We start from the raw sequence: 144,179 nt of genomic DNA, 5'->3' as shown, positions 1-144,179 counted from the left end.
CACACACACACACACACACACACACACACACACACACACACACACACACGTTATGCATGTCATTCCCTTGAGAATATTCTGGAAATTAAATTCTCAATGTTTTGTTGTCAGTATGTGCAATAAACAAAGACTCAGAAAGAGAAAAGAGACTGAAATCACTGCACAGTCAATCACTGTGTGTGTGTGTACGTGTGTTTGTGTGTGTGATTGTGCATTTGTTTGAGTTTGTGAGTGTGTGTTTGTGTGTGCGCATGTGCATACGTGTTTGTGTGCGTGTATGTGCTTTTGCATGTTTGTGTGTGCATATGTGTGTATGCGTGCATGTATGTGCATGCATGCTTGCGTGTATTTGTGTGTTTGTGTGTGCTTTTGCATGTGTGTGTGCGTGTTTATGTGTGGGTGTTTGTGAGTGTTTGTGCGTGTGTGTGTGTTTGTGTGTGTGTGCGTATGTATGCATGCGTGTGCGTGTATGTGTGTACTTGTGCATGTGTTTGTGTGTGTGCGTGTGTGTGCACGTTTGTGTGTGCGTGTGTGTTTGTGTGCATTTGTGCATTCATGTGTGTGTGGGTGCTTGTGTGTATATGTGTGTTTGTGCATGTGTGTGTGCTTTTGTGTGTTTGCGCATGTGTTTGTGCATGCATGTGTGTGTGTGTGTGTGTGTGTGTGTGTGTGTGTGTGTGTGTGTGTGTGTGTGTGTGTGTGAGTTCTGGGATCTTATTGGTGATAGTGATTTTGTAAAGATTTTCTCTGTGTCTTTGGGGACCTGGATGTCTTCTGTTTTTTGTCTCTATAAATAAAAGTCATGTGGGCTGCAGTGAAAACAGGCCTGCTGAAGGAAATAATGCATTCAAACCCTCAATCAATGACTATTTACATGAACATATATTGAACTGCATCTCTCTCCCTAAGTGTAGGTCAAGAACAAAGATACACAGTGATAAACTAGCAGTTTCAGTCCCCAGTGAGCTCCCTAACTAGACAACATTTTAGAGCATCATTGGCATGAAAGCTGTTCCAAATTATAGTGGGTGTGAATGGTAGAAAATCATGCTGCCTTCTAAGATGCAATGTTTTTGGATGTATCTTTAACAGCAATCCCAGAATGCAACAAGCTACGTGAAAATATTCATCCAAGATACCCAAGAGGTGAGAGAAATGTAAATTTTACTTAAGAATATAGATAAAAGTAGATTAAAGTAATGACTTATATTCTTTCGAGTAACAACATGTGATTTCAACATGGCGGCCATCTTGAAGCGGTATGACTGGAGTTTCATGTGAGTGCACGTCTGTTTAAACACTCTCATTGGAGCGAAAGAAGTGTGTTTTGTGTCAAATGAGGTGTGGGACAGTTAATCTCTTTCCCATGATACATTCATCCTGCTTTATATTGATTTGTTTTGGACAGTCAGAAAGACACACACTCAGACCAACACACTGATTGAGCAACGGCTGAGATCGATATGAGTTCATTCATTCAGTCTGGAAGGAAACGGATCAATACCGCACAGAACGTATTACACCTGTGGAGTGAGACACACACACACACACGCCCTCATATCCCTAACCATTTCCCTTCAACATGAGCTAAGAGTTTAATTCTTTTATGAACATCTATAGCTTCTAGAGTTACTACTGCTGTGAAATCAAATTAATATGGGATATTTTACAAGTTTCTTACACAATTACCACAGATATGAGTTTCTAATACCATTTAAAGGAGATCCATATTCATTTATAGAGAATATTTTAATTTAAATAATATGATCATGCATTATTAATATTTTAATATAACATGCATTATGAATATTGTATTTTTTATTATTATTATTATTCAAAGGAAATCCCATTTTCATTTAGAATGTTTTAATTTACATGAACATGCATTATGAATATTGTATTATTATTATTATTATTCAAAGGAAATCCCATTTTCATTTAGAGAGAATATTATTATTATTATTATCTTATTATCTCTAAATAATATTATTATTATTTAAAGGAGATTCTATATTCCTTATGAATATTGTTTTTTCATTATTATTATTCAAAGGAAAAATAAATGTATGTAAATACAGTAAAATTTTAATTGAAATAATATGAACATACATTATGAATATTTTAATATAACATACATTATGAATGTTGTATTTTATTATTATTCAAAGGAAATCTCATTTTCATTTAGAGAGAATATTTTAATTTAGAGAATATGAACATGCATTATGAATATTTTAATGTAACATGCATTATGAATATTGTATTATTATATTTTTTTAAAGGAGATTCTATATTCATTATGACTATTTTATTATTATTATTCACAGGTGATCTAATATTCATTATGAATATTATATTATTATTATTCAAAGGAAAAATAAATATATGTAAATATTAGGGATGTCCAGATCCGATCACGTGATCGGAAATCGGGCCCGATCACGTGGTTTCAGACTCGATCGGAATCGGACCTTACCTCCCAATCAGGACTCGGATACATATGTATTAGGGGTGCAACGGTTCTCCACTTATGGTTCGGTATGCACTTGCACCATGGTCCATCTCGAATGATGACGCATCTATTGGTTAATATGGTTTGTTTAAAATAGCATTGTGGAAAACAGACAGACAGAGTTCAGATAATGTATGTTTCAGTCGATGGATGCACAAAACGTTACAACAACAATAATCAGAAAGCGTGAACAAAACAGTCACTCTTTGTAAACTGTTCACTTCGAGTGCCGTATGCTCTAATGTCCAGTCATTTACGCCGTCATCACCCTGGTGTTGATACAGGTGAGATCTGAACAGCACACGTTTCTATCTGTGTTTAAACTAACTCATTTAAGCCTTGCTGATTTAAACCTTCAAGAACAAGGTGCGAAAGAGAACTTGCGCGCGCTGTGAGAAGATTTGTGTGCGCTCATCCGAAGCGCGCACACGCTTATTTTAGACAGCGCGCAAATACTGAGTTCTCTTTCAAGTCTTGCGCTTCAGAGGACAAATTCATACAAAAAATATGTCAGCATGCCCGTCTTAGTGAGTATCCTAGCAAACATAGTTGGTTATGTCTTAAGTGAACGTATATTAAAGACAGCGCATGTGTAACAGAATATGTACTGGATCGTGCATGTCTTAAAGGGGGGAAAAAAACTATTCCTGCTGCCTGTTTTTAATGTTAAATCAAACAACAAATAACAAAGAAATCACTCACTGCTCTTGACTGAATAGTTTTTGTAACTTCAATAATGATTAATCTTTATTTTTTATACAGTAAAGATGCAGTGATATTTTATATTTGATTACTTTATCCATTTTCTGTACTTGAAAACTACTGTTAGATACCTGAAAAACCTGAAAAGCACGGTTCCTGGATCCTGGATCTGTTTTTTCGCTCTTCTTTATTCTTTTTTATGTATTATAGAAGTATCGGATCGGGACTCGGTATCGGTATATACTCAAAATCAAATGACTCGGACTCGAGGGCAAAAAAACGTGATCGGGACATCCTTAGTAAATATAGGAACATTTTAATTTAAGTAATATGAACGTGCATTATGAATATTTTAATATAACATACATTATGCATATTGTATTTTATTATTATTATTCAAAGGAAAACCCATTTTCATTAAGAGAGAATATTTTAATTTAGATAATATTAAAATGCATTATGAATATTTTAATTTAACATGCATTATGAATATTGTATTATTATTATTATTATTAAAGGAGATTCTATATTCATTATGAATATTGTTTTATTATTATTCACAGTTAATATTCATTATGAATATTATTATTGTTATTATTATTCAAAGGAAATATAAATATATGTAAATATAGGAACATTTTAATTTAAAGAATATAAACATGCATTATGAATATTTTAATATAACATTCATTATGAACATAGTATTTTATTATTATTATTATTATTATTAGTCAAAGGAAATCCCATTTTCATTTATAGAGAATACTTTAATTTAAAGAATATGAACATGCATTATGAATATTATTGTCATTTAAAAGAGATTCTATCTTCATTATGAATATTGTTTTATGATCATTATTAAAAGGAGATATCATATTCATTATGAATATTATATCATTATTATTATTATTATTCAAAGAAAATATAAATATGTAAATATAGGAGAATTTTAATTTAGAGAATATGAACATGCATTATGAATATTGTATTATTATTATTATTATACATGTTATGGTTTTATTGTTGTAGTCTAATCATCTTTTAGATAATATTGTGTCATAAAGCAGAAATAAAATCATTAAAACTGATATGGTATTGGTCACAAAAACAATATCAGTGTTGGGTGATCCTCACTTTACTTGAGTAACTGTAGTAAATATGCATTTGAAGTTACTCTGATGTGTGGAGGGTTTATACACATTTGGAATGTAACGCTGCTACAGATTCCTATGACTCAGTTGCTGCTGGATGTGAGGGTGTGAATTGGAAAATGTATTCAGTCTGTTTCCTCTGGATTCTTTGGGATTTACCTCTGTTAACACCTCAGCATGACACTATCACACACACACACACACACACAGCTGCCCTTAAGAGCTCATATGAACCTGTACCGTGTGAAATTATTCTGTTTTTGACCAAACATGAGCAGCGTCAAACAAACACCCTAATGAGGCCTGCATAAGAACAGCTGGTGAGCACACACACTCACACAGACCCTCTAATGAGTCCCGTCGCAGAACTGTCACCCTGAACTCTGAAACGCCAGCTGAAGAATCGCAGCAGATGGGAATGAACCATTTTTAACTCTAGATTATTCCGCCATTCATTCCCCCTTTTTAAATAAGATATGGTATTTTTCGTGATTTGCAGTGTGGAATTTAGTTACATTTATGCTTTATGTGAATTAGAGGTGAACTGAGCTTCATATTGATATTGTACATTTGCAAATGAACATATCACACTGAAGTAGGTTGCTTATAAATTAACATTTATTTTAAATAAAAGTTCTTCTTTGGCTAAATTACATTCCCTAATTAGCCTTACATTTCCTTAATAGCCTAAACACAGGCTTTAGTCCCATCAACCTTAAACTGTCATTGTTTCATTCTTATCAGAATCATTTCTGTTTGTTAAGCTTGTGCATATTTTTAGTTAAAGCTGTTCAGTTGTAAAGCAATATCTCATGAAGGGGTTTTCCTTTGTGTTTTATATGACCACTAGGAGGTGCTCACATGTTTTCCTTGGTTGGTTTTCCCTAAAGAGAAAGGTAAAAGAGTGATGCACTTTCGTTGCGTCTTACCGTGAAATGAGAGTTCCGTGTCTTTATTAAAATCAACACATTAATGATTTATCTCTCATCCACCCGCAGTTAGTTTTATTTTTTATTACTTGCACCGCCTGACCAGCAGAAAATCCGGAGTATCCGCGTGGATATAACCGTGATCCGCGGATCACTATTGAGCATTTTGAGAATGTAGTTCTCTATGCAGAAAAAACCCTGTATAAATATAAAAACTATATTTAGGTTTTTTGCAAAATATGCATATATTCAAATATTTCAGTATTTTGAGAGTGTAGAGAGACCAACTCGAATACATAATTTGCAGTGCTTCATGGGAGTGGGCAGAGCTAATGAGATTTTTTCACGCATTTTGCTTGTCAACTCTCACACTGTGTCCGAAATTGAATAATTCCCTGCTATAGCATGCAAAAAACGGTACTCCAGCAATGTAGTTTGTCCAAATACATATTCGAAAAACAGTAGTCCCCGGATGACCTACTACTTTTGGCGAGATTCTGAAATGTGCATACAATGGACACTTTACTGTCCTATGAATCCATGGGAGGGGATGTATGAATGACAGTGAAGCGACGCAACTAATAGCTAGGTCACTGGTAGGTCACGTGACAGTAACAATATGGTGGATGTTGTACGTCTGAATTACATTCATACTACAAACTTTCATACTATATAGAACATACTTTTTTACCAGTCGGGAAGTGTTCAAATTCAAATGTAGTACCTACTCAGACAGTACACGATTATGGATGCACCGTCTGATTTTTTTGTACAGCGTAATGTAGTTTTTCACCACAAATTAGGCTGTTAAACAGGATTATTTTAAATGTACAGTGAGTACGGAAAGTATTCAGACCCCATTAAATTTTTCACTTTTTGTTATATTGCAGCCATTTGCTCAAATCCTTTAAGTTCATTTTTTGTCCTCATTAATGTATACACAGCACCCCATATTGACAGAAAAAAAAACAGAATTGTTGACATTTTTGCAGATTTATTAAAAAAAGAAAAACTGAAATATCACATGGTCCAAAGTATTCAGACCCTTTGCTGTGACACTCATATATTTAACTCAGGTGCTGTCCATTTCTTCTGATCATCCTTGAGATGGTTCATTTGAGTCCAGCTGTGTTTGATTATACTGATTGGACTTGATTAGGAAAGCCACACACCTGTCTATATAAGACCTTACAGCTCACAGTGCATGTCAGAGCAAATGAGAATCATGAGGTCAAATGAACTGCCTGAAGAGCTCAGAGACAGAATTAAGGTCTTATATAGACGGGTGTGTAAAACCTCAAGACAAATAAAACTAATACTTTGTATGAAAAATATTTTTGTATCCCTGTGCATGCATGTGTGTGAATCAATCAGTTACTACAACAATAAAATGATTGATACTAGTGACAGTTACCCAGCATCAATTCAACTTGTTAAGGAGGTTTAGGTTAGAGTTAGTGTTATGTTGGGTTAGACTCAAAGCAAGTTTGTAATGTCTGGATGTTCAGACATGCTCAGGTATCTGCATATTACAAAAAATCTTTATTACACAATACGGTTGAGAGTCTAGATTAAGGATTGTATGGTTAGGGTTAGTGTCGGTTAAGCTGGTACCATATAATACACGTTCAAATAAATGTAAATGCAAAGTTAAGTTGAAGGTGGAGGTTTAGGGTCAGGGTTAAAATAACACAACTGACATCTTCTCATCTTCAGTCGGATCTTCTGCATCAAAATACAAACCAGAAATACTTATATATGATATGATGTTTGTACCACACATAGCTTTCTAAAAAGCAGCAAATAAAGCTCAAGACTGGGAAGTGCCATGGGCGAGAGGGTTTTCTGTAGTTCTTAGCTCCTCCAGATGAGACTATTTTCAAAAGCATCTTTTTTTATCAGTTCACAGGCTCATATGACTGATAAAACGAAGTGACAATGAAAGAGAAGCAGAAAGAAAACTTGAGAAATGATTAAGAGAATGACACTCTGAAGGTAAGAAAAACATCTGACGGATAGAGAAGCCTGAGATCGTGTTGATAAGGTGATGGAGGGATTGTTTTTGGAGGAGTGCGGGTGGATTGGTGTGATTGGAAGGGAAACGTTGAGGAGTGTTGATTGTGACTGTCAGGTGTGTGTGTGAGAGAGAGAGAGAGAGAGACCTCATTAGTATAGAGGTTTAAGTTTAAACCTGTCAGTACAGGGTGACTGTAAACTCACCCACCCGCCCACAATCACACTGTCAGTTTAATGAAGAGAATGAAAGTATTCCTGTGGAGAAGAAGATAAAAATAGTCAGAGAAAGAGAGAGAAATGGAGAGATACCAGATAAAACAGTAAGAGCTTACCGTCTGTTTAAGAGGAGGAATTCATTTTTTACTACAAACAGGCACCAAACACAATCTTATATATTAAATATTTTTTGTGTATATACAGTTATGGAAAAAATTAAGAGACCACTTCTAGTTCAGAAATCAATGTTAAGTGGTCTCTTATTTTTTTCCATAGCTATATATATATATATATATATATATATATATATATATTCATTATACATGTAATATGAAATATATATATATAGAATTATTCATTTAAACATATGATAGAATTATGAATTATAAATTGTTTAGTATTATATATTCCATATTTTATGCATAATGAAATATATAACTATTTTATGTAATATATTATTTTTTTAATATATATTCATTATACATTAGGGCTATTCTATTCTTTTCATTATTCAGTCTCCTTTGTTTTACTTCCCGCCAGTCTAGTTGTCATAGTAACTGATTTGATTTTGTTATTCTGTCCAGCTGTGTATTGTTAGTTATGCTTGTTGGTCTTAGTATTTATCTGCCTGTGACCAGCGTATAAAGTAATTTGATTAAAAATTTGATATCAATTAACAGTACAGTTCAGATCTCTTGAAATGGTTTTGGACTCTTTTGTTCTGTGTTGTGGTTGTTTTGTGCTGTTCTCAGTAAGCTTGTTCCTTGATTCATGTGTGGCTTCTCTTTTGATATGCCATGATTTTTTGAAGTCTCTTCATGTGTAAGGTTTTGAGGTGTGATGTGAAAGTGAAATCTAAATGCAGTTTGTTTAACAAAAGATCATACTGTACAAGACAGGAGACTAAACAAAACTCGGCAGATGACATGACTAAACCTGACTTAACGTGACAGAACTCTTCAAACTTATAAAATGGTGATAAAACATTCATTTAGCAACAAAATTCATTTGGCATCAAAATTTTGTTAATCAACAACATTAAGTCCTGAGCATACAGTACAAAACATTCAACGTTCGGCACATGCGCAGTTTTGAGCAATCTCTCGCCATGAGTTACAACCCATATAAACATCTTTGTACAAATGAGGGTACTTTCTAACCTCTTCACACAATCTCTCGTCTATGTAGGCCTCCATTGTCCCTGTAGCTTGCATGTCAAGTCAAGTCAAGTCACCTTTATTTATATAGCGCTTTTTACAATGCAGATTGTGTCAAAGCAGCTTTACATTGACACTATTCTTTAAAAGGAAAAATGATATACCAATTATCAGTGCAGGCAGATCAAAAGCTCTGTTGAATAAATGTCAAGGATACTGTTGAATATCAAATGTCCAGTCAAATTAAATTAAATTAGGGCTGCACGATTAATCGTATTTTATCACGATAACGATATCTGCTTCTCTCGATTGATTTTAAATAATCGTCACGATATTGGCCCACTCTATGAAAATTAACATAATTTGGAAATATTGGAAGTAATATTAGGAATTTCGCTGTTTTATCTTTTGAAGTTCCTAAAAGTTTTACCAGTTTTCATAATGTTGATCAGCTAGAAATGATTTATCTTTGCTTTACGAATTTGCCGGGCAATTTGAATCTGGTTTGTCTTATTGCAAACGAATTGTGTTGCTTTAAAATCTAATGTGAATACATATTACAAAGCGCTCACCACAACCATGTTTTGTATTGATTTACCATCTAACGAAGTTATCGTAGTTGGTTAAATTTAAGTTTTTGTGCCACCTACAGGCCTTTTGGGTGAAGTGTTGGTTGGTAAAGAACTTTCAAAATAGCCATAGTTTCATTACTCTTTTGATAGAATAAACATGATTAATAATCGTGATTATAATTTTGAGGAAACTGTGGCACTGGCTGTCGTGTTGATGATGTCTTCACAATGGATGATCTAGTCGACTCGATCTCTGCTGATACAGGGCTGCGTTGTGGTCGTGTCAAGGCACCGGTCCTCGGTCTCATCTGGAAACGGCCCCGAATCCGGTTGACTTCAGTAAACCTCGGGATAAACAGAAAGACTAATATTAGCGTAGATGCCATTCTTTTTCTGATGTAACAAGTACATCTGGTGTTATAGGAAGTGTTCCCAGTTCTGGCTGAACTAATTTATGCAGCCTAATAGTCCTTTAACGGATTTGAAAATATAAATATATGATGTGTTACGTGTATGCCAGGTTAAAGAGATGCATTTTTAGTCTAGATTTAAACTGACAGAGTGTGTCTGCATCCCGAACAATGCTAGGAAGGTTGTTCCACAGTTTAGGTGCCAAATAGGAGAAGGATCTACCACCTGCGGTTGATTTCGATATTCTAGGTATTATCAGCTGGCCTGAATTCTGAGATCGCAATAAACGTGAAGGACTATAATGCATTAAGAGCTCGCTTAGGTACTGGGGAGCTAAACCATTCAGTGCTTTGTAATAATTGACAAGATTTTAAAATCTATACGATGTTTAACAGGAAGCCAATGCAGTGACGACAGAACTGGGCTAATATGGTCATACTTCCTAGTTCTAGTAAGAACTCTAGCTGCTGCATTTTGTATGAGCTGTAGTTTATTTATCAAGCGGGAGGAACAACCACCCAGTAGAGCGTTACAGTGATCTAACCTTGAGGTCATGAACGCATGAACTAACTGTTCTGCATTCTTCATTGAGAGCATATGTCATAGTTTAGATATATTTTTAAGATGGAAGAAAGCGGTTTACAGATGCTAGTAACATGGCCTTCAAATGAAAGATTGGTATCAAAGAGCACACCCAGGTTCCTAGCTGACGACGAAGACTTAACAGAGCAGCCATCAAGTGTTAGACAATATTCTAGGTTATTACGTGAAAAAGTTTTTGGTCCAAAAATTAGAATCTCTGTTTTTTCTGAATTTAGTAGTAGGAAATTACTGGTCATCCAGTTTTTTATATCAGCTATGTATTCTGTTAATTTTGTGAATTGGTAAGTTTCGTCAGGGCGTGAAGAAATATAGAGCTGAGTATCATCAGCGTAACAATGAAAACTAACACCATGCTTCCTAATGATATCTCCCAAGGGTAGCATGTACAGAGTGAAAAGCTACTAGGGCACATGTGTTCCGGTCTGTTTTTTTTATGCAGTTTTTCTTTGACTACTACCCTGTGAATTGACGCCCCCAGGGCACGGTTGCCACCCTGTGGATAAACGAATTACTCCAAAAACAATTAAATGCGCATTTGTGCCACCTGCGAGTACAAAGTATGTGCGGTTATACAAATCCGGTGGTGCGCGTACTCTTCTGATGACGAAATTTGCGTCACGCGCACTGTACACTGACCCTTGCATATGTATAAAAAGTGAACTATACTTTGGCCTTTACACCGTAAAAACAAATTTGTTCAGTTTACTTAATTCAATTGTGCAAACGTTGCCTCGTTGCCTTAATTAAATTAAGTTACCTTTACTTAATTGTATTAAATTGATCTTACTTAAACCATTTAAGTTTTTGTTAAACTTAATTAAAAGTAATTGCTTTGCTTTACTGTTTGTGGCTTTATTTTTATTTTTTATTTGCTGCCTTGTGTCAGTATTACCATAAAAATGACAGCAAATAAAACTGTAATGGTCTTATTAATGAAAAAAAACAAAAAACAAACTGTTATCATTGTTGTGTTTTGCATGCTGAACGTTGATGTGTGTGACTCGAGCAAGCTTGATTGCAAGACACTGGCTCAACTAGAGGAATATATATATATATATATATATATATATATATATATATATATATATATATATATATATATATATATATATATATATATATATATATATATACACTGCGTTCCAAATTATTATGCAAGAGACAAATCAGTAAAATTTCTGTACAATAAACATTCAGATTTTAGTTTTTCTAAGAAAATGTTTGTTCGTTTATTTATCCATGTCTTTTTAGATAACTGGTATCAATCTCAGACAAAATAATTTGCCAGATCTATGGAAACCCTACTTAGAGGTTGTTCCACATTATTAAGCAAGTCACAGTTCTCATGCAATATGGGGAGGAAGAAAGATCTTTCAGAAGATGAAAAGCATGAAATTGTGCAATGTTGTGCAAAAGGCATGAAAACAACTAATATTGTGTGAAAACTGAATGGAGATTATCGAATTATCATAAGATTTGTGTGTGATTTAGAGCACAGCAGAACTCGGTCATATAAAGGCTTAATAATGAAAGTTCCTATCAAAAAAAATGAATTGTATTAAAAGGGTAGCTATAAAAAAGCCAGTGTTGAGCAGCAAACAGGTATTAGAAGCTGCTGGTGTGTCTGAAGTCTCAAGAAGCTCTCCATGCAGGCTGGCAGTTGTGCGTAAAGATGCATTTCAGCCACTCCAAACCAAACCTCACAAAGAGAAACATTTACAGTGGGTTTAGAAATACATGAAGACTCATTTTTAAATAGTTTTATTCACTGACTAATGCTGTACTACAATGGATGGTCTAAATGGATGGATTCCTGGATGGTTGGTGAATGGCCACCACTTTCCAACAAGACTGCGATGTCAGCAAGGAGCTGGCGGGTGATGATTTGGGAAGTGAGATGGAGGGTATTAAAATGACTTTTGCAAGATATGTGGAGTTCATAACTGGCCATTGTCAGCTTTGGTATAAAAAGGAGGATAGTGCATAGTACAATGTACTATTGTACAATGCACTATGCACTATCCCATGCTGCAAAAAAAACACCACAGCAATAAAACTGTTTGAAAATGTATTTCTACACCAATTGTAAAGGTTTCTCTTTGTGAGGTTTGGTTAGTGGTGTCTAAAATTCATCTTTACGCACAACTGCCAGCCTGCATGGAGAGCTTTTTGAGACTCCAGAGACACCAGCAGCTTCAAATAACTGTTTGCTGCTCAACACTGGCTTTTTTTATAGCTACCCTTTTAATACAATACATTTTTTTGATAGGAACTTTCATTAATATGCCTTTATCTGACCGAGTTCTGCTGTGCTCTAAATCACTCACAAATCTTAAGATAATTCGATAATCTCCATTCAGTTTCACACAATATTAATTGTTTTCGTGCCTTTTGCACAACATTGCACCATTTCATGCTTTTCATCTTCAGAAAGATCTTTCTTCCTCCCCATATTGCATGAGAACTGTGACTTGCTTAATAATGTGGAACAACCTCTAAGTAGGGTTTCCATAGATCTGGCAAATTATTTTGTCTGAGATTGATACCAGTTAACTAAAAAGACATGGATAAATAAACGAACAAACATTTTCTTAGAAAAACTGAAATCTGAATGTTTATTGTAAAGTTTATTTCAAAATGGTACTCAAACCAGTCAAGTAATTTTAACTTGGGGTTTCTGAGTAACAAAGCATAGCATGCAAACAGTACAGATTACTAAATAGTTTTAAGTAAGTTCAACAAATTCTTGGACATTAAGTAAAGTTAACAAAAAAAGGTTAGTTAGTACAACTGTTAGGTTTTGGTGAGAGAGAGAGAGCTTAAGTTAAGGTTTGTTGAACTCATGATACATGCATATCTCTCTGTCTTTCTTTCTAGTGTCTTATTTCAGGAGCTCAGCTGCTATAAAGATCCATTTAATCCATCTATCTGCAGCCACGGCCTCTTTCTCTTTCTCGTGCTGAAGTGGAAAACATGGTCAGCATCACCATCTGTGTGTGCTGAGGATCAGGTGGGCTGTTTGCTGCGATTAAACGTCTTCTAATCCTCCGGCTGCTCTTCTCAGAGCAAACAAACTGATAGAGGAAGAGAGGAAGAGTGTGAGTGATGTTCGGTTTGTAAAAGAATGGTTCTTTATGATTAATTGGTTTTACGCATGAGAGAAAATTCAAGTACTTTTTTTATATAAATGTTGTTTTTAATTAGGACATGTATCATATAGGCTATTTTATAATATTATTAATATTTCTAATAGGCCTATGTTAAAAAGAAACCTTTAGAATATCATCAGTTTGGGCCGCTTCTGTGAATTTAAATTTAATGCGACACCATGATTGTGTAATTTTGCTTTTATGCAACAGTTCAGTAAACAAGAGATTAATGTCGAGTAACTAACATGGTCATGCTCCTTCAAACGAAGCTAAAGCTGAACACTGCCTGAACTTTCTCTGAGCAACACATAGACAGTAGTGGTGTTTCATTCCTAAATGATTTAGTGGTTTTGAATGAAGTAATGATTCAGTGCCCCCTTTCACACATACAGTCCTTACTGGTAAATTACCACCAAATTACTGTTAAGAGATTATGTGTGATCAGGACCTTTTCAAAAATATCGCTAAATTGGTTCTGGCAATTTACCAGTATAAGAAGTTGTTGCATTATCAGTGAATTACTGGTGTAATGCTGTGTGTGAACAAAGTATAAAAATTATTTGTTCACTCCATGTTGAAATTACCGCAATTTCAAAGTCTCAACTTGTAAAAAGCATTCACATCCTTGTAGAGCTTGTAATTACAGCTTGTAAGATGGAACTTTTCTGAGAGCTCCTACTTGTACCACATGACCGCCGTACTAACTGACTGCTGCAGATTCATTTTACTCATTGATAGTGTCGCCATAGAAACACATTAAAGGATTAGTTCACTTTTAAATAAAATTTTCCTGATAATTTACTCACCCCCATGTCATCCAAGATGTTCATGTCTTTCTTTGTTCAGTCGAAAAGAAATTGCGATTTTTGAGGAAAACATTCCAGGATTATTCTCCTTATAGTGGACTTCAATGGACTCCAGACGGTTGAAGGTAAAAATTTGTTTCAGTGCAGCTTCAAAGGGCTTTAAATGATACCAGACGAGAAATAAGGGTCTTATCTAGAGAAACCATCACTCATTTTACCCTCAGGAGTCTGAGGCTGTTTTGGGGCTTGGAGAAGTTTTGACATGCCCTGACATTTGTGCTTTTTTCATTTGTTCATAAACATATAAATGCCAAAAGTGTCATTACACTGTATTCAGCACAAACTAGGCTACAATAATATGTGAGGAACATGTACGTACATGTTTGTGTTTTTGAAGGAATAACATTTATGCGTGGTTATTGAAAAAACAAAAAACTTAAGTCACTGAAATAAGGCCAAAAAAAGTATAGTAAATCTGGGTTCACAAAACTTTTGGGTATTGGAGGTTGTAAACTAGAGTTTTTGCTTCGAAATTATGTAAAAATTATGCTGCCTACTCCTTCATGTAAAACAATATATTGATTTAGTTTTTGTAAGACACTTTTTGCCAAGAAACACAGTATGCGAGGAGGCGTGAATCACCACTGAAAATGGGCCATTCTCACCTGAGAACACAAAAGAATTGGATAGTAATGAGCTGAATGGGAATGTTAGACAATAAATACATAATATAAAAACAGCTTGACAGTAAACTGTTTTTGCAGTAGGCTATTGTATTATTAATGTCTGTTAAAACAAGATTATGTAAACAAAAAAACAGCCACTGTGTCCAAAAGTGGGAATTATGGGATAACAGACACAGCAATGCATCATGTTCTATAAGATCATTATTTTTGTAGCGTAGCGTGATCCAGGAGGGACTCGATTTCTTATGACAGCGTCAAAAGCTCTGAATAGAACATCACTTATCTCGATCCTACGGTAATTGCATCTCATTCATAAAGACTCTTGTTTTGAAGGAATCAGTTGAATGAATGATTCAGTGACTTATAATGACACTTTTTCACTTTTCGAATGATTAATGACTCACTCATAAAGACATTCCTTTGCTGCCACCTGCTAGTGTATCAATGTTTAATCGCAGAAAGAGTCAATGACAATGTGATACAAACAAGCGCTTTAGGTCTGTTATGTCACTAATGCTGCATTTATTAGATCACAAATACATAAAAATGTAATTGCCTTCACATAATGGCTCTTACCAGAAACAATATGCCAAGATTCTTTAACTTTAAATTTTTATTGTCAAACCTCCTCGTCAGGTTTTCTGCAGTTTTTTTTTTTCTTTCAGTGCTGTGATCAAGACAAACTTCCCCTCATCTCTCATCTTCTGATGCAATTTCTCCATGACACAGGGAGCCTTCGTCATCAAGAGATCAGTTTTCATCAAGAGCTCTTTCACTCCATGAGGAGCAATTGTTGTATGACATGACAGGAACAGGAGAAGGCAGAGGATATGACACCTCATCTGCAGATGAATAATTAAAAAACAGATTGATCAAAGTGGGGCCAAACACACTCTTTCATTCTCCTGTCATTAACACCACGTTTGGCTTCTGTAGTAATTCATCTTTTTGTTCTCTGGCTGCGTAACATGGACGCTGATATTCTTGCTCCAGGGCTCATCAGGATGTCATATTAGGATCCTTAAAAGCAGCTTGATCCTCCTGACAGTGGCTGCATCTCTCCCAGTGCGAACGCATCCCTCCCCTTCATCTCACGCTGTTTCAAAGCTTGACAGACTTTGACTTTGAAAGTTCAGAAATGCAGCATCAGGATTATCAGATCATCAACCTAATATGTGTGTGTGTGTGTGTGTGTGTGTGTGTGTGTGTGTGTGTGTGTGTGTCCGGAGCATCACATGAACTTTCTGTACTTAGCCCATTACCCTGCAGTAATAAAATAACAAAGTAAAGAGCCATATGTTCAATCATCTTTATGTTGTTATAATCATTGCAGATAATTCAATTAAACACTCTATTTCATATCACTCACACAGTCACAGTCTGAACGAGGTGTGTGTTAGTAGTTAACACATTCTCTTCATCCAATCTGAGTTTTGGTTTGCTGTCATGTACAAGTGTGCAACAGCTGATCATGTCACAACTTCACTGCTGTGTGTCAGTGTGACGCTTTGATTAGACAAGTCCCACAACACCCTACAGATAGATAGATAGATAGATAGATAGATAGATAGATAGATAGATAGATAGATAGATAGATAGATAGATAGATAGATAGATAGATAGATAGATAGATAGATAGATAGATGTTCCCTGAAGGTCCACCAAATAATGTTACCAAACCTTAAAAGAACTCCACATCGTGACCGTCTCTGAACGTTCTGGGAACGTTACTAGGTGATAGGTAACCCCGCTAGAAATTTTACATTCCCAGAACATTCTCAGAACGTCCGCACTGGTGTTAAGGACGTTGTCTAGTAACGTTCCCAGAACGTTCTGAGACGTCACGATGTGGAGTTCTTTTAAAGTTTGGAGAAAGTTATTTGGTGGACCTTCAGGGAACATTCAGGATGTTCTAAGAATATTTAGGGGACTATTACTATAGGATGTTCTGATACACAGTAAAATCCACAGAGTTAAATCAACTGAAAAAAATAACACTGAACTTAAAATAACACTGAAGCACAGTTAAAGTTAATGAGATAATTAAGCTATTAATTCAGGGATGATTTAACATTAATGATGAACACCTACTGTTAACAAGCAGAATAACTGAAGAAAAGAGAAACACAAGAACTACAAGTGACTTCAGCCAAAACCGTTTAATTGAAATCAACTGAAGGTAAAAGACATTAAATCTCTCAAGATATGATTTACTTATTACTAACCATACTGACTTTATTTCTGTCATGTCTAAATAATTTCTTATTGAGAATTAACATAGGTTTAGATGTTGGTGTTTTATTGGTCAATAAATTATGCCACCATTGTGGTGCTCATGGTTTGTTTTAGTTGGCCTCTTGACCTTTTTATGTTTTTAAAATAATTTGTGTTTGAGCAATTGCAATAGTGTTTCACCACAAACACTTCCCAAATGTCCTCTTTGTAACGTTCTCGCATGACCATAAAATAACCAAAATAGAATGTCACCCTAAACTCATATCGGGAACGTTAGTAAATGAACATCATGTGGGAACATTCAGTTAATGTCCCAAATATCCTCTTTGTAACGTTCTTATGTGACCATAAAATAACCAAAATAGAACGTCCCCCTAAAGTCATATAAGGAACCTTGAACTGCAGCACTTTCATTACCAAAAGACGACGTTTAAAGAATGTCCCTAATGTTCTGTAAAGTTTCAGAATTTTCGTCACCTTTAGAGAACTTTTAGGCAAAGTTGCGCAAGGAAGGAGACGAGAACGTCGTGTTTTATAGAAAATAATAAAGTTTGACAGTTAGTCACCGTTATTGAGAAGAGCGTTTGCTTTAGATGGACTCTTGATTCTTGATATTTTAACATTAGATTTTCTCTGGCTGCTTTAACTGTGTTTTCAAAACAAACTTATTACAGCAAACAAATGCAACAGAAAGTCTGATCAGATGAATTTGGTTATTTAGTGATTGAAGGACATCTCAATTCTCTAATTGCACCGCCAGGAGGTGAGGAACGAGGAGAGAGGAAGCTTCCCAAGGAGTCACGAGCAAGGATACACAGGCGCATCCTTTGCGGAAGACTTTCTCCTCGAGAAACCTGACGCACACATAAATTCTCCTCCCCCTTCATATCTCTCACAATAATTTAAATGTATGCTTTAATGTATTAAATAAACTTTACATGTCACATATTTCAATAGGGCATCTTGCTTTATTAACATTTATTATATTTTTTTAATAACCAAACTTTAACAACATATGGGTAGATCCCTCATGCGCAGCTGATGACGCTTTGAAGTGACGCTAAAGGGAGTGAGGATATATCATTTTACTTGATTCAATTCCTCCGTCCTCACGTTTTTCCTTGTTTCCTTCCCTCGAGTCCTGAAGGGGTGGCGCTAAGACGCGAGGAAAGGAAACGAGAGTGCACAAATAAGAATTGAGAAGCACCCCATGAATCAGCGTATGATCCTCAACAATGGTAACAATAAAAAAAAAATCTTTTTTGTGACTTTAGTAGTTTTTGTGATGCTCAGAGTTGATCTGTTTATTTCAAAACATTGTTAAGGTTCATACGCAGAATCTTGACGTTTGTGTGAATATACATGATCTTGTCTGAATAATTTCTGCACAATGATGAAAACTTTCCAATTAACAAAGCAAGACAGGATTTTATGCATTATAGACCTACAACATGAAAGAAATACAACACTCAAAGATCAGTGAATCAGGCCACTGTATGGTGATAAAATCATCAGCAATCAAATCCATTTGATCAGACTTTTTTTCTCAAAATATTTTCTTTTTGTAATAAATGTGTTTTGCAAACACACAGTTATAACACTTGGAGGAAAAAGTTAAAATGTCAAGGGTCAGGAGCCCAATTAATGCAAGCGCTTACTCCGTAACGGTGACATTTATACATTTTGATAAAACATCAACACTTCATTAAGAAGATTTGTATGAAATAAAGTCAAAGTGGTTTGTAATAAGTGAAGATGCAGAGATCTAGAGAGATCTGTTAGTGTTTAATGTCAGTTTTGTAGGGTTACTATTGTACTGGAGAGTGCTTCAGTCAGTGATGATCCACAAACACTGATGATCTGCTGCATGTTGCTTTATTTAAAGACAGTAACTGTGTAGCTGATGCAGTGATACAGCAGTTACATTAGCTCATGCATGTGCTGTTTTCAGCTAATGACTTACTGTAAGTGTTTTGCGTTTTGAAGAAAAGGTTTCATAATATTAAACCAGGAATTACCTGTGAAGAGCTTTTAAGAAAATTTAAGAAAAACTAGTTTTTGTTTGAACGGCCACTTTTGTTAGTCATGTTTCGCTCTAATTTTCAATTCAATTATTTGACAAGGTCAGCAGGGACGTTCTGAGAACATTTCCAAATAAAGTATGGTTCCCTAAACGTTCAGAGAACGTCTTGAATGTTCTATGAAGGTCCGCCAAATAACGTCCCCCAAACCTTAAAAGAACTCCACATCGTGACCATCTGTGAACGTTTTGGGAACCTTACTAGACAACGTCCTTAACACCAGTGGGGACGTTCTGAGAATGTTCTGGGAACGTAAAATTTCTAGCAGGGTAGATAGATAGATAGATTAATGTGGTTTGATTGTAAATGAGTCTCTAAGTCTCCAGAGACAAACATCACAGACTCTGATGAATTTACACATCAGACGTGTCTCTCCTCCTGTATCTCTCTCTCTCTCTTTCTGAGTTCATCCTTCCAAGTTCCACAAGCTGTGATAGAGAAATGGTCTCTGGCTTCTCTTAATGTGAAGCACATTCCTTCAATTCACTTTCAAAGATACTCCTGCATGTAATATCGTCAAAGGTGCATTTTCCATTTCAAAGCTTTCCTCTGTCTCTGTGAGAGTGATCGCACCCCAGTATCCTCGCTGTGTGCATTCATTTCAAACACTCCTAAAGGCCATGTTTGCTGTTACAGCTTTATTCTTTCATTCATGCTGTACATAAATTATAGCAATCTTTATTTCTGGAGCTGTCCTTTATGACGTCCTCTCTGCTTAGATCACTGGATATCTAAAATGGCATTAAAGGGATAGTTCACCCAGAAATTAAAATTACCCCATGATTTACTCACCCTCAAGCCATCCTAGGTGTATATGACATTCTTCTCTCAGATGAATATAATCAGAGTTATATTAAATGATGTCCTGGCTAATCCATGCTTTATAATGGGAGTGGATGGTGCCCCAAATACTAAAGACAGAAAAAATGCACTCATCCATTATAAAAGAAGTCCACACAGCCTTCTGAAGCGAAGCGATGTGTTTGTGTAAGAAAAGTATCCATATTTCAAACTTTATAAACTGTAATCTCTAACTTCCGCAAGCTGTCATGCGCACATTCACGAGAGTGAGCGTTCCAGTAAGACGCATGCGCATTACACCCACGAAGACAACTCAATAGGAATATGTGCAAGATTAAATTTAAAATAAGAGATTTCTTTAGTTGTAGCACTGCCGTGGGGTGCTTCATGACGGAAAAAGCATTATAGATAAGGGAGAAATACGCAAAATGTAAGTGATCTTAAAGGGATAGTTCACCGAAAAACGAACAGTTTCTCATTAATTACTCACCCTCTTGTCGTTACAAACCTGTAAGACTTTTGTTCATCTTTGGAACCCAAAATAAAGGGTTAGTTCACCCAAAAATGAAAATTCTGTCATTTATTACTCACCCTCATGCTGTTCCACACCCTTAAGATCTTTGTTCATCTTCAGAACACAAATAATATTTTTGATGAAATTCGATGGCTCCGTGAGGCCTACATAGGGAGCAATGACATTTCCTCCCTCAAGATCCATAAAGGTACTAAAAACATTTAAATCAGTTCATGTGAGTACAGTGGTTCAATATTAATATTATAAAGCGACGAGAATATTTTTGGTGCGTCAAAAAAAAAACAAAATAACGACTTATTTAGTGATGGCCAATTTCAAAACACTGCTTCATGAAGCTTCGGGGCATTATGAATCAGTGTATCGAATCAGCGGTTCGCAGCGCCAAAGTCACGTGATTTCAGCAGTTTGGCGAGTTTGACCCGCGATCCAAATCATGATTCGACATGCTGATTCATTACGCTCCGAAGCTTCCTGAACAAGTGTTTTGAAATCGGCCATTACTAAAGTCGTTATTCTGTTGTTTTTGCCACACCAAAAATATTCTTGTCGCTCTATAATATTAATATTGAACCATTGTACTCACATGAACCGATTTAAATATGTTTTTAGTACATTAATGGATCTAGAGAGAGGAAATGTCAGAGGCCTCACTGAGCCATCAGATTTCAACAAAAATATCTTAATTTGTGTTCCAAAGATTAACGAAGGTCTTACAGGTGTGGAACGGCATGAGGGTGAGTAATTAATGACAGAATTTTCATTTTTGGGTGAAGTAACCCTTTAAGATGAAATTCGACAGCATTCTGTCCCTCCATAGACAGCCTTCTCAACTGGAATTTTTACGCTTTAAAAATTTCATAAAGAGATTGAAAAACTAATCCACATTATTTGAGTTGTTTAGTCCAAATTTTCTGAAGAGACTCGATCGCGTTATATGATGAACAGATTGAATTTAGGCTTTTACTCACATATAAACATTGATCAGCAAACATAAACAGAAGCTGAACGACGCACAAGATCCACAAAACCCTGTTAACCTTGCATTGCGTAGCCAAACTTGTACAGTGTGAAACAATGCGGTGTTATAATGTTACAGCTAGATGCTTATCAACAGACAACCAATTCCATACTCATGTTTGCCTGCGTTGGACAGTCACAGAAACAGCAAATTCAACATTTTGAGAGGAAATAGTATATTTATTTTTGGAAATAGGTTGCATAAATGAGGAATTAAGCTGGCTTTGTAGTTCTGTTCTGGTTTTGTTGTTGATGTAATTTGAATGATCAGTGTAGCTAGTTTATTTCTCAGTGGTTCACTTTGGATGTCAGTTGTTTGACATTTCAGAAGAATATCTGCATTTGAATAAATATTGCAAGAATATGAATTTTAGGCCCAACAAAAACATTGTTCTTTTTCACCACAGGTAACACTGGATAAACAAGATTTTTCAAGCATTAGAGGAATAAGATTAATTTCATTCTTAACTGTTAAACTGTTGGGATCAGTAACAGCGAGCTGTGTGATTCTGGTCTTTCACAGCTGAGACCTGCTGACGTGCTGGATATGTTAATGTTCTCTGCTCCAGCGCTCCGGCCTGCAGTCGGGGCTGTTTGAGATGGATCTAGGCCAGTGACACGGGGCTCTTGAGAAAAAGACTCCAGTCACTGAGCTCTGGGTTATTACAGCTGTCTCTGTGCACTTTACTATAGTTTAAAAATGTCTGGCTTAAAATGAACCCAAAATATGTTGGAACACATAATTCCTAGAGGCAATCAAAGGGTCAACATTTATAAATAAGCAATTTAATAAATGTTTATTGTTTAATTATTATTCATTAAACTTATTAATAAATATTAATTTATTAAACACATTAATACGTTAATTTCCAACATGTTTTGGATTCATTTTAAGGTAGCAATACAGTAATTTTTCAACAATAGTTGAGATAAATTGGCAAACATTTAACCCAACCGCTGGGTTTGTCCATTTTACACCCAACTTGGGTTGTTTTTAACCCAGCATTTTTTAGAGTGTACCTTCTTATATAGAGAATTGATCCATTATTGATTTGATTTATGATTAATACTGGGCAAATAAGAAAGACTATGGAAGCTTGTTTCCGCCATTAAATAAAAAGTTAATTGCGACTTTTATTTCACAATTCTGACGTTTTTTTCACAGAATTGTGAGTTTATACCTCGCTATTTTGATTTTATAACATTCAATTGAGAGTTATAAAGTGAGAATTGTTAATTCACAATTGCACATAACACGCAATTCTTTATAACTGACTTTATAACTCTCAATTCTCACTTATAACTCACAATTCTTACTTTATATCTCACAATTCAGCTTTTATAACTCGCAATTCTGACTTTATATCATGCAATTCTGAGAAAAAAGTTAAAATTATAAGATATAAACTCACAATTGCGAATTGTGAGATAAAAAGTCGCAATTACCTTTTTATTTTTTAAACAAACTTCCATAAAGACTGTAATTATATTTCAGGCCAAAAAAAAAAAAAAAAAAGTTTAAGGGGCTATAAATTTAATTCAGAAGCCATTGTTATTCTGCTCTCACTTGTGCACATGCACTCAAAAAAATATTTTTTTGATGCTGTGCACTTTTTTTAAACAACTTATTTTGAGTCAACACCATTGTATTAGATTTCTGGTTCAAATTGAATCGCTTCATGTTAAATTGACTTGAAACAATTACTTTTTGACTTAACTTGATGTTTTCATATTGGAATAACATGTTTCAATCAAGTAAATTCAACCAGAACTCAATCAAACAGGACTTTCACTTCCCATCATGCTTTGCAAAGGGGCTGAACTGGGAGAGTAAATGTTGAAATAAAGTGTTGTTTTAAGCAGTTTTAAGCAAGATGAGAAAATGGAGAGACTTTTTAATGTTTGCTGTTCTGTTATGTTAATATTTTTAGGATTACCATTGTGGTGAAGTGTTGCACTTGTGCTTGGGTTGAGGACCTGCTAACAAACTTTCAAATTATTTTAATAATAAAGTGCTTATTATGAGTTATTATTAGTTCTGGACTCCGTTTCCCAAAAGCATTGTAAACTTAAAGGTTTTGTTTTATACATTTTTGCAATATTACTTAAAACTGTCTTTACTAACTGATAAAAGACTATTTATTAGGTGCACTAAAAGTCATAATATTAATATACATCATCTGTGCACGAGGTAGGGCCTTAAAAACATCAGCCAATCGTTTACGCGATCATCGTGCAATTGATTGGCCCTCTGGCTTGTCAATCACTGCTGTGACGTTCCTTGTGAGAGAAGAGCGCGGCTGCGCGCTCCAGTAACTTTCCACACTCCACAGGCGCCGCATGCAATGTTTTTGTCAGGAGACAGGAGTAACAACTGCAGATTATGAGTTACCTGCGGTGAGTCCGACATAATGAATCCACTAACACGACACGAATGCCGGTGGTAAACACTCGTTATCCAATACTCGTGCACGAGTTTTGGGAGGCGTTCTTTTGAAATGAGCTGTGAAGGAGGGGGGCTGTTCTTACGCATGCGCTCATTTCAAAAACTCACTAACAGTCTTTGGATTCTCAGTCGACGAAAAAATCCTCTCTGTCACCTTTAAGTTGATCGTAGAATTGTTGCCATCAATGGAACTACAATCAACTTAGGCTTACAATGATTTTGGGAAACGCTACCTTGAATGAAACCAGCATCACTTCTAGACTGCCATCACAAAAGTTATGTAAATTATAAGACTAAACAAGAAGCATTCATTGTAGGATTATTTGTAAAAATTTATTTTTTATGAAATTATTTATTTTATTTAAACAAAACCATTCATTCAAGTTAAATGAACACAATTGATTCTAGTTAGTTCAACATGGTTGATTCTTTTGGATTTTACTTGTTTCAATCATGTGGAACCACTGTCTATGATTGAATTGAGTTGGTTGGACATAACTATTTTACATAGATTCTTCCTTAGTCAGTTGTGTTGTCACAACTCAAGGATTTTGCATAGAATTAAAATAAACCTTTAAAGCTGATAAAAACTAAGTTGGTTGTGTGGAACCACTGTCCATAATTGACGAGTTAAAGTATAATTTTTTTGAGTGTGTATAATCACTAGACTGTATTTCTGACTATGTGAGACTATAGTTTGAATGAATCGCTATTCTTTGCATAGCGCTCTTTCGCACTACACTGAACATTATAAGCATTAGTTTCATGCGTCATAGAACAGAAGAGACTATCAGGAGTGTGTGTAAACATCACATCCCACCAAAAACGTCCTATCATTCTACAGGCTTACATAGGCAATCGATTAAAACATTCATTTTTAACTTATTTCCAGAAATATTTCTGAAAAGTATTATATTTAGATATAGGCTACAAAAATGTCTATGGCATGTTCAATGATCTGGTTGTTAAAACTTACATTCTCCATTTTTACATCCTTGGATTGTTACTGTAAACCCCGGTTTCCAAAACTGTAAGATCACGTTGCAAACTTTAAAAGTTGTTTTATAATGTAAGAAATATAGGTTTTAGGTGTCTAATCACACTTTTAGCCGGTCAAATTTTCTGGTTTTGTTCATGTCAAAATACTTACCAGGATGATTTCATGCAATGATCATTCCAGCTGAATGTAAGCCACTTTTTGTTGAAATGTGTTACCTCATTTTTTAAGAAAAGCTTTTTCAAGTGTGTATGAGCACTGATCATCTCTAAATTTCATTTCACATGCATCTCTACATAATGTATCACACTGATAACAGTTCAGATATAAGGATGTATATCTGATATCAGATATATATTTATCAGATATCAAGAACACTACTGGTATCAATTAACATTTATTATTTTTAAATAATACAATAAATATACTACAAAAGGAACATGGGCTTTGGTAGAGAGTTACAACAAACATCGCTCTCTCTCCATTTCACAATGAAGGACAGGCCTGTTTTCATCTGAGCACTGTGAGGATGTATCAAACCACTGATAAAAGAAATTGTGGCTGTGGGAAGAAACATCAAGAGAAAGCTTAACAATTTCATGCATACAAGAAAGTTTTAATGCTTCAAAAGACATACAAGGGTGGGTGTGGACACAGTAAACTTGAATTTATTGACAAAAAAACCAATATCTCTTCTATCTGCTCGTACACAGGTTTGACACGACTGCAAAAACAAACAAACAAACAAACAAATAAACAAACATCACAAAGACAAAAAAAAAAAACAGAATAAACTTTATTGGCAGCATTACTGCTGGTTTTGAAATATACAGAAGAATCGGTTGAAATTCATTTTGTTTCGTACTGATAAAATTGTGTCAAAACTGCATATTCCATGTTGAATCCTCTTAAAAGAAAAACAGTTCAAGTCATATTCAATTAAAAATTGGAGAGCAAGATTTTGCAGTAGCAAGTCTAGTGGTCAAAAGCAGAACAAAAGGGTGCAGGAAAATGTGGCAACAGATGATAGATGAATATCAAGACGGCTCTAGTCAATGACAACAAATCCTCACAATTCTAACAGGTGAAGAAGGAATATGCTAGCGAATGTACAACATACTTGAATAACCACACAAGACAATCTGATTCTTGGTCTTCAAGTCTCTTAAATTAAGAGAAATCTCTTTGGAAGGAAAGCTGAAATCGGCAGTGACGTTAACTATTCATTCCTCTAAGCGTTTTGGTTAAAATATATTCACAGAACCCTCCAAAAATATCTAATCAAAAGGTCCCAAGCTAATTCTCCAGAGCGGTTTCAAATGCTAAAACTTTTAGTACGTGAAAAGCTTTTGATTTTCATAACACTTTACATTACAGGGTCCATGTTACACAACAGCATTAACAGTAATTGTGCTCCATTTAACCATTTCAAATGACAAAGTACTTAATGTAAATAGTCTGCGATATATGAACATTGTAATGCAAAGTGTGAGCTAAAGCCTTTGGAAGACCATAAATTATCTTCATATGTAACAATCTGGACATTGTCAAATGTGCTGAGGAATGATAACAGAAGAAAATGTGTTCTCATCTATAAATGAATATGATTTTATGGCATGCATAAAAGTACTTCGCCACCTCGGGAAGCAAAGCTAGGACTTTGAAAAGAGGACGTGGAACCACTTGGGCATTACCGCAGAGCCGTTTTCAGTTACAACAAACAATTACAGGAAAAAAGGTATATATTGGTAGCACCACAGACAGAAGGAAATAGCACCTAGTTTACCGATATTGTGTTTCCTCAGTGTGATGGTGTGCTCTTCTGATACAGGGAAGCACAGATTCATGAACGTCAGATCAAAGATTCCCCTCATGCACATGGGTCATGATCTCACAGACCCACAGAAACCGGTTCAACATGACAGGTAGCAAATTAATGCTCACATTACGGCTGTTTCTTACTTTTATTGTCATTTTGTTGTTTAAATTACAAAAAGACGTTGTTTACATCTGCAAGAAGACATTTTGTTGCTGTTGCAGTTGCTTTTTTTGTCATACTTTATTAATTTCCTTATTTCAGATTCACTGGAAATTTCCTTAGGCTCTTTATTTGGGAGGGTTCAGATATTTTGTATGTGATTTAAAAAAAAATAAAAAAAATAAAAAAATCCAATAACCAGCAGCTCTGTCCTTATCGCTCAATGGGTTCACATGCATGTTTTGAAGCCAGAACCTAAAAAACACTTCACCAGAAAAAAAAAAATATACAGAAAGTACTTACAAACATAGAAAAAAAAAATATTTATATATATTTATATATATAATCACCATTCCAGGGAATGGAAGACAAGTATGCACAAAAAACACAAAGCTTAGAAGTGGAAAGAGGAACAGCATAAAACCCAAGCAAACAAACCAACTGAAAAGATTTCTCGTACGAAAATGCCAAACCGGACGTGCGCAGCGATACGAGTCCAAGAACAGGCGGGAAATAAAAAGATGGATCTATTCTGTCTATACAGCCTGTGGGAGGGACAAAGAGTCAGACAAGCGTAAAGTGGGCGTGGCTGGGAGAGACATGATCGATGACCTCATCCAGTTTCAAAACTTGCATGTGATGCAGAGGGTACACTGAGGTTAAAAAGGTTGCTCTGTTATAAGAACCCATTGTTTACACATCCATTCTTTCTTCAAATTTCTTTTATCCTTACTTGGTATCGGTTGGGTTTGTTTGGAAACACAAAACTTTACAAATAAGTCATCCTATTTCTTTCTTGTGTTTTGTTTTTGTTTTTTTTGGAGAAAATGAATATGTTTGGTTCGCGTGTGCTCGCTGAGCAGTCTTAGCCGATGAAGCAGGCCGGTCCGACCTCAAAGCCGAACTTCTGCGTTGCTCCGCCGAAATCGTTAAACATAATGTCAACAAATGGTACCTGCTCCACTTTAGGTGTGTTGATCTCAAGAATAGTCTTTTCATAGCCCTTTTTCAACTGCGGGAGGAAAGAAAGGGAGCATTACGAACATCCTTTATAAGAGATTTCCCTTTAAACTTGCTAAAAAGACTCTTACCGCGCAGCCGTCGACGGCGGCTCTGATGTACGGGTTGTTATCGTAAGACATCTCCTCATCGTTGGAGCCCAGGAAGCGGATGGCTTTATCGTAATTGTCAAGATCCTGGTCATGCCAAGCTACCGACTGGTAACAGTTGTAGGTCAGGTTCTGTCGAGCCGTGGCACTGAGTAAACGCAGGAATGTCATCTGCACCACTCCGATTGGATTGCCCTCCGCGTCCACGTACGAGAGCTGCACAGAGAAAAAGACAGCAATGTGGTCTGGATGACGGCTGGAAAAATGCCCCCTAGAGGTTCTGTTGAAAACTACACATCACACCCCTCCGGTTCAATGGTACTTTATGGTCACTGACTTCCAGTGTTGGGGAGAGTTACTTCACTCCTGATTTCCCTCAACATGGAGACAGAAGTATCATTCAATAAATGGGAAAACAAAGTAACTTGAGTTACTTATTTGAAAAAGTAACTCAGATATTTTATTGTAAATTTAAAAGTAATGCATTACTTTACATGTTACTAGATTACGTACCAACACTGCTGACTGCTGTTTAAGATTTGGGGTTAAAATTCTACAATGGCTAAAAAGGAATATTTCAGGTTAAGAAAAAAAAAATAATAATAATTACCAAAAAGGTTAAAAAAAAATAATAAGACATATTCTCTAAAAAACAAGAATTAATATCTTTATATATTACAGTTTTGCTTAAACTAAATGTATCTTGTTTAAAATATTTTGTAAATACATTTTTAAGACAAAAAAAAAAATTACATTTGTTCAAGTTATCATTTGAATAAATATTAGCTGTAACAATTATGTATGTATGTATGTATGTATATGCATATACAAAACCGGTCAAAAGATTCCGGGTTATCAATGTTGCATTTATTTGATCAAAAATACAGTAAAAATAGTATTATTTTGAAATATTATTACAATTTATAATAACTGTTTTCTATTTTAATATATGTTTAAATGTAATTTATTCCTGTGATCAAAGCTGAATTTTCAGCATCATTATTCCAGTCTTCAGTGTCACATGATCCTTCAGAAATCATTCTAATATGCTGATTTTACTGCTCAAGAAACATTTCTCATTATCATCAATTTTGAAAGCAGTTGTGCTGCGCAATACTTTTGTGGAAACTGAGATACATTCCTTTGATGAACAGAAAGTTCAAAAGAACAGCATTCGGGCAGTTGTGGCCACATGTCACTTTCACTTCATTTTCACTTATTTGAAACAAATCTTTTGCAACATATACATTTCTTTACTTGTATTTTTGATCAATTTAATGCAGACTTGCTAAATAACTTCCTCATCAAATCATTACCTCATTAAAAGTTTGTTTCATCAGTCAGGTAAGAGCACAAAACTTCTCAGTACAGATTTGTGCTGCATGTATTAAACCCAAATTCATTTACACATTTAAACATGGATGACAAACTCATTTTGTTACAGACTCCACTGAAAAATATCGCTAATATATTCAAATGAGTTGTACTGGTTTGTATGCAATTTCTCCCCTTGTGGTGTGATGCAACATTTGCATTACGGAAAATATGCAAATGTTTTGTTTTCATTCTTGAATATACCAACCCATGTTTAGAAGAAAACTCCATCTCCTCTGATCCACAAACACACACATATGTGACTGACTGAGAGAGCGAGCACATGCTCCATGCACACACACACACACATCATGATATACTTACGATTAGGAGCTCCGCCCACACACTCATATGCATTGACCTTCCATGCATGCATGCAACTCACCAAGAACACCTGCCCATGACCACATTACCTCATGATCACAGCTGCATGTCAAGAGAGGCTGAACCCAGAAGCTCAGTGAAGTGACTGAGATCCACCACAGACACAAAGGCTCTGTTCCAAATGCTAGTGAACAGCCTACTATCTAGTATCTACCTTCTAAGGCAGCAGCTGTTATGTGAAATAGATCCTCATAGTTATGGGTTTGAAACGCTCTTCCTCGGCAGCAATTAAAATATAATCAAAATAATCACATGAAGCATAACACAAGGACTTAGGGGATCTTCTTTGTACTGTCTTTTTCACCATAAATAGGTGAGTGTCTAGCATTTGGAGCAGATCTACAATGGACTCGGTTACTTCAAGCTGATTTTGTCAATCTTACAGTAACAGAAGACAGGTTGGATTCCATCAGTCAGACCTTTCACACACAAATCTATAAATCTAGGGTAAATTAGAGTTTAACCTTTTTTTGGGTCAACAGACTGACTGACGTCTCCACCCACAGCCCTCAGATTACCCATAAGTCTGAGCAAAACACTTTTTGCTGCTGTTCTGATGATGACCATGCTCGGCCACGAAGGGATCCGAGAAGCATGCAGAAGCACGGGCCTTCAAGAGACCGATCGCCCAGGATCCGTGGACCCTCGGCACCGGGTCCCTTCTCTCATGCATTCCTACTTACCATGGACCCTCTCTTGTAGCGACTATACCATGTGCCTGGACTGTCTTTGGGCCAGCGAGCCATTTTGCTCTGTAAAATAGGAGACTATTTCAGGAGGACAAAAAAGAGGAGTCACTCTTACCAGTTTACCACGTTTGAATTCACTGAACCACGACCCCGGATTCTCCTTCACCCAAGAGGTGAGCCTGGCCTGAGAGAGAGAGAGAGTTAACTGGAGTCAATACTGAAGAGAGATGAGAGACAGACGAGAGTAGAAAAGACAGCCTATGGGAATCTGTTTTTCAGTGTAGTTGTTAATATGTCCGTGACAGGGGCATTCACATGTTCCTGCATCCAGTTTGCACGTTTTAACTGTTGTGGACATGTACTGTAGATGAATGTCTTTGGCCATTGTGTTGTAAATTAACACATTAATCCAAAAGCCATACAACTAATACAATGCAATCTATGCCTCTATGAAAGCAATCTTTGTATACACAACTATAATCTAATCTAATATATAATCATAATATATTTTGCTGAGCAAACCAAAATAAAGACCAAAAAATAAACCTAAGATAAAAATATAAAAATAATAAAAATATTTACATTAGTTAATAATATTATTTTAATATAATAATATTATATATATATATATATATATATTTATATATATTTCTTGCTGAGCGAAGAAAAAAATGTATCTTAAAAACCTAAAAAAAATGTATATATACAATAATAACAATATAATTTTAATTTTATAAACAAAAATTTGTTTTATGGAGTACACAGTAAACAAATAAATGCCTTTTAAAAAAAAACTAAAAAATATATAATTATATAATTTAATTTGATAAAATATGTTTGCTGAACAAACAAAAATATGACTAAAAAACCTAAAAAAAACAAATTAAACATTTTCTTTCAGGATAAAAGTTCACATCTTGTGGTAAGAGGGTCAAAACATTCATATACCAATAATAACAATATTATTTAAATTTTATGAAATAATTTGTTTTAGGAGTACACAGTAAACAAAAATGCCTTGAAAAATAAAAAAATGTAACAAAAACCTAAAAATTAAGAAAAAAAAATTAATTTTATAAAAAAAAATTTGCTAAACAAAAAAAATGTGACTAAAAACCTAAAAACTGTTTAAAAAATAATTTAATTATATAAATATTTTTGCTAAACAAACAAAAATATGACTAAAAACCTAAAAAAATTTTTTTTTTTTTCAGGATGAATTTACATATCCATTGTTAACGGGGTCATAATGTTCATATGCTTTCATGCAAAACAATCACTTGTGTGAGGCAGATTTCACTTGCTCTCTTGCTGAGTGAAAAAAAAATCCCACCCCAAAATTTTGGCACAAAAAAATTAAGCATCCAGTATGAAGAGGTCCATCAGAATGCAAAGGTTGGTTTGAATTAAAAGCTTGCCATATCAAATATTTGTTCTTGGTGAGAATAGGCCTGAGGAGGTTATTGTTTGTTGTTGGTTGCATCTGCTGGAGTGAAGGGTGAACCTGCGGAAGCACTGAAGTTCTGTTGTTTGTTAGTTAGAGTCACCTTCACACCCCACTGAGTGATTCTCCATCAGTGACGCTTCTGAGACTCATTAAGGCAAACAACTCGTCACACTTCTGTGCAGAATCTAATAAAGAATAAATCTTTGAGTTGAGTTTCTGGTACAGACCTCATTCAGTTTGATGAGAACAAAAACTACCGTCCATGAAAGAAAGTACAAGACGTTCAATATGTCATTCTGATGTGCAGAGTACATCTTTCCATAGATTTTCAGTGGACAAAAAACCCTCCAGCAAATCTGCTGGAAATCAGATGTGACCTTAAGACAATGTGACATATTGAACAGACTGTATGTCTCTTCCTCACTGCATGCTAAGCTGAACAATTTCTCTCTGGAGGTTTTTCAGGAATCTATGGACTATACTTGAAATGTGAGTTGTGAAATGTTAGTGTGTTCATCTTAATTTTGAGTGTTGTTGTGCATTGCGATTCTGACATCAAAACTGTTTTACTCCAGATCTGGACTTCTATGAAGTCGTTCCAAGGTGTTTTGCTTTGTGGCTGTCAGGAGAACATTTCTTACCCCTTCGCTCTTTTTATCAGGGAAGATGCAGCTCTCGCCACCTGCTGTGAAGTTACAGTAAACTTTGAAAGAGTCTCTGGAGCAGCCCTGGTTCGGATCAATCCAGTATTCACCTGAAATGAGGGAGAGAAGGGCGATCCATCATAAGCTACAGTATATGTACTAAATTGAATATTTCAAAGGAGATTCATTTCATACAGGGCTGTGAATTAAATTAATTACATGATATGCCAATTAACTCATAGTAATTAACTGCAAAGGTCAATATGCAATTAAAGCCTCCAAATGAAGATGACTTTAATTAAATTATTATATAATAAATTATAATTGTATGTTGCTATATCTACAGTATATTGTTAGATTTATGTGTTGTATAATATTTTATTTAATTTTTTTATTAGCATCATGGTACCTTCTGTCTATTTCTGTTATTGTTGTTTTTACTGATGCTTTGTGTAAAACAGTCATTAACGCGCTTTGAAATTAAAAATTGTGTGTGTGTGTGAGAGAGAGATAAATACCATCTGGGAAATCTGGGTGGCACAGCTGTAGGTCTTTGCAGGTGCGGGCGGGGTTACTCTGTGTGCCCAGCGGGTGTTTCATCTGTTCAATCTCCAGTTTGAGAGAGTTCAGAGAGCCGAATATCTCCTCCATGCCGTCCTCATAGTCTTTGTAGTTGGCATCTGCAGCGTCGTCCATCACCTGGCTGGCATCAATGTTCCTCTTTGCCCGTTTTGGGCTGGACTGGATGGGCAGAGGGTGAATGACATCACCAGGTGGACCCTAGACAAGAAGACAACCGTTAATATTCACATGACATTCCTTAAAGCATTAGAAAAATATTAAGAGTACAGGTTTAAAATTCACAATGTTTGGAGGGTTGCTAGGGAGCTACTAAAATGTTGGTATGTGAGTGGTTCTTACCCATACAAATTCACAGCCACAATGTTTGGATGGTTACTAGGGTGTTGTTAGGATTTCCTATGTAGCTGCTAGGGTTTTCTAAATGGTTGCTAGGTTGTTGCTGGGATATTGCTTGGGTTTTGGAAGATCTAGGGATTTACTTGGTTGTGTAAAATATGTTACGACAATGTTTAGGTGGTTAATAGGGTGTTGCTAAGGTGTTCTGAGTAAATGCTAGGGACTTCTGGATGGTTGATAGAGTGTTTTTAGGTGGTTGCTAGTGTGTTTCTAGGACATTTTGGGTAGTTTTTGGGGTTTTGCAATGTGGTTTGCTAGGGAGCTACTAAAATGTTGGAAAACATGAGTGGTTCTTACCCATACAAAAATTCACAGCCACAATGTTTGGGTGGTTAGTAGGGTGTTATTATGCATTTGCTAAGTTGCTCTATGTAGCTGCTAGGATATTCTGGGTGGTTGCTAGGGTGTTCTAGGTTGTTGCTAGGACATTGCTTGGGTTTTGGGAGATCTAGGGATATGCTTGGCTGTGTTTTGGTGGTTACTAGGGTGTTGCTAAGGTGTTCTGAGTGACTGCTAGGAACTTCTGGATGGTTGCTAGTGTGTTTTTTGCAATGTGTTTACTAGGCCGCTAATAAATTGTTGGAAAATATGAGTGTTCACAACATTTGGGTGGTGAGTAGGATGTTGTTAGGCTGTTGCTAAGGTGATTTAAATAGCTGCTAGGTTGCTAGGGTGTTCTAGGTGGTTGCTAGGCAATTACTAAATTGTTGGAAAACGTGCCTGACTGTGCAAAACTCACTACTACAATGTTTGGATGGTTATTAGGGTGTTGTTAGGCAACTGCTGACCATGCAAATGTTTTAGTGGTTGCTAAGATGCAACTCTGTGCTTGCTAAGGTGTTCTGGGTATTTAAAAAGCCATATATAAGCAGGTGTTTCTAGTGTGTTTCGGGTGGTTTCTATGGCTTTTCTGGACAGTCACTAGGGTTTTGCAAGTTGGTTGTTGGGGTGTTGTGGGTGATTGCTAGGGCATTCTTCATACTTCTAATTGTTTCCTGTTCTATTTCTTACTCTATCTCACTCTATAAATAAATGTGGCAAAAAGCCCAATAATAAAAAGCACTGTAATAAACCTGAAAAATAACCATATTTATGATTATACATCTAAACAATTAGAACGTTACACTGACATTAACTTGCATTTCTCTCTGTGACCTCAAGTTGTTGCTCTCATTGTGTGGAAACAGGAACCAAAACAATTCGTAGATATGATATATCAGGTTTTCTCAAGAAAGCAATATCCACATAATCTCTCAGAGGAATCTTAACAGATTCAGTTTACACTACATAACCTCAGACCTCAATTATACTTACATAACATCTACAGCAAAATCATCAGGTAAAATATGCAGTTATCTCTCAGTGGAGTAACACGTTTATGTGTTTAGTTTGGCTTGTTTTATAGTTCAATTTTGTGTTAAACTTAGTTACGTACAGGAGGTCCAGGAGGTCCCGGTATTCCAGTTTCACCCTTCGGGCCAGTCTGACCCTATAGGGACACAACCAGAAGAAGGTTTAGGTAATTAAAGATGATATATTGAACTGCTAATTAAATTCCAAATTAAACAGCAGTATTTGAATAAGAACATGAATAACTTACAGATGATCCTTTAGCACCTTTAGGACCAGGAGGACCCTGAACAAAAGTGAAATTCAAACATAAATTATTATGGAGAATTTATTATTTTACATATGAAATAATAACATCTAATCAAATAACATCAAACCATAGGAGAACAGTTTAAAAGGATTTTACTCTCCAGTTCTTTAGAAAACACCTGCTGGTACTTTAAAGAACACAGAACTCTAAACAATAATATAATGAAGATTTTTAATCTCCCAAGAACCATATTGCACCTCAGAAACCTTAAACAGTCAAAAATGGTTCTTGATAAGATGAAAGTTATATATGCTGAACCTAAGAATCAGGAAGAACCTTGACTATTTCCATTAATGTACATCATAAAGGATTTCAAAGAAATGTCAGAAAACGGTACCGGGAGACCAGGTGGTCCAATGGGTCCAATAGGTCCAGAGGGACCTGCAATACCCTGTAGAAAAAGACACAGATTGTGATGACTGCTTTGTAAAGATTTAGAATTTTTTTTTTGCTATATGTGTGTAAACTTGCTCCATACAGTGTCTCCTTTAGGTCCTGAAGATCCTTGTGGACCCGGCAGCCCTCTGTCTCCCTTCTCTCCCTGTTCTCCTGGAGGTCCAATGAGTCCAATGAGACCAGGATGACCCTGAAACAACCCAAGTGATTACTAAACTCAGCTGTAATGAACATACTCATTCATAATCAATAACGCCAGCCAGAGTTCAATTAACATATAAAGTCAATGCTACAGCTCTATTCCAAAAGCTAGTAAGCTACCTACCTAGACAGCATGACAGTCTGGTTAATTAGGAGTATCAAAGATGAATTTGCTTCTCTCACCTTTTCACCTTTAATACCAGTATCTCCCTTCAATCCAGGCAGGCCAGGAGGACCCTGAGAGAGAGAAAGACAAGAAGAGTGAGGACTGTGGATTGTCATTTTAGACTGTAATGAACTCATTCTCAGAGGAATAACATGTTGGTACCATCGGTCCAGGGGGTCCGTCAGGTCCAGGAGCACCAGGCAGTCCTTGTTCTCCCTACATCAGAACCAAAAAGATCCATTTATTAACACCAAACCAGAATCACTGCCATAGACAGAACTGTGTGTTATATCTTGGAAGCTGAAAGGATGATTTTTACTCAAATTGTCAGTATTATTTCAGCCGAAAATCCAAAGAGAAAAAAATATGGCATTGGCATGATGAAAACATAAAAGCTGCAGTTGTTCAAAAATATTTTGGAGAATTAATATCAATTTCATGTTACAGTAATGAGGAAAATTAAGGAAAAAATGCTTCATACTACAAAATTTAAATAAAAAAAATATATATATAATATAAGAATGCATACATTTAAAGAGAAAATTGAGAAGAAAGAGCTTCATTGATCTTACAATAAAAATCTTAATGATTCATTTATTAATACTATGGATTTTAAATATGCCATTTTTGTTGCAATATAGAAATGCAAACTTTTTTTCATCTTAAATCTTTTATAATCTTTAAACTAAAAATCTTAAATCTATGACTCCAATTTCTTTATGCACAATATATATTTGTTTTGATTTTGTAGTGAAATCAGTAACAGTTTTTGTGTGCGATTCACCAAATACATTTAACATAAAATCTGACATTAGGATCTAATGAGCTGTGTATGGCTGTCAGGCTGGTCCATTATCACTCACCACTGGTCCAGGCACACCTCTCAGACCCTCAGGACCAGGTTTTCCAGGGCTTCCCTGAGGGCCAACTGGACCCGTCTTACCAGCTGGACCCTCCAGACCAGATTCACCCTGATTCAGAGACACACAAAACCATCAAAACCAATGCAGTAAGGTTTTTGTGACTGTACTGTAATATAAGTGCATGCAAGTGTGTATAAATGTGTGCATGTTACCTTGGCACCCTTCTCTCCCTGTCTTCCTTCAGGTCCAGCAGGTCCAGGAGGTCCCTAAAGAGAAAGCCATATATCCGTATATTATTTAAAAGTATATTAATATTAATATATATGGCTTAGTCAGGAGTATTTTTGGCTCCAGGTGTGGTTAAAAGTTAATTTAGCACTCTAGTTCAATGCATTTAAATGATGTTTTAAAGCATTACTCACTCTCTTTCCTGGAGGACCAGTAGGGCCAGTTTCACCAGTAGGTCCAGGGGATCCCTGAAAGAAACAAATAAACAGTATTATAAAAGTAGCAATCATTAGGAAACACACATAGGTATGCAGCATTTAAAGCACTCACTGGCTGACCAGGCTCTCCATCGTCACCCTTATCACCTGGAGCACCATCCAAACCCTGTAGGAGGAAGAAAAAGTGATGTCACTTCCTGAAAAACAACCAGAAAATGTCTTTGGAACAACTACATTCAAATATATTAATAGTACTTACAGATGGACCTGGCTCTCCAGGAGGACCAGGATCACCAGGGAATCCACTTGGACCCTGAAAATCAAACCAATATTTAATCAGAAACATGGTAATTGCATGGTCTTATAAGTGTGTTAGATGTGAGCACAGTGGGAACTTACAGGACTTCCTTTAGGACCATCATCTCCTGGTGGTCCTTTTGGTCCTGGGGGACCAGCAGAACCAGCGGGTCCGGCCTCTCCCTTTTCTCCTCGCTCTCCTCTTGGACCCTAAAACACACACAAGGTATGAAATAAGAATGTGTTATTCTGAGACTTTCAGCAGTGATGTTTTAGGGTGTTGAATGTGTGATTTTGTTTGTTTGTGAGTGTTTTTGCCGTACTGGAGGGCCGACGTCTCCCTGTGGGCCAGGTTCTCCTGCTTCACCAGAGTCTCCCTACAGAAAAAGATAGAGATGTAAGTAAACATGGTATCACACACTCTTTTTCTCCCAAACACTGCAGAGGTTTTCTCCATTGGACAGAAGAGCACGTCAGCATCATTATTCACTGTCTCATCAGCAAATCTGCTTTCCTCCGCAGAACGGCACATTCTTGCATGAAAATCTGTGCAACATCAATATTCAGACAAACAAATGACCTTGACGATGTCCACTTCCATTAGCCATCAGATGAGAATGAAAATTATAATATATCCAGACAGTTTGGAATTGGATCAATGACACTTTGACAAACAAAAAATATGAAAACTAGACTTGCACATTTTCTGACTGTTGTTACTGGTGCAAAAGTAACTGCCATGAAGCTAAGCAGTTGTGGGTAGTTGCTAAGTTTTTCTGAGTGTTTTTTTAGCACACTGTCAAAAAAGCCCATCCACAAGTTTCTATAATATTCTGGTATACATATACATATGACTCAGGTCCCTTCTTCAGTCTATGATATATTTAAATTATTTTATTTCATTGTTCTATTCTGATTGATATTGATGAGCTGATAATTATTTTTATGTTATGACTGATAACTGATAAATGAATTCTATAACTGAAAAGAAAAATTCTATATATTTTTTTCTAAAAAAATAAATACACAAAGAACAAAAATAAACAATGAAAATTAAAATTCTATACAATTTTGTCTAAATAAAAAATTAATAAAAAATAAATAACCAAAATTAAATATCTATACTATTGTGTCTAAATAAAAATAAATAAACTGAAATTAAAATTCTATACTATTTTGTCTACATAAAAAATAAATAATAATAAATAACCAAAATTAAAAATCTATACTATTTTGTGTACATAAAAAAATATATATTACAAATATATAAATAAATGGCTCAAATTAACATTCCGTATTATTTTGTATAAATAGAAATAAACAAAAAATGAAAATAAATAAACAAACAAAATTAAAATGTGTCTAAAATTTGTCTAAATAGAAATAAATAAATGTATAAAATTAGAATTCTATACTATTTTGCCTAAATAAAAATAAATAAACTGAAATTATAATTATATACTATTATGTCTAAATAAAAATAAATAAATAAATAACTAAAAATAATAAATAAATGGATAAAAAAATTGTATACTATTTTGTCTAAATAAAAAAATAATTAATAAAAACGAAAAAAGAAATAACCAAAATTAAAAATCACTATTAAATTACTAATTAAAAAATACTATTTTGTCTAAATAAAAATAAATATTTGAAAATAAATGAAAAAAAAACTACACTATTTTGGCTAAATAAAAATAACTGAAAAATAAATAAATAAAAAATTAAATTCTACACTATTTTGTCTGAATAAAAATAAATAAAAAACAAACATTTTAAATTCTATACTATTTTGTTAAAATTCAACAAGTGACATTATAGTGTACTGTACAGTATGAAATTAACTTTGAGATTTGTTAAAGATCACATTTAACAATGTATTAAATTATTAGTGCTTTTAAAGATGATGGCAAAAGTACTATACAGGTAAAAGTAAGGGAAATGAGCATGCACAATTAAATATCCAATATCACCTGATACCGATAAATTTAAAGAGCAATAATAGTGATGCTTGTTAGCAAATCACTAATCAAAACAGTCTGTTTGTGACATTAAACATTCAAAAAACATCCGACCCTCTCTTCCTACGCCGCTATAAAGGAACTGCATCTGTTTACTGTAACTGCAAACATTCTTTCTCTTGTGCCTGTAAACCTGTTTAAGAGTTATTCTCTGTGCTTTAGAGAGGCTGCGTGTGTGTGTGTGTGTGTGTGAAGTGTGTGTGCATGGATACTTCAGTGCGTCTGCCATATTGAGAGATTAAGAGTCTCTCAGACTGCTGAACTGCATCATTCATGTTTGTGCGTCAGACTGAGGTATCTCTCTCTCTGTAGTGGGATAAGAGGTCTGTCAGAGTGAAGTGCCGAGGTAAATCTTCCCAGACTAACACCAAACAGCCTTGTCTCCAGCCCTCATTCTATCATCTTTATCTGTTTTCTTTAAGTCCTCCCCTCGGCTGTGTTTTTCTGGGTCATTTCTCAGGGCAAAACTCCTCTCTAAGCAGAACTGAAATGGGTCCGTTGTTCTGTGGCAGAACAATAGTGCTGAAGTGCCATATTAAACAATATTGACAGTGGACAGTGCTGAGGTGATCGAGCGCAGTCAAGCGAATACGCTGTCTGTTTGCTCTGCTGAGACGTACAGAAAGACACAACACTCATGTCTCAGTGTCACACTCAATAAACACTCTCACTGCGCAAACACAAGCTGAACTCCAGAAATAAAGTATATGGCATACAGTAATTAGAACACTCTTTTGTAAAGTTCAGCATTGTGAATTTATGTCATAATATCTTACTTTTTCCAGGTGAGTAAAGCATATTTAGTTAATTGATGAAGAATACAATCTCTTCCTTTCTCTAATCACACATGACAGGGCTCAAACTTTAGTTTTTGCAACATCTGCAAATGGCGACTAAATTGTGAAACTTCATGAATCAGCAATAAATACTTTTTTTTTTTTTTTTTTTTTTACAGTATTTTGCATTATTTTGTTAAAAATGTCTAATTATCATGACAACGAGATTACTTACTGTATCTGTTGTCACAAAAACACCATCATTTTGTATTTTAGTAATGTATTTTTTTTAGCAATAATAAGTTCTAAATAAACTAATATTAAATAAACAAAAAAAGGGATAGTTCACCCAAAAATGAAATTTCTGTCATCATTTACTCCCACTCAAGTTGTTCCAAACCTGAATAAATTTATTTGTTCTGCTGTACACAAATGAAGATATTTGGGAGAATTTTTTGTAACCAAGCAGATCTCAACCCCCACTGACTACCATAGTAGGAAAAAAAATACTATGGTAATCAATGGGGGCGAAATCTGCTTGGTTACAAAAATTCTCCCAAATATCTTCCTTTGTAAGATGCAAATCCTGAACTGACAGAGCACAACAGCAACTTAAAAAAAAACACACACACACACAGTGGGATTATTGTTGACACATTATCCCTGAGATCATTAAGGGCATCAGTTTCTAATTAAAATTAAATTAAAGGGTGTTTTGCGCATTTTGCTTCTTCACCTTCTCTCCTACTGCTCCTGGGTTTCCAATACCTCCCGGAGGTCCCTGCGGCCCGTCAGCTCCTGGGGGTCCAGAGGGGCCTCTGGGGCCTGGTGGACCGGGTGGACCCTGAAAGAAACATCAAGAAAATGCAATGAGAAAACTTAGTTTCTATTAAAGTAAATGCACATTTTACCAAAATGATTTTATAGATGTGGAACTGTACCATTTGACCGACATCACCAGTCTCTCCTTTCTCACCAGGGGGTCCAGGCAAGCCCTGCACACAATCACAAACCAGTTACAACTTATTTTAACCAGTTAAATCCTGTGACTACATTAACAAAAACATAAACACATATTACATAAACAACATTTACAGTCAACCTGAAATGGCATTTGAAGCCTATATTACTTCCACCAAATGATGTTTTTATCCATCTTGAACAAAGCTTATCTTATGAAAGCTAAATGAGTGACAGCCAATCAAATTGCTGTGCTGAGAAGCTTTGTTGCTAACCGCCATTTTGTCCATCAAGCACTGTCGGACACATTCAAACCTTCCGTTTTAACTATGGACAAAAAGTGTTGTTTTGGCACATGTAATTCAGATACTAGGTATCTTAAGTGGCTATTAAATTGAGTTTTGTTCATTATGTCCCCAAAATCAGCCAGTAATCGTGGAAAATCCAAGCTCTGTATCAGACCTTGACCATCATTCATTTAAACTTCTGTTATTTTTTTCCCATTTCATAAAAAGACTGTATGAACAAAGCTGGCTGGTTTGAGCAGTTTTCATCAACACTAGATGCAATTTAGGCAATTACAGGGAGTTTTATATGGCTGTGTGCTTCAAAATTGGGTATTGTTATCTACTGTTAGAGTGAACATCTCTATACTAAATGCAAATGAGCTTCATCTTATGTGTAGTTTATTCGGTTTTATTTTAAAAACATCAGCATGCTGAAAGACCTCTAGTATGAATCTCTGTTTTCAACAGCTCTGATAAGCAAAAACTAATGTGAAATGTGGCCAAAATTAACTTAATTTTAAGAAAAACAGTTTTTATTCACCGTTTGCATCTGCAAAATGTCTGTTACACATTTCTCTGTGTCAATTTTAATGACATTGTCCGATTTCTTATCACTTGGGTAGATTTCCCCTTGTATTTCAATATTTTCTCATCTTCCTCCATCATATTTAGCGTTTCAAAAAATAAATAAATAAATAAATAAAAACAGCTTTTGCTATTTGCGCCGATAGGCTAGTGGGCAGCGTGCTGATAGATAGCGAAGTTCCGACTTTCTCAATCCCGCCCCCCTATCTCTCTTCTACTTCGCTTCCTGTCAACTTACTGTTCTGTCATAATAAAGGCAAGATGCCCCCAAAAAAGTTGTGCTATCTGATTTTTAGTGATTTATTACAAAATAATCAGGTTGCAAAACCGAATCGCACCAACATTTTCTTTTACGTACTTAGAGTAACCGCTGTTGTAAGTTCAATTGTGTGCTATAAGACCGTAAAGTGTATTAGAAAAATATGTTTTATTTCATGTGGATTTAACACAAGCAGAAACCAAACTTAGCATGCTAACCTGAAGGCCGACAGGTCCGGGTGGTCCTGGGAAGCCTCGTGAGCCCTCATCTCCCTTTTGTCCAAAAAGACCCTGCTGACCTCTGGGACCTTGCTCTCCATCAGCACCCTGCAGGGAGGAAGTGACATCACTAACACTGCTTATACTGCAGCAAGACATACAGTTCAACATATGAGACATATATGATTTCAGAGTACTTACAGGAGGACCTGGCTGACCGCTAGGACCTTGGGGACCAGTAGGCCCTGGAGGACCCTGAAGAAAAACAGAAAGAATGAGAGAAAAATGAAAGCAAGAAAGCACAACTCATTGATTTTCATAACATCTATATTCATCACCGCACAGTGGTAATAACAGAACGAATGATCATCATGGGAGAGTGACACAAACAAACAGACAAATCCAAATGGGGACTTGTTGAATAAATGATGCTTTCAGTCTCAATTGTAATGTAAATGTAAACAGTAAATTTAGAGTGACTCACCTGCTCGCCCTTGTCACCTTTGCTTCCCTTCTGTCCTGGCTCTCCAATCTCGCCCTGTCACAATAACACAGTATTTACATATGCAAATTTATGCAAATAGGTCACATGATACAATATACAAATACAATTCTGTTTTTCTTGGTGTTGTCTGTCTAAGTTTAGGAGTAAACCATATATTGTGGACGAGAGTGCAACAATGGTATCAGATAGTGATATTACGGTATTTTATGATTATCATATTCATATATGGTATATTGGTAAGATTTTTTAATGTTTTTGAAAGTAGTTTCTTCTGCTCGCCAAAAAATCAGCATCTATTTGAATAGAAATCTTTTGTAACATTATAAATGTCTTTACTGTCACTTTTAATCAATTTAATACATTCAAGCTGTATATATATTCATTTCTTTAAAAAATATATTGTAATGCACTCATGGAAATCCAAGGAAAATCAAATAATTCAATGATGCTTTCATTGTATATGTTGAAAAAAAAAAGTATTAACATGGTACATGCCAAAAAAATATGGTATTGCCAGAGGACATGTTAAAAAAAGAAAAGAAACCCCACAGTAATACTTTTTGGTCCATTTTTGTTAGTGAAGACAGACATTAGGAAACTAGCACTACTATTTATTCCTCTGACTATATTTCCCAGAAGGCTTTGCACCTGTCACACATGGCAGAGCTGACACACACACATCCTTCAAATATCGCTCACACCTTAAAACTGCCAATGCTAACACATGCTAGTGTCACACACACCTACACAAACCCCAAATATGTGTGTGTAGGTGTGTGTGAGTGTCATGGTGATCTCATTTCCTTTACACATTCACCTAAGTGTTAAATCAGATCATTTACAATAAAGCTAACTGCATATTTTATTCCCTACCAGACCATCCATTCCTCAAAAGAAAGTATTGATCTGACCACTGACTAGTTTGATCTATGTGTGTGTATGAGATGTGACCTTCACTTTTCCTCATCTAATCATCTAGCAAAACCTCCAGATTCAACCATGACCATCAATTACATGTCCACATCTCTCTATCTTTAATTACTTAATTTCTCTTCTCAAACTTTCTTCCCTCACTTTCTACCACTTCATTTTCTTCTGTACCTTATCACCATCCTCTCCTGGGGGCCCGATGGGTCCAGCCGGGCCTGGAAGCCCCACAGGTCCCTGAATACCATCTCTACCAGCTGGGCCTTGAGGTCCTTTCTCACCCTAATATGAGAGAGAAAGAGGTTATAGTGAATATTTTAACCATATGACAGTGCAAAAGGACAAAACGGATCATAAATAATGTGTACTCACAGGTCCACCTTTCTCTCCAGCGGGGCCTGGGGGTCCTTGAGGTCCAGGTCGGCCCGGGAGGCCGGTAGGACCAGCTGGGCCAGCAGGACCACGTTCACCAGGAGAACCCTATGAATGTGAATATGAAATTTCATAACCGATGTTTTGGCAGTGAATACCATTAGCTATTGATGGCTGGATGATGTTTGATTAATTATGCATTTGTTCGTGAAGAAATTTATATGGAGGCATAGACACGTATAAAAAACAGCTTTGATTTTTAATAAGCACTGCATTTGCAAGTTATTGATTATATAACTAATATGCGGCATTATATAAGATGTCTGTCAAATATTAGTATTAAAAAATGTTGGCGTCAAGACTGTATGAAAAGAGAGAGGAGAGGTGAAAGGTGACAAAACGTTTGATAATCTATAATCATCTAGGATTCATAAATATACACTAGTGAAACATTTGGACACAACTTCTTAATATTTGACTTTTTTCTTTATTTTATTACTATTTTCAACATTTAATTTTAATAATTATAAATACATAATACAATTATAATAATTATTATTGCATATGCAAAATTTATATAAATATTTGAGCTTATTCTTTCAAAGTTTGGGGTCTGTAAGATTTTTTTGAAAGTCTCTAATGTTCACCAAAACTGCATTTATTTGATCAAAAATACAGTAAAAACAGTAATATTGTGAAATATTATTACAATTCAAAACTGTTTTTTCAGGATTCTTTGATCAATATAAAGTTTAAAGGAACAGCATTAATTTGAAATAAAAAAAACTTTTGTAACATTACAGTATATATGTCTTTACTGTCACTTTTAATTAAATTAATGCATCCTTGCTGAATAAAAGTATTAATATATTTTAAGAAAATCGTTCTGATCCTGAACTTTTGAACGGTACTGTATGTTGGACACTTGTTGATGCTTTTTCTACACTATTCACTCTAAAACATTAAATAAATAGTATAAAAAACTCATTTATATATAAATAAACAAATTCAGTAAACAGTCCAAATGTTTGCCTGGTACTAGATATTAATCAATATCATATGCACTGAATCACTATACTCACTGAAAAGCCAGAGTGTGGAGCAAAAGGATAAAAGAGAAAGACATAACAAGGTAAACAAGCAATTAACAAAGCGGTTGGAGAAGAGATAGACAAAAAGACAGACAATGTCTACTTACAGCGGGTCCGGGTGGCCCTGGAGGTCCTTCACTCCCTTTCAAACCTGCTGATCCCTGCAAACAGACACATAAAAGTGCTGAATGTACACAAACACATCCATGTGCTCCTGCACGACTCGTTTGAAGGTTAGAGACGACACGGGGGATGTTCTATTTATACTGAACAACAAACTAAAAAGCTCACAGTTAAAAACAAAACATGAAAAAAAGAGATACTGGCCTGTGCGAAACTTAAGGCAGAGTTACACAAAGTTTAATACTTAGGAATAGGAGTTTGTTCAAATCGCATGTTTCATTCTCGATGCTCACCACAGGGCCTGGTAAACCTCTCTCGCCTGGGAACCCTCTGAGTCCTGGAGGTCCGTCTTTACCCGCTGACCCTGCTGGACCTGGATCTCCCTGTGAACACAAAGAACCAGATATGAGGTAAACCACTTCTGACCAATAGATAACTGGATAGATTTCTGTGTATTTTGGGTGTAAATGTTGAAGTGTGAATTTGTTTGCACCTTTGCTCCCTCTTTGCCTGCAGGTCCAGGAAGACCCTGTTCACCGGGTGGTCCTGGGGGTCCAGGATGACCTCGCTCTCCCATTGGTCCAGTCTCACCTGTTGGTCCCTAAAGAGAAAGAGAGATGGATTATAGGCAAGGAATTGGGATAGATGAATCTTTGGGTTGATACTGAATCAATTCCAATGACGATTCATTAGTGAATCAATTAAATTCAAAAGCAATTTGAAAATTCAGAATGATTTAAATTACCTCAACAAAGCAAGTTTGCACAGAATTTATTTAATATGCATGTCGCTACTTTAACAAAATATGATTAATTCAAATTATAATATTTTTAATCTTGAACAAAAATTATTCTACGGAGCCCCGCACATGAAATCCATGATTTACTAAGTCATTCCCTCGATTTGCTTAATCGTGTGCACGATTTACTATTTCGTTCCATCGTTTTTCTTAATCGTGCACATGATTTACTATTTCGTTCCATTGATTTACTAAATCTTGTGCACAATTTACTATTTCGTTCTGTCGATTTACTAAATCGTGCGCACAATTAACTATTTCATTCCCTCGATTTGCTTAATCGTGCACACGATTTACTATTTTGTTCCCTCGATTTGCTGAATCGTCCACTCGATTTACTATTTCGTTCCCTCAATTAACTTAATCATGAACATGATTTACTATTTCGTTCCCTTGATTTGCTTAATTGTGAACATGATTTACTATTTCGTTCCCTTGATTTGCTAAATTGTGCGCTTGATTTAGAAAATCGAGGGAATAACTGAGTAAAGTGTGCGCACGATTTAGCCTACTATTTTTTCCTGCGTATCATGTGTGGGGCTCTGTACAGTTCATTATTTCAAAGCTACCTTTTATTATTCTTAATTATTATTTTCTTAATTAATTTCCAAATTCTTAATTTTGAGAAAACAATGAACTGTTGTACTTGTTGTTGTACTAGTTATTTCATATTTCAAAAAGTGTTTTTACAGTATAATCAGGGAAAGCAATCAGAAAGTCTGGAAAGCATAATAAAGATGCTACAGGTGTTTCTAAAAGATAAGTGGATATGCAAATTATGCAACATGAAAAAAGAAGGAAATAAAAGAAATCAGATTATATGCTTCCATTTGCATGGCAGAGCATGTGCACTTGAATATCCATATGTGTGTGTGGCACTGTTTAAACCTGTGCCCACCTCAACATTTGCATAAAAAGTAGAATATCATGATTGCTTATGAATAATTCATCACCTAGCTAGCGCCAACATCTAACCGCATAAACAAAAGCATGTCAGGAGACAAAGCACAGACAGGCCAACAAACGGCCCATATGTAACCTAATGGAGCCATTATGATTCCCTGGTGACAAACTTAGGACACCTTTAAGATAATCTAATGACCGAGTGATGGCTGGTGACAGCCTCATGAATATGTATCTCATGTCTCTGGCCTCTGCCTGTGGTACTAATGCTGGAGAAACAGATGGGTGTGCGGAGTGCACTGTTTTCTAAGCCAAATGCTTTATAATGTTTTATTCTTCTGTGGATAGTGCGTCTAATGCCTCAAGAGCATTAAAGATACAATAGAGTGAAGAAGCATCTTAAAAAGCTTAAAAACAGCTAAAATTAGCATAGCCCTGGAAAGCAGATTTTTACATTTCCTGAGGGATTCTGGCTTGTTCAAAACTCACAGTCACTTTGCTACGGTGTTGTGTGTTACTAGGGCATTGCTATGTGGTTGCTAGGTATTTGCTTACTAGCCAAAGTCAAAAGATCACAAGTCTTTTAACTTTGTTAATTTTTTTTAGTCATTTTAGGACTTATTACTTAATTTAGTTAAACATTTTGCCAAGGCAACATTTCTAATTTTCATCTTTTCATTTTATTTTAGCTATATTTTAATTACCAAAAAAAATTATTAATAGTTTTAGTTTCAGTAAAAAATATCAACCCTGTTATTGTAATATTTCACCCTAACATTAAAAGTAAAAAATAAGAAATATTAATTTGCATTAAGAAAATGAGACTTTTGAAAAATTCTTTTGCATTGTATATTATTTTCATGACAATTAAACTTCTTTTACCTGAGGTCCAACTACACCTGGGGGTCCGGGAGGTCCGGTTTTACCTTGGAAACCCTGTGAGAAGAAAACATAAGTGAGTTTATTTCTATATGCGTGTGAACGAAAATATTTGTTGTAATATCAGATGCAACTCACAGTCTCTCCTCTCTGGCCAGGGTGTCCGGGCAGTCCATCCTTTCCAGGAGGTCCCTGAAAACAGAGAGAGAGAGATAAATCAGAACAAATGATTGGATAATGAATATGTATGAGGAATTTCTAGTGTTAACATCACATACAGGTGGACCCTTAGGGCCGGGGAATCCAGCAGGTCCCTGTGGTCCCAATGAACCCTATAAATCCAACACAGAAATAGATGTTAAATCTCTCTCTGAAGCAATAACCAATAATCAATACTTTGGAAGGATTCAATTATTATTTATTCCGTACCCGTTCACCGGGTGGTCCTGGGGGGCCATCGCTTCCTGAGTTACCCTGTGGAGGTGGGGCGGAGAAGAAAATGAGAAAAGGAAGGAGACGGAGGGAAATTAAACAGTACATTTGAATATTTCAGAATGTTTGTAAATGCAGTATAAAATGACCATGCAACTGTGATCAATTATTAATAAAGTAGAACTTATGCTTATTGCCTAAGGTAATGAGTGCCATTAAAGATTTGTTTGACTGATAGAGAATATGTAGATCTCTAAAACTCCTGTTGCATTTGAATTCACTCCAGCTGAGCCGATGAGATAAATATTGCGCTTTAAAATGCAATACAAGCTCCATTAGCTCCTGTCAATGTGTCTGCTTTTAGCTTTCACGGCACCACAAATGATGAAAGAGGATTAAAATATCCTGAAGCCAGAGATGTTTTCAGTCAGCGTGTAGTGTGCTTTTCCTAATTGAATTTTTATGTGCCAAACAATTGTTTTATGTACGCGTGAATGCATGTATGATATGTTTTACATTTATATATTTTTCATTATTTATTTATTTATTAAGGCAGAAATCAATTGAAAAGGGGACTTGCCTCAATATCCCATCCTCTCATTTAATGTTACATTCTATAATATTAAAATAGTGGGGGAAAAATAGTGCAAAATAGTGGGGGAAAAGGACAGCCTCACCTTTGGTCCAGCTTTCCCTGTTGGTCCCCTAGGCCCTCTTTCACCACGGGGTCCCTATAGAGAGAATCACAAGAAGGGAGCAATTTGAGAAAGCAGTCCTAAACTGATCATCAAAACGGTACGTATAATTTTTTTTATTCCTAACTTTGTTGCCTTACCGTGGGTCCTCTCTGTCCTCGGGGGCCCGGCTTCCCTGGTGTACCCTGTGTGTACACAGAGTGAATAAAGTGAAAATCAAACAAAAGATTTTATTATTATTATTATTATTATTATAAGATATTTGTTATAATTAATACATTCCAGTAAAATAAATACATATACATATTTTAAATAAACAATAATACAATTATTAAACTGTGCATCGTGTGAATAATTATTCATTTAATATTATTTATTTTTCAAGGATATTTATAATATAATAAATTGCAGTAAATTAAATATATACAATTTTTAATTAACAATAATATATAATAATGATATATTATTATTATATACTGCATTGTGTGCATTATTATTCATTTAATATTTATTTTTAAAAACATTTATGTTCAAATGAATAAATTCAAGTTATATATATATATATACATTTGTTTTAATAATAATATTTTTTTATTCAAATTTAGGAGAAGTAGAGATAACTAAATAAATATAAGCTGTCATGATGCAGTTCCTGTACAAATTCTCTTTTCCAGTACATTCAGTCACAAAAAGATGGTCATTATTTGCATAATTTCAGCAAAACAACAAGCAATATTTTCTTCAGCCTAGTAGAACATATTGTAATTAATTTGATTATCTGTATATTATTTTAGCATTTCATCTCATGAATACTTAATGCAGAGAGTTATGGCGGAACAAAGAAAGTTTTGCATCAACACATGAATCCAGTCTGAGTGTGTGTGTGTGTGTGTGTGTGTGTGTGTGTGTGTGTGTGTGTGTGTGTGTGTGTGTGTGTGTGTGTGTGTGTGTGTGTGTGTGTGTGTGTGCTTAATGGCTTGAGAGAATAAGAGGTTTTTAGATTATAATGTGTTTATGGGAGACTGCATTGTCTTCCTAATGGCAGCCGACTGCTGCTCTCAGCTTAAATGTGATGATATACAGCCAATAAAGCATCCATGCGGAAAGCTGTGAGTTTACTCAGGGCCCGCTTTTCTTGGCCATAAGGGCTCTGATACACACTTCAGTTCAGAGACCTGTTAGCTTCTATACACTGAGACAAACCACTAAATTTGACTTCTAATATCAAATATCTAATATCAAGTCAAAATGACTATTATTATATACTTTCATGATGTTGTTTTCATTTTGTCGTTTCCTAGTACTCAACTATTTTCATTGTGCATAATATATTCTTATATTATTCATAATATATATCTTAATTTCTTATTTCTAATTTACATTTAGTTTAGGTTTATCCATCTAATTTTTATTTATTTTATTTAAATTACAAAAATGTTTTTAATAGTTAGTTTTAGTCATGATAATAACTCTTCATACCTCTGAATTGCATTGTAATGTATATCTTGATATCACATGACAGAGAATAAAAGTCTAACTGGAATAGAAGAGTTGATTTTCTTGCTCACTTTATAGGATTAATCAAATTGCATTTATTAAAATGGCTTGTATTACATCTGACATTACATGTTATGTGATCGCCATGCATTTCTTTCTCAAAATTCATAAACTCGATAGAAAACCAGTGGGAGCATATCTCAGCACTCATAAAAATAAGGAATGAGAGAAGGAAAGAGAGTGGTGCGTGAGAGAAATGGGATTTCTTTTTAACACACCCTTGTGCCTTTCTCTCCACTGGCTCCTTGGAATCCCTGGAATCCTTGAGAACCCTAAAGAGGAAGAGAGAGAGAGAGATTAATTCACAGGTCCATCAAAGCGAGGAGGGAGAGAAGAATAAAAAGGAGGAGAAGAGAAGAAAAGTGCTGCTGCAGCAGTGCATGCTGGGTCACGGTCAAACGGAAAGCTGACACCAGATGGCATTATGGGTAAATCCACTTAGCTTTGATCAAGAAGTTCAAACATGTCTGCCTTCCAAACCTGCTCTAATGCATGCGCACACACACAACCTTGTCCTTATATCAATACATGCACACACTTCAGCACGGACGCTGTGGATGCTGGGTAATCACAGGCAGATTGGGTATATTTACCTTGGGGCCTTGTCTTCCTGGATAGCCTGGCAAACCGGGTACACCAAGCTTACCCTAAAACCAACGTACACAGTGGAAACATAACTATTCAGTTGTGACAAAACACTGACAAAATTTTTTTAATGGTATTACATCATTACCATATATATATATATATATATATAAACACTGAAGACTGAAGTAATGATGCCAAAAATTCAGCTTTGAATCATAGGAATAAATTACACTTGAAAATATATTCAAATAGAAAACAGTTATTTTAAATTGTAATAGTATTTCACAATATTTACTTCTTTTACAATATTAAAATCAAATAATTGCAGCCTTGGTGAGCAGAAGAGACTTCTTTCAAAAATATTACAAATATTTAACCGACCTCAAACTTTTAAACAGTTTAAACTGCCACAGAATCTGGCCAAAAAGAAGGTATCTTATAACATATAGCTACTGGAACAGGCTTTGCATTGGGAGTGTACCTTAAAATACTAGGCAGCTTCAGTCACACTCACCTTCTCTCCTGATGGTCCGAGTGGTCCAGGATCTCCAGGCAAACCAGATCTTCCTTTGGGTCCCTCAGGCCCATCTTCACCTCTGGGTCCAGCAGCACCAAGTTCTCCCTAAAGACACCCACACTCATCAAGATTCATATGAGACATTATAGATTCCTAGAGATCAAGTTTCCTCAGAAATAAGAGGTCTTTCAATCAATTTAGAGGCCCATTCTGATGAATAACACAGTAAAAAAACACACCTATATGTCAGCCAATCACATCAGAGCTCATTAAGTTGAGCTGATTAACATTATGATTGGATGTATAATTAATATTATAAGTGACCTACATGGGGAAAATGCATTAAAAAGTATAGAATATTGTCCCTAAGTGAAGGTGTATATCACATGTGTCTGTGCAGCTGTTTATTAATTTGATTTAAGATGGACAACTCTGAATAAAAGATGTTGGAATTTGATTATAAAACAAATTCATGTGGACAGTGTGTGTGTTTGATATGTTTTACCACTTTAAAGACATAATAGGCAAATCTGAACACAACAGCATGAAAAAAGTGAAGTGCGTGCATCACATCCACCAGCTGGAGTGCACTTGATCTCCACCAGAGGGCACTCCTCTCTAGTCCATTGCAATCTCATCATGAACTGCATTTCCCATAACCCTTTGCCTGGACTCATTACGCTTCATTACTTTCAGCTGTGTCTCATTACCTTGTTAACTCTACCTTTATAAGCCTCAAGAGTCGTTTTGGCATCATACCTCAAATTTGTTGCTATGGTATATGAAAACAATTTTGTATATCGACATGAAATCCATAACTTTTTGTTGCCATGGTTTGAAGGTGATCTGACTCGAATTTGGTGATAATTGGACAAACGGTCTAAGAGAAGTTCGAAAAAGTAGGTTTTTAAAGAAAGTAAAAATGGCGGACAGGAAGTTTGGCCAAATATGGCAACACTATCGGTGCGTTCCAAACGGGATATATCGCCCTCCGAAGGGCACTTCGGAGTGAAAATAATCATGGCCGCCATATTGAAGGGTCGTTCCAAACCAAAGTGCTCAAAACTGGCCACTTCAAAGGGCCCTTCGGAATGAAGGATTTCGAAGGGAACAACTGATGGACACTTCGGGCCCCCATGATCCTTTGCACAGGGAAGTTGTTTGACGTCACAGAATGGGTACAGGAGGTTAGGAGTTCGATTTTAACTATAAAGGTATGTATAATATTTTTCTGTACTACTGTAATATTTATACGAGTTAGATTTGGTACATTATTATGGTCAAAATGACATTGTACTTCAAAAAAAGAAAAATACTTTACAGCTCATTTATCAGTCCATTTAAATGTTTCAAATACATAGATACAATATAGCCTACATGCGGTAAACCTAAAATAAATAAATAACAAACAAAAGGCGCAGCTTGCACAATTTATCATCCTTGATTGTCTCGTTAAGATGACGCTGAAGTGCGTTCTAAAAGAACAGGTTTTTTTTACCCCTACACCCTTCATCCCTTCGAAGCTCTCACTCCGGAGGGTAAACCCTCTGAAGGGATTAGGGCATAGGGATGAGCCCTTCCGAATGGAACGCAGGGTATGTATGTATGTTCTTGGCATGACCAAAGAAATCTCATGACAATAGGTTAAATTAATCAAAAGCTATCATTATAACAATATATCATTATAAACATGGCTAATGACACAGAGTTTTGCTAATGGTGCTAATGACACAGAGTTTTGTAATGGAATTTCCTAATGCTCTTGTAAACTATAGCATTTTATAATACTGTATTGCAGTTAATGGCGATTTCATGGTTTGTTCTATCATAGCGCCACCAAGAGGCACAATCCCACCACTTTTTTATATGTGTCCTCAGCGTGAGCCCATACATGTGTGTCAAATTTGGTGAAAATATCTCATTTAGTTTTGGAGTCATTGATTGCAAAGTCTTGTTTGTTGTCACACTAACTACTCAGTTGTCACTGAGTACTATCCTGGTGTCCTGTGTCTATGGTTTTGGCTCTTGCCCCGTGAGTCTGACCCTTTGCCTGTATTTTGGATTTACGATTCTGGATTACCCTAATAAACAATTGCATTTGGATCCTCAACCCGTATGTGTCAGAGCAGTTACTTGAGTAAAGGGTAATTTGGGAAAATATCCTTCTACTTTTAAGCATTTGCATATTGGCTTCTAATAACCCAGAGCGAGACATGCTTGCTCATTACAGACATTTACCCAATGATGCAGCTGAGTCAGCGTACTTTCTAACACCCAAAAAATCAGATCAATTAGGCAGTGTGAACATGATGTCTACTTCGGTTGAGGGGGAAACTGACTTCTAGGCACTCAATGACAAAATCTCTAGCCATTTTTGTCTGTGGAATGGACTCAGTAGTGTGTCATCTGAGGATATGTGATTGCTAAGGTGCTCTGAGTGGTTTTTAGCACATTTCTATGTGGACAATCCCCAGGTTCTGGTCCTTAGGTACGGCTTGGGTTATTTTCCTCAGTGAACATCTATATTTGTTCAAATCTTAAAGTGTATGAGCAAAAGAAATAGTGATGCACTACTAAATATAGACCCACTGAGATTTATCTGCTTCTTCAGTGATGCTCTGAGAATTAAACATCGACCCAAGTGAAAAGAGACAGAGAGGAAAGATTAAATCCCATAATTCCCCAGAGACAAATCCAAACACAAATAACCTCTTCAACCTGAGAATAAGTCTCTTACCCTGTCCCCTTTGATGCCCATATCTCCCTTAAATCCAGGAAATCCGTCTTCTCCCTGAGAAAGAAAGAGATGAAGATTTGACACTGAGAGCGTTGCAAACTTCCTTTCGCACATAATACCCCTTTTTTTGACAAATGCGAAGGGACCGATCTCCATGGCAACTGCTATTTCTGCTATTTGCCGGGGCCTGATCTAATTTTCCTGCTGCACTCTCGCAGGATAAAACTTTTTAATGACCAAAGCGAGAAGGTCAAAAATGCATCTTTGAGTATGTTATGGTTTCCGTATTCAGAAGCAGAAATGAAACATTAATGACACAGGAGCAGTGCATTAGCCACCGACACGCACACACAGACAACAGCTCGTAACCATACGGACAAAATCACACGAACACACTCTAAAATTACCTTTTCACCCTTGTTTCCTTTCAGCCCGCGGACTCCATCAGCACCCTGCAGATAGAAAGAGAGAAAGAAAAAATGGACTGAGATCAACAAAGTCTGTCTAAACTTTGAACACCTGAGAAACCAAACCCCTACGATGGACTCACAGTTTCTCGAACGCTGTTCATAAACCATGAAGGTGATAAAAGCTCTGTTCCGAACCCTAGTTCTACTACCTATATAGGAACCTCATAAGTGACCAATTTAGAATGCAAAGTACATGGGAGATTCCACTCACAACTGATTCCAATAGACTTTTACGTTAGAATGCTGCAAAGCTAGACAGGCAAAAAAGCATCCTAACTGAAATGGAACCTCACAAGTGGTAGTTATTGGAACTCAGTTATAGGAATTAGCCACCAGGGCGGTCCCCTGAGAACTACATTTTCCCCTAGGGAAATTTTTTGGATGTATTTGGAACCCCCAGTAGGAACTCTGAAGTGACGTAACTGGAGGATGGAGGACACCATGATCGTAGCTGTGTTTTTGTTGTGTGTCGTGGGTTTCGTGACAACAGAGATGGAATGTAGAAGTATAAGTTATGCCATTGAAAGTGCATAAATGAGGGCTAAAAGGCTGAGAAAAGAACACAACGCCACAGACAAAGGTAACAAGTAAATGCTGTTAGCATTAGCTTTCTGTATTTTAGTTCAAGGAATAAGTATATGTAAATTGTGTGTTTACATGGCTTTTTAAAAATGGCAGGTGCCGGTGTTTCATATGGCATGCGTTCGGCCAATCAATGTACACTTACGTTACTGGTGAAGACTCTGAAGTTGGGGGCCACACGACTACCCACAATTAAACCGAAAATGCGCTTAAAATGTTCGGCTTAGTGCGATTATGAAATCTCAAAGGCTGCATTTTTTTATTTTTTTTTTTTTAAATGAGCAGCTTGTCTGGGAAGCATGGCTTCAGTAGTAAATGCTAGTCCATCTGAAAGCACTTCGAGTTTGAGTCGCTTACAACGTGCATTTGAAAAAGCAACACGCGTCAAAAAACTTTCCAAACATGAGAAGCATTTATGAGTCTCTTGTCCAACAAAAGACAACATTTAATAACATGTTTTTACTCCAAACTCACATTTGAGTGTTTGAAATAACATCCTTCTGTGAGATGATGTGGCTTCTTACACAGAATAAGGCACACATCATATTATTTCCTAGTATTCTATACAGTGATAAAGGCTATGTCGATTAGCATTGAAGTATAAATATACTGTATTATCGTGAAAATACCCGAGATGGATTGAAGAACTCAAATAAACCATATGTTGTCAAAGTCGTGTGTTTATTAGCCATGTTTAATCAATCATAGTGTTTAAATTTTCTGTTCATTCAGCTAAACTTGTCCTGAAGGACCCCCAGCCCTGCACATTTTGTATGCCTCCCCATTTCTGACACACCCATTTCAGGTCTTGCTGTCTTTACTAATGAGCACATGAGTTGAATCAGGTGTGATAAATCGGGGAGACATACAAAATATGCAGGGCTGGGGATCCTTTCAGGACAGGTTTGGGAACAACTGAGCTACAGCGATAGTATGGTGTCTATAGGGAATTCCTTTCTTCTGCGGGGTATATTTGGAGTTTCTGCGTGAGAGCGCCACCTGGCTTTCAGATGGAGCAGCATTTAACTGTACTTCACTGACAAGCTGTGCATAAAAAACATAATAATAATAAAAATTTGCCAAATCCTGTGTGGTTTATTTTTGATTAATCGTGCACCCCTACTCTGTAGTAGGAACTAATTTAGTCCCCCCAAAAGGCGTTCCTATAACTAAAATCCTTCCCAGTTCCTGCGGCATGAACACACCTCTGCCAATTTAAAATCAGGAAAAAGCTATGGGCAAAACTACAGAACTACACTTATATCCACTGACCAATGAGAGATTGTTTTGAGTGCTACTATGACCAATGAGACACAAGAAACACCTACCTTGACACCTCGAGGCCCAGGATATCCGATTGGCCCTTGAGAACCAGGAGGTCCCTGTAAAATACAATCAGTTATCGATTGAGTTATTAATAATAAGCTACATTTATGCAAGAGAATTGGTGTTTATAAAAATGAAGTATAAACATACCATGTTTCCTTTCTCTCCTGACGGCCCTTCTTTTCCTGGGTGGCCCTGTGTTTGTGTCACAAACATATGACAATAATTGGCACAATGAAACCACAGAATGTTTGTGTTGTGGATAGAAAAAGCTTTGAGAACGGATGTGAACAATGTGTGTCTGTGAAGATGGAAATGTGAAAGAACTGCCTGGCAGATCACTATACTGTAATTATTAATACAATGAAATCTCTCGGATCCACAAACAATAGTTCTTGAGATTAGCAGACATAAAGCCTGTGTGTATGCGTGCGTATTTCCCAGACTCACTGGAGGTCCATCGGCTCCGGGCATTCCCGGTAAGCCTGGTTTTCCAGTGGGACCCTGAGGAGAGGAAAACCAGCATAAGCACTCACAAGCCATTAAGCACACACTTCCTGTTTCAACACGCATTCATAAAAAAATTACCTTGTAGATCGATCAATAAGTCAAGGCGCCCAGTGTGTGAAAGAGTTAATAACAAATGAGAATGTCCAGAATCAGGAAAATATTTTAAATATCTGCTTTAAAATATAAGTGCCTAATTCTTAAAAATGTAATCTCTGTACTCATGCAGTGTTGAATTTTTTTTTAAAATATTTTTTGAGAAGGTCTACAATCCTTAAGCCTAACAAAAACAAACTATTTTAATTAAGAAATTAAAAACATCAGTAAAGAGGTGTATTTAAGTCATAGTACACTACCGTTCATGAATTTGTGGTCAGTACAATTTTTTTAAAGAAAATTCTTATGAATTTTTGAAAGAAAGACTTTTTATATGTTTGATCAAACATACAGTGTTGTTGTGAAATATTATTACTATTTAAAATAACTTTTTTCTATTGTATTATATTTTAAAATGTAATTTATTCCTGTGATGCAAAGCTGAATTTTCAGCATCATTACTCCAGTCTTCAGTGTCACATGATCCTTCAGAAATCATTCTAATATGCTGATTTGCTGCTCAAGAAACATTTCTTATTATTATCAGTGTTGAAAACAGTAGTGCTGCTTAATATTTTTGTGGAAACTGTGATACCTTTTGTAACATTATAAGTGTCTTTACTGTCACTTTTGATCTATTTAATGAATCCTTGCTTAATAAAAGTATTAAAAAATCTTACTGAGCCCAAAATTTTGAACAGTACTGTATGTATAAAATGCATTTTTAATAATCTTAAAAGGTCCACACACGCACACAAAATGTTCATTAACCCATAATTATCTTCAGAGAATTAGTGTCTGTCATAAAACATGAACATTATCAATAGACACATGCAAACTCTACAGTATATAAAGGCACTAATCCATTAACCAGATAACCATTGTTCCAATCTCACCTTCTCTCCTGGAGGTCCGATTGCTCCCTGTGGACCTGGAAGTCCCTGTGGAAGGAGGACAGAATTAAAGGATGTTAACTGGTTAATGAAGTCAAAGAAGGGCAGGTTATACAGTGTCTAAGTGGGCGTGGCTTGATGAATACCTGAGCTCCGGGGTTGCCTTGTTGTCCAGGAGGACCTGGCTCACCTTGAGGACCCTGATGGGTGAAAAACAGAGGGATAATAAAGTAAATGTGTATATGTGTGCGTGTTTGTTTGTGCATGAGTGTGTGCGTCTCAGACGTACGATGTTTCCTTTAGGTCCAGGATGTCCGTCCATACCAGTCACACCCTAAAAAAAGAAAAGAAGGATCAAAATAAATTAAAACATATTTCATTCTTAGATTAAACCATTGCATTAGGAAAAATAATAGAAATAAATAATAAAGCTTTTTTATCAGAGAGTAGGTGAATAAATAACATGAAGGTTGATGGAAACTAAGTAACTGAATCAGATAAAGATGAAGTATGTACTCACAGGAGGTCCTGGAGGCCCCTGGGGACCTTTGGGGCCCAACAAACCACGAGGACCCTGAACAAGAGAAAGCAGAGAAACAGAGAGTTGTGTTCAGCAGGAACTGTCTGATAATAGAGGCGTTATTCAGATAAAGTGGGCAGCATTCACCCGGTCATGTGATCTCTCTTTTCTATGCCACATATATCACTTTTCATCTCATGTGCTTCATTTTAAACATATTTGCCTAAAGTAACATTTATTTCTAAGGTATAAAATTATATTTAATGCTGACTTTAAATGTATTTTAAATATCCAATCAGACATAACTGAGTGTGTTTATGCATATAGGCATATTTATGTATATAGGTTGTTCTCAATCTAAATGGTGAATACAGAGCGCACCCTGCTGGAAAGAGTATTAAACTAATGGTTAATTGATTCAACCTTTTTCATCTCCACAACAGTTTCTATCACTTCCATAACGAGCAAAATGCCTCAAAAAATTTTTTTTTAAATAAATAAATGAGTGAAAAAAGTGTGGTTTCACTACACTGGAGAAAAAATTATATTAACACAATCTAGTGACGGATTAGAGAGGATGCTGGGATACTGGAGGAAATATTAACTTACTGGTTCTCCAGGCAGACCCCTGGGTCCGACCTCACCATCGTCGCCCTGGGATACAGGAAATTATGTCATTATTATGATCCAATTAGATAAAGGAAAAATGTACAGAAGATGAAGGCTTTAAGAAGGAATTAAAATAAGTAAAGGAGCTCATACTCTCTCTCCATCCTCTCCTGGAGGCCCAGGCGGCCCCTGAGGCCCCGTCTCACCCTACAACCCCAAAGACACACTCATTATTATTCATATAATGAATTAACCTACTGTTTACATGATAACTGTAATTTTTTTTTTGCATCATTAAAATGCCAAATAAATCATCAAATTGACATAAAATGTTGATACTGAAGTGAGCCATTTAATAAAAAAAAAATAAAATAAAATAAAATAAACCCTCTAAAGTGTTCTACCTATTTAAAAATATTCAATATATGTAAAATAAAATAAAATATATAATAAAACAGCTCCAAAATGTTCCACCTATTCTAAAAGTAATAAATGTGTTTACCCTGTGAAAACTGCAAATTAAATAAACTGGACATTAAATATTGAAAATCATAATCACGCATTCCGGTGAGCCATTTAATAAAAAATAAAGTAAAATCAAATCAAATAAAAAAATAAAATAAAATAAAATAAAATAAAATAAAATAAAATAAACCCTCTAAAGTGTTCTACCTATTTAAAAATATTCAATATATGTTCAAAAAAAAACAAAAATTGAAAATAAAATATATCATAAAATAACTATCCTGTGACCCTTTTACTGCCAAATAAATAAAAAAATAAAATAAAATAAAATAAAATAAAATAAAATTAAATTAAATTAAATAATCCACCTATTTTAAAATGTTAAAAAATGTGTTTACCCTGTGACCCTTTTCACCAGGCAAACCAGCAAGACCATCGAATCCTCTGTCACCCTGTGAATCACACAGACAGGAAACAGTTCAGAATTGCAGAATATTAACATTTTTGTTAAACAGGAAACAATTATTTCCTACTGTAATCTGTCTACATGAAATAAAAATTGACCCTATTTTTATTCATCTTACTGTGCACAGTTTATCATTGTATGTTATGATAAAAGATGTCTGTCCAATGTTAATCTTCTTCAGTTTTACCTTAGGTCCCGTCTGTCCAGGCATCCCTCTGGCTCCATCTGAGCCGGGTCGACCCTATGCCACAGAAAACATCATTCTTGTTCATAAATCCAATGATACAGAATTATCTAGTCAATAATAATCACTCAGGCTTCAGCACAGACCCGGCAGTTTTGGACAAAACACAAACTTACCCGTCTACCAGGCTTTCCAGGAGGGCCTGCGGATCCCAGTGGACCACGAGGACCCTACAACACACACAGGTCTCAGAACAGTTCTATCCTGAACTGAAGTGCCTTTAAATATTATCTAAATAGTGTTGGCACAAATAGCTGAGGACTGTGGGTAATTTGTGATTCCTACCTGAGGTCCTGATTCTCCAGACTCTCCTTTCAGTCCAGGCACACCAGGAGGACCCTGGGAAAATCAAATCAAGCATGAAACAAAATCATATATCTTCTCCTTTTGACAGATGATAATACAGTATACAGACATACCAGAGGACCAGGACGGCCTGTCAAACCCATCGGTCCGGTTGGACCCCTCATTGCCAGCTTTGTAATAATAAAACAGAGTGATTAGTTTGCATACAGATGCATGTGTGTGTGTGATATAATGTGTATTAGTGTGTCTTTTACCCTGGCCTGCTGCATGATGGCTTGCATCTGAGCCTCTTGGGCAGAAACAGCAGGACCTTTTTGTCCACCGTCCCCTCCTGTACTCATGCGGAACTACAGAGAGAGAGTGGCACAAAACTATTAACATTCAGACTAAAAACAATAAGTTAGACATGCCAGAAAGAGTGAAGATAGATGTTTTTCATCTTAACATTGACTGGATGATTTGTTTGGATGGTCAAGTAAGACACCACATCAATCTGTGAGGCTAAGCATGCATGCGGAAGATGGAAGTCTTCAGAATGGAACACTAGCATAGTGCATTTTGCATACTGCACAATACAAAAATAGAACAATGATAAATGCCATAAAATCTCTAAATTTTTATGCTAAATTCAATGAGAGGCATTCAGTTATATAGAAATATATATATATATATATATATATATATATATATATATATATATATATATATATATATATATATATATATATATATATATATATATATATCAGAAATACAGTTAATTTGAATAAAATATATAAAATACAATAAATAATGTTTATTAAAATAAAATAGCCTTAAAGTGTTCCACCTATTTTAAAAAGTTCTATATATGTAAAACAAACAAAATAATAATAATAATAATAATAATAATAATAATAATAAAAATATAATAAAACAAAATAAAATGTATTTTAAAATGAAATAGCTTTAAAGTGTTCCACCTATTTTAAATAATAAAATAAAATAAAATAAAATAAAATAAAATAAAATAAAATAAAATAAAATAAAATAAAATAAAATAAAATAAAATAAAATAAAATAACCCTGTGTCCCTCTTCACCCGGCAAACAGAAAAATGACAAAAGCTACAAACAGTAGTATATGTTACATTATAGTTAAGTTGCATACTAAATGCAATGAGTGGCATCCATTTATAGCAATAAATACAGTTAATATGTCAAAAATCATGGTTGATTAAACTTCTTGGTCATTCATCACACTGGAAATGAAAGATTACAGTAGGTTAAAGAGCATTGCATTATGTGACGCAGTGTTCCCACATGACATGTTCTGTTGTATAGTGCACATTTTGGAAAATGTAGATCATCAATAAATACCGTTGAAAAGTTTGGGGTCTTCTTTTAGAGGCGGAGTGGGGTCTTTTGGGTGGGTCTTTTCTCTACTGACTTTTCTATGATGTTCAAAGCATTTCTAAGGATGCTGATTTTATGGTTTGTGTAACTTTAGCAACACATTATTAGCATATTGATAGCATAGTCATGTCATATGCAAATCATATCAATGACCGTTATGTGTCGACACATTTTAGAGAGCGATACATAAAATGCATTACCATTCTGATACATTGACTTTACAGTAGACGACTGTGATTGAGTGGAGGCGGGGCTAATTTACATATTCTTGACTCTGCACATACTAAATGAGGTAGGGTGTAGAGTTACATTCAAGATATTTTGAAGAAATTATTTTCAATGGAAAAAACATTTAAATATGTAATTTTACTTATCAAAGATGCGTTTTAAGCGATAAAATCATTGACTGCAGGGAGACTTTAAATGTTTTTGAAGTCTCTTCTGCTCATGAAGGCTGCATTTATTTGATCAAAAATACAGTAATACTGTGAAATATTTTTTCCATTTTTTAAATTGTAATATAATTTAAATGTAATTTATTACTGTGATCAAAGCTGAATTTTCAGCATCATTTCAAGAAACATTTTTTACGATTAATATTTTTGTTAATATTTTTGTGCAAACCATGATATATTTTTTTCAGGATTCTTTGATACCAGCAAAAGAACAGCATTTATTTGAAATAAAAATCTTTTGTAACATAATAAATGTCTTTACTGTCACTTTTGATCAATTTAATGCATCCTTGTTGAATAAAAGTATTCATTTCTGACCCCAAACCTTTGAACGCTGCTGTAGTGTACAGTACATACTGCACAAAAAGTATAAGTAGTATGGAATTCACACTAGCATACTACTCTTAGTATTTCTTCCACATAAAATAAGGCAGAAATAGTATGACTAGTATAGTAGTATGCTGTTATGTGCGCGTCTGTGCTCTCATCTGTGTGCACGAGTCAAATTGATCAGCAGTGCCATCTGGTGGTTGAACTTAAACACTACACTTCCAAGAGTAAGACCGCTAGTTTTAAAGTGAACCATGCAGTTGGTTGTTTCATGAATCTGCATTGGTTGTCAAGAGTATTTTTTCAGGGTGAGGAGGGGTAGTGTATAGGGTGGGGTTTAATTACAATCACATGTTGACGGTAAACAAATATACACCACGGACAACATCATTTTTAATGTGGTATTCTGAAACATCTGGATTTGCCATGGAAGCATTCCAGAACTCTCAACTGAAAGATATTGTGAAGTCGCTACACGTTCCGGAATAAAAAAAAAACTATAGTGGAGTAACAGCTGGGAAAGAGGAAATTTGGAAAAGCTGAGAGTATGTGGAATTTGTGAAATGTCTCAGTGAATTCACCAGCGCATGATTGATAGGGGATCACAGCAGCTAAGGGACGATTATGTTTCTGATATCTCTCTGACATAATTATCACTGTTAAACCACTCTGAAAATAAATCAAGTCAGCGCAAGAACGTCTCTTAACATTCATTATGACAGGCTACAGGCTGATCTTAGTACAGTTAAATGGGGCTTGAATCCAAGCTAAAAGCCGTTTAAACGTGTATGAATCCGTTATTTATGTGCAATTTTAACGTGTAGTTTTTGTAAATGTGTATGCGGTAATTGTATTCAGAATTACATACAGGCAACATCAGGACAGTCCCTGGAGGTCCTGGAAGACCATCGGCTCCAGGCAGACCAGGGCGACCAGGAAGACCCTGTCAAGAGCAAAGGATTCGGGGTAATGCATAAAACAGCAAGCATCTTTAATGTATTTCAATCAGTGAAATTGGCTCTAAAAAGTTCAGATTACGTTTAATTTTGTATATGAATCACATGAAGAAATGTCCAGATCATATTTCATACTTCTAGATGTACTTTACAACTGGGACATTTTTCATAACATCCACCCTGTTCACTATTTAACAGACTTGGATGTTTTGCAGAACACAATTTTAAGTGTTGTTGAAAATATGCATTAGCCTGTTGTCATGGTTACTTACCCTCTCACCGGGCTCTCCAGCACTACCTGGGGGTCCCGTTGAACCTGGAGGGCCGGGGAGACCCTAGAACAACACAAAGGGACTGTCAGAAACACATATAAAGCCACTGCAAACACACAAACACACATGGGTGTTGGTCCAGTGAGTCTAGATCACTGCTGGACTCTTTTCATTGCTCGATTTCTCATACTCATGTTGTTATAGTCCCAATACAGCCATCAATTCCATCAATTCTCCAGCTGAGAGAAGAGTTGCTTTATAAAAAAGTAGGTCAAGAATGAAACTGAAGAAACAAAACAGACATTCCGCTGTTTAGCATTGTCAGCGAAAAAAAAAAAACAGTTCAGTTTTCCCAGTAACTAGCTAAGTTTTACAATAAATAGTGATGTATTGTGACAAATGCTACATTAGTATTTTTTGTGTTACAATGTATAGTCTCTCTATGGAGTAACTTTGGGCAGTACAAATCATTTTAGCAAAATGGTTGGTTCTGAAGGTTTCTTTTTAGTGAATTATTTCGCTCAAAGGATTCAATCCAATGAACTAGCTCAAGAAAAAATGGTTGATTCATTACTCAGTGATGTTCATTTGTATTTGTTAAATACTGTTGTTTATCAGCTATATTTTTTTATATAGCTGATTGTTTATCATAAATTTTGTTTTATTTTCAGTATTATTTCGGTATTATTTTAATACTATTACAATATTTATTAATATTTTTAATTTGCTTTTATTTTTATATTTTCATTTTCATTTTAGTTTAGGTTTTAGGTTTTGTTTTTATATAGATCTATATAGCTTTAATTAATATTTATCTAACATTTTAATTTTATTTCAGGTCTCAGCAATTTTGCCATTTTTATTAATATTATTAGTACTTCAACTTAATTTTAGTTGGTTGCCGAGGCAACATTTCTAATTTTTGTAAGGTTTTTTTTTTTTGTTTAATTTATTTTTCCTCTCATATTTTTATTTATTTCAGGTTTTAGCAATTTTGTTGTTTTGCCATTTTTATTCATATTATTTTTTAAATATTTCTATATAGCTTTAATTTATTTTTTTATTTATTTTTATTTTATTATTTTTTAGTTAGTTGCCAAGGCAACATTTTTAATGTTTGTAAGTATTTTAGTTAATTTTTTTCATCTAATATTTATATTTTTATTTTATTTCAACTACCGAAACACTTTTTAATAGTTTTACTTTTAGTTAACAATAACAACACTGTTTTTTTTTTGTTTTTTTTTTAAGTATTATAATTTAAACATAAAATTAATATAATTAATATTGTTTTGTGCAAGAAAGATATAGTAATCTGGTTTTTAGTAAGAGAGATTGTCACCTTAAAAAGCTTCGGCATAGTTAGCCACTTTTTTTTTTTTTTGGCACACTACTTAAAGGTATAGCTTGACTGTAGTTTAACTGGTTTAAATTATAAGTTGCTTGTAAATTGGCAAGTACTTAAGTACTCAAAGTACTTAACACATATGGAGAAACACACACACACACATATAAATAGACTTACCGTAGGACCCTCTGGACCAGGTGGGCCTTCGACCAGCATTCCCTACAAGACCAGAATAACACAAACACATTAAAATAACAGCATAAACACAACCTTCGACACAAATATAAGATCTCAAGTGTGAGACAACCACAGCTTTGGTCAAAGTCAATTCTTTTAAATTACATTTCTCTTATACATTTTTTATCTCAAGTCTGTAGGCTGAAACTGTGAGATGTGCACTTGGCCACAGGTCACTGTAATGATCATAGCAAACAGCATCAGGAAGTCTGTTAAAACACTGATGCCTGTTTCTCATGGCCTTGACTGTTTATGAAGCATTTGAGATGATCTTCAGATTGCAGCCCAGCTGACTGAACATTCCAGAACATTCATCAGAAAAACATCTAGAATAAATCTAATAGTTCCAGTAATCCATTGTAAAACAGGCAATGATTGGTTGTTTGACAATCATAAACAGCATACATTTATACTAATGAATCAAGCTCCAAAAATGACTCATTTGCATATTGTGTAGTTTGTGATGTCACATGAGCAAATACTTTTGCATATGACTGCCTCCAGAGCAAGACATCGATGAACAGTTATACATCATCACACTGGCGTTCAGTTGCTTGACGGCTGACATTTGCCTACACTGGATGTGAGCGTCACGTCGCGTCAAACACAAATAGAACTCATTATAATCACTGATGCTGTCTACACGGGATACAGTATACGGATGAGAGTTCAGTTTCTGACATATTTGAACTCTTGAGTCTGTCGACAATGGGACAAATGGAAGAGTGATGAATGTTCCCATTTAAACAACTCATTTGCGACTCTGTATAGATTTCAGAAGGATCCCAAATGGTTTATTTCAATGGCATTCTAGATCACGTCAGAGGATTATATGTTTGCTCGGAGCATTTTATTGTGTAAATGAGGCACAGTGTAATGGAGAGTAGGCAAAGAAACTTTGGTTGACAGATGAAGCAGTCAGCTGTATTGGATCTGACAGCAGCTGCAGCATAAACTATAAATAAATTATTTTATAATGCTCTGTTTGTAAATAATGGTTTTATACAGACAATGTTTTCAGAACACTTATATGCAATAGCAAGTGGGTGTTGACACTGTTTCCTTTGCAATGACATTAGCCAATCATAACTGTTTACTGACAAGCCTTAAAGGGGACCTATAATGGCTCTTTCATGAGATGTAATATAAGTCTCTGGAGTCTCCGGAATGTGTCTGTGAAGTTTCAGCTCAAAATACCCTACAGATCATTTATTATAGCTTGTCAAATTTGGGTATGAGCAAAAAACGCACAGTTTTTCTGTGTGTCACTTTAAATGCAAATGAGCTGCTGCTCCAGGCCCACTTTCCAGAAGAGGGTGGAGCTTAAACAGCTCATGCTTCGGTTGCTCAACAACAACAAATATGGAGAATCTCACACAGCCAAAATGAGGATTGTCAGTAACGGTGTTCAGCCTTACATTGTTCAAACCGGAGTCGGACACTGATGGAGAGACTCAGAAAGAAGTTACAACTTCTAGAATGAAACTGAACGTTTCTGAATAAATTTATGCAGTTGCTGTGAAGTTGATTCAACTCATCGACATTGAATTGACCCTTGTTTGTGAAGCAGTCTGGCGTAAAATGACGGCATGGTAACAAAACTCTACTACAACTCTTCCTCTTCTCTAAAGCAGCCCAACATGGCCTCACCCCCTAATTTTAGGGTTAGTGATGTCACTAACCCAGAAAGAAGCTTATTGTAGTCCCTACCAGCAATTTGTTGTAGTCCTTAAAAAGCGATTTCTATTAAAAAAAAAGAAAATATCTCCCTTTTCATTGAACTTTGAGCATCGTAACTTTGCCGTTGTTTATGCTCAAACAGCAACACTACACACTAACTAAAGTTAAAAATAATCAACCACCACATTATTTCAGACAGAGAGTGAGAACGAAGGTGACGGACGTGAACCCCAAGGAACATATTAAAATAAAAATTTTGGTGTGCTGTATCATATTGCCATAATGCTGTTAAAAAATGTGAAGTTAAAGTAATAATGCACATTTGATGGTGTTTTACATCATGGCACATATAATAGGGAAAATCTTATTAAAATGGATCAGCTGTAACCAAATTGTGATCTGTATCAGGACATACAAACTATTTTGCCTGGAAGTCATCAGTCATGATCAATTACTGATCAAAATGTGCTTGCATGAGTTGCGTCATAACCACAATACTGCAATTACCTCAAGCAAGCTTATGAAGATTGAATTATAGTCACTTAGAGGTCCAGAGCCCAAAGCAGAGAAGCATTAGATACAGTATGTTAGAGATCAGGCTCATTAAGGTCTAGAGCACAGGGACTTTACTATTAGATAAAATGGACAGTTGTTTGTTGGAACATCTTGGTCTAATCTGGTGCTTTTTAAAAATGCTATGGGTCTTAGCGATGTCCCGAAGACATCATCCGAGTGTGCTGTCGTGGCAGTGGGCATGTTTGCTTTGTTTTGGGGCGTTCCTTACATGCCAAAAAATACAGAATGGACACAGTTTGTGTGTATAGAGAAACGAAGGAGAATGTGGGTGCTTGCAGAAAGAAGCATGTGATTTGAGCATTTTTCTTTCTCCAAACCACATGGTCATCCTTCATTAAAACCAGCTGTCCTGATCTGTATGTTTGTGCTTTTCCTAAACTCTGAAATGACACTGATCTTCTCATTGATCGGTTCTTGTATCTCTGCAACAGCACACTGTAAAAAAAAAATGTTTTTTGAAGTTGTAAATAAAAACAATGTTTGCTGGAGTACGCTTTATAAGAAAATACTATTTCAATTTTTCAACTTCAAAAATTCAATGCATTACTTGTTGTTTCTTTTAATTGTCTGTGAAACTTACTAAAAATGTCTCAGTGAAAATTGAGAAAATTGAGAAAATCAGTTCACGTGTGCTTTGCGCTGCTGCTTCTCTACAGCGATCTGTCATGCCACATTAAACAGCGCTGAATTTTGCTAAATTGAGAATTGTTTTTCAGTGTACTGACTTCTGAATAGTATGGAAGCTTGTTTCCGCCATGAAATAAAAATAAAAAAGATAATTGCGACTTTTTATTACATGCAATTGCGAGTTATAATTCTGAGAAAAAAACGTCAGTCTTTTTTCCCAGACAATTGGACATTATAACACGCAATTGCGAGTTATAATTATAATTGCAATTCTGACTTTATAACTTGCAACTGTGAGTTTATATCTTTTGAAAAAAATGTCAGAATTGCGAGATATAAACTCGGAATTCTGACTTTATAAGATGCAATTGCGAGTTTATTCCATGAAATTCTGATTTAATAACTCACAATTGTGAGTTTATATCTTGCAATTCTGACATTTTTGAGATTTAAACTCAAAATTGTGAGAAAAAAAGTCAGAATTGTGAGAAAAAAAAATTCCCAATTACCTTTTTTATTTTTTTTTATTTAGTGGTGGAAACAAGCTTCCAAACTTTGCATGGTCTTTCCCTGATATGGCTGTAAAGGTAAGATCACAGCTAAAAAAAAAAAATGTTCTGAGAACGTTCAAAATGTTCCACATTCCATTTGATCAATTTGCAAACATTATGGGAATGTTACTTTTGAATGTTCTCTGTTAAGTTATAACATTTAAAAAACATTAGGCGAACATTCCATCCAACCGAACGTCTCAGGTAAAAACATTCCTTGAACAATATATAAATAAAGTTTTTGTGCTAACATTTGACAATAAAGACCAGATAACTTTATACATATGTTTTATTAACATCACTGGGTTACTGGGTTTGTTCATAACTTAGAGAGAAGCTTGCCACACGTTAGCTGAAGTTCTGAGACCGTTCCCTGTTAGCTGGGATCTAGCCTCTTTATACATCCTGATGTTCATTCACAATAAACCCAGATGTCTTCTAGTACTGAGTCCATGCTCTCACGCTGAGAGCGCAGTGACATCTGTTTGAAATCTCACAGCTGTTAGTCATCAAGAGCCACGTGAGCAGTGAAGACTGTATGCAAAGACAGACAATAATGATTCCCATCATGCAAATATTATAGTCAAATCTGAGACTCTGCGGAGTCTGACACAGGACTGTTTGTGGAATATAAATGCAAATCAGGAGTGAATCCAGATTACTCTGAGACAGACAACTGATTCAGGAGATAAAGGACATTTGTTGATTGTTTGGTTTCTATCTCATTGGTCTAAAATCTCACTCCATAAACTGGTATATTAAATATCAAACATGTTCAGAATGGCTGTGATAGTGAAATTTTGCTCAGCAGTTTTTCTTCCACCATGGACTAGGCTTGTCAAAAGTACTGAATTCAGTACCAAGTCATTACTGAAATTGAAAACATGTGATGATACCAGCATTTCCCCCTAGCATTTTGAGCAGATTCTTAAACACCTATGACTGGCCATTGTGTTGACGCGCTCAACAGATATGTTTGTGATTGGCTACAATGATCAACGCTTCAAAAACATGTTGTAAATAGACATTTGATTCTCTTCACTGAGTGCTTACACTGATACACATGAAAGTGTTTGAAAGCAGGCATTTATCTGCTGATATATTGGGGATCCACTGATAGACGCCTGATTTCAAATGCTCCCGCTCAACAGCACTCAAAATGCTAGGGGGAAATGCTGGTATCGTCACATTTTTTTTAAATTTCAGTACTGACTTGGTAATGAAGCCGGTACTTTTGACAGCCCTAGTGTGGATATAACATATCATATATATAACTTTTGAAGAGTAGTGTACGTGCGCCATAACCTGAGTGCCACTTACGGGTTCAATGATCGCAGGCTCTCCTTTCTGGCCCTTCTCTCCTCTCAGTCCATCCACCTTTGGAAACAAATGAAATTTAATTTTAAAATTTTCCTACAAGTTTGCTTAGTTTGGTAGGGCTGGGTACTGACACAAATTTCACGATTTGATTCGATTTCGATTCACAAGCTTGAAATTCGATTCCGATTCCATTCGACTCCATATTGATTATTGATATATATCAGGTACAGTACATGGCAAATTTTCTCAAGGAAAAAAAAATCTCCCAACTAATGCTGTAAAATATACACAGGAGTCAGTTGGTACTACAGTATTATATGATATTGAAGGTTAAAATGAACTGATTTGTACTTACATTGCACTCAAGGAAGTTTTTATAAAAAATAAAGTTATAATACTATATTTACGATCACATAATTATATTTCTACTCCAAATTGTTTTTTGAAATATGAACATTTAAATGGTAGCCGTCATAAAAAATTTATTTAAACATGCCTTAAATATTGAAGAACATTAAAAATGATAATGAATATGTACTGTAATATGGTGCATATATTTAACAAAATGCTCTTGGGTTCATTCTAGCTGATTAACAAGTTTATGGTCACTGAATATGTTTTTTCTGAGGTAAATGTGATTGAACGATTACATGAGACATGATACGGATTTCAGTAAGTTGTACCGTATCTTTTAACATACCTTCAGATGTTCATTCGTGTTTATTTCGTGCTGTAACTGGTATTAAAGCGGAGGAGAGAATCAGTTCATGTGTGCTTTACGCTGCTGCTTCTCTACAGCGATCTGTCATGCCACATTAAACAGCGCTGAATTTTGCAATAAAATGCTTATTATTGTGATTTATTGGATGAGAGGTGCACTACAATGTTTTGTTCATAATCAATATTTTTTACCCAGCCCTAACTTTATGTTGCATTGCATTTGCGGAACTGGAGTTCACCTGTCCATAGGTGTCCACGGTCTCTGCAGGCAACTCTTTGTCGCTGTCTGGGTATAGATCTTCATAATTATACATGCTCTCCAGTTCTGCATCGGTGTAATCCGTGAGAGACTCCTCCTTAAACTTGTCAATATCGATGGAATCTGCTTCTCCGCCAATTCCTCCCTGTCCTCCTGTGGCAACAGACCCCGCCCCTGCGCTGGCCCCAGCACTGACGGATCCACCCCCAACTGAGCCGCTTGAAGAAACAGACCCGCCTCCAACAGAAACAGATCCGCCCCCAACGGAAACTGAAGTGCTGGTGCTGCTGCTGCCGCCTCCTCCTCCCACGGTATAATCTCCCTCTCCGTATCCTTCTCCATATCCCTCTCCATAGGTCAGATCATAACCCTCACCGTACTGGGTGTCATCATAACCACCACCAACCTGCAAAAAAATTCACAAGCCATCAGACATCATAACCAATCAATAACTCAGTGTTTGTGCACTGCGTGTATATCCATCTATTGATTTTGATCCATCTATTGATTTTTGATTTATTTATTATAAAAGCAAGTCCATTTTAAATGTCAACCCAAAGTCAAAAGAAAAAAAAAAAACGATGACTTTTTGGCCTATTTTTAGTTCAGTAATTTTTGATCTGAGATATATTTTTATGACAATAAAGCACATGTACATTATTTTTGGGATTTTCCCTCTTATTCTCAGTGGTGATTCTCATTATAGTCTGTAGTACAGTATTTTTATAGTCCTAAAAATGTTTTATTTTCTTTAAACAAAATTTAAGATGATTTTTTCTTTAAGAATTACAGTATATTTGTATATATTTGTATATCTGGAACTGTTAATACTGCATTAATTGCAATTATAAGCAAATCTTACATATGAAAGACATTTAAAACAGAGATAATTCTTTAAATATATATCTCTATTTATATATATATATATATATATATATATATATATATATATATATATATATATATATATATATATATATTTATACATACATATATACAAATTTATATATATTTAATAAATTATTAAATATATTTATATTCTTTAAATGAAATAAAATAAAAAATAAGTTATTATTAAATGTTAAATAAAATCTAATATTTATTAATTAGAATGGACCCCTGATTTGAGTAAAATCCACTTCAGTAAAATAGTATCTTGATACACTATTATACAAAACACTGCAGTAATAATCAAAACTTTCAAAACATATGAAAGACATTTAAACATATAGAAAAGTCTTGGAAAACATAGTCAATAAGAAACCAAACTCACTGAGGTAGAGCTAGAGCTAGAGCTGGAGCTGGAGCCGGTACTAACTCCAGAGCTGGAGCTGGAGCTGGAGCCGGAGCCGATACTGATTCTGGAACTGGAACTAGAGCCGGAACCGGAGCCAGTACTAATTCTGGAACTGGAGCCAGAACCGGTGCTGGAGCTGGAGCTGGAGCTGGAGCCAGAACTGATTCTGGTGCTAGAGCCGGAGCCGGAGGTTCCATTAATGATTGTGACAGTTGAGTGCACTCTTCCACTTCCTCCTCCTCCTGATGATGATGAAGACGATGATGTGATTATCCGCCTGTCCAGGTCTCCTCCCAATCCCAGATCCACCTCACCCAGTCCAATATCTACTTCTCCGCCAGTACTTGTGCCTGTACTAGTGATTGTGATGGTCCGTGAGCCATCAGGCCTTGAGGTCGACTCGTCATAGTATGTATCGTATCCGTTTCCGTAACCATCGTAGCCGTCGTACGGGTCCTCGCCAGTATTGGTGGTCGAGCTGGAGGATGAAGAGGAGGAGGAGGAGCTACTCGAACTGCTGGAGCCTCCTGTTCCACTAGTGATAACTGAGGTAACCACGCGACCGCTATCCGGAACAGACACCTGGTAAACACAGTAAATAGACACTGTTTTTAGAATAGACAGGCTGGGCATTGGTACTGATTTCCTAGATTCAGCTTCAATCCCAGTAAGGAATATTTAAATTACTGTGTTATCTTTTTAAGATCTATAAATTCTCTGCAAACTAATGCTGGGAACTGTACAAGTCCATCTACAGTACAATAACTTTGAGCAAGAGTCCCGCTCTATCTTTTTTATTCATTATATATCTTTTTACTTGCAAATATGACACATTATGGAACAGAAATGGCTAGCAAACTAGTTTAATGTTAATGTTAACTTTAGGAATAAATGTTACAGGGATCATACAGATACTGTAAAATTAAATTTCTGGACTTTTCAAGCACTACTTTTTTGGTTTTCAAGGACTACAATCAGAGATCTCACTGATCAATCAATATATTTATTATTAAAATACGTTCATTCATTCTGGATCGAAGCAAGTTTCTAAACAAGAAAATTATTTCTTTGAACAACACCTTATGAGGCACAACCGAGAAGCAAAGTGGCTCCAGGGTGAAGCTGAATCTGAAGTTTCACTTCAAAGACATCACTCCATTGACCAGTGCTGTCAGTCATGGGAAATCCCCTTAACCATTGAAAGGATACTATGACAAAGATATCGCTTTCAATTTTTTCCCCATGAATATATAATTGACCTGAAGAATGAAATCTGTAACATATACTTTGAAATATATTTCACGCTCTATATTTCTATATCAGACCGGCTGCAGAATTAATTTTGTGTGAAAAGATTGTATTTGTGTTTTAGTGAAAAAATTAAACACTAATTTCACATAGCCTATATTGTCTTTCAATAATTCAAGCACTTTTCAAGTACCTCTTCATAAATTTCAAGAGCTTTCCGGGACTTACATTTCAAAAAGTCAAATGCAAGTACTTCAGGCACTTTAAGCAAAGACTATAGAATAACACAAGACACGTCACTCGTATTGTTTTGAATTGGAGAAAGTGCAATGAGCAATAACTCCCGCCTTCTAAATAAGAGCCAATTGCCAATTGGTAAAGTCATTGCGTCACAGCAGCGGCCATTAGAAGCTCCGGTTCCTATAGAAACAGTCAGGTGCGCACTTCTTATAGAGATTAGCTTGATCCAGCCTGAAAAATGGCGTTTTTTTTTTTTTTTTTTCATGATTCGAGGATTTAGAAACAAAATTTAAGATACAGTTGTTGTCAGATTTCATTGGTGATTTCAAATCTGAAATTTAATCGAAAGCTTGGCAAACAGCTTTGAAGAATTTGATGGGATTTGATAGATACAAACTGCACTTGCATGCCCGAGAGGCGTCTCAAAGATGGCTGACGAGTGAAATGACTTGTCTTAAAGAGACTTTGCTTTAAGCACCTTGTATGAACCCAGATATTTAATTTTAATTTATTAAAATCTATATTTTCACACAGCCCTGTTATGAATTTTTTCATTTTTTACAAATAAAATATAGAAATATTAGATGAAAAATTACATTTTTTTATTTGAAATGCTGCCTTGACAACTAACTGAAATAAATAGGTTTAAGCTGAAGTACTTAAAATTAGTAAAAAACTTAAATTAAAATGAAAACTGAACATAAATAAATAAAAACTAATTCAAAATATTAACAAATACTATAAATAGTACATAAATAATATTAAAATAACACTGACCGTTAGGTCTTCAGTTTCGGTTCCAGTCGTTTCGTCGGTTGTTGTTTCTCCATTTTTTTCCGCATCCATGTCCTCATAGTAGGGATATTCATAATAGTAGTTATCCTCTGTGTTCTGAAGAGAAAAAATGTTGAATATTGAGTGTTATTAAATGTTAAACACTGTATTATCTCCAATGTTCCAAAAAAAAGGTAGAGTACTGATATCAGGTCACTGATAATTGTTCTAAAACATGACAGAACACCACAATAGAATTACAGAGTTGCTAATATGAATATTCTAGAGTGTGTAAGCATGCATTCATTTGTTTTTAGCTTTCTTAGTTCTTTTGCAAGTTCATATGGGTAGCTGACTATATTCCATATACTGTAGTCTCTTGGAATGAGATAATTCGAGCTGCATGCATGATAATTATGTTATAAAAATGCTGTTTAAAATATTTTCAGATGGAATATAGCACGACACACCACATTCGACCCATAAAGACATAAACCTGCACATGGATCCATTTTGGCAATCTGAGCAATGCAAAAAACAAATTATTTCTGAGCCTGAGGACATGAACATGAGTTCAGTAGAGTCTCTCAAGAGTCTCTCAAGTGTTGACATCCTGTAATTATGGGAATTATGACATGATGTGAATGCAGCATATGTTAACATTATTTGTTTTCCTTGATAAAAAAAGGAGCACAACCATTAGTACTTATTTTATATTCAAAATATTCAAATAAGAGTGAATGCATGTGAACATATTTGAATATAAAACACTGAATATCTTGAATATAAAAGTAATATATACATATAATTATATTTTAAAAGCATAATATTTGAAACTTTAATATTTGAGGTGGGACAAATGATTTGATAATTTTTCTTTTAATATTTTTCTAATTAAATTTATTATTTATTATATTAATATAAATATTCTACATTATATATGTGTGTGTGTGTGTGTGTGTACATTTTATTTTATTATTTTGCTTTATTATACTATATTAAATTTTACATTATATTTTTAAATAAATAAATATACATTTATTTTTCATTATATTTATATAATAAATGTACATTGTATTATTTGTACATTATATTATTAGTATATTTAAAATACACATTATTTGTACATATATATAGTATATGTGTATATATATTTAAAAATAAATCAATAAATATTCTGAATATAAAAGTTAATATAAATACAGATTTTTCATTTTTTTCATTAAGAAGTTATACTCATGGAATGCTAATTAAGCAATTCAACACTGGTCTTGATTTAATAGACTGACATTCCCTGAGAAGTAAGAGCAAAGGAAAAGAGGGATTCCCTCTGATCAAGTCCAGCGGAAATCCATGTTCTCTCTTATCTAGTGAGAAAGAGAAGAATGTGAGGAATTCCAGCCGCTCTGCGACCTCTCGCTCGGATGCACCGTTCTGCCTCTCCCTAATTCCCACACATTAGCAATGGATAACTCATCATGTTTTAATCTGTAAAGAGGTTTCACTGATATTTAAATGATGCACTTGGCCTTTGAAGGACTGGTCAAAGGTGCAGGGGGGGTTTCTTTCATATTGCCCCAAACTAATGCTCCACACTCAGATTTACAGCTTCTGACACAACACAGATGTGAAAAAAGAGGTCAGCAGAGGGTTGTTTCCGTGCCAACACAATGACATCAAAGCCCTGAAAGATGTAAAAGTCCATGCATGGCTGAAAATGTGCCACATGCTGCATTCACATGCATGTAATTTCTTTTTACAGACATAACTCAGAGATAACTTTACCATATGTGGGCAACAACAGTTTTCCGATAGAAAGCTCATCCCTTTTATAAAGATTACTGACAGCTGTGATTTAATTTTGTTCATTTATGTTCCTGAATCTCGAATGGTAGAGCATTGCACTAGCAACGGCAAAGTCATGGGTTTAATTTTCAGGGTGGATTCATATATGCAGAACTATGGTAAAACATTTCCAAATGCAGTCAAATTAATAAATTTGTATTACCCAGCCTGAATAAACTGGAATTAAATATAGTAATTTATAACTATTTAACACTATTTGACCAAGGCTTTCTTAGTCACATAAATGTGAAATTATATTTTTCGCCTCTCGTTTGCATCTCCACATGTTTTGAAGCTCTCACAGCAATTCCCTTAAGCGCGCCTTTTGCTTAACTCCCATAGAGAATCAATTGAAAACGGTTGGTCATCTCCGTGTTACTCAGCTTAAACTATTTTCTCATATGCTTCACATGCTAAATCTCTCAATCTTTCATTTAATGCCTTCTCTTCCTCTCTCCGTACCGCACAAAGGATATTGGCATCTGAGTGAACCCAGATGGACAGAGACTGCATATGAACACTCGACTGTCCCCATGAAATAAAAAGTGTGTAATTTTTGATCTCGTCTGTTAATATACTCCTAATTGTCCATATGCACAGTTTCCGTTAAACCAGCTCAGGCATTTCCGGTGAACTGTTAACCGTCACTCGCTGTACATCAGCACAAACCCATCAATGGTTGACTTTTTAATGTTGTATATATTTCATGCAGTTATCACACTTGCCTAATTTGCCAATAAACCAGTTTTATTCACTGCAATAAAGACAAAGTTAACAGGAACGTTTGAAGAAACGCAAGAAACGCAGTGTCTGTAATTAGATTCACATGCAAAATTTTTCCAGCATTTCCAACATTTCAAGATGTAGGAAATCCAACATTTGATAGAAAACACTTTTATTTAAAAATAAAAAAGACATTAATTACCACTAAACCAGCAGGTGGCAACAGAGGAGCATTTAATGGCTCATATTAGTCATTTCCTGTAATAGTTTTTTCACTCAGTTTCGCTTTTGAATAAATATTAAACATTACAAAATTACTAGGTTTAAAAATACATTTTGTCAAGGTGAAGTATGAAGTGCTCACAAAATCTCATGAAAAACAATAACTTTTCTTGTGAGTGAATTACACAGAAAGCGAGCACCGCGCTCTCCCCGCTCTCATAATCACAGAAGCTGTCAGTCAGTGAGGCAGAAGCTCAATGATTTTGGCACAATTGTAAAATCTCACATTTTATTCAAGGAATCCAACTAAAGTTCACAATATATCTTTAATTTACAATGTTTTTTTTTTTCTTCTTTTTTTCACACAAAAGTGTGAAAACTGATGGTCGAATTGAAGTTTGCCGATGAGGAACACTGAGACACTTCTTTTTTTTTTTTTTTTAATGTCATCTCACGTTTGAATAACTAAATAAATGCTAGGCCTGACTATTTAAGTGACTATATTTTGATTATAAACTAGAAGTATTACACTATTGATGTTGTTAAAGCTACCTCAGGACATTGAAAATACAGACACACAAGTGACATTCCACTGGAAGTTTTCCAGCTGGCTTATATTATTGCGGAAGTTCCGTGCATATGGTCCACTGTTGACAAAATATATATATTTTTTGCACTTTAAGCCGGGCACACAATTAACGACTAGCTAAAACATTAAGACTCTGCTCAACATAAAACTCTAGCTAAAACACTAAGACTGGCTCAACATACAGTACAAGAGATTGTTTCCTGCGACTAAAGCAGATTTATATACTTACACATGGAATTTGAACACCGACTGTAATCGCAGACTGAACGCAACTGCCTCTGACTGGACGCGTTTGAGCGCGATCAGTCATACGTATCAATTTACATTCATAATCGGCCTTACAATCGTTAAGTGTGTGCGTGGCTTTACATGTACGTTATTTCTACCAGAATGAATCAAATATGAACTTAGCAATTTATTTTGTGACAAAACAATGTCTATTCCTTACATTTTTTTTACATATTATTAATACAATATGTCAGCAATACAGAGCTCAAACGCTCTACAGGCCGAGACCTGCTCATTTCCTCCCTCTATCACTCTCTCGCTCATTATTTCTCTGACTGATGAGGTCATCCATTCGGTCGGAAAAATACATTCTACGCTGCCTGCAGCTGGGTCTTTTCCGATGGAATGGAAAGAGCTATAAAGAATTATTATGCCTTAAACTTACGCACACACACACACAAGTGTGGGCAGGTATTATTACTCCATTTTAATTTGTTTCTCATTCCAAAGACTGAATAAAAGATGAATAAATGTAAAAATAGTCAGTGTTTTGTGCTGTCAGATATACCAACTGTAAAACCAAAACCAGATTTCTCAATTTTCTTAAGAAAACCTGAGCAGTACTTCCACTAATAATAAATAATTTACCATTATAAATCAAATTCTTAGTGACATTAAAGACTCACCATTATGACCTCCGGTGAAAACATATCTGTTATGAAAACTGCCATGGCTAGGGATTATTGCTAAGTGCTTGGCTGATTTGATGGTTTTATTTTCACAGGATTAAGATTTAAAAGTGCTTCAGCTGTCCAAGCACTCAACAAGATGTTCTTGACTTCATTTGAGCTGCTCTAGGCGAAGGCAAGGAGGTCGTTGCTTGAGCTATAAGAAACTGGTCTCTGTTTTGCTTTGGTTTTGTTTTGTTCAGACTGGGCCTAACAGAATGCCAAGGATTCTGGGACATCCTTAGGACGTGTGTCCAATGGGAGCATATTTAAAAACGGCAGCAGTGTGACAAGGCACTGATCATCCATTTATTTATTTTAGGATGCAGTGAGTTGATGTAAAAAGCAGGGCAGATCACTGTCACTTTGTACCCAGCCGTGCAATCGCAGTGAAGGAGGGGCGGGACAAATACCACATGGACCAATCACCACATCCTGCAACTGATGACAACAACAAGCACGACAACCGAGCAAAATCATTTAAATCAGGAGCCAGAACAAATACTTTACATTGTACGACATTTTTATATTCAGAAACAAACTTATCTGTGAAATCAGAACACTTAAATGGATATTCCATATCATAGCAAGCAAAGTGTCACCCCTGAAAAAAAACGCTGGACTGAAAACATGCTCTTCAATCTCTAAAGGGAATGTTGGATGAAGTTTATGAACTTACATATTCATCAGTGTTTGGATCTTGATTCTGGGGCTGTTCAGGGGCAGGAACCTCACAGTCGGGGCTGTAGTGCTCACAGTAGTCGAACGCAGCACGATGGTCCGATACAATCATCAGTTGCTGGATGTCACCCTGGAAACAGAGAAATCAGCCATTACGACTTCTGAAAAGAACAGGGGATTGACATATCTTTATACTTGATGAAAAGGAAACATAAAGCAGTGAACCAGCAGAGAGAGCAACATTTTTACTCCCTATAGACCACAGTGAATGCCAAATTTAATTTGAGGCAAATGAAAATGAGGATGTTATAGATTGAAGTGCAGTCCTTTTAATGCACCATACAAAAAGCAGTTATAAGACTCATTTTGACTCTACATACAAATAAATGCTAATAAAAAATCTATTCAATAACTTTAATAATAAATGTATTTATTATACCAATGTATTTATTACCAATGCAGGAAGAATTGACAGAGAGCAAACACACAATCAAGACGAGCTTGGCATTTAAATGAATCAGGAAGTTAAAAAAAATCACATCAAATTAATACAAAACTCAAAACACACACAGAAACAGGAGAGATAGCTGGGCTTTCTGCAAAACAGCTGTACCCTTTCATTCAATAACCATGGTTTTTGGAAAAATAATGAATACAGTATGAAAAAGGGATGAAACACCTGTTGCAATAGGACAGGAAACACACACACACAGTGAAAGTGGGTCACAGTCTGGGAGGAGAGAGTTGAGTCAGAACCTGTGTGGACGCCAAAACTGTCCAATCGAATTAGGACACAATGGCCAGCACCTGTACACTCACACACACACACACACACACACACACACACGTACACACTGAGGCAGAAACATTCCCTTACCATTTGAAAAGGTCATTTTGTGTTATACCGACTTTACAATATGTGTTCACTTCAAAACAATAAACCACTAACCCTAAATTACTATCATTTGAGAGCATTTCTTTCTCATTCCCACATGCACACACACACACACACACACACACACACACACATGTTTGTTTTTGTGAATTGTGGGGACTTTCCATAGACTTCAATGCATTTTACACTGAACAAACTGTACATTCTATCCCCCTACCCTGCCCCTACCCCTAAACCTAACCCTCACAGGAAACTGTGCAAACTTTTACTTTTTCACAAAAACTCATTCTATATGATTTATAAACCCATTTACATTGTGGGGACCGCTGGCTGGTCCCCACGATGTAGGTGAACTCAGGTTTATATTACATCATGGGGACATTTGGTCCCCACAATGTAATATAAACAAAAGCACACACACACACACACACACACACACACACACACAGACACACACACAATACCATCAGTCATGACTGGTATAATTTGATTCTAATTCATTTTTCTGTAGAAGAACTGTTGAGCTTCACAGTTTGTTTCATAATTGATGGATTTTACAACAGTAACATTAATGTAAAGCTGCATTGAAACCATCTGTGTTGTATAAAGCACTAGCTATATATAAAAAATTACTTGACTCACAAACAAATGACTCTTTTGAATCAGTCAAAAAGACTCACAAACTCACAAGTTAGCAGTCTGAATCAGTCTGGATGTTTTAATTCCAAACATTAGCAAAGGGCTAACCCATTTTAGTCTCTTACTGTTTTGAGGGTTAAAGTCCATGTACATGTTTAACTAAAATAAAGCAAAAATTCTTCAAAAGCCAATGTGCATCATCATTACAAAAAATAGTATTGTTTAGCTTTGTTTGTAAATGTGCAGGAATTACCACACTGATTTATTATAGCAGTCGGATTCATTTATCAGTCTAATCGCTGCCTTTTCCTTGTTATACACACTCAAATACACATTTTTCCCACAGCAATCCAAGGAAACTTGTACAAGCAGGCGGAGAAAATGTGGGCAAAGTGAGTGTGAACTCAGGAAGATGAATGTCTGGAACTGACATGAGTTTAGAGTCAAACATGAAGAAACTAGCGCACACACACACACACACATGCACATTATCTAATGGAGTAGATTTAAATCATCATGAGAAAACAAGACAGAGAGAGAGAGAGACAGCCGTGCGGAAGGCTCTCCAGGCTGTGTGGAGATTTGGCTGCGACCAGACAGAATCAGCAAACTAAACACGAGAGCTGCAGAACATGATCCACAGAGAAAACTGGAAAACAAAATGTTGTAGTGTTGACCAAACAGCTGAACACTGAGTTTTAGAGGACACATTACATAACAGAGAGAATTATGGGTAAAAAAAAAATTGATGATTAAAGTTTTATTTTAAGTGAAATACATTAGTTTACAACAACTATGTTTACGCAGTAGTCATATAACTTAAAGGGTTAGTTCACCCAAAAATTAAAATTCTGTCATTAATTACTCACCCTCATGTCGTTCTACACCCGTAAGACCCTCGTTCAACTTTGGAACACAAATGAAGATCTTTTTGATAAAATCTGAGAGTGTTCTGTCCCTCCATTGACAGCTACGCAACTACCACTTTGACGCTTCAAAACATTCATAAGGAGATTATAAAACTAAACCATATGAATTGAGTGGTTTAGTCCAAATTTTCTTAAGAAACATTCATCAACTCACACATCAGTTGTGGTAAACAGAATCTTAAGCATGTTTGACTGACATGTGCGAGAACCAGTGAGGTTCATTCTCATGTTACACGGCACATTTGAGCTTCTGCAAGAACCAGTGAGGTTCCTTCTTGTGTTACACAGCACGTTTGAACTTCTGCGAGAACCAATGAGGTTTATTCTTGTGTTACTCCTTACGTTTGAGCTTATGCAAGAACCAATGAGGTTCATTCTCGTGTTACGCAGCACGTTTGAGCTTCTGCGAGAACTATTGAGGTTCATTCTCGTGTTACGCAGCACATTTGAGCTTCTGCGAGAACTATTGAGGTTCATTCTCGTGTTACGCAGCACATTTGAGCTTCCGCAAGAACCAATGAGGTTCATTCTCGTGTTACGCAGCACGTTTGAGCTTCCGCAAGAACCAATGAGGTTCATTCTCGTGTTAAGCAGCACGTTTGAGCTTCCGCAAGAACCAATGAGGTTCGTTCTCGTGTTAAGCAGCATGTTTGAGCTTCCTCAAGAACCAATGAGGTTCGTTCTTGTGTTACACAGCACATTTGAGCTTCCGCAAGAACCAATGAGGTTCGTTCTCGTGTTACACAGCACGTTTGACATTCTGCAAGAACCAACGAGGTTCGTTCTTTTGTTACGCAGCACGTTTGAGCTTCTGCGAGAACCAACAAGGTTCATTCTCGTGTTACGCAGCACGTTTGAGCTTCTGCAAGAACCAATGAGATTCCTTCTCATGTTACGCAGCACGTTTGAGCTATTGCAAGAACCAACGAGGTTCGTTCTTGTGTTACGCAGCACGTTTGAGCTTCTGCGAGAACGAATGGGGTTCGTTCTTGTGTTACGCATTACGTTTGAGCTTCAACAAGAACCAATGAGGTTTGTTCTTGTGTTACGCAGCACGTTTGAGCTTCCGCAAGAACCAATGAGGTTCATTCTTGTGTTGTGCAGCACGTTTGAGCTTCTGCGAGAACAAATGGATACCTTCTCATGTTACGCAGCACGTTTGAGCTTTTGCGAGAACAAATGGATACCTGATGTTACGCAGCACGTTTGAGCTTCCGCAAGAGCCAATGAGGTTCGTTCTCGTGTTACGCAGCGCGTTTGAGCTTCTGCATGAACCAATGAGGTTCATTCTCGTGTTACGCAGCACGTTTGAGCTTTTGCAAGAACCAATGAGGTTCGTTCTTGTGTTACACAGCACGTTTGAGCTTCAACAAGAACCAATGAGGTTCGTTCTCGTGTTACGCAGCACATTTGAGCTTCCGCAAGAACCAATGAGTTTCATTCTCGTGTTACGCAGCACGTTTGAGCTTCCTCAAGAACCAATGAGGTTCGTTCTCGTGTTACGCAGCATGTTTGAGCTTCTGCAAGAACCAATGAGGTTCGTTCTTGTGTTACGCAGCACGTTTGAGGTTCTGTGAGAACCACTGAGGTTCATTCTTGTGTTACACAGCACGTTTGAGCTTCTGTGAGAACCAATGAGGTTCGTTCTGTTGTTACACAGCACGTTTGAGCTTCTGCGAGAACCAACCAGGTTCGTTCATGTGTTACGCAGCACGTTTGAGCTTCTGCAAGAACCAATGAGGTTCATTCTTGTGTTACGCAGCACGTTTGAGCTTCCGCAAGAACCAATGAGGTTCATTCTTGTTACGCAGCACGTTTGAGCTTCTGTGAGAACCACTGAGGTTCATTCTTGTGTTACACAGCACGTTTGAGCTTCTGTGAGAACCAATGAGGTTCGTTCTGTTGTTACACAGCACGTTTGAGCTTCTGCGAGAACCAACCAGGTTCGTTCATGTGTTACGCAGCACGTTTGAGCTTCCGGAAGAACCAATGAGGTTCATTCTTGTTACGCAGCATGTTTGAGCTTCTGCGAGAACAAATGGATACTTTCTCATGTTACGCAGCACGTTTGAGCTTCCGCATGAACCAATGAGGTTCGTTTTCGTGTTACGCAGCACGTTTGAGCTTCTGCGAGAACAAATGGATACCTTCTCATGTTATGCAGCACGTTTGAGCTTCCGCAAGAACCAATGAGGTTCGTTCTCGTGTTACGCAGCACGTTTGAGCTTCCGCAAGAACCAATGAGGTTTGTTCTCGTGTTAAGCAGCATGTTTGAGCTTCCGCAAGAACCAATGAGGTTCGTTCTTGTGTTACACAGCACATTTGAGCTTCCGCAAGAACCAATGAGGTTCGTTCTCGTGTTACACAGCACGTCTGACATTCTGCAAGAACCAACGAGGTTCGTTCTTTTGTTACGCAGCACGTTTGAGCTTCTGCGAGAACCAACAAGGTTCATTCTCGTGTTACGCAGCACGTTTGAGCTTCTGCAAGAACCAATGAGATTCCTTCTCATGTTACGCAGCACGTTTGAGCTATTGCAAGAACCAACGAGGTTCGTTCTTGTGTTACGCAGCACGTTTGAGCTTCTGCGAGAACGAATGGGGTTCGTTCTTGTGTTACGCATTACGTTTGAGCTTCAACAAGAACCAATGAGGTTTGTTCTTGTGTTACGCAGCACGTTTGAGCTTCCGCAAGAACCAATGAGGTTCATTCTTGTGTTGTGCAGCACGTTTGAGTTTCTGCGAGAACAAATGGATACCTTCTCATGTTACGCAGCACGTTTGAGCTTTTGCGAGAACAAATGGATACCTGATGTTACGCAGCACGTTTGAGCTTCCGCAAGAGCCAATGAGGTTCGTTCTCGTGTTACGCAGCACGTTTGAGCTTCTGCATGTACCAATGAGGTTCATTCTCGTGTTACGCAGCACGTTTGAGCTTTTGCAAGAACCAATGAGGTTCGTTCTTGTGTTACACAGCACGTTTGAGCTTCAACAAGAACCAATGAGGTTCGTTCTCGTGTTACGCAGCACGTTTGAGCTTCCGCAAGAACCAATGAGTTTCATTCTCGTGTTACGCAGCACGTTTGAGCTTCCTCAAGAACCAATGAGGTTCGTTCTCGTGTTACGCAGCACGTTTGAGCTTCTGCAAGAACCAATGAGGTTCGTTCTTGTGTTACGCAGCACGTTTGAGCTTCTGTGAGAACCACTGAGGTTCATTCTTGTGTTACACAGCACGTTTGAGCTTCTGTGAGAACCAATGAGGTTCGTTCTGTTGTTACACAGCACGTTTGAGCTTCTGCGAGAACCAACCAGGTTCGTTCATGTGTTACGCAGCACGTTTGAGCTTCTGCAAGAACCAATGAGGTTCGTTCTTGTGTTACGCAGCACGTTTGAGCTTCCGCAAGAACCAATGAGGTTCATTCTTGTTACGCAGCATGTTTGAGCTTCTGCGAGAACAAATGGATACTTTCTCATGTTACGCAGCACGTTTGAGCTTCCGCATGAACCAATGAGGTTCGTTTTCGTGTTACGCAGCACGTTTGAGCTTCTGCGAGAACAAATGGATACCTTCTCATGTTATGCAGCACGTTTGAGCTTCCGCAAGAACCAATGAGATTCCTTCTCATGTTACGCAGCACGTTTGAGCTTCTGCGAGAACAAATGGATACCTTATGTTACGCAGCACGTTTGAGCTTCCGCATGAACCAATGAGGTTCATTCTCGTGTTACGCAGCACGTTTGAGCTTCCGCGAGAACCAATGAGGTTCGTTCTCATGTTACGCAGCACGTTTGAGTTTCCGCAAGAACCAATGAGGTTCGTTCTCGTGTTACGCAGCACGTTTGAGCTTTTGCAAGAACCAATGAGGTTCGTTCTTGTGTTACACAGCACGTTTGAGCTTCAACAAGAACCAATGAGGTTCGTTCTCGTGTTACGAAGCACGTTTGAGCTTCTGCAAAAACCAATGAGGTTCGTTCTTGTGTTACGCAGCACGTTTGAGCTTCTGTGAGAACCAGTGAGGTTCATTCTTGTGTTACACAGCACGTTTGAGCTTCTGTGAGAACCAATGAGGTTCGTTCTGTTGTTACGCAGCACGTTTGAGCTTCTGCAAGAACCAACCAGGTTCGTTCATGTGTTACGCAGCATGATTGAGCTTCTGCAAGAACCAATGAGGTTCATTCTTGTGTTACGCAGCACGTTTGAGCTTCCGCAAGAAGTGGTATTTGGAAATGCAGCCAATGGACAGACAGACATCTTTCAGATTTCATCAAAATGATATTCATTTGTGTTCCGAAGATGAACAAAATCCTATTGGGTTTGCAACAACAAATGCAACCTGGAGCATTACATTTTTACACTATGAGAAAATCACATTTTAAGTAATTGTTTCAGTGAGACGGATTGGGCTACGGATAACAAATCATTATCATTGAATGACTCATTTATTTCATTAATTTATATAATTATATTATTAGCATGCTGAGTTTGAGATCAGTAAGATTTTTTTAAAATAATAATACTCATTCTGTCACGGAACGAAGGCTGATTCACAATAAACAAGGTTTAATATAATAAGCAGGTGGAAACAGAACAGTGTGTAACACACAAGCATAGCACACACAAACAATAACCGACAAGGGACCAAACTGAACAGGGAAAATATATACACAGAGTAAATGAGGGAACTAAATGGGAACAGCTGGGCAAGGATTAATATAATCAGACACCTAATGAGAATATGACAGACAGCAGACCACACGTGACACATTCAGCAAGGATGAATTAAACTGCCAAAAGTGACAGTAAAGACACTTGTAATTATTATTTCAAATAAATGATGTTCTTCAGCATCAAAGAATGCTGAGCAAATCACGGTTTCCACAAAAATATTAAGCAGCCCAACGGTTGTCAAAATTGATAATAATAAAAATGTTTCTTGAGCAGCAAATTAGCATATTAGAATGATTTCTGAAGGATCATGTGAAACTGAAGACTTGAGTAAATCCAGCTTTTCCATCACAGGAAAAAATAAAATTTAAAATATTGTATAAATGTTGTATAAATGTCAATATTACTGATTTTACAATATTTTTGATTAAATAAATGTCTTAATGAGCACAAGAGACTTATTTCAGATCATTTTACCACCGCCAAACTTCTGAACAGAATATTTGCATTAGCACTTTCTCCAAACAGTGTAAGTAGCATCAGTGTCTTTCCTGGTTTCATTCCCTGTTTTTGTTCTATTTGTCACTCGAGACATTTTCCAAAGGCTTTACTGTAAGAACAATGACTGTAGTCATTTCTCGTTGGCTGTTGCTCTGGATTGTTTGCCAGTGTAAACATATGTTTGGACTTGACACCAGATTCAGATCCAAAATCCAGAGTTTCCTAAATCCACACACACTTCAAACATTTTTAACTGGTCCAAAACACACAAAGACAAATTTACTGTCTTAAATGTAAACTAAATATAATCACCATAGATCAGTGAGCTGTAATTTTAGCAGACACTCTTATATAAAGCATATATATCTGTGGACACAATGGTGACAAACCAACTTCGACCATCACTGAACCACTATTTCACACCATAAAAAAACAATGAGCCTTATCCCTAAAATAAAACTTTTGGCATTTCTAAACATTATGTAGTTCTTCATAAATCCCCTTTTCCCATGAATCTATGATTAATCACAATCATCTTCCACTGCTCATAAGCTAACAATAGCAAAAACTGAAATGATACTCTTTTCTCTGTCATCTAAATATATTAAACCAGAATAAATCAGGTCTAGCTCTGTAAAATGAACCCTTGAACTTTCTGCATCACTCCAGATTTTAACATACAATATTTCTGTTTGCACAGCAAGAGAAGAGAAGAGCAGAAAAACAGGCAAGACAAAAACAGAAACAGAAGAAGAGCGAGAGAGACACTGAGGTGTACAGAGACAACTGATCTATTCTGGGATTTCTGTGTCTGAAAGAAGTTTATCACATTAATGTGGGACAGAGAGAGAGAATAATAGACATTGCATTGTCAGCAACTTTGAAATACGAGCAGCCTTTTCGCCAAAACTCCCCACATCTCTCTCTGGAGCCTGGGCTAACTGTTTCAGCAGCTGCCTGTGGCGATGTACGCAGCCAAAACACTGCACACACACACACACACGTTTACACGCTTAAAAACGCCACAACTTTTTCGAAATTTAGTGTCACATGAATGCAGTCAACAGAAGGGGGCGATAGATTGTACTGCTGCAAATTATCAAAAATGGACGAATGATCCCAAACTTTTCTGGTAGGGAGCCCAGAGTACAATACGTTCCCTTCAGTACTTGAAAACATCTCGATTCCTTGTTCTGTCCAGCAATATTTCATTTCAAAACACATACAACATGCTCTCTCACACACACGCATTAGATGAATCTCATGAAAATATCATATTTCAGCCCAAAATCACAAAATATACTGTATCAGGGCAAAATAAATGGAAGTAAATAAATAAGAAGTAAATGTGATAGCATTTACCCACAATTGGCTGCTTTTTCTTACAAAAATATTACCTATAAAGCCAGAGCAGAACTGTTGTGCATCTCCAAGCTGCAACACACAGCGGTGTTTCATTTCTGAATGAATCAATCAGATGAACCAATGATTCAATGGCTGATTGATAAAGCCATTTACTTCATTCCTGAATGAATCAGCTGTTTGAATAATCAAATGAATGAATGACTTACTCATTTAGACATTTACTGCCACCTACTGGCAGTTTTACTTTCTTATTTAGAGTATCATTTCGTAAAAAAAAAAATAATGTAATAAAATTATGTGGATAGTTTGCCCAAAAATGAAAATAAATATGTTTTATATATTATAATATATAAAATATATTATATATTAAAATTATTATATAATAATAATAATAATATTATATACTAATATTAATAATATATATAAGCATTATATATGCACATATATAATATTACAATTATATAAATTGTATAAATTATATAAATGTATTTAATTTATTTATTTATTTTTATATAATTATATATATATATATATATATATATATATATATTATAATTATAATTATTATTATTATTATTATATAGTTCAGCATGAATTAAAGGTAGTACATACCACAATGATATATAAATACTTAAATAAATATATTTAAATAATATTAATTAAATAAATGAATTATTTTTTGCATTGGAGTCATGACAATTTGTGGGCAAATGTGTTTAATTATCATTAAAATTATGACACAATCTAAAGCATCTTAATGGTCCTTAAAACTGTTTAATTTCTACAGATTTTGGAGTTAAATAAGACCCAGACACCTTCTTGACAGGTTGTGTTAGTTTTACCCACACATAAACTGTCCAGTTTAACTGGAGTTTCAAAGTTTTTGAGGTCTTGTACTTATTAGGTTTGTTTAAAAATGACATCATTGCAGCTGCTTATGACCTCATCAGCCCAAGACACAGGAAACCGACCGCATGTGATCCGCATTAGAACATGGACTCACAGTGGGAGAGATTACAAAAAGATTTTAATGAAGCAGCATGAAACTCACCACAAGAACGACTAAATATCTGGGCGAAATCAAGACCACAATCGCCACATGCACACGTGTGACGCCGTCCACAAACACATCCAGGCAGTGTCTGGCCATTCTCAAGAGTAAAAAAAAAAAAACCCAACCACAGAAACCAAACCATCCAATGACGTGAACACACACACAGTGGCAGCGTCTGGAGACCTTTAAGATCTTTGCCAAAAGCAACAGGCATGTCTACCACAGCATTTTCCCTACGTTCCTTTTGTCCACCAACCCTTCTACTTAATTTCTCCCTTTCCTCATCACTCACCTCCACTTTCACTTCTCCATTTGATTATAATGACATCTCCGGCCCTACAGCAGAAGATTCTTGGCTTTTTAAGATTAGCTTCCTCAAATGCAGCACTGAATGCTGGATTATTTAGACTCTGTTTTCACCAGGAACCATTATGAAGTTTAATTTGGAACTCTGAGTAACTACTGAACCAAATGTTCTAATGTTTCTTTAATGTTCTTGCTCATTCATGCAGGGAAAGTTTATTCATTCTATTTACATATACAGACTGCATTTTTAAATGTGTGATTTAAGCAGCACCAAATAGAAAAATATTCAGACATACAAGAAACAAATACTTTTAATCATAGTAGTTTCTTTAAACTGCAATAATTAAAGCTAGCCCTAATCATTTATCTACCTTTAAAACAGCTTTTTATGTCTGCTGATGCAGATTTTTCTTGTTTTTGAAAGAAGTCTCTTCTGCTGACCAAGGCTGCATTTATTAGATTAAAAATGCAGTAAAAACAGTAATATTGTGAAATATTATTACAATTTAAATGAACTGTTTTCTTTTTGAACATATTTTAAGATGTAATAAAAAGACTTCAATGTCACATGATCCTTCAGAAATCATTCTAACATGCTGAAACGCTGCTTAAGAAACATTTCTGATTATTATCAATGTTGAGAACAGTTCTGCTGCTTAATATTTCTGTGGAAACTTTGATATGTTTTTTTTTTTTTTTTTTTTTTTTTTGATGATGATGAACAAAAAAGTGCAGAAAACTGCATTTATTTGAAATATACATCTTTTATAACAATTTAAAAGTCATTACTTTCACTTTTGATAAATTTAATGCATTCTTGCTGAATAAAAGTTACTGACCACATACTTTTGTACAGTATTGTAAACAGGAAAATAATAGCCAGTCATATCTCAGCCTAACATGTTTCATGTTTCCTAACATGTTTCATAAAGTCCCACCTACTTTATTTTCAACACAATATTTTGCTCCACTCGGAAATCCATCACCTTATATAAGTTAAATATCTAGTGAATGCAGTTTCTTCTAATCAGAATCTAATCAGAAACATTAAACAGAACATCATTCTTTGTCTCATTTTCTCTTTCAGACGTAGAGTGACATGTAAATCAGACTGATTTCAGCCTCAGAGGGAGAGATTCTCACATGCACACACACAAATGTTGGGTTTTCATGTTTTATGGGGACACTCCATAGCCATAATGATTTTTATACTGTACAAACTATATTCAATTCCCTAACCCTAAACCTAAGACATAACTTATTATGATTTATAAACTGTTTTCCTCATTGGTACCAACAATGTCCTCACAAAGACAAGGATTTCAGATATTGCCATTCTGTCCCCATAACATAGGGTTTACCTGAACCACACACACGCATACGCACTTCTGCTGACCTGTACGTGTGCTGTGGAAACCCCCTCAATGATTTCATGAGACATGAGCCTCAAACTCCTCATCCAGAACTTTCCACAAAAGGCATCGCTTTTATCTCTCTATGATTGTGAGATATTTATGCACTGTTATGAAGCAAACTTTTCCATCTGATACAAGTCTAACACTGATAACAGTATGATGCTGCAGGAGATTGAAGATAAACATCTGCAGTGCTGTCTCCTGTCTACATACAGTATGTGCATACTTTCTAAACAATATTATAAATTAAATTGAAACGTATATTGAAATGTCTGATTTGGAGCTCTCCTCAGAAACTTGCTATACAAATATGCTTCTCATATGAGGCACATAAGATACTCGACTGATTCCAACATTGTTTTATGTTAATATGAGGATAGCATAAAATACACATATAGAACACAGAAATATTGTGTGTTCTAGTAAGCAGCTGCTACATCACTACATAGTATATTTAAATCAGCGATGCCATAAATCATAATTTCAGAAATGTAAACTATCAACTGGAATATTATAACTGATTCCAATAGATTGCAACAGAGTTTGATGTTAAGATGACAGTAGCATAAAATAATAAGCAAAAACACATAAAACACACAAAAATTGGGTGCATTTAATTAAACAGAACTATTTTTGTCAATACTGTCCATTACTGAATACAAATTAAGAAAATTTATAGTAAAAATGTCTTTTATCTGTCATCTTGAATGAAATCGGTGAGCTCATCCAAGTGCATTCTGGGACTGTCTATTCTATAAAGTACACATGCTGTCGATTTAAGCCAAAATGAGACATCTTAAAAGACAGCATCATTTTGCAACCTACTGTACAGTTCTAAAAATGATGCAAATGCTGTCTAAATAGGCAGCTCACAAGGTTTTGAAACTGAGATAATATGTGTGATGTCTTCTAAAGGATGCAATATTTTCTATTCATTTTTTTAAGAAACAATTTAAGCACTTAAACCTAAATTTAAACCGCATTGATAAGTAGACCTGCTTAATGAAAATAACACACCATCTAGTGTACGCTTTTTATTCAATGTCTATATGTCTATTTTCAGATTCTCCATTATTCTTCTCTGTCTTTCGTCTCTTCTCTCTCTCTGTTTATCTTTGAGGTCCATAGTGAAATTTGTCAGCATTTAAGGGAATTGAATTACATGTGCAGACCCTGAAATGAAATATGTTTTCAGTGTGTAGTTGTGTGTATACGGCAGAGGATTGGTTAAGGTTCTGTGGTGACTCGGTGTCTCGCTCTGTGGAAAAAAACACACGGCTCTTTCCATTTTCTCTAAACACTTCAACTTCAAACAGAAAGGTAGACCAAACCTTAAAGACACATCAGCATTCCGCGAACCCTGTGTGTCTGCGGTCAAAGCCCTCGGGATGAACACTAACATTACCTACAGTTCTTCTGAATGACTCACATCCACTCATGGACTGTTCCAATCCCACAATCCTTCAGTTTTTGCTATCAAGACACACTGAGAAAACAAATTCAATGTACAAATTCAGCTGTGCTTTCTTATGCAAAACTCTGCTACAATGGCAGGGTGTTGCTATGCCACTGCTAAGGTGTTCAAATTAGTAATTAGAACGTTGCTATACAGTTGCTATAGTGTTTTGGATTTGTACATGTTCCGAATAGAACACTAACATATTGCTTACTACATTATAAAGGTTTTATACCTAACATTTTTTTTTAAATAATATGAAAGGGGTATAATCAATGATATTCACTACATTCATATGTAACTTTTCATTATAGAGTATATATAATTCAACAAGTGCCATAAAGTCATCATCCCAGAAATATGAAACATTTACTGTTATTTTTCATTTTTGTCCAATTTTGTGCAAAAATGTCTTAAATTTTAGCTGTCTAATCCAACTATTGAAATCGTTTCTGATTCATTCATCACATTGGAAATGAAAAGTCAAGCACATTGCATTGTGGGAAACAGAATTCCACCTAGTGTACTCTGGTTGTATATATCACATTTTGGAAATTGTAATACGTTTTCTGGGTAATTCCATCTATGCATACAGAAAATGTGCATACTGTGCAAAGTTCACATACTATGGAGGCCCTAAGGGGACATGGTGAAGAAAAAAAAATGAGATAGTAGGAAGAATAATTTTTCAATGCTTTCGAATTCAGTTGCAAAACTCAAAACTATAACTTTGTGTTCACTCACAAAATTATTATTATTTTTTATTATTAATTATTGCGTTCTCCTAGAATCGTTGCGTTTGTTCACGTAACATTTGTTTTCTTACCCAACTTTTGTTTTCCCTCAGTAATTTTACGTTTGTTCGCATAACATTTGCGTTTTCTCACCAAACATTTGCGTTCCCCCAGAAATGTTGCGTTTGTTTGCATAATATTTGCGTTTTCTCTCCAAATGTTTGCGTTCCCCCAGAAATTTTACATTGGTTCACATAACATTTGCGTTTTCTCACCAAACATTTGCATTCCCCCAGAAATTTTGCGTTTGTTTGCATAATATTTGCGTTTTCTCTCCAAACGTTTGCATTCACCCCAAAATTTAGTTTGCTTGCATAACATTTGTATTTTTGCAACACATTTGCGTTCTCTCGCAAAACTTTTGCATTCCCCCTAAAATTTTGTGTTTTTCCTCCAATCTCATATTAATCCCAAAACAAAAATTTTGCGAGTGAATGCAAAGTTTCCCAGGGGATTGTAAATGTTTTGTGAGCAATTGCAAAAGCATTGAAATAACTTTTCATCCCATTTCATTCTTTTTACCATCATCATGTCCCTTTAGGGCTTCACAAAAAGTATGCACATGATATGTCATCATCATTGAGCAATACAGTGTGAGCAAAAATACAAGCACAGCCACACTTCAAATGTACTGTATACTTTTTTTAATCATTTATTATTGACCTGACCGTTACACATACATGCACACAGGACAGTTTATAACCCTTGTGGCACAGAGTAACCCTACAATCTTACATTAGCACTACATAACCACAACTAGGTCCTAAACAAACACAACCACGTTCCTCTCTCATGTCTCCACTTGACAGTCACAGAGAGATGCTGAAATACTTAAACGCTCAGTGAAGACCACAGACACACATCCACAGACCCCTGCTAAAGACCATGAACACACTGACCAACAAGACCAAAGAAATACAACTCACTGGAGTCTCCCGCTTCTCAGTTTTTTCTTTAGAGAGAAAAATTTCAAGTTTCAGGATAGATCCCAACAATGACTCAAACTGTGCTCCACCAAGTCTGCAATCACAATATGAACTCAAACATTTCTCGTCAAAGTGTTTAAGATCAAATGATATGAGATGCTATTCACAATAATTTTTACTCAATATCTATGTCAACCATTTTTTTGGCAATAATTTTTTAGCACTTTTATTTTAGTAATGGAAAAACATCAGCGACAAAGCTGATACTTAATTGAGACATAATGGATAAAGAAAAAGCTTGTGGAGTTCCTCCTTACCTCAAAGACCTCCTCGTCCAGGATGCGCGTTCCAAAGACCACGATGCCTTTGGTGTCGATGATGGGATGAGGGCTTCTGGATAGTGTCCGTGTTACCTTTTTCTTACAGTCCAAAATCAGAGTAATGCTCTGTTTGTGAACGCTGATTGCCACACGATGCCACCTGAGTAACACACACAGACAAATTAGGGTTTTAGAGTGATCATCTAACATCTAGTACTTTGTATGGCCTCCATGATTTTTAATAACAGCACCAAGTCTTCTAGGCATGGAATGAACAAGTTGGCAACATTTTGCAACATTTATCTTTTTCCATTCTTCAAGAATGACCTCTTTTAGAGACTGGATGGAGAGTGATGCTCAACTTGTCCCTTCAGAATTCCCCATAAGTTAAACATATGTTATATAAAACTTAGTCTTGACAACATTTTGGAAATAGTTTTTGTGTTCATTAAGATATTGTTTAAAATGTTACTTTTCAAAGGGGGTGTACTCATTTACAGCGATCTATCTATCTATCTATCTATCTATCTATCTATCTATCTATCTATCTATCTATCTATCTATCTATCTATCTATCTATCTATCTATCTATCTATCTATCTATCTATCCATCTATCCATCTATCTGAGTGTCTGTCTAACAATCCACCCAAAGTTTTCCATAATATATGCATGTATATGTGTGGTTTTTCCATGTTTACATGGTTATATAGGATGTTACACCTGTGTCTGCTCACCTGTGCAGGTGTTGGCTTTACACCAGTGAGACAGATTACATATGTTGCACATCAAAGCTAATAATAAAACACACTGAATCATAACCAGACATTACGTAACTGGTTCTGTTGTTTCCAGTGTTCCAACGCTTGCCTAATGCAACAAAGTCATATTGCATGATTAAAGCTTGTGCGAGTGTCTTACTTTCCGTCTGCCAAGTTGACCCCTCTGAAGAGCGGGTAGTCCTCCGGGCCTGGTTTGCCCAGGTGATCCTCGTACAGGAAGACAGGAGAGCGTCCGACTTCCAGACCGAGTTGCTGGATGCCCTGTTCATTATACACCGACAGCAGGAAGGACTGACTGCCTTTATTTGGCTTCACCGTTGCCAAGATGGAGAAGTCCTCAGGAAATACAGACACTAAGGAGAGAGACTGTGTTATTCTTGGAAATCAAATGGGTTTTGGGGGGTTTTCTGGGATCGAAAAACTGAGAACGGTGTGCAACAGAGCATTACATCACGTCTCTGAGCGGACAGATGCTGTCAGGTAACATAGATAAAGTATTTGACACGGATAAGAGCAGAATGGAAAATGGTTGGATCTCATGGGGAACTTGGCACATCTTTGGGAAACTCTGTAACAGTCTCAGTCTGTGTGTGTGTCTGTGTTGATAAGAGTCTTGGATCTACTGGGAGAGAGTAGAGAGAGTGAGAGAGATGGAGAGAGTAATGAGGAGAACAGCTGTTCCCTAAGAGACATTTTATTATCTAATTCATCTAGCAGAAAGAGGTGGAGAGAACAAACAAAGAGAGAGAATCACCAGTACAAACAGAGAGAAAAATATATGAGCAACATTATTAAAGGAACAGCTCACTGAAAATTAATATTCTGCCATTTGTTTACTCACCATCATGTCACTCCTAAGTACAACTTATTTCCTTGTGAGGAACATAAAACAAGAAGTTGACTCTAGGTGACTAGAGCTGTCAAGCTCCAATGCCAGGAAAGTATCATTAGTATCATAAATGTATGATTTGTGTATTATATTCTTCTGAAGAAGAAGTTTGTATTAAAGAAATGAATACTTTCATTCAGCAAGGATGCATTAAATTGATCAAAAGTGACAGTTAAATCATTTATAAAGTTACAAAAGATTTCTATTTCAAATAAATGCTCTTCTTTCACATCCAAAAAACAAAAAAACGTACAGACGCCAAAACTTTGAACTGTATTGTGTATTTAACACCAAAATGTAATGTTATTTACTTAAAAAACGTATATCTTAGCTCTCGTGTCTCATTTGTCAACACTGCCATCAAACCTGATAACATATTTGAATCTGAACTTGACAGCAAACAAGACTTGAGAGTTTCATGGCACTTTTTGAGTAAACAATGACAGAATTTTCATTTTTGGTGAACTATCCCTTTAAGACTTTAAGTCCAGTCAGACTTAAAAAAAAACTAAAACAAAGAAAGAGAAGGAAAAAAAATGTGAAATTAAACAGTCTCTTTCTAAAATGAGAAAAACAGACATGACTTCTCTTGTGTGCACACACACGACATGTGCCAAACAGATGCCCACCGCCAAACCTCTGGGAAAATCTGGGCTGGTTGGGCAGGAAGTGAGTTTTCCAGTCATCCAACAGACAAAGCATCCATACATCTGTGCAGTAAACACACCTGATGATTGGTCCTGTGTTCAGTGTGTTTATGCCATTGTGTGGAAACACTTTAATCTACTGCACAAGTTTAGAGTCATTACTTGACTTCATAAAGTTTCTAATGGTTTGGAGAGAACATGTTACTATAATAACCCCACCTCAAAGACTTCAGACGTCTTTTCTGGGATCCTGTCTCCTTGTCTAACTCCTCCCTTTTGTCCTTTGTTTATGTCTGGAGATATTTTTTGAGTCTTCAGATGTGATTCTGCTCAAGTCACACCATTACAAAAACTGGGTTTTCGCAGTGATGCCATAGAAGAACCATTTTTGGCTCCTCAAAGAACCTTTAAGTGAACAGATTTTTTTTTTCTTAGATTGAAGAACATTTTAAAAATCTACACTATAAAAAAAAAACTTTTGTGGAATGGAAAAGTTAACGGCTAAAGGTTCTTCATGGAACCTAAGATGATAATAAAGAACCTTTATTTTTTTTAAATTGTGCAGACACTAAGACCCCTATTTTAATGATCTATGCACATGGTCTAAAGCGCACGGCGCAAGTGCGCTTAGGGCGTGTCCGAATGCACTTTTGCTATTTTAAGGACAGGAAAAATTGTCGGGGTGCCCAGCACACTGTCTAAAAGGGTTGTCCCTATTCTCTTAATAAGTCAATGTTGTGTTTTGGCCGTAACATGCAATAAACCAACCAAAGTCTTATTTCCCATTCTCTTTAAAAGCCAGTGCCATGGCGGATTCACTATTTACATGTCAGAATTTGCAAGCGGAAAAACTGAACACTTCTCTAGTGAGGAAAACCCAGATTCCACCAAAGCATTTTTATTTTTATGCACATAATAATAATCATTATTACATTGTAATCCTTTCATTTTTAATATTTGGCATGTTTGTGTGCTGCTGTGTCACAGTCTGTGTAATAAGCAGAGTGTATGCGCGTTATGCACCAGCATATAGGTGCATATTACTAGCGCGCTCTTTAAATAACAAAACAAATATTGCACCATTGACCGTTTCAGTTGGTCAATGGCGCAGTCTATTGCAGTTGCCTCGAAATAGTAACACACCAATAATGCAGAAGAACACACCTCGTTTTCAGACCAGCCGTCCTGCACACTATTAAAACAACTTGGAGCGAGACGTGAAAATGATAACTGCGTCAGGCTGAAACTACAGCCCTAACACTCTTTTCTACATGTGCTGCATCTCTCACAAACCTTATTTAAACTTTTTTTTGAAAAGGTTTTTTTTTTTTTTTTCCACTATTCTTTCCATCCTTTTTCCACTATAAATAAATAGTTCTTCTATTGTTGTGAAAGCCCCATTTATTTATTTTCAAGTGTGTATTCTAGATTGTTACTATTCCACACCTTCTTGCTTTGTAAGAATTATTGTAGATCTTCTAGAATGCTAAACCGCTATGTAAGAGATACTATAGATCCCTTAAAACTACAATATGTAAATGTTTTGCTGCTAGAGGTTGCTCATTCAAAACAAAGGCGTAGCTTGATGACGCCTTGATTTCACAGAATCATGGGAGTTGTTGTCTTCACGTCTACAGCTGGTGGAAAAGAATCGGGATGGGACTCATGTTCATGGATGAGATTATTAATGTTACTGTAGTATGAAGCAGAGCTGGAACGAGTGCGGTGAGAGCAGAAACAAGGCCACTGGAGCGATTGCTAATGAGAGACAAGCGTGACACATCGAGAGCAGTGGAGCTTTTATTATACCACAGTCGCCACTTCCGCTTCTTCTGGCCAAGTGTTGCGCTGTAGCAGCACTGTTTATCATATTAGATACAAGTTGTTGAAAGTTGTTATAATGCTACTCTGCGTTCGCTCTGTGGCTACTGTGAGACACTTGTTGCACAATGCAGTAAGATAGATCGATGTTAGGCATGGTAAAACATGGTACTCGCGGTAAATCAAGAAAACGAGTTTTAAACAATAAGACTTACTGTGTATGATGTTATTGATAGGCGACACACAACACTTCCCGAGTCCTGGTTAAAATTGCTTATTTCTCTGGATTTAAACATTCTTTAAATTATTTGGTATAATGTAAGTACACAAGTCAACAAAATATATAACATTGTTACACTGATTCATAAAATTATCTTGATCTGTCTGTTCCTGTAAAATATTATGACGACCAACTAGTGAAGACATTTTACTGGTCCTCACTAGTTAAAAAGGATTATAAATCATCCCAAACATGTTTTTTATTTAAATCTAGAGTTCTGCACATGTTTCTGTGAGGTAGGGGTTGGGTTAAACCTGGTATAAAATCAGTGGAAGTCTATGCAATGTCCTCACTAATACAGTGAAACAAACGTGTATGTGTGTGTTGCTTGTGTGTGTGTGTGAGTCAGAAATTAAACTTTACATTCATCTGATTACATGAAGTTTGCTACATGTTCACACAAGTGTCATGTTCACATGCTTCACACACACACACACACACACACACACACACACACACACACACAGAGACACCACAACAAGAGATACTCTGTGCTTTTGTCCTGACTTCCTGTGCGTGTGTGTTAAAGACGGATCCAAAGGTCAAAGGGCAAGAGCCAAGGGCCATCACTCTGGAGATGAGGGCTACCCATCACAGGGCAATATGAAACAAAACCAGAGTTCAGAGAGCACGTCATATCTACGGTCTCATCTCTCTCTTCCCCGTGAGTCAGAATTAAGTCTTTATGCAGACAACCTAAAGGAATGCTGGAGTCTATGGACGAAGGGGAATCACATTACTGCACATTTAAAACCCTTCAGTGACTACCTGAATAGATTTCAAGATCCTATTTTATAGATCATCCTACAGGTTGAAGCTATAAACAAGATTGAAAAGTGCTGGAATAGGCTACTAGGCTGCTCTTTAACCAACAAAAAAAACAAACATTTTATTGTAGCTTTTTTGTTAATCAACACTTGAATGTTTCATAAAAAAGCAACATTTCGAACAAAAAGCTGAGAATATCGTGATTTTTTTCAAAGACTACAATGTGCATAAGCAATGATTTTATTGCTTGTTTCTGCTTCTTTTGCCTGTGTTTTGATCCAAAGATTCTCAACTGTTTCAGAAGACGCATAATAGCGCCCCCTACCCCTACAATGAAAACGCGGAAAGTCAGAAAATTCCGACAATGACGGGGAAAGAATTAAACTGGTCTCCCAGTCTGGCTAAGCTGACCCCTCTAAAACCAGTGAATTAGACCAGGTTTGGAGAGCGACTAAGGCTTTTCAAATCAGCTTTGGTACATATCCCTTAAAGGTCTGAAACATGTACATTTAAAATCTGGAAGAGCCATCTCTGTATTTACCGTTTTGACCTGGCTCTGTTTTTCATCAGGTCCGTCTAGAAATTAGACTTTCCACCATGTTTAGAAATCCGTCCAGTGACCTATGACCCCTCTCTGTTACCACAGAAACACAGCACAAAAGGGAGACAATAGCCTTATGGGAATGGATGAGGAGGAGGAAAGAGACAAAAAGAGGAGGAGGAGTTATGAAAAGATGAAGAAAAAGAATAGGCATGTTTTGGCCGTGAGTTTTTCTTAGCCAGTGTGTTTGTGTATATATAAAATAAACCCTGAACTGAGTGAACTGAATCTGAGTGAAAAGTGTACAAAGAGAAAGAACAGATGCATTGTATTTGGAGTGATAGATGATTAATTTCTTCCATTTGCTTTCACTCTGCCTGTACATTTCTCATGCAGTCAGGCTTGTGTGTTTACTTAGCTGTACAAAATAATATATCATAAATCATATATATATTATATATATTATATATATTATATATATATATATATATATATATTTTATATATATATATATATATATATATATATATATATATATATATATATTTTATATATTTATATATTTATATAAACATTTATATATTTATATAAACATTTTATGTATTATACTGAGCTATCTTCTAAGGACATTTTCATTCAAAAACCGCTACATGAAGCATAACAGAAAGGGAAGCTCTTGGAAAAAGTCCAAATAGATTTAGCTTTTTTTTAAATGCAAAGTAGCACAACAAAAAATAAAATAAAATAAAATAAAATAAAATAAAATAAAATAAAATAAAATAAAATAAAATAAAATAAAATAAAATAAAATAAAATAAAATAAAATAAAATAAAATAAAATAAAATAAAAATAAAAAAATGATATGGGTTTTATTTTATTTATTTAAAAATAAAACAAAGTAAAATAAAATAATTTTACCTTTGTTGTTTTTTATTTATACAGTAATAAAATGAAATACTGTAAAATAAATAAATAAATATTTTTACCTTAAAATTAATTAAAATTTTAATTAGATTAAAAGATTTTTAAAAGATTTTGCAGTGATGAATAAATATACTTTTGCAATAAGAAAACTTTGCTATGATGCATGTAATTTTAGAAAAAAATTAAGCTATCTTAGCAGGCAGTATAGTATGTGCTATATATTTTTCAAAAAAGCCTTTGTGTCTGGAACAAACATATGAAGCTCAAAAAATATTGTCTATGTAGGCAGCTCACTAGAGTTTGGAACATAGCCACAGCCAGCTGAAGTGCTGTAACTCTGTTTGATTTAGCCTCATCTAGTTTAGTCTCATTACACTGGTATTGCATCTCTCTCCTCATCTGCCTCGTCTCTCCCTCCTTCCATCAAATTCTTGAGATTTTCAGAGTTCCTGCCAAAAGCAGAGTCTAGGGCATGGTGACTCTCCAGCCCATTATGTTGAAATGAGGTGCTCAGACACACACACAGACAGGTCAGAGAGCGACATGTACTGTACAGTAAGGCCCGGAATATACACAATTAATAATTACATTGGGGTTTTTTTAGCTACGTAAACTTGATTTCACATGTAACTATCTTCTGAAATGTGTATGAATGCAATTCATAAGAAACACAAGAACATGTTGCATTTGCAAGAAATGCAAAGATTGATATTAGCATGTAAAATACAGTGGTGGCCACTGAGACTACTAGTTAAAATGTTACTATTTTGCATAAATGAAATTGAATAAACATTAATTTCAGAAATGTTTTTGAAATATTTTTCTGAAATTTGTAATATTTTTAACTTATTTTAGGTCACAATTTGAATACATTTTTTTCCAGGTAAAAATGAAAAAGAAATCTAAGATTTCCATGTGGTCTCAGAATTTCAACCTGATTATACATGCAATTTTTTATGTCTGCGTACTTGCATAGAATTTTTTTCTGGCTCAAGAGTAAGAAATGCACTAACATTAACAGAACTAATTGCATTATCTTTCTCATTTGTATAAACAGATTATACAGTGTGTCTGAAGAGGATGAGAAGATGAAAAAAACCTGCAGCCCAAACACATGCTGGAAAGAATGAAGAAAAGTAAACAGGTGCACCTGTGTGTTTTTATGGCTTCATGTGTGCTCATGTACTCACAGGGGTAGAGTTGTTTCGTAGGAGCGCTAAGCTGTGCATCTTTTGTGACTCTGTAGGCGACATCAGGCCCTTTTGATGACTTCCTGTGTGTGCAGAAGCCTGTAGTTTTCGTTACACCCTCTGGCAAACTGTGAAAATCTAAAATCTTTAGGAGATCGGCTGGCTCAGCTGCAAAAAAAAGGAGAGACAGAGAGACACAAAATTAGTTTACAGCCATTTCAAGTCACATATAAATATTTTTAACTTTTACTAATTATTTGATTGGGCAGCAGTAAAGGCATCTTCAAATTACATTATATTTGCAAAATAACCGACTTTATTGAATTATACAAAATAGTGAGGTCATGTGACAATATAGCATACTACCACATGACAACAACATAGCATACTACCTTTTTAAAGGGGACCTATAATGCCCCTTTCAAAGGATATAATATTAGTCTCTGGAGTCCCCAGAATGTGTCTGTGAAGTTTCAGCTCAAAATACCCCACAGATCATTTATTAAAGCTAGTCAAAATTTGCCCTTATTTGGGTTTGAGCAAAAACATGCCATTTTTATGCATGTCCCTTTAAATGCAAATGAGCTGCTGCTCCCGGCCCCCTTCCAAGAGAAGGCAGAGTTTTAACAGCTCACACTTCGGTTTCTCAACAACAACAAAGCTTGAGAATCTCACGCAGACAAAATGAAGATTGTCAGTAACGGTGTTCAGCCTTACATTGTTCAAACCGGAGTTGGACACTGATGGAGAGACTCAGGAAGAAGTTACAACTTTTAGAATGAAACTGGACGTTTCTGAATGCTTAGTGGATAAATTTATGTAGTTGCTGTGGAGCTGATTCAACTCATCGACTAGCATGTGCCGTCATGTTAATCTTTTGTGCAAATCCAGCATTGAATTGACCCTCGTTTGTGAAGCAGTCTGGCGTAAAATGATGGCATGTCAACAACACTCTACTACAACAACTCTTCCTCTTCTCTAAAGCAGCCCAACATGGCCCCGCCCCTTATTGTGTGTTCTCAGGGGCAGGGTTTATGTAAATTTTAGGGTTAGTGATGTCACCAACCCAGGAAGAAGCTTGTTGTAGTCCCTACCAGCCATTTGTTGTAGTCCTTTCTGTAAAAGAAAATATCTCCCTTTGCATTGAACTTTGAGCGTCGTAACTTTGCAGATGTTGTTTATGCTCAAACAGCAACATTACACACTAACTAAAGTTAAAAAAGTGAAATCATATTCAAGGATCCCTTTAATCATGTCAGTGTGCATGCTGAAAATAGTATGCATTATAGGCTACATTGCATAGTATGCAATAAGCAGCATACTTGTATTTGTGCCCACAAAGCACCATCAGAACAACCAACAGAACGACCATCAGAGCAACCCATCACAGCATATTAAAAATCCAGCCAAGTGATGAATGTGTTTAGAGGTCAGCTGACCATATGAACACCAGAAACACTACAGACTAAGTTGTATACACACAACCTTTCGGCTCGTGAAGATATAGAGTGAAGACCACACACAGTTCATACGTCTACTTTGTGACAGGCTTTAAATGCACATATACACACACATTTGTGGTAAATTGTTTGTGTGTGTTTAGGTGATCAACTTGAAGAACAATTTCATTGTCTGCAAATCACCTCCAGCTGCAGCTTGTTAAAATCATTCGAGGAACACACACACTCTCTCTCACACACACACAGACACACACACACATCCCTGGTCATTATCTTAAGCATGTCTTATTTACACTGAAGACAGAGTGACAGAATGAAACAGACAGACGCTGTTTATCCATGACCTCTTGATGTGATTCTGATCAGGTCAGTCTGATTTAGTCTAAGAGAAACGTTTACATTTTTCCTTGAGGTATTTATATGAAAGTCTGTCTGTTCATTTTACTGCCGCTCACAGAGAAACTAAAAATAATATTTGGATCTGAAGCGCGCATCTTTAAAGCTGAAGTGTGGCATTTTTTCATTACATCATCATGAAACCAAATTTGCTTACATGTTCCTGCTCTAATTCTGAATGATGCACGCTGCTCCAAAGAAAAAATGTTTGTCTTCATAATCGTTCATCAAAATGTAACATCTTTCTTATCCTTTGAAATATAGCCATACAGATATTTAGTCATTGTTTTAGCAAACTCTCTTTTGTTTGGCTTTATGTAACGCCCACTTTTAACAGTCCAATCAATTTCCTGATGGACAAAATCAAGCCCTTATATTTTTTATTGAATATCATGTGTGGCTCACACATACATCACATTACAGATGTAAAATCTCACAATTCTGACTTTTTTCACAGAATTGCGAGTTATAAAATCAGAATTGTGAGTTATAAAGTCAGAACTGTGTGATGTAAAGTGAGAATTGCGAGAAATAAAGTCAGAATTGTGGGATATAAACTCGCAATTGTGTGTTATAATGTCCAATTATGAGGGAAAAAAGACTTGATTCTCAGAATCGTGAGTTTATATCTCGCAGTTCTGACTTTATAATTCACAATTCTGACTTTATAACTCTCAATGGGCGAGAAAAAAGTCAGAATTATGATATAAAAAGTCGCAATTACCTTTTTTATTTTTTTATTTAGTGGTGGAAACAAGCTACAATAGTAAACAATAATTCATGTGAAGTATTTTCTCCAAATGGACAATCCATTTCTATGACCAATTAACTTTATTTAATTTTTACTTATTGACATAAGTACTAAAAAGTAAATACTTTTTGACTTAATAGTTAATTGACTTTTTATTTAATAAAAATAAAAATAAATAATACATAAATCATTTTGTGTTAATATTATAATATTTAAAAATACAAATATAGTGTGTGTAGTATATTATAATTGTTTTTTGTATTACAATAAAAATACAAAATATTAATATTTTAAAAAAAATATTTATAATAATTTTTGTTGTATTATGGCATTCCTGTGGCTCAAACAGTAGAACATGACACAAACAACACTGAGATCATGGATTCAATTCCCAGGAACTGCATAATCTTAATAAAATATTTCTCTTGAATGCAATGGATAAATATAAAAGTAATGCAAACGTATTGAAGTATTACCCAACAAACTACAAAATGTTCAGGAATGGAAAGAGAAAGAAAACTAAAAATACTGTACATTATAACTATAATCTAAACTCATGCAACTGATCTAAATAGCAATATTACAAACTTAATTCAAATTTGACAAATGGACACAAATATTACAATTATTACAATATAATACTCCAAAGACTTTCATTTCAGATCAGTTGATTTTAACCAAGATTAAGTCACACCAATTGTAATCTGCTTATTTTGGCACACGGCAAATCTCATGTAATTCACTTCGGCAGGTGGCTGATATGAGCATAAATGTAATATCAACAGACAAGTTTATATATACACACACACACACACACAAACACATTTTCACTGCCTGAGGAATTTGATAGTACATATCATCACGAACGGGGCACTATAATCAGAGATGTGCATTTGTTTTAGGCATACATACTAAAATTATACAGCTACAGCGGTAATTAAACTGATTACACTATAATGACATTCTTCTTAGCACCTGTGGGAACTGCTGAGACAGACGGAGGCGTCAGAGATGCGAATCATTGAACCACGCTGAGGTTCTCTGGTTAGCCAAAGATTTTCAGCAGTTCCTGTCAAAATAGCAATGAGGTTTGCTAAGGTAAAACACAACGCTATGGTTTAACGAAAAGGAAATGCTCCAAGGGCTTCCCCAAAATGAGCTGTTTTATAGATAGCTCTTAAAATGACACGCTTTAACCGCTCGAAGATAATGTGGTGTGTCAGTCAAAAAATCTTAATTTAGACAGCAGATTACATATCGTTATCATTTAACCAACTATGGGAAATAAAAGCATGCCTGAAGTTTACAGATATTTTGTAAAACGTGTGTGATCGCATACTAGCAAATTAGGTGGTTAGATATGAATAAATGTGGTAATAGTTGCAAATATGAAGGATTGTCACACATCTACTGCACATAAAAGAACGAACACTTCACTATAGTGTGTATATAATGAACTATCTCTCATGTAAACAGGCCCAGATGCTGCTAGAATCAACATTTCGTTCCGCGCTGGGGGAGAAAACATGAGCGCTTACAGGACGAGCTAATATTTACCTCAGTAAGCATTAGCTACGGGTCAAACTTTCACAAGAGTATATATATGTTTTCTTAAGGATGTTTAGGGGAAAAGCTGTAAATGGAGGCGATGTTACAGCTGTTTTTCCACACAAGCACCTCCATCCAACAGCTCTAGACCCACAGTAGGGAATCAAGACCTGCAAACACAGTGTGACCCAGTAACCCACTTACAGAAGTCCAGCATTAAAAAATAGACATGAGCACTAGCACATTAGACAGCAAAAGAAATACCAACACTCTTACAAATAATGCTTATGTAGTAGTTCTTTGTAGCATATTTTTACTGTATGGTTCTCTAAAGATTAAAAATGTTGATTACAGTTGCTTCAGATCGGTTCGGGGTCGGTACGATTTTTTTTAATGTTTTTTAATTAAGTCTCTTATGCTTACTTACCAAGGCTGCATTTATTTGATTAAAAATACAGTAAATATTGTGAAACATTATTACAATTTAAAATAACTGCTTACTATGTGAATATATTTTAAAATGTAATTTATTCCTGTGATCAAAGCTGAATTTTCAGCATCATTACTCCAGTCTTCATTGTCACATGATCCTTCAGAAATCATTCTAATGTACTGATTTGCTGCAAAAAAAAATAAATAATAAATAAAAAATTCTTATTATTATTATCCAAGTTGAACAGTTGTTGTGTAATATTTTTGTGAAAACCATAATACATATTTTTTTGAATTATTTGATGAATAGGAATGTTTAAGGAAGAGGATTAGGGCCATGCAATAATAACAAAAATAAAACCAACAAGAAAAAAATCGTTAAATTACGAGATAAAATTCGTTAAATTATGAGAAAAATGTCGTTAAATTTCGAGAAAAAAAGTTGAGATAAAATGTTGAGAATAAAGTCATTAAATTATGAGAAAAAAGTAGTTAAATTACGAATTTGTTCTCATAATTTAATTACTTTTTTCTCGTAATTTAATGACTTTATTCTCGTAATTTAACAAATTTGTTCTCGCAATTTAACAAATTTTTTCTCAACATTTTATCTCGACTTTTTTCTCGAAATTTAACAACATTTTTCTCATAATTTAACGAATTTGTTCTCGTAATTTAACGACACTTTTCTCATAATTTAATGACTTTATTATCAACATTTTATCTCGACTTTTTTATCGAAATTTAACGAGTTTTTTCTCAAAATTTAACAACTTTAATCTCGAGATGTTTTATTTTTTTATTATTGCTTGGCCCTTGGTCCTCTTCCGTAAATGTTCAAAAGAACAGCATTTATTTGAAATAGAAATATTTTGTAACATTATAAATGAATCTACTGTCACTTTTTATCAATATACTGCATCCTTGCAAAAAAGTATTGCCCCTTCCTGACCCCAAATATTTGAACTATAGTGTAAATAATATAAATATCTTCAAAAATGAATTCTCAGCAGAGACACAAATCACTAGAACAAACGAAGATTTATTCAAAAACAGATAGTTATGGTTTTAGCTCTGATTGGATGCTCAAAGCTGATGTAAATTCTTCATTACATTAATGCAGCAAATTGCAATAAACAGCCTAGAGGTACAGAACAGAACTAAACTTTATTACCATACCTGCCAGACAATTGCAAGTATAGGTCTCTGCGGAACAAAAGAGGGGCGTCTCCCAATTGTGGGGTGTTATTAACGATCCAACCAAAAAAGTACGGAAGCCGGGATAGGCGTTTTTTTTTTTTTTTTTTTTTAGTACGGAAGCCTGAAAGGCAATTCATTATTATTTTATTTTTTTCTTGTTTTCTCATGATCGCAACTACAAACTTTTAATGTTTAAATCACGAAAACAATTATGTTGAGATAATGAGAAATAAATAAATAAAATATTGCTACATGCGTTTTTCCCGAGTGCCTGGCTGTATGGAAACATATTACTTTACATATATTTTGAAGAGTATGAACTATTTTACAGGGACTGTAGCTTATAGCTCGAGGGCGAAATATATGATTTATGCAAATTTATGATTAGCCTACTCCGTTTTTTTTTTTGCTTAGTTATTTATTTATTATTATTGTTATTTTACATAACCAACAAATAATTACACAGGATGTAATTGTCACAATTATGGCTACAGTAGTCTATATTTTACATAGGCTACACATTTATTAATTTGTCTGAACTTATCCAGTCGGCGTCATTTGAGGTTGGACATGGTCCAGGTAAAAAAAGTACTATAATTATTGATAGTAATTTTTTTTTTTGAACCATACTATAGTGAATAGTAGTATACTGTGTATATTGTAGTATTTACAATACTTTGTTAATAAATGCTACAGCATAGGCTTTTTGGTTTTTACTACAGTAAACTGCTTGTATTGTAGTATAATATAGTTTAAAGAAAATGAGTATTGGGTAACGTAATTTGTTTATATTACTATGGTTGTTATATTACCAATGCAATAGCCTATAGAATTACCACAGCAAATTAATTCAAGTACTTTAGTATGGTTCAAAAATACTACAGTATTTACAGTATTTTTCACCGGTGGCTACAAGAATTATGATTAGTCAAATAGTTTCTTAAGGTTAGATATTTTCCACGCAATGGCACGCGATCAACAGCCTATTTTCTTTAATCTCTCGCATGCCAAATTTCACGTGCATAGTGTAAACCTTCGTCATAAAAGCTATTAAAGTGACATAACTACTGCACTATAGTTAAGAGACGAGCAGAGAGAATGTAGGCTAGACAGTGCTTGCGATTTATAACTTTAATTTCAAGTGTAATTGTTTTTTATAGGCTATCAACCACAAAGAAACACGACTGTTTCAGCGTATATTGTATAAGTATGAGCTTCATGCATTAATGAGACCATTAGTAGTGTAAGCATTAAAATAAAGAAAATGTGATAACCTGAAATGATGACGAGGACTTTAAACTTTATAATAATTTTATTGACCACATACACTGTAGCCTCAACCTGATGGTGACCAACAGATTCATCAAATATAATAGCGAAAGAAGTGAGTGAAAGTAGATTGTTTGGAGCTTTTTTAAAAACGGGCTAGCAAGCATATTCACGCAAAAGAAACTTTAAACAACTGTTAAACAGCTTAAACAATACACTTAAGTTCATATACAATATCTCTTATTGTTTTTCCGGAAATTTCCCACTCGATTTGAGCAAATCAGGTAAAGAGGTTGAAAAACACCTATTCCAATGTGACAACACCCCAAAATTGGTAACCGCCCCTTTTTGTTCCGCAGAGACCTCCTTCTCGACAATTGTGATCGTTATAAATACATTGAAAAATTTACTGAACATTGGTGCCTTTCATTTCTTTTGCCACAATTTAAAAAAGCAAAAAGAGCCACTAGAAGCAGTGCATTATAGCGATTTTACAACAGTTTTAACAGTTTAGTCTTAAAATCACCACTTACTACAGTAAAAAAAAAAAACTGTAGCATGCTGTCTCAGGTGTATTCCTTATTTATTTAACCAGATATAGGATTGTGTACATGTATATGGTGTTTTTTTAGTTCTTAGTTATGTGTCAGGTGTGTGTACTCTGTCAGTATTTTACCCGTTCAGGTTACTTGTGTACATATTTAAGCTGTAAGTGAACATGATGTTTTACAACATATTTTACAGCTCTGGTTGAGTGGAATCTATCAACATTGTGTAAAATGTCATGTTTAAAATCAGCCACACATACAGGACCTGCTCAGGTGAAGCACTCGGGTTCACCTTACAACCACTCAGCAGGAGTGTTTACACTGTGTGTGTATGTTTACCCTCTTAAAGAGGCGTCCCAGGTGAACAGAAACATCACCTGTTGAGATTTACTAAGTCACCGCAGTATTTCCCTCTGCAAACACCCCACAGACCACAGCTCAGGTGTGTGTAAACATTCCCATTTACAACTTATTAGGAGCAAGAATTGCTTTTCCTAAACATCGGCTGCCACACACACATTTCCTGAGATTATTATACTCAGATAAAAATGTCTGCAATTAAAATACACAGGAAATAAGCATAAATCAAATGAACATGATGACTAATCTCTCCATCTCTCTGAGAATTAAACGTGTTGGGTTTCAGTGCCAACTTTTAATTACATATCGACAGCAAAACAGATGCCACACGCACACACACAGTGCCAAACATAAACACATCAAAACAACCTCATCTAAAACCGCACAACACACAAAATACACACTGCTTAACTTACTGCACAACACACATACACTACTACTCCTGTTCTCAGAGATCTGACACTGTTTGAGACAGCTGACCGAGATATAAATGTTAAAAGCTAAACAGTTAATGACTTGCTGCTCTAAAATCAGCTGTAAAACACAAGTATGACGAAGAACTGTGGGTAAATATGCATAATATAAACCCTAACTCAAGAAACAGCAAGCTCAGCTGAACACGCCTGAACTCAAACACCCCTGTTCAGTTTATAACAGTTCAAAACTTGAGTGTTTGATCACATTATAAATGTTTAAGCTTTTCAAAAGCTTATTAAACCAAATCATACTGAATTAAGGAGCTTTACTGTAATGCTAATACTAGATTTGAATTTCCTGAGGAAAATAACTGCTTCCAGAGCAGCAAAAAATTTTTTTTAGTTTGTATAAATGAAATGTCACTGAGGTTAAAAAGATTTAAGATAGAAAAGACATAACACAATTCTTTATGCAAATAAATACAGGAAAGTTTTCAAATATTATATACACTACCAATAAAAGGTTTAGGTTTAGTATGAATTTTTTAATGTTTTTGAAAGAAGTCACTTATGCTCATCAAGACTGTGTTTTTTTTTTTTATAAAAAAAAAAAAAACAGTAATATTGTGAAATATTGCAATTTAAAATAGCTGTTTTCTATATGAATATATTTTAAAATAATATAATAAATGTAATTTATTTCTGCGATGCAAAGCTGAATTTTCAGCATCATTACTCCAGTCTTCAGTGTCACATGATTCTTCAGAAATCATTGTAATATGATGATTTGCTGCTCAAGAATAATTTCTGATTATTATCAATGTTAAAAAACAGTTGAAAACTTCAGATGCAAAAGCTTCTAAGTGCCATCTGAAATTTTCTTCTAAAATGAGCAGTTTTTATCAAGCTCGTATGTTTATGTCCAGTTATTTCACTTTAATGGCAGTGAAAACTGCCTTTAAAATTGCCATTAAAGTTAAATTACTGAACCTAAACATACAAGCTTGATAAAAATGCTTATTTTAGAAGAAAATTTCAGATAGCACTTAGAGGCTTTTGCAATTGTGTTATGCAATATTTTTGTGATAACATGATACATTTTTTACCCTAGAAACATGAAATAGATATGTCTTTACTGTCAATTTTGATCAGTTCAATGCAGTCAATTCCTTGTTGAATGCTTTGCAAATTATTAATTTCTTTAAAAGTCTTACTGACCAATAATTTTGAATTGTAATGTATACACATTAATATTATTTACAGATTGTGAACACAGTGAACATGGCCTATGGGAGATTTTTTTTTTGTTTTTGTTTTTTTTAATGTAGGATATAAATTAGGATATAAAATAAAAAAAAGAAAGCACATATAGGTTGAAATTATTAATGAAGTTTGAATGACTTTCTGTACCTTAAAGTTGCTGTGTGTAATTTCTGTTCCACTCTTTAGTGGTTAACATCTAATTAAAGATGGGTAATTAACAACAAACTGATCACATGATCACAAGCCTGGATCTCCATCACAGCATCATGAGAATGTTCAATATTCATCAAGTCAAGCCACCTTTATTTATATAGTGCTTTGGACTGTACAATACAGATTGTTTCAAAGCAGCTTTATAGTGATAAACAGGAAAACAACGATTCAGTGATGCAAACACAATTCAATTCAACTGTAAGCAGCTCTAAAAAGACAAAAGTAAATAGTCATTACTCAGTTGAAATCAGTTCATTTCAGTGATTCAGCATAGAATCAAGTTTGCTTTCAGCCGAGGGCGTCAAATGAGATTCAGCTATGTTGGGGTCACTGAGGTCGTTCTGTATAAAATGAATCATCATTTTGACCTTCAGCATGACATGCAAATACTTCCAATATGCAAGCAGGGTTTGGAAACAATTTGGACCTTCCTCACTGGAGTTGGCTGAGTCCAGTTGTGCAGCTGCTCTTAAACACACTCTCATGTGGCAGAGAAACTAGCAAACACACACCGGAAGGTGAATGGAGACACAGGAAGACTGTTGGCAAGATGAGTTCTCTCTCTTTCTCTCTGTTCCCATCATGAGATAGTGACCAGACTGACTAATTACTCTTAAATCACAAAACAACAGGAAATGGACAAGATAAGAGAACGACATGCACATATTTATTTGCCAGACATAAAACATCCAAGTTAATGCATTTATATTTTTACCGAACCCCAAGCACCATCACTACAACAATCACATAGACATACAGAATACCCGAAAAACACACTAGAAACTGCATATGAACATGCTACACTGTCAGAAAAAAGGTACGGTGCTTGTCACTCAGGCATTACCCTAAGGTACAAAGGTAAAAAGGTACTAATATGTACTTTTAAAGTACTAATACGTACCTTTAAGGTACTAATGTGCACCATTTATGGGTAAGTAGGTACAAAGATGTACCTTTTCACTTTTGTACCATAGGGTACTGCCCAGTGACAAGCACCATACCTTTTTTTCTGACAACCACTCAGCTGCATAGAAACACCCTGGCAACCACCATAACACCCTACCACAGGCAGTTTGCATATAATATACTGTATATGTTAATTATTAGGGATGTCTCCAAAGCCTAATTCCGAAATCAGAAAGTCACGGAAAATGAATAACCCATTCTACGGAGCCCCTAAAGGGACACGGTTAGGCCTGCTGCAGCAGTCGGTTACAGGATGATGGCAGAGGATTTGGTGCACAACAGATCATGAGCGACAAATATCTTATCTTATAAAATGTGTGGTCAGTACCAACGCTCCCTATACACCAGGGGTAGGCAAGTTCGGTCCTAGAGAGCCACTGTCCTGCAGAGTATAGCTCCAACCCTGAAAAAAAACCTTCAGCTGCCTATAGCCTTAGTAATCCTGAAGAGCTTGATTAGCTTGTTCAGGTGTGTTTGATTAAGGTTGGAGCTAAACTCAGCAGGACAGTGGTTCTCTAGGACCAAACTTGCCTACCCCTGCTATACACAGAGTGCACGTGATTGCAAATTCAAAAGTAAAAGTAAAAAGTTATTTTAATACCCCACATATTGATAGAGGCTCCCTGTGTTATGATATAGACACGGAGGCAGAGATAAAAGCAATCCAGGTGAGTTTATTGGAACAATATGTGGAACACAGAGTGGTAATGGCTGTTATCAGGTTCTTGAGAGATGAATATAAAGTAATACTGTCCTTGTGTGGTTTGTGGATCCAGGAGTTGAGCTGAGATGGAGGGAGACGTTGGAGACACTCACACACACAGATGGGTAAGCACACGAAGGGACCAGGAGACGAAGGAGATGAAGGAGATCGCTGGAGCAGGTAAGTATGTTGAAGGGGAGTCCTTAAGGTAAGCATATACATGGCGTAGTGCAAACGAGACCGGACAGTGAGTGTGTGTGAGAGTGGTGGCTTTGTAGTGCTGGTGATTGCAGAGTGAATGAGGTGCAGGTGGCGGTGATTAATAAGCTGGTGATTGAGTGCGTGGGTACTGTGGTGAGGTGGAGCCTGGCGTGTCTGTGACAGTACCCCCCTCCCACGGCCCGCTCCTGAGGGCCGCGGACCCCGACGTCGTGGTGGTCTTCCCCTGGGTCGTGGGGCAGGTCTGTCTGGATGGTTGGTATGGAAGTTCTGTAACAGAAGAGGATCAAGGATATCGTTCCTGGGAATCCATGAGCGTTCCTCGGGACCATAGTCCTCCCAGTCCACGAGGTATTCGAGTTTACCACCACGGCGCCGGGAATCCAAGATCTCGTGGACCACGTAGGCTGTGCCGTCCTCTAGGAGAAGTGGAAGGGGGGCTCGGCGGCTGCCACGTCAGGCTCTGTGGAGGGAACAACAGAAGGGTGGTGAGGTTTAAGTAGAGACACGTGAAATGTAGGATGGATTCTACTATACTGTGCCGGGAGTTGGAGACGATAGGTGACGGGGTTGATCTGCCGAAGGATGGTGAACGGGCCAATGAAGCGGGGACTCAGCTTTTTGCAGGGCAGACGCATCCTGATGTCCCGGGTGGACAGCCAGACCTTCTGCCCCGGCTGGTAGACAGGAGCCTCGGAGCGTCGAAGGTCGGCTGCCATCTTGCGTCTGCGCAGGGCCCTCTGCAGCTGGTGGTGAGCTGAGTCCCACACCCTCTCGCTCTCCCGGAACCAGTAGTCGACTGCCGGAACGTTGGAGGGTTCCCCGTCCCAGGGGAACATCGGGGGTTGGTAGCCGAGTACGCACTGGAAGGGTGTTAGTCCCGTTGAGGCTTGGCGGAGAGAGTTTTGTGCGTACTCGGCCCAACCCAGGTACTGGTTCCAGGAGTTCTGGTGGCCGTGACAGAAGGTACGCAGGAAGCGGCCGATCTCCTGGATCTTCCGTTCCGTCTGCCCGTTCGACTGAGGATGGTATCCAGACGATAGGCTGACGGTCACACCCAGGAGGGAGAAGAAGGCTTTCCAGACGTGTGAGACAAACTGGGGTCCTCTGTCGGAGACGATGTCTTCAGGTAATCCATAATAGCGAAAAACATGATTAAACATTAGTTCTGCGGTGGCCATGGCGGTAGGTAGACCCTCCAGGGGTATCAGACGGCAGGACTTTGAGAAGCGGTCCACCACCACCAGGATGCATGTGTGACCGTCAGACTCGGGGAGATCGGTGACGAAGTCCACTCCCAGGTGTGACCAGGGTCTCTCAGGAACGGGCAGAGGAAAGAGCTTGCCGGTGGGAAGATGGCGTGGGCTCTTGGAGATGGCACACTCCCTGCAGCCCTGCACGTACCTCCTGACGTCGTTGGCCATGTTGGGCCACCAGAAGCGTTGTTTGAGCAACGAGAGGGTCTCCTTGACCCCCGGGTGACCAGTGCCAAGTGAAGAGTGAACGCTGTGCAGGAGTGGAGTGCGACGTGTCCGTGTGATGTACTGCAAGCCCGGTGGGCAACCCGGCGGAGTGCGTGTGGAGGCATTGGCGGAGGGAATGGTATCTTCGGACCACTGGATGGGGCTCATGAAGATGGACTCCGGCAGAATAGTATCAGGTTTTTCGGGCTTTTCCTCAGGAGCATAGAGGCGAGATAAGGCGTCAGCCTTCGTATTCTTTGAACCAGGACGGTAGGAGATGGAGAAGTTGAATCTAGAGAAGAACATAGCCCAGCGAGCTTGGCGAGGATTGAGTCTCTTTGCGGCCTTCAGATATTCGAGATTCTTGTGATCAGTGAGGACTTGAAATGGGTGAGTAGCTCCCTCCAACCAATGCCTCCACTCCTCAAGGGCAAGCTTGACGGCCAGGAGTTCGCGGTCACCGATGTCGTAGTTGACCTCCGCCGGGTTGAGCTTGCGGGAGAAGAAGGCGCATGGATGGAGTCTACTTGGTGTCCCCTGCTGCTGTGAAAGGACCGCTCCCACTCCGGTGGTAGATGCGTCCACCTCTACTATGAACGGGAGGTCCGGGTTAGGGTGGACGAGGAGGGGAGCGGTGGTGAAGGCCTTCTTCAGGGTCTCAAAGGCGTCGGTGGCTAATGGAGACCAGGACAGAGACTTGGGCTGGTGACGGAGGAGGTTGGTGAGTGGACTGACGATTGTGCTGTAGTTTTTGATGAACCGGCGATAGAAATTGGAGAAACCTAGGAATCTTTGGAGTTCTTTGATGGTGGTAGGAGTGGGCCAGGACTGTATGGCGGAGACCTTCCCCTCGTCCATCCGGATGCCACTGTGATCAATCACGTACCCCAGGAACTGGACGGAGGGTTGGTGGAATGAGCATTTTTCAGCCTTGAGGAAGAGATGGAACTGCCGTAAGCGCTGGAGGACCTCCGCAACGTGGTGGCGATGTTCGGCCAAGCTCCGGGAGTAGATGAGGATGTCATCTATATAAACCAGAACGGACTTATGGAGAAACTCCCGGAGCACCTCGTGGATGAAATCCTGGAATACGGAGGGGGTGTTGACCAGGCCATACGGCATCACGAGGTACTCGTAGTGTCCAGTGGGCGTGACGAAGGCGGTCTTCCACTCGTCCCCCTCACGTATCCGGATGAGGTTATACGCGCTGCGGAGGTCCAACTTGGTGAACACAGTGGCACCGCGGAGATGTTCCAGGGCCGCTGGGACGAGGGGAAGTGGGTATCGGAACTTGATGGTGATCTTGTTGAGTGCACGGTAATCGATGCATGGCCTCAAGCCTCCGTCCTTCTTTGCCACGAAGAAGAAGCTTGAAGCAGCAGGGGAAGTAGACGGGCGGATGTAACCTTGTTCGAGTGCCTCCTTGATGTATTCCTCCATGGCCTTCTCCTCCGGTATGGACAGGGGGTATATGCGTCCCCTGGGCACTGGTTCACCCGGCAGCAGATCGATGGCGCAGTCCCATGGCCGGTGTGGAGGAAGCTTGGAGGCGCGTTGCGGGCAGAAGACGTCGCTGAAGGGGGCGTAGTCAGGGGGAACATCCACGGAGCGCTTCTCAACAGGGCTCTCGATGGACGTGGCATTCACGAGAAGAGACTTGGAGAGTGGAGGTTTTGGAACAGGAAGCGCTGGGAAGCAGTCTGGGAAGCAGTGATCGCCCCACTTCAGGACTTCGCCCGTGCGCCAGGAGATGTTGGGGTTGTGTTGTTCCAGCCACGGGCGCCCTAGAACCACGTCAGCGGTGGATTCCTCCAGAACCAGCAAATGGATGTGTTCAGTGTGCAGGATACCGATGCTGAGTTGTAGTGGGCCCACGCAGTGACGGATGTGTCTGCGGCTTAGGGGTTTGCCCGTGATGGAGTGGATTTGATAGCTCGTCGGTGAAGGAGAGATCTTAAGGTTGAGTTGTCTACAGAGGGTGCCTGAGATGAAGTTTCCGGCTGACCCTGAATCAAGGAGCGCCACCACTGGAACAGAGATGTTAGCAGCAGTAAGAGTTACAGTTGTGGTGAGTGGTTTCATTTTCTGAATGGAGGGAAATATTGCACTCACCACGGGTCGAGGAGGACGGATTGGGCATGTGGAGAGATTATGCCCCATTGTTCCGCAATAGAGACAGAGATTCAGGGCCAGCCTTCTTTGTCTTTCGTTAGGGGTGAGACGAGAGTGATCAATTTGCATGGGTTCGTGGGCTGGTTCTGGGGAGCTGACGGGTTCGGACCGACGGAGGAGGTTAGTGGTGGATGACTGGCCCTGGTGTTCTTGAATGCACGACTGCATACGGGACCCCACGCGGATGGCGAGTTGGATGAAGCGTTCTAATCCCATGGAGTCCTCGTATGCAGCGAGATGCAGCCGCACGGAGGGTTCCAGCCCCTGACGGAACGTGGTGATGAGGGCTTGCTCGTTCCATCCGCTGGTGGCGGCTAGCGTTCGAAACTGCAAGGCATATTCGTTAACAGATAGGTTTCTTTGCTTTAGATTATAAAGTTTCTCACCAGTCGAGGAATCAGTCAGAGGTTTCCCGAATACTTCCCGGAAGTGGGAGACGAACGCCGAATAGGATTGGACGACTGGGCCTTTCTGGGTCCACAACGAATCTGCCCATTGCAGAGCCTTCCCTTGCAGTTGTGAAATAATGAACGCTATTTTAGCCGTGTCTGTGGTGTAGAGGTGCGGCTGCATCTCCAGGACCAGCTCACATTGGAGAAGAAATCCGCTGCATTCCTCCGCCGATCCAGAGTAGGGCGCCGGTTTGGCCATGGGACTGGCGGTGAATGCAGGTGAAGGAGTGGTGCTGGTGGGTGCGGAGACAGCCGTGTTGTGGGATGACGATGTCGAGGGCTGTGGTGTGAGTGCTCGACGCAGCACGTCCACGAGTTCCTGGAATGGATCGTTTGTACTCATGCCGTAGTTGTTAAGGTTCCGGTCTTCTGTTATGATATAGACACGGAGGCAGAGATAAAAGCAATCCAGGTGAGTTTATTGGAACAATATGTGGAACACAGAGTGGTAATGGCTGTTATCAGGTTCTTGAGAGATGAATATAAAGTAATACTGTCCTTGTGTGGTTTGTGGATCCAGGAGTTGAGCTGAGATGGAGGGAGACGTTGGAGACACTCACACACACAGATGGGTAAGCACACGAAGGGACCAGGAGACGAAGGAGATGAAGGAGATCGCTGGAGCAGGTAAGTATGTTGAAGGGGAGTCCTTAAGGTAAGCATATACATGGCGTAGTGCAAACGAGACCGGACAGTGAGTGTGTGTGAGAGTGGTGGCTTTGTAGTGCTGGTGATTGCAGAGTGAATGAGGTGCAGGTGGCGGTGATTAATAAGCTGGTGATTGAGTGCGTGGGTACTGTGGTGAGGTGGAGCCTGGCGTGTCTGTGACACCCTGATGCCCGCAAATTATATACAGTATAATTCCCCAACAATATAATTGTGAGAGAACGCACAAGCATTGAAATATATTTTTTCCTCCCATCTCATATTTTTTCCATCACCATTTTCCTTTAGTGGCCAGCCACCGTCAGCATTTTCACAAAACTTTCATGGGTAAGTTTCATAAAAAGCAACATTTTGAAGCAATGCTTTTATCACTTTTTTCTGCTTCTTCTTCACCTGTGTTTTGATACGGAGATTCGGTACTCTTTCAGAAGACGCGTAATAGCACCCCCTACCATATAACAGTGAAAACATAGATTGCTGGAAAGTCAGTGATGGATTGACAGAATTTCTCAGCATTGTCTCCACTGTTGTCTCATAAATGATGGAAAATTCCATCAATGGTTGGGGAAAGAATTTGTATTTTGAGTACCAATAGGTGAGCTAAACCTCACAAAATCTCAAAAAACCTCCTTTTGGGGATGTCCTTATTTGTAAAAATTGCCTAAAAGTAAACACAGTTTTTTATTTATTATAAAATGGCAGACATTTTCTGGTGGTGCTAGGGTGTTGGTTAGGATTAGGTTATAGTATTTATAACTAGCTGGGTATAAAAACAATAGAAATCTATGCAATGTCCCCATTTAGATTACAAAGTAAATGAGCGCGTGTCTGTCTGTCTCTCACAGAAACACACACACACAGATAACACACTGTCTGTGAGATGGAAAAATTGACTCAACACAAGATCAGCACTTTAAACACAACCAAACCTCTCCTTCTTATTTCGCAAACATTCACAAACTGTATACACATATATTATATATATATATATAATATATTTTTGGCATCTCACTGTTGTATAGTAACTTAACATTTTCATGGTTTCCACAAAAATATTAGGCAGTACAATGTATTTAACATTGAAGACTGGAGTAATGATGCTGAAAATTCAGCTTTGCTCACAGGATTAAATTACATTTTAAAATATATTCAGAAAAAAGTATTTTTAAATTGTGATCATTTTCACAGCATTACCATTTCTACAGTATTTTTGATCAAATAGCCTAAATGTAGCCTTGGAGAGCAGAAGTGACTTCTTTCATAAAGTGACTTCATCCACAAAATAATACAGAAAGGGTCTAGAATAAGTTCTGACATTTACCAGCAGGGGCAAATTGGGCCATGCTAACCAGGTAAACCTTTACCCAGATGGAATCACATGACTCATTACGGTTAATGAACTGCTAAGGTAACCTATTTAGCTTTATACAGAACAGTACTTAACATTAAATGTATTAAAAATATTACTATATTAATACTATTAACACAAATAGTCACAACTAGTAGAATCAATTTCCCACAATGCAACATTAACCCACAGACCAGAAATGGTTCGAGTTCCTTTACAAAACGTAACAGTGCATATCTAAAGCACATCTGGAGCAAGTGAAACGTCTCATGTTTACAGCGGTTCTGTGGATTTTGCACCAAGACAGGTTTCGAATGTTCTAGGATGCCTAGAATGTGCCATATATCAGAAACACATGTTGCATTAAAATACAAAACCACATCAGACCGCAATGATGGAGAAATTACTCATATGCCCAACCACTTTGGATGAATCCATGATAATCTGACCTTAAATAACCTTAGAAAATGTGTCAATCACACTGATTTAAATCACACTGTGATGTCATTGTTAATCAGAGCACAGCTTTACAGTGGCATTTGATTCCGACACATCTGAGTGGTTTGGAAGCATGTCAGGAAAATGTAAGATCTGTGAAGCAATAACTTCGGAGAAAGAAAGACTTGCATGCATAAGACAACAGTTTAAAGGCTCTTTCTGAAATTCATCCCTCGTGTTCAAAGCTGCAGGGCGACACTGAGTGTCTGTGTGTTTTGAGGGGCAGCAGCACAGATTTTCTGCCCCTTTACAACCCTAGCTAGGACATGGCTAGGTGGTTCCTAAGGTATTCTGATCAGGTAGCATGTTGATATGACATTCCGAGTGCATCACTAAGCTGTTCTGAGAGGTTTCAGGAGGCCGGTGCTGACAGTTTAATGATAGGTCAATCTGAGTGATTGACAGCTCCTCAACCAACAGCAGCAAATCAAGCGGGAGAAGCGCCCTGTGGCTGCACGGATGGTGATGGCCATCTATATTACGACCTCACTTCTTCCGTATACAGATGGTCACTGTCCAACAACTGACCTTTGACCTGGACAGAGCTGTAATGAGCAGGATGGCAGAGTTCTGAGGGCTAAAGGGTAAAACTGCAAGTATGCCGACCAGGTGCTTTGAGCTTCTTACGTGGCTTAAAGGGATAGTTCACCCACAAATGAAAATTGTCCCATAATTTACTCACCCTCAAGCAATCCTAGGTGTATATGACTATCTTCTTTCAGATGAATACAATCAGAGATATATTTAAAAGTACCCTTGGTCCTCTAAGCTTTATAATGTTTGTGAAGGTGGGGGGGGGGGCATATTTTGAAGCCAAAAAAAATGCATCCATCCATCATAAAAGTAATCCATACAGCTCCAGGGGGTTAATAAAGGCCTTTTGAAGCGAAGCAATGGGTTTTTGTAAGAAAAATATCCATATTTTTATATTTGTTTGAACCAAGAGAGGCATCTAAGCTTACGCTACTCCTACATCGAGTCAGAGGATTACTCATAGTGCACAAGTCGATTTACGCTGTATGTGTACAGTCAGAAGCTAGTTATTTTAGTTTATAAAGATTTAAATATGGATATTTTTCTTACAAAAACACATTGCTTTGCTTCATAAGGTCTTTATTAACCCCGTGGAGCCGTATGGATTACTTTTAAGATGGATGGATGGATGGATGATTTTTTGGGGGGATATACATATACACCTAGGCAGACAGTCATATACACCTAGGAATGCTTGAGGGTGAGTAAATCATGGGATAATTTTCATTTTTGGGTGAACTATCCCTTTAAGTACGCAATTAGACCATTATAATTTTTTTTCTTCTCTCTCTCTTTCAGTGGGCTTTTTGAAGTGCACTATAATGCTATGTCTGGTTTGGTGGTTTGGTTAGACTGTGTGGTGTTCTGGTTTCCACTAACTAGAGCAGCAATCAACAACCGACTGATTCAGCAAAATCTATTTCATCTGTCTGCATCATTCACAACACTTTTCATCGTTTTTGATTGTCTATTAAAGTTAAAACAGCTTCTCTTTCAGCAAAGAGTGTGTAAAGACTTTCCATGTTAAATGGCTCACGTTCTCTGACTGAATCGCTGGCTGGTGTTCAGCGTGTGCATTAGACACTGGAAACGATGACTCATGTGCTGCTGTACCACAACCCAATCACACACACAATTCATATACAAATGCATCCAATTCCTTCAGCAACTGCACACTTAGGGTGTTTTCAAACCTAGTTCATTTAACTCTTTCAAACGCTCTCGGAGCGTTTCAGCGTGTACATGTGAACAAACCAAGTGATCTCAGACCCCCCCTAAAGGACCCAAAAGCGAACTGTACTCAGACCACCTCTGGAGTACATTGCGTTTGTGGATCCGTTTGTGGTTTGAATTCTTTGTGATATGTGAAACCATCGCTTTCCGTTTCGTTTTAACAAGTGTACCTTCAGGCTCGCCATTCCCGCTGTTCCGTCTTTTCCATCACTACTGAGAACAAGGTCCATCTGCGATGGCTTGCAGGGGGAATGCTTAATATAATTGCGATATAAAATAAATATTGCATACCTTTGTTACACTTAATATAAAGTACTAATGATCACTAGCAGCATGTAATCTTTGTTAATGTTAATATTTACTAACTTATTATGTTTATATTTCATGTAGCCTAGTAAGTTCCAAAGGTTTTTTGTATGCATAGAAAAAGTTATGATACCTAAAATAATTACCAAAGGTACTTAATAGAACCTTATTGTGACATGTTATTATTGTTCTTTTTCTGGGCTACAAAAGATTTACAGCAGACATGAAGATTATAGTACCAAATGAGGTTGATTAGGTTGAGCCAGTCATGTGATGTGATAAACTTGAGATAAGCCTGAGTTCTTATGAAAGTGTGGTGTGAACAAGAAAGGGTCTGAGATCACTTCAATGCTGAAGAGGACCAAAAAAAGATATGGGTTCTCTTTTGAGTCCACTAGATTGTGAACACCAAAAGGACTGAGGTCACTTTTGGCTGATTCCATTTCTGGTTCACTTTAAGTGAACTGGGTTTGGTTCTTTTAAAATGAACTATATGTGAAAACACCCTTAGAAGAATCCCTTCCCATGAAATCAAGCACACATTTATTACGAAAGAAACACGCATGTTAAAAGCATCAAATTAACTACAGTTTCATCCAGCTCCATGCTAAGATCAAAGCAGAACAAAACTCCAGCACAACCCTGACAAATGAAGTACTGAGATGGTACCATGATACAATGACAGTATCCGATGGAAATACTGTGGTGTTTTAATTTAAATCATGTAACTAATATGTACCATGGTATTTCAAATGCATACTATGCTACATGATGGCATTATAATGGCATTATGTTCAAAAACATGGTATTATCATAGTACACTTCCAAACAAACACAGTATAAATATATGGTATTATCATGGTAAATGTGCAAAGAAATCATGGTATAATCATGGTACAAAAAAAAAACACAGTATTAACATGGTACCATGTACAAGTGTACCAAACATGTACCAAAACAAGGTATTACCAGGGTAATATATGGTATTATCATGGTAAATGTCCAAAGAAATCCGTGTATAATCATGGTTCATGTAAAAAACAAAAAAAAAAAAAAAAACAATATTAACATGGTACTATGTACAAAAAACAAGGTATTACCAGGGTCATGTACAAATATATGACCTTAAATGTCCATAAAGCATAGTATTGCTATGGTAAATGTAAAAAGGCAGTACTATCAAGGTACATGTACATAAATAGTATGGTATTATCATGATAAATGCCAAAAATACATGGTATTATGGTACATATATGAAAACAGTATTACCATTGTACTATGTACAAAACAATATGTTAATACCATGGTAAATGTCCAAAAAGCATGGTATAATCATGGAAAAATAATGCATGGTAAGAATGGATGCATGCAGAATTAGCATAATAGCATGCACAAAAAACAAGGTATGTTCAAGAAACATAGTTTACACAAGGTAATATACAAAAAATTAAATACCAAAAAAATATTGGGTAACTTGTACAAAAACATGGTAATACCATGGTACTGTAATTTTTCATTTTACTCTAATAAAATTGAATTTTATGTTTATATTCTGTTGCAATAATATCTGCACTACAAAATCAAAATCTTAAATCTGAAAATCATAAAACAGCTCATCACAGTTTCTTTAAAATGACTTCAATCACATGTGAGACGACATACTATTGTACATTGAGTATCGCCAGATTATTACAACTCTGGAACAAAAGCCTCTCTGTCCTGCGCTGAAGCATGAGTGGAGTGAAGTGTGTGTGTTGTGTGTGTGTTTAATTCTTTCTGGAGAGAGTTGAACGTTTCTGTGGTTTTTGTGGCCAGTTCATAATGTGCTACTGCAGAGAGACAGACAGAGAGAGAGAGACATTGAGAGAGAGAGAGACTATTTTATATTCTCAGTATGAGGCCAGTGGAAGGAATGTCAGCTTTCCGCACACCGCTCCAGAATCCTAAAGTTCTTCTCACATGTCTGGACCTGCAGGGTTCCCTAAACATCTCATGAATAACCCACTGAACAATATTAATCACTCATTACTGACTCCACATAACGGCAACCCAGGAAAACCTGCAAGTATTCACAGAACACAAAAGCATCCAATAGCATGAGCATATTCCAGGTGTGCAGGGTCAAAAAGGAGCTGCTGATGTCATTGTACTGTATTCTACTGGATCTACATGTTGAACAGCATAAAACTCACTCGCTATAGTATTTTTGCATTTTATGTGCACTAGGTACGACAAATAATTTGTCAATACCATAAAATTGTCAAAATTACAACCAATGATAAAATAAAATAAAATAAAATAAGGTGCATATGATGTCACATCTAAGATGTAAAATAAAATAAAAAATAAATTCAATTCAATTCAATTAAAATAGGGTAAGCATGATGATCACCTCAATGATGTAAAAAAATAAAAAAATAAATTAAAATAAAATATACATGATGATCACCACTAAGAACTAAAAATAAAATAAAATATGTCAAATAAAACAAGATTTATTGGTCCTTCTCATTGGTCCACAAAAAAAATATATGTTATACACACACACACAGGGATGTTTGTAGTTGATTGAGATGCACAGTATAGTAAAGCTTTGTAAAACACACACACACACACACACACACACACGTGAGAGAGTCAAGCACGTAACCTTTAGCATACTGCTCAAATGAAGCATTACAGGACCAACTGCTGCCCTCAAGTGATTCCTCATCCACAGGATAATGAAAACCTTATGAAAGCTCAAAGAGGCTTTGAAAGCTCCTGTGTACTGACCCTTACAAACATTAACCATAGTCATAGTTTCCTTAAAAATACCATAATTACTACAGTTATTGTTTCTACAATTATGGTAAACTGGGATTTGTGACTACTGGCAAATGAAAATATACAGAACAACAAACAGATTCTGCAAACATCTTACCCTGTAAGAAAGAGATCCCTTTATCTTGCAATAACAATAGTACAGTAACTATAGTATTTTAACAGAAACTATGGCTATAATAGTACATTTTAGTCAGCAAACAAAAAAAAATTGTGGCTCATTATTTGGACGAGGGATCCAGGCATCTGATGTTTTGTAGTGATGTGAACATCTGTGGCATTTCTGAGGCATAATGAATCTGTTTGTCACACAAAAAGTCTCTTCTTTCCATGAGATGGAAAGATAGATCAGCAGTCACTCACATAAAACCCAATAAAGAGCAAGAGCAAGCATGTGTTTGGTCATAAACCCTGGGCAATCCCATAATTCCCTTTTTCAGGGTCATGAAAGTGGCATGTGAGACATGTGGGTTCTTAATTGCCACAACAGAGGTCACCACACACACACACACACACACACGCATAAATACACAATCATACTCAAGGACAAGCATCTCAGTAATGGGGCGTCCATAATGACAGAAGTTTACAGAGACAAAACGACAGGAAGTCACTCCTTGTCATAGTTGGCGATTTGCGGTGACGAGTGACAGAGTCTGATGGCCATGCAACAAACCTTATCAGAGTTTAATTTTATGCAAATGCAACTCGATGACAGGACTACCAATACATATAATTTTGAAAAATTATACGTGGAAAATCATGTCAGAAATCATTGCCATTCTAGGCCTGTTTAATTCATATGATTCTGTTATAATAACCTATTTGTCATCATATTTTCACATGATAATATCGCACAGCAAAAAATAAATAAATAAATTATATTTATATATATTTGACTTGCTTTCCATACATTTTGCAACATATCTAAACATAAATTAATAAAGATTAATTTAGTAAAGAAGCTGAACTGTGTGGGACATTAAGATGAATTAAGTGTATTTTTCTTGGCAAATTTAAGTATAAATCTTGAGAAAATTAAAAGAGATTTATGCTTAATAAAAAAATACCAACTGTGTAATTTTTGTTTGTTTTTTTGCAAAGTATATTATATTATATTATATATGGTAATATAGTATATTATAATTTAGTATATACATTTAACATATAATTAATATTTTATAATTAATACAATTAATTAATTAATTTAATTAATTTAATTAATTAATTTTTTTTTAAATTATTAATAATTAGAACATTATTTTTTGCAGCATAAGTCATCTAGTAGGAGGAACCAAAGAAAAGAAACTTCTCGCCCTCTCTTACAAAAAAGCTCTGCAATCTCACACAAGCACACACATGCATAGACACACAAATAAACAGATGTGCATGCATAAACCTGCAAAAAAGGGTCAGGTCAGAGGGTCTGCATGGGCATAACTGCTTAAAGTTAAATTTGAAGCACATTTTGCAACCCTCCATACCAACAAACGCACTCGTTTCCTCACTGAGAGGACCATGTATTTTTCTTCTGTCTTAATGAAACAGTATTTTATTCCTCTGCTATTCCACAGTAAGGGGAGGGGAAAAAACATCTGGAAGACATTTTTTCTTTTTTCCCCCCTCTTTTTTCCTTCTTTTTCTCTGGGATCAGCAGACAGCACAATGACGGCTATAGCTTCCAGATGTGAGAACACAAACTCTCGCTCTCACTCGCTCTTATTTCTCCAATCCCAAATGCCAAGAAATAAAAGAAAACCATCTATGCTGGTCCATCTGTGGTTTTTGCTCCAAAAACACACATATCCCATGATGCTCTGGGGTGCTCTAGTCATGCTGACACCGAGTTAGCAGCTCTAGTGCAGGTATGTAGGGAATGTTATTTTAGAGGAAGTGTGTGCACATGTGTGAGCTTCATGACAGCCCTGGGGAACCTCAGGACATCGTAGGGGTGCTTAGAACTCCAGAGAAGTCAGTCTCACACACACACACACACACACACACACACACACACTCCAATTAATCACAACAAAGCCTCAGCAAAGCCCAAACATGGAGTCCATTTAAAAGCTCTGTGAAAGAGTCCATTCATACAGAACAGAGCAGACAGAAATACAATACTCGAAAACTTCAACTTTCAAACTCTGGGAACCAGAGATCTAAACACACACACGCATGCATGGCAGACAACAATGTGTGTGTGTGTGTGTGTGTGTGTGTGTGTGTGTGTGTGTGTGTGTGTGTGTGTGTGTGTGTGTGTGTGTGTGTGTGTGTGTGTGTGTGTGTGTGTGTGTGTGTGTGTGTGTGTGTGTGTGTGTGTGTGTGTGTGTGTGTGTGTGTGTGTGTGTGTGTGTGAGCAGCAGGGGTGGCAGGCTGTATCAAGACCATGTGTAGTCCGAAAGACTAAAACCCTGTCCACCCCCCACAATACTGATACAACTAGATTCACTTTCTGAAGAAAATGTGCACAGAAGCCCATGCAGAACTCTCCACTGAAGTGCTAAAAAGTTGCTAAGTTGTTCTGAGAGGTTTAAGAATGTTGCTATGGGATTTCTAGGCTGTTCTATGTGGTAGCTAGGGAGTTGCTATGCAGTGAGAATGTTGCTATGAGGTTTCTATGGTGTTCTATGTGGTTGCTAGGGACATGCTATGTAGTTGCTGAGGTGTTCTAAGAGGCTGTATGACGTTGCCATGGAGTTGCATGGAGGTTTTAGAATGTTGCTATGGGGTTTCTGTTGTGTTCTATTTGGTTGTTAGGGAGTTGCTATGCAGTGAGAATGTTGCTATGGGGTTTCTAGGGTGTTATATGTGGTTGCTATGGAGTCACTATGCAGTTGCAAAGATGCCAGAGAGGTTTTAGAATGTTGCTATGGGGTTTCTATGGTGTGCTATGTGGTTGTTAGGGAGTTGCTATGCAGTTGCTGAGATGTTCTAGAGGTTCCAGAACATTGCTATGTGGTTTCTAAAGTGTTCTATGTGGTTGTTAGAGAGTTAAAATGCAGTTGCTGAAGTGTTCTGAAAGGTTTAGAATGTTGCTATGGGATTTCTAAGGTGTTCTATGTGGTTGTTAGGGAGTTGCTATGCAGTTGCTGAGGTGTTCTGAGAGGTTGTATGACGTTGCTATGGGTTTCTATGGTGTTCTATGTGGTTGCTTGCTAGAGAGTTAATATTCAGTTACTGACGTGTTCTGAGATGTTTAGAATGTTCCTCTGAGGTTTCTAGGGTCTTTTATGTGGTTGCTATGGAGTCACTATGCAGTTGCAAAGATGCTCTGAGAGGTTTTAGAATGTTGCTATAGGGATTCTATGGTGTTCTATGTGGTTGTTAGTGCGTTTCTATACAGTGAGAATGTTGCTATGGGGTTTCTAGGGTGTTCTGTGTGGTTGCTATGGGGTCACTCTGCAGTTGCAAAGGTGTTCAGAGAAGTTTCAGAACGTTGCTATGGGGTTTCTAGGATCGTGTATGTGGTTGCTAGAGAGTTGCTTTACAGTTGCTGAGGTGTTCTGAGAGGTTTTAGAATGTTGCTATGAGATTTCTAGGGTGTTCTATGTGGTTGCTAGGGAGTTGCTATGCACTTGTTAAGGTGTTCTGAGCTGATTTAGCATGTTGCCATGTGGTTTTCTAGGGTGTGCTGGGTGGTTTCTAGGTTGTTGCCAAGTTAAAAGAGCCCACTCACAAGTCTCTATGATATTCTGGTCTATAGATGACAAACAAATCATAAGATACTTCTTTCAAAAACATGAAAAATTCATTTCCACCCCAATTGTTTGAACGGTAGTGTATGAGCAATAATAATAGTTATGCTTCATTTAACAAGCACATTAACAAGTCACCAACTTTGACACATTTTAAGTATTGCCAAAGTTTTTAAGTCAGTTTTCACGTCATAACAGTTTGAAATGTATCCCAACTTTCTCTCTCCACTCAAAGTAATGTGTTTTCCAGATGTTATGTCTCGGGGTGGGATACTGTAAACCTCTGGGGTGGTCATAATCTGAAGATCACCACCCACAGTATGCCACCTTTAACCCCTGACCCAGTGACCTCATCTCCTGTAGGTCTGCTGTCATTAACTACTATAACTCACTCCCCTCAATCACTTGCTTTTTCACTTTCACCTTTCTTACTCTGGTATTTTCTTTCTGAAACACGCACAGACCTGAACACCTCTCAACCTCTCTTCTCACTAGAAGATTTGTTTTAGCAATTCATACCATTTGATTCAATGAACTGGTTCAGAAAAAAATTCACTGATTCTCACTGAAATAAACATTTAGTTAAATACTGCTGTTAATCATTATTGTTACTAAGTTGTTTCAAATATTGCATTGTTTACAAAGAAAACCTTTGTGAAATCAATTCAACTGAATCAATTGAAAAAAATTATATGTTCTATTTATATTTAAATAAAATCTTTCCTGTAAATTACTTTTATTTAAAAATCTCATCTTCAGTATGTCTGATAAAACACTAGTTCAAAATAATGATCCATGAGAAACTATCTGCAGTAATGAAGCAACTCCACTGAACTTTATGTGTGTTTGAACTCAACAGACATGTGGGTCAGGGTTTGGTCCTGATGTCTGAAAGAGGCAATATCTGTTTTTTATAGTGTGTGAACTGAGACCTTGAAGGTTTCACCAACTATCACCCTCCCAAATGCGGCTTTAGATTGAAGGGAGACTTGAAACACTTTCAATCATAAAACAATGCAACTCTAAAACACACGCTATAAAGCCCAAACCACACAAACCAAGAGGGAAAAAAAACTTTACTTCTGCGCTTGGCCTCAAAAACAGCACTGTCTAATACAGTACAAAACACAACATTTCTGTCCTGTGATCCCAAGCTGGACCTCCTACACACTGAAGGCAAGTACAGGGCCGAGGGCTGGTCTGGTCTTACGTAATACACACAATATCATCTACTGAACTAGCATCTATTCGCATACTTCTACTATTAATTTGTAGACTTCTACTAACTTTGAAAAGTACACACTGTGCTCGCAACAGGAAAAGTTCATGCTTTTAAGTATGTAGCAAGCCAGCATTGCAGACAAACATACTAAAATTATGGATCGATACAAATCAAATATTAGCCCAAAAAGCATACAAGTGCTTTAAACTGGATGTAGTATGTATTAAAACAGAAGCATACTTCAAAAACCCATTGTAAATAGTATACCATACATTCGCCCTGAACATATTTTAGTTTAAGATGCACTAATCTTGACAATAGCATTTGAACAGATGCATACTTCAAAACTCCATTTTCAATACTATTCCATCCAATCACTTTTGATATACTAATTACAGCATGTGCTAATCCTAATCTTGAACACTATTCAAGATTGAAAGTATGAAAAAAACACACACTAATCTATATCTTGCATATTACGTATGATGTTTAGTATGCACAAAGATGCACACTTCAAAAATCCACTGTAAATACTACACCATTCATTCTCCTAATATTGCAGGCCATATAAGATAGATAGTATGTCAACAGATGCACACTATGATATCCAGTCACTGCTGACATACTGACTATTTCCTGCATACTATGATTTAGGATGTTTACTCTTAATCTTGCATATTTATTTAGAAAATCCATCTTAAACAGTATGCCATTCATCCAGGCACCTTTAACATTACATTTTCAACATACCATGATTTGGGATATACTCATTCTAATTGTGCATATTGTACAGGATAGCTAGTATGCAAAAAGGAATTCTGGGAGTTTGATCAGGAGGGAAACCCTTCATCCTTTTCCTCTTGGAACTGGACTGGTAGCTTTTAATAGCCAGAGGAAGACACCGCTTGTTCTGTTAATGGGCCCAACAGAGCCAAAGGCAACACGAATTTGATTTCTCCACAACGTTAATATTCCTCTATGATTCTTACTAAATCAATCGCTAAATGAAGAGTCGGAACAGCTGAAATGGACATCTTGTTTTCATTATGCTAGAAACATTTTTGAAAGGCTCCAAGGGTGTGAAATTTTGGCTCCAAACGTTACTAAATTTCTCCTCTGAAGGCTTTAAGGGTCTCCAGAACACAACAAGAAGAGTAACCAAAACCAGAAACAACACACGTGGGCAATAAACAATCGTTACGACATGCCATTTGTTAAAAGGCATTTGTTTACTCTCAAAAGTGAAGCACACCCAACAGGCAGAATGAGTGATGCAGGTCTGCCGAGAGTGTTCGTAAAAATCTCATAAAACAGCACTTGTGTGAGTAATAAAGCAGAATAGCCCTGCACAGGAAGTGCGGCAGCATCACCGTTGGCCATTTTTGCCTTTACAAGCTTCTGTCTACTTTGACGTAAGAGCTCCCTTGTATCCCACAATGCACTGCTAGTCTCACCATAAACTTTGCTACGACAGCACATCATTCTCTACCAGCAGATCATATTTGATTAGCCCCACCCACTGCATGACATCACCCGTCAGACCACGTGTCGTGGAAGCAGTGAGTGTTGCCAACTGACTCAGCTTCACAGCTCGATGAAGTGCATCCTTGAAAACTTGGGAGTCTGGCTCCAGATCAAATCCACCATCTTTTCTGCATTACCCAGCTACACGTGTACGCTTAAAAAAAAAAAAAAAAAGGCTATACACTATATAGGGATCGTGGCTGTATTTAGAACAGAGCCCAAAGCATTCTAGATCGCGAATGAAACCAAATAACTCATAAATTTCAATCCAATTTGACTCTAATGAGCATCATTCTAGCAGATGCTCTGTGACAGATGTCAAGTCAATTAATCACTCTAATGAATTCCTCCTTGACTCATGCAAACTAAAGTGATTAAGCTGATAAGTCCTAAACACTTAGGATACACTCTTAAAGGGATAGTTCACCCAAAAATGAAAATTCTGTCATCATTTACTCACCCTTAAGTTGTTCCAAACCTGCATACATTTCTTTGTTCTGCTGAACACAAAAGAAGATATTTGGAAAAATGTTTGTAACCAAGCAGATCTCGACCCCCATTGACTACCATAGTATTTTTTGCTACTATGGTAGTCAATGGGGGGGTGAGATCTTCCAAATAAAGAAATGTTTGGAACAACTTGAGGGTGACTAAATGATGACAGAATTTTCATTTTTGGATGAACTATCCCTTTAAAAATGGAAATAATTGTTTTTTTGTGGATGTTAAAAATCAGTTTATGAAACTCTTTGAGGTTCTGATTGGAATCTTGATTTTAAGAGTGTATATTTCATTGTTTTAAGTACACATGTTCTTGACCAAAGTTCATGTTCTTTGACCAAAATGTTCTTGTTATAATTAAAACAGCTCAATAATTCCAACAGTGTATTGAGCAGCCAAGTGGCCATGACCAGACATGAATCTAATCACACATGCAGAGCAGAATTTCCAACCCCCCTTCCCTCAATCCCTCCCCCTCCTTCTCCCCCTCCCTCCAGCCTGGACAGAGAGAGAGAGAGAGAGAGAGAGAGAGAGAGAGGGGTACTCCCTGGGACAGGCTGGAGAAACCTGAAGGATGAGAATGAGAGATCATATCCTGTCTGCTTTGGCTCCGTCGTTACTGTACAAACCACAGACTTAAGTTCACAACTAATAAAGTCCACACTATCAAACCCGAGTGTGATATACAGATAATGACAGAACACTAAAACCAGATGTCAAACAACTGCAAAAGGGGATATTGATTAAACGGCAAATAAACTCTTGACTTTTAACAAATGCCATTTCAAAATGCATGCGACTTGATGAATGCATAAACGTTGCTTATAAATATCTCTAAAATAACTGCCGGGTAATTCCTTCTATAAGTGGTTTACGAGATAATTGCGAGCTTCACCTCGAGCATCTCTGATCTACTAGAGAAGACACGCAGCGACTCCACCCTGACCAACTGATGTTCTTCATTACAGACCTCTTCACTGAGACTAACGTGCATTTATTTACATTTATCTATTATTTTTTATCCATCTTTTTAACCAAACAAAAGGCGAGCCAGAGTGATGGTTCGTTTTTATGAGCCTATGGAAAAACTTAAACTCTCTGTCGCTCTCTCTCTCTCTCTCTCTCTCTCTCTCTCCTGGTGTGTTTCTCATCCTGCATATTTTTCCAATTACGTTCTGCAGTCAGCGCGCCTGCTGGAGGAAAACTACTTTCTGCCAGATCCCCTAAAAAGCATCTGAAACATCTTCCAAAAAGTCTACAAATCCCAGTCTAGGCTGTATTGTTTATGTTCACACATCAGCGTTGAAAGCGTTTCATATAGTCTGAACTCAAACGGGGTCCTGATGTCGTACACCCCTAAAGATAAACCTTCTTCAATGCTTCTTTGAAGTCCTTGAAATTTTAAAACACTGTATAGGGTTTAGGTTCTTCAGGTCAGCGTATTGGTTCTGGTAAAGCATCAATGGTTTTCAAAAGCAGAACTTGAGAAGGTTCTCCTGTAACATTGATTCCTACTTGAATGTTTATTGTTAAGAGTGTAGGAGAACATTTGCAAGTTCCACCAATGACTTTCTATTCTCTAGTTCTTTAACACTATGCCATCTATGCTGCTTTGAAGATGCCAGAAACCAATATTCTGAAGTGAAGAATCTATAATGCGACATGCAAAAAGAGCCGAAAAGAACCACTGCTTTTTCACACATGGAATCCAGATTTCTACTATGAGGTCTTTATTTGCTAATTTGCATAAGAAGAGTTGAGTGTTGCACCAATGGGGAGCAGCTTAAACGAGTTTGATGGCACAATAGATGGTGCATCACGATTTCCTCGTGCAGCTGTTTCCTTGCACGGGAAAACTTCTGATTCCGTTATTCGTTGCTGCTCGAATGCTTCCCTGACGGGAAAAAGTGCAAAACAAAAGTCACGGCCACTGAACTTCGGACGCGAAAATCCCAGTCTAGGGCCCCCCATTCCCTCCTCCGGTCATTCCAGTCCCGGAGCGGCGGACTGACCGTGGAATGCGCTCGCGCAAAGAACCGCAGCCCCGGGTGAGCGCGGCCCGCGGCACAAAGTAACAGTTTGGGAACAGCTGATTCGCCGCTTACCTGCGCTGACTCGTGAGGTGACAAACATCAGGAATACTAGGAGTACCGACAGCCGCACCTCCTTAAACCTCCGCTTTACTTTCCATCTGATAGGTGTATCCATGACCACCTGCGCCCGTCCTGACGCGTAGAGTTTGATTATATTATTATGACAACTGCTTGATATCAGGACAGAACCAGTAACCCAACAGTCCCGGAGAGAGAAAGCGCGAGAGCTCTAAGCCTCTCATGCAGCCATACGTTAATAAAGTCCTGCAGGAAAATTCAGTGGATGGATAGATGGATGGATGGGGCACCTCTCTCCCTTCTTTTCCCTTCTGTTCTTTCCTTCCCTTCAGTGAGCTGCTGTGATGCCCCCGTCACTGAAACTTCGCGGAGCCAAAGTGGGAAAAAACTTCATTCACACAGACTGTCAGTCACGAGGCGAGCAGCCAATCGGAGAGCAGTACCAAAAATGCTCGGTTTCTGATTGGTTAGTACTTTGGGTAGGCGGGAAGTTTACAGTGTGGACTTCATTTACTCTCTCTCTCTTTTTTGTCTGCGAGTTTTTAGTCCATTGCAGACTGTCTTTTTAGTATTTTTTTGACTCATCCAATTTGATGGGTGTAGCAGCAGAAAACTTTTTTAGGTCAATCATCCAGTTAAAGGACATTTGATGGCCTTGTTAAGGTAATATCATAAATAATGTAGAAAGAAAGATGTCTAGTATGACTGTACATTATCCTGCTTACAACATGCCTGCTTACTAAATAAATAAACAAATGTACATTAAATACTAGATACCAATCAGAATCAACTAATCCTTATAATGGACCAATGTAAAGCACCTTTAATCACCATTGTGTATAAAATACATAAATAAACTTGCTTTGTCTTACCTTCTGCATGTGAACTATTCTAGCATAGGAACAGTGTTGTGCATGGAAGCCAAGGGTTATTCCAAGTTGTTCCTAAAATTAAAGTTTGCATACTATTTTAAGGCTGAAACGATTCAGGACCTCCTGACGTATGCAACAGCTGGTGCACACAAGGCCACAAGGGTGATGACCTTTTGACATGGGTCCGAATGTATGGAGGGGAAGGGAATCCTGTTCAGGTTACATTTAAAACAAAATGAAGCCAGTTAATTCCCTTGCAAATCAATCAATCAATCAATCAATCATCACATTTTTTTGAATGCAGTATCACAATAAACTCAATTGCATGTGGAAGATCTCCTTTGGCTTGTGTTTATCAAAAAATACTAACAAGGTTATATGGGTATTAAAGGGTTAGTTCACCCAAAAATGAAAATAATGTAATTTATTACTCATCCTCATGTCGTTCCACACCTGTAAAACCTTCGTTCATCTTCAGAACACAAATTACGATATTGTTGATGAAATCCGATGGCTCAGTAAGGCCTCTATTGAGAGCAAAGCCATTGAAAATCTCAAGGTCCATAAAGGTACTAAAAACATATTTGAAACAGTTCATGTGAGTTCAGTGATTCAATCTTAACATTATAAAGCAATAAGAATAATTTTTGTGTGCCAAAAAATACACAAAATAACCTTTTAACAATATCTAGTGATGGGCCGATTTCAAAACACTGCTTCATGAAGCTTCTGAGCTTTATGAATCTTTTGTTTCTGAAACTGCTGAAATCATGTGACTTTGGTGCTCCGATTCACTGATTCGATTCGTAAAGCTCTGAAGCAGTGTTTTGAAATCGGCCCATATAGATATTGATGAAAACTTGTTATTTTGTCACACAAAAAGTATTCTTGTCACTTTATAATATTAAGATAGAACCACTGATCTCATATGAACTGTTTTAAATATGTTTTTAGTACCTTTATGTATCTTGAGAGTTTCAATGGCTTTGCTCTCAATAGAGGCCTCACTGATCCTTCGGATTTCATCAACAATATTTAATAAATAATTTGTGTTCTGAAGATGAACGAAGGTCTTACAGGTGTAGAATGACATGAGGGTGAGTAATAAATTACATTATTTTAATTTTTAGGTGAACTAACCCTTTAAGTCAACAAAGTCAATAGGAAAATGCCATTTGCAATCCGTTTCAATTCCGTAACATGACTTATTGGAGATCAATAGATATACAATGTTTACATTTATGCATTTAGCGGATGCTTTTATCCAAAGAGACTTAGAAAAGAGGAACAAAAGCAATTTGTCAAACGGCCAACAATGTTCATAATATACAATTCCAGGTTTATTATCCAACTCGGACGCAAGCTTGAGAAGAGAGCAGAGAAGAAAAAGAAGTTTGAGTATTTGGGAAGCAATTTTGAAGAATGGGAATTATATTGGAAGTATAAGGGAAATCATTTTGTCCTTTGGGAACTGAGTGCATCATGGGTGTTACATACCAGAATGAAGCAAAGTGGTTAGAAGGGAAAGAATGAAAAAAATGTAAGAGGGATTCATGATGTCATTGAAAAGGAAAGTCATTTTAGAGGCGGAGCAACTGATGAATGCTTACCAAGACCAGAGCCTCTCTCGATGGCACTGATGCACTAATGAATCATGGAATGTCTTTAAGAAAATAAATAGGGTCAGTTTTGATTTCATGCTTACTTTATTGAGCAATTAATGGAGGGGTGTGTTTGTTTGGGTTGATTTCAAATATCAACAGCGTTCAACAATGATTTTCAGAAATCACTTACTTACTTAATACTTACTTCACCTTTAAGTGCATGTGCCAGAGGTGATATGACATCATACTGTAGTTCAGCTCAGGTTTACAGTACAGAATGACGTCTTCAAGGAATATCAGGCTCGGAGAGCTCCAGGTTACACAGGTTGTACGGACTGATGTCTCACTCCACCTCAGGTTACAGGAACTCTCCTCAGAGGGAATGTGAAGAATGCAGCTTCTTTTGTGCAGGGTGTCCCTGAGCCAGCGGGGGGCACACACTCCTGCACAGGCCTGTGAAACACACACATGTACAAAAGGTCAAAATTTAAGACTTGCCAAGTGCCAGATGGGACTACAAATTGGCTTTAGGTAAATAAAGCATTCAGTTTGCTGTTATCTTTTTTAGAAGAACTAGATTTTAAAATTTCTGGAAGAAAGTGTGAATGATGCTCACCCATGCACAAGTCACCGCTTTGATGCAGGACACTTCTATATGATTGCTAATGTAATATGCAGTATTTTATTATGGGCCAAGCACCGAAGGTGTGTAGGCACCTATTGTATCCATTAGTCGTCGTCGTCTTCTTCTTCTTCTTCCACTTCCTCTTCTTCTGCTGAGGAGACCATGGCTGCCCATAGAACCATATGGAAGTTGTGAAATTTGGCACAATGATAGAGGACAGTCTGAATATTGACCACAGCAATTTTGGAGTCTCTAACTCAATCCCTCTAGCGCCACCAACTGCCCAATGTTTATGTTTATAACTTTTAAACCTTAAGCGTTAGAAAAAAAATTGGCTCAATTCCTTGATTCCTTACCTCAAGACGATTCGATTGCACCCTATGAATTTTTTAGCCATTTTTCTGAAAAACCTATTTTCTCAAACTCCTCCTAGACTGATGGTCTGATTCAGTGTTCGCTTTAGTTGGGCTCTTGACCCTTGACTTTCTATGTTAGATTTTTCTCTGCAACAATGCACATGTTGTTGTAAAGCAGTGAGGTCAGTGCTTTACAGTGAGCAGATATGAGCTGCTTTTATATGATGGTATAGCAGAAAATTCAAGCTAAACTGCTCCATCAGTCTTTTGATTCAGCAATATACAAGTGTTTGTTGTGAAACACTATTGTGATTGCTCAAACGCAAATTATTTTAAAGATATAAAAGGGTCAAGAGCCCAACTAAAACAAACCCTGACCACTATGATGGTGGCATCATTTTTCGACCAATAAAACATCAACATCTTAACCTCAATCTGATTAGTAATAAGTGAATCAGATCTTTCAATAAGATCTTGAGAGATTTAACTTCTTTTATCTTCAGTTGATTTCATCTAAGGCTGTGACTGGAGTCAGTTGTAGTTCTTGTGTTTCTCTTTTCTTCAGTGATTTTGCTTGTTAACAGCAGGTGTTCATCATTAATGTACAATCATAGAGAGGGACCATATGCACTCTGAACAGAGTTGATTTAACTCTGGGGATTTTACTGTATAACTTCTGAATGGTTTAACCACACACACACACATACACAAAATAAATAAATAAATAAATAAAAAATAATAATAATAATAATTACAAAATTGGTGTCTTTAGATTTGGTATAGCATGCCGAGTCAAACAATACCCAATTTTGCCATATCGGCCATTTTGGGCATTGGACGTTTTGAATTTTTGTCATAAAATGCTATATTTTATGAACACATTGGCATTTCATTACGAAACTCGGTATGTGTCATCGGCACCATGGTCTGAAGATACTCATAAAATTTCAGGGCAGTGCCACCTTGTGGTAAAGAATTGTAATGTAATTTTTAAAAAATGCTAATAGCTTTTGATTAGTTTTGCCTATTCTAATGAAACTCTTATATTTTTTCCTTGGGTAATGCCAAGCACATGGATAGCAGTTTTGCCATAGTTGGCTTCCTGTCCGCCGTTTTAATTTTGTTTTAAAAAAAAAATAAAAAAATTCGAACTCCTCCTTGACCAGGGATGGGCAACTCCAGTCCTGGAGGGCCAGTGTCCTGCAGAATTTAGCTCCAACCCTAATCAAACACACCTGAACCAGCTATTCAAGGTCTTTAGGATTAGTAGAAAGTTATAGGCAAGTGAGTTTTTATCAGGGATGGAAATAAACTCTGCAGGACACTGGCCCTCCAGGACCGGAGTTGCCCATCCCAGTCCTAGACTGTTGCTCTGATTTTCATGAAAATTTAATCAGATCTTACTAACAAAAAACAAAAACAAAAAAAACATGGTTGGAAAAAAACAAAAAGAATAAGCACAAATTAAAGAGATAAACACTATATCATAATTTGTATTGTGTTCAAATTTCATTGTGTAAATTGTTAAAGGAGAATGTTTATGGGTTACAGATAGTATAGAATGAGTCCAAAACATCACTGTCTAAACACACACATGGCAGAGATTAGTGTTTGGATTATGACATATACAGTACAGCTTTCATGATTGCACTCAATGACTTTCTGAGAGACGTCCTCTCTTCATCTCTCTGTATTACATGCCGGGACACACCTGTACACATTCCTTGGCTTTCATATGTTCATCATTCAGCAGGATTATGGAACTTCACACATACACAGGGAACATACACGCCATATACACACAGGAGGAGCCACGTTTACAATACACAATGCACACACATTTATGCACATAGAGACACATGCATTCGTCTCCAAGCCAGAAATACTGCTGCCTGCTCATCATCTATCATAACGCCTGGAATGAGAGATTGATGAACAGCCATCCACAGCTGCCCAAGCATGCACAGACACACTACTAGAGCAAACATTGCACACATATATATCAACAAATTAACACTAAAACACCCAACACACTTTCTGAGAATCAATCAATCTACTCACTATATTCATTTGAAATATAATGGGGATTAGTGAGAGCAAAACTCATTTTGTGGTATAATTATGATGTCTGATCACCTGTTAGAACACTATTATTTATACTTAAACAATAGAATAAAGGGTTAATTCAGGCAAATGAAGCCCCTTTTGATCTCAGTTTTAAAAAATTGGCCATCGTTGTAACCTGAAGTTACCTTACACACTCTGCATATGTCTCTAGTCTTTAGTGTAACATGATCCTTCAGAAATCATTCTAATATGTAATATTATTCTAATATCAATTCTAAAATCTATCAATGTTGTGCTGATTTTTGTGGAATCTTTGAATAAGATTTTTTTTAAAGAGATTTATACTTTTATTCAGCACCTTTTTTTTTTTTTTCAAAAGAACAGCATTTATTTTCAATAGAAATCTTTATATATAAAAATATATACATTTCTTTACTTTCACTTTTGATCAATTTAAAACATCCTAGCTGAATAAAAGTATAAATTTATTTAAAATTTATTTAGTTATATTGACACCAAAACTTTTTATTTGTTTGTTAACTTACTATATATATGATTTACAGACTCAGACTCTCTTTTGTATTTGATTTATTATATTTTATTTATTATTATAAATAATTTATTATACTTTACATTTAGCATTTTAAATTATAAAATATAATTAAATTAATTATTTATTATTATTATTATTATTATTATTAAATATTTTATTTCTGTTGGCATAGTTCTCACTCATTTTTTCTGTTTTCTTTTAAATATTTTTCTTTCCCTATTATTTCTAATCAATGCAATGAGTGCGGTTTGAAAAAAATGCTATTATGCTAGTAAAATGCTGCTATTTTCAGAAATTTTAACTTTTTCATGTGAAACACATGTCATGAATACTTCATACTAACCCACAACCCAACATTCATCCATAACATTGGTTAAAATGTTGCAATTCATGGCACAAATCTGGGCTGTGACTGGTGTAAATGAACATGAAGAACGTTCTACTGCTTCTGTGGTTGTGGTTTAATAACAGATGCTTGAAAGAAAGGAAAACAAAATACTTATGAAAACACAAAGGGGTGTGAGAGAGAGAGAGAGAAAGAGAAGGAAAAAAGAAAAAGTAATGATGAGAATAAAGAAAACAGTGATTAGTGCGTATATGGAAAGAATCATTGAAGAGAAAGAGTGTTTTTGTCATTGGTGATTGATACAGAGGATTCTGCCAAAGTACAATCTGACTCTCTCCATCATACACAGATTCAGATGCACGTGCTCTTCACTTCAGCAATTATTAATTATGGAAAAGCGGGACTTACTAAACATGACCATTAGAAACAAGCCAGTACAAAGCTCATACATGTAAACAGTATTCATCACTGGATTCAGTGTATTAAGTCACTAAAGCAGCTGCATTTTGCTTGAATAAAAGCAAAACATTTCAAATCAGTTCAGATTTACACTGCAAAGAAAACAGTATTCATTTTCTTAACTTGTTAAACATGTGGGACATACTTCTCAGCTGTACGGTGGCCGAGAGAGCTCAACGCGCTGCAAATAAAGAAAACATCTTCATCAGTTTGACAACACATGCGCTGCAAACTGATGAAGATGTTTTCTTTATTTGCAGCGCGTTTCACTATTTGTAAGTGTTGTGGAGTTTGCAGCGCGTGTGTTGTCAATCTGATGAAGATGTTTTCTTCATTTGCAGCGCGTTGAGCTCTCTCGGCCACCGTACAGCTGTCATTTTTTATCAATCTGCATTTCCAATTGGACTTTTTAAATGTCATGTACATTAAAATTGTCTAAAAAAAGAAAGACATGTTGAAGCTGGAGAAGCTGCTGTAGGTATTTATGGCTGCACTACAAATTACTAACAAAAAGCAGCTACACTAGTGCTATATAAAGGGCAAATTTCATAATTTTGATTGAATTGATGATAACTGGATACAGCAGGCAGAATTAAACATGCTGCAACATAGATAAGGATAAGGTCCTGCAACAATAATTGGAAACATATTTGAAACAGCTGTTGTTTCAGATTGCATATTGTTTACCACTTAAATAGGCAGTATATGGTATTTAATATTCAGTAAGCAGCAAGCATCAAGTTAGTACTGCATTCTGAGCAAAATTACAGGTTGAATTTGTAGTTTGACCATGCTGATTAAGGTTTGAACCCTCTCAAACTGAAGATGGCAGGAAAAGGTACTAATCAGTTTTAAAGGTTCTCTAAGCGATCCTGAGCGGAGTAACTTCCTGTTGACGTTCGAAGTGTTGTCAAACAAAACAGAGGCTAGACTCTCCCTCCTCCTCCTCCCCCTCCCCTCCGTGCTTCCTGAAACAGTCATGAACGCGGATTTAAAATCATTCTTGTCGGTTATTGGCTGGAGCATGTTTATTATGATTCGTGGTCCAGGGGCCTGTTCTTCGTATGTTGCTTATTACATCCGAGATCAAATGACACATCCAAGATGATATCATCGTGCTAATCATGATCCAGCTAATTGGGTTCTTCAAACACACCTGTTGTGTAGGATTAGTATCGCTGGATTAAGTTATCTGAGATAATTGCGCGTTCATGTGTTGGCTTAAAAGG

General features: G+C 36.6%; 1 protein-coding gene across 4 annotated transcripts; it reads right to left on the bottom strand.

Moving 5' to 3' along the window:
- Positions 1 to 25,473: 25,473 nt before the first annotated feature.
- On the bottom strand, positions 25,474 to 136,380 carry col5a1 (procollagen, type V, alpha 1). Of its 4 annotated transcripts, none has more exons than XM_067374953.1 (66): positions 136,063 to 136,380; positions 103,777 to 103,944; positions 96,855 to 97,068; positions 95,932 to 96,094; positions 80,668 to 80,799; positions 75,657 to 75,770; positions 73,368 to 73,973; positions 72,075 to 72,500; positions 71,116 to 71,172; positions 66,302 to 66,343; positions 64,777 to 64,839; positions 64,417 to 64,491; positions 61,624 to 61,716; positions 61,483 to 61,539; positions 61,349 to 61,402; positions 61,180 to 61,233; positions 61,007 to 61,060; positions 60,752 to 60,805; positions 60,042 to 60,095; positions 59,889 to 59,933; positions 59,280 to 59,333; positions 59,049 to 59,093; positions 58,906 to 58,959; positions 58,763 to 58,807; positions 57,714 to 57,767; positions 57,414 to 57,458; positions 57,266 to 57,319; positions 55,293 to 55,337; positions 54,886 to 54,939; positions 52,146 to 52,253; positions 51,637 to 51,690; positions 51,262 to 51,315; positions 49,627 to 49,671; positions 49,469 to 49,522; positions 48,789 to 48,833; positions 48,638 to 48,691; positions 48,498 to 48,551; positions 48,363 to 48,416; positions 46,272 to 46,379; positions 46,072 to 46,161; positions 45,763 to 45,816; positions 44,565 to 44,672; positions 44,367 to 44,474; positions 43,245 to 43,298; positions 42,962 to 43,015; positions 42,761 to 42,868; positions 41,393 to 41,446; positions 41,188 to 41,295; positions 37,978 to 38,031; positions 37,757 to 37,864; positions 37,617 to 37,670; positions 37,470 to 37,523; positions 37,334 to 37,387; positions 37,124 to 37,177; positions 36,912 to 37,019; positions 36,211 to 36,264; positions 36,066 to 36,119; positions 35,764 to 35,871; positions 35,623 to 35,676; positions 35,226 to 35,261; positions 35,061 to 35,114; positions 33,166 to 33,427; positions 32,645 to 32,757; positions 30,672 to 30,740; positions 28,092 to 28,325; positions 25,474 to 28,012 (listed from the first exon to the last, which is right to left on the bottom strand). In XM_067374953.1, exons 1-66 carry the CDS (start codon positions 136,163 to 136,165, stop codon positions 27,866 to 27,868), a joined length of 6,117 nt encoding a protein of 2,038 aa, XP_067231054.1. In that variant the 5' UTR covers positions 136,166 to 136,380; the 3' UTR covers positions 25,474 to 27,865. The 4 variants fall into 4 exon arrangements, with proteins under 4 accessions (XP_067231054.1, XP_067231055.1, XP_067231056.1 ...); XM_067374954.1 differs by lacking the exon at positions 30,672 to 30,740 and adding an exon at positions 30,551 to 30,619; XM_067374955.1 differs by lacking the exon at positions 25,474 to 28,012 and having other exon boundaries at positions 28,191 to 28,325; positions 30,551 to 30,740.
- Positions 136,381 to 144,179: the final 7,799 nt, after the last annotated feature.

This window comes from Chanodichthys erythropterus, chromosome 22 (genome assembly GCF_024489055.1).
Source record: "Chanodichthys erythropterus isolate Z2021 chromosome 22, ASM2448905v1, whole genome shotgun sequence".
Classification (NCBI taxonomy): Eukaryota; Metazoa; Chordata; class Actinopteri; order Cypriniformes; family Xenocyprididae; genus Chanodichthys; species Chanodichthys erythropterus.
This window is presented reverse-complemented; position numbering and strand designations above follow the sequence as displayed.

What these genes read in the sequence shown, in the direction of transcription:
- col5a1 (XM_067374953.1), bottom strand. Translation starts at nt 136,165, where the DNA reads ATGGATACACCTATCAGATGGAAAGTAAAGCGGAGGTTTAAGGAGGTG. An exon ending in CTGGTGATGTCGGTCAAATG is followed by an intron (nt 41,296 to 41,392) that starts GTACAGTTCCAC and finishes TGTTTCTTTCAG; the next exon opens with GGTCCACCCGGTCCACCAGG. An exon ending in CTGGTCCTCCAGGAAAGAGA is followed by an intron (nt 37,178 to 37,333) that starts GTGAGTAATGCT and finishes CTTTCTCTTTAG; the next exon opens with GGACCTCCTGGACCTGCTGG.